We start from the raw sequence: 144179 nt of genomic DNA, 5'->3' as shown, positions 1-144179 counted from the left end.
AGGGCAAGACTACAAAGCCTTCCTGAAGAAAGGAAGCCCCAGAAGTCATATTTGACAGCGCACTGCCCCCGCCTCCTCAGCCCTCCCGACGGCGCTCGCTAACTGCTTTCTCTGTAGGGTCGCTGCATTGTGGACTCTAGGGAACCGCCACTCCACCGGCGACAGTGCGAGTGGTGTTCCCCGGAATGTGCTGCAGGTGGCCCGGGGGTTGCTGGTTGGCTTCTGCCCACCCGCTTCTCGTTTTGGGCCTTGCAACCTCAGAAGAGGCCCGTGTCGGCTGTGACACCAGCTCACATCTCATCGCACAGGAATGTGTCACATGACCCCATCTAACAGCGACTATGGCCGGGAAACTCTGTAGGCACGTTGGATCCTATGTACAGACGTTCTGCTAGTAAGAAAGAAAAAAAAAGATGTCCTAGTAGTAATTAGCGGTATTAAGTACAGAAAGAAACATTTTCTCTAGAATTGAAAGACATGACCTCATAGACTTAAAGGACCCAATGACCCCCTAGAACACACCCCCCCCCACACACACACACCCCCACCCACCCACCCACACACACACACACAACAAGCTATATTGCCATAAAATGAAGACATCGGAGGTTTAAAAAAAAAATCCTAAAAATTTTCAGAGAGAACAAGCAGGTAATGCATGGAGACGAGAATAAGAAACATTGGTCTCAGTAGCAACACTAGAAGTGGGCCCTTCCAACGGCTTGGTCCAGGGACACTTGGGTGGCTCAGTCAATTCACCGCCTGACTCTTGGTTTCTGCTCAGGTCACGATCTCAGGGTTGTGAGATCGAGCCCCACATCACACTTGGGATTTTCTCTCCCTCTCCTTCTGCCCCTCCCACTCGTTCTCTCTCTCTCTCTCTCTCTCTCTCTTCCTCTCTCCAAAATAAAGAAAGAAATCTTAAAAAAAAAAAACAAAAAAACAGCTTGGTCAAACTGTTTGTTGATCTTCACCAGCTGCCCGGAGAGCGGCTGTTCTCTCACGATCACATGAAACCCAGAAGGTTCTGCAACGGAAATATCAGCATCTCTTTCAAGTGAGGGTTTATTTTAAGAAGTTCAGGAGTCGTTCCCTCAGACAATAGCGTGACGTGCACGGCCGTCATTTACGCATCACGCTGCGAGGCTTGGGTTTTTGCTTCTATCAGGTAACTGTTCTAAGTGAATTTTGCTCCTTTTTATTTCAAGTTTTCTCGCAGAGTGAGACGGGAGGCAATCTCTGTTCGTGTTGTCTCCACGGGTGGGAGAAGAACCTTGCGAAGGGCTAACGATAGTGGTTTGATACGGTTCATCAGGTGTTTCAAAAAGAAAAGCAGTTCAGCCCAATAACGGTTTCTGTGTGGTGGTGTTTCCTACAGTTTGGGGAATCCACGTCAAGTTTTGGGACGTTTATTCTGTTAAAGGTGAAATATCTGATGATATGGCTAATTCTATTGTAAATTCAGTCTGAAAGGTCGTTAAAAATAAAATGATTTTTATTTTTAATAAAATAAAAATTTTATTTTTTTGCAGGGAAAATGTAAGGACAAGTTTTGGAGGAGTACTGCACTCGGGGAGAGACGAATGAATACACTTACTCTTCATATTAAGAAACCAAATGGTCTTGGCAATGATTTCTTGGATCTGACACCAAAAGCACAGGCAACAAAAGCTAAAATAGACAAGTGGGATGAGAGTAAACTAAAGAGCTTCTGTGTAGCAATGGAAACAATTCACAGAGTAAAAAGGCAACATGCAGGATGGGAGGAAATATTTGCAAACCATACATAAGGGGTTAATATCTAAAATATATGAGGAATACCTGACCCAGACTAGGTTATCAAAAATCATAAAGTCTAAATAAAATTTTACCTACTTCTCAGTTTAAAAAAAATAAAGTATATAAGGAACTCCTACAACTCAATGGCAAAAAAAAAAAAATAGCCCAATTAAAAAGGGGCAAGGTGGGGGGAGGGGGCGCATGGGTGGCTCAGTCCTTAAGTGTCTGTCTTCGGCTCAGGTCATGATCCCAGGGTCCTGAGATGGAGCCCTGCATCGGGCTCCTTGCTCAGTGGGGAGCCTGGCTCACCCTCTCCCACTCCTTCTGCTTGCGTTCCCTCTCTCTTGTCTCTCTCTGTCAAATAAATAAAATCTTGGAAAAAGAAAGGAAGAAAGAAAGAAAGAAAGAAAGAGGCAAGGTGGGGGTGGCACCTGGATGGCTCATTTGGGTAAGTATCCAGCTCCTGGTTTCAGCTCAGGTCATGATCTCACGGTGGTGGGACTGAGCGCCATGTTGGGCTCTGTGCTTAGCATGGAGTCTGCTTCAGGTTGTTTCTCCCTCTTTCTCCCGCTACCTCTCTCTCTCTCTAATAAATAAATAAAATCTTTTTAAAAAATAAAGTAAAAATGGGCAAAGGACTTGAATAGACTTTTCTCTGTAGAAGACATATAAATGGCCAACAGGTATATGAAAACATGCTCAACATCACTAATCATCAGAGAAAGGCAAATCAAAACCCCAATAAGCTATCATCTCATACCTGCTAGAATGGCCGTTACACAACGCAGAGTACTAACCACTATACGATCACGGCCAGAATGGCCGTTACACAACAACACAACCAGCGATAGCGAGGAGGCAGAGGAACTGGAAGCCTTGCGCACTGTTGGCGGAAATGCCAAGTGCTGCAACCACTATGGACATGGTGTGGAGGCTTCTCACAAAACTAAAAATAGAACCACCATATGATCCAGCAATTCCATTTCTGGGTATTTATCCAAAAGAATTGAAAACAGGGTCTCAAAGATATATTTGCCTCCCCATGCTCCGTGAAGCATTATTCATAATAGTCAGGAGTGAAAAGTCGGGCGCCTGGGTGGCTCAGGGGGTTAAACCTCTGCCTTCGGCTCAGGTTGTGATCTCAGGGTCCTGGGATCAAGCCCCTCATCAGGCTCTCTGCTCAGCAGGGAGCCTGCTTCCCCCTCTCTCTCTGCTTGTCTCTCTGCCTACTTGTGATCTCTCTCTCTGTGTCAAATAAATAAATAAGATCTTCAAAAAAAATTTTAAAAGAAGTGAAAAGTCAAATGTCCATCAACAGATGAATGGATAAACAGAATGTGGTATACACTTACAACGGAACACTATCCAGCCCTGTAAAAAGAAGGAAATCCCGCCATCTGTGGCAACAGGGATGAACTTCAAGGACATTGTGCGAAGTGGACTAAGCCAGTCACAGAAGGACAGACGTGGCATGATTCCACTTGTGTAAGGTATCTAAAATGGCCAAACTCGCAAAGCACTGAATACGATGGTGGTTACTGGGGGCTGGCATAGAAGGGGCGATGAGTTGTTATGGGGGGCTACACGGTGTCAGCCACGCCACGTGAGGTTCCAGCCATCCGCTGTGTAACAGCTGTCCGTATAGTTAACGATACTGCACATTTAAACTTGCTAAGAAAACAGATTTCATGTTATGAGTTTTGGGCTTCTTTTTAACCACTATTAAAAAAAGAAGCCAAATGGAGCAAAAATACATTCAAAATTGTTCATGATATGCATAATTTGTGGTGGCCTCTACTCAAGCTGTGACAGTCTTCAGCAGAAGGGTAATTGACATAATTTACAAATATATATACACAGAACTACAGTATGACACACACACACACATAATTCTTGTGACAAAGCTGATGTTGAATAAAAAACACTTCCTCCTGGGACTTCCTCATCGTCCCCTGGTGGAACTCTAAATCCACCCGTGGGATGTGTTTCACCCTGGTCCCTTTTCTCTTCATTAGCAGTCACTCCCCTGGATAATATTAATCAGTTCCATAGTTTAAATACCATATATATACCAATCGATCCCAAATTTATAATCTCTAGGCCTGAAATGATTCATTTGAATTCCTAACTTGAATATCTAATAAATTTTTTAAAAGCAACCTGTCCAAAATGGGACTCGATTTCCCCTGACCAAAACCCATCCACCACCAGTCTCTTTCCACCTCAGTGATGAACACCTTCACCCCTGTTGTTTCCCTTTCCCTCCAACCACCACATGCTATCCATTAGCAGGTCCCATCTACTCCTCTCCAAAACATATCCTGAATTTGTCTCTTTCTTCCCATACCCATTACTACTCCATGTCCCGGCCCTGATCTTCTCATTTCTGGACCTCAACAAGCCCTTCCTGACCAGCCTCCCTCCTTTCCGCTCTTGTGCCTTCTACAAAGCATTCTCCTTGCAGAAGCTAGGAGATCATCTGAAAACACAAAGCCAGGCTTGAGACTCCTCGGTGTTTAAAAACTCTCCAACTAGAATAAATTTTGCAATCTACTATGGTCTGCCAAGGTCTACATGACTGAGCTCCTGTTTGTCTCTCTAACCTCATCTTCTGCCTCCCTCCCTCTCACTTTTTGTGCTCATCCATGCTGACTTTTGACCAATTCCTAGAATATATTAAGAGCTTTCTTACCCTGGGGACGTTGCACTGAATTTTTCCTTTTGTCTGAGATATTTTTCCCTCATACCTACATGGAGCTGACTCCCAGCTCCTCAGAGAGGGCCTCTCTAATCAGTCTATCCAATGCCACTCTCTACCATCTTACTCCATTATATATTCTTAATTGTACGTATCACCATTGAAAAGCATTGCTTCATTGAATAAGTTTACTTTTGGGTGGTCTATATCCCCCCCCACAATAGAAGTGCCACAAGAGTAAGGTGGCCACAGCAGGGATGTCCGCTATCACCACTGCTATTCAACACAGCAGACGACGGAAGTCCTAGCCTCAGCAATCAGACAACAAAAAGAAATAAAAGGCATCCGAATTAGCAAAGAAGAAATCAAACTCTCACTCTTTGCAGATGACATGACACTTTATGTGGAAAATCCAAAAGACTCTGCTCCAAAACTCTTAGAACTCATACAGGAATTCAGTAAAGTGTCAGGATATAAAATCAATGCACAGAAATCAGTTGCATTTCTATACACCAACAGCAAGACAGAAGAGAGAGAAATTAATGAGTCGATCCCATTTACAACTGCACCCAAAACCATAAGATACCTAGGAATAAACCTAACCAAAGAGGCAAAGGATGTGACTCAGAAAACTCATGAAAGAAATTGAGGAAGACACAAAGAAATGGAAAAATGTTCCATGTTCATGGATTGGAAGAACAGATATTGTGAAAATGTCTATGCTACGCAGAGCAATCTACACATTCAATGCAATCCCTATCAAAATACCATCAACTTCTTTCACAGAATTGGAACAAATAATCCTAAAATTTGTATGGAACCAGAAAAGACCTCGAATAGCCAAAGGAATATTGAAAAAGAAAGCCAAAGTTGGTGGCATCACAATTCCGGACTTCAAGCTCTATTACAAAGCTGTAATCATCAAGACAATATGGTACTGGCACAAAAACAGACACATAGATCAATGGAACAGAATAGAGAGCCCAGAAATAGACCCTCAACTCTATGGTCAACTAATCTTAGACAAAGCAGGAAAGAATGTGCAATGGGAAAAAGACAGTCTCTTCAACAAGAGATGTTGGACAAATTGGACAGCTACATGCAAAAGAATGAAACTGGACCATTATCTTATACCACACAAAAAATAGAGTCAAAATGAATGAAAGACTTAAATATGAGACAGGGAAGCCATCAAAATCGTTGAGGCAAAAACAGGCAGCAACCTCTTTGACCTTGGCCAAAGCAACTTCTTGCTAGACATGTCTCCAAAGGCAAGGGAAACAAAGGCAAAAATGAAGTACTGGGACTTCATCAAGACAAAAAGCTTTCGCACAGCAAAAGAAATAGTCAACAAAACCAAAAGACAACTGACAGAATGGGAGAAGATATTTGCAAATGACACATCATATAAAGAGCTAGTATCCAAAATCTATATAAAGAATTCATTAAACTCAATACCTAAAGAACAAATAATCCAATCAAGAAATGGGCAGAAGACATGAACAGACATTTCTGCAAAGACATCCAGATGGCCAACAGACACATGAAAAAGTGCTCTATATCACTTGGTATCAGGGAAATACAAATCAAAACCACAATGAGATACCACCTCGCACCAGTCAAAATGGCTAAAATGAACAAATCAGGAAATGATAGATGTTGGCAAAGATGGGGAGAAAGAGGAACCCTCTTACGCTATTGGTGGGAATGCAAGCTGGCACTGCCCCTCTGGAAAACAGTATGGAGTCTCCTCAAAAAGTTGAAAATGGAGCTACCCTATGACCCAGTAATCGCACTACTGGGTATTTACCCCAAAGATACAAATGTAGTGATCCAAAGGGGCATGTGCACCCCAACGTTTATAGCAGCAGAATATAGTGCAATAGCCAAACTATGGAAAGAGCCTAGATGTCCACTGACAGATGAATGGATAAAGAAAATGTGATACACACACACACACACACACACACAATGGAATATGATGCAGCCATCAAAAAATAGAAACCTTGCCATTTGCAACGATGTGGATGGAACTAGAGGGTATAATGCTAAGCGAAATGAGTCAATCAGAGAAAGACAATTATCATATGATCTCCCTGATATGAGGAGTTTGAGAAACAAGACAGAGGATCATCTATAAAGGAAGGGAGGGAAAAATGAAACAAGACGAAAACAGAGGGGGAAACAACCATAGGAGACTCTTAATCTCAGGAAACTCAGGGTTGGTAGAGTGGAGGGGGGTGGGAGAGATAGGGTGGCTGGATGGTGGACACTGGGGAGGGTATGTGCTATAATGAGCATTGGGAATTGTGATGAATCACAGACCTGTACCCCTGAAACAAATAATAAATTATACGTTAGTAAAAAGAAGAGTAAGAAAAAAATTCTAATAAAAAACCTTAAATTAAAAAATAAAGTGGCTAGATTTAGCAAATAAAAACACAGAGCACCCTGTTCCATGTAAATTTTAGATAAACAACAGATACTTTTTAGTATAAGTATGTTCCATGTAGTATTTGGGAGATATTTACGCTAAAAAATTATTGTCGTTGCTTATCTGAAATTCAAATTTTAATTGGACATCCTGTATGTTATCTGCAATTCTGTCCAGGAGCAGGAACCTTGACTGCTTTATCATCCCAGCACCTATAGCAATGTTTGACATATAGTGAACATCCCATAAAAATTCATAAAATGAAGCAGAAACTGAACGAGTAAAAGTGCCAATTTGTATGACAATCTAGAAACTAGCTTTAGTTATTGTGATAGTTAATCTTACTTGTCAACTTGACTGGGCTAAGCAATGGCCAGAGAGCTGGCAAAACATTCTTTCTGGGTGTGTCTGTGAGGGTGTTTCTGAAAGAGATCAGCACTGGAATTGGTGACTCAATGAAGTAGATTGTCCTCCCCAACATGGTGCGCAGGCATCATCCAATCAATCCCCCGAGAACTCCAACTGAACAAAAAGGTGGAGGAAGAGCAAACTTGCTCTCTCCTTGAGCTGGGACATCTGTCTTCTGCCTTCAGACACTGGCGCTCTTGGTTCTTGGGCTTCGGGGACTCAGATCGGTACTTACACCATCAGCACCCAGATTATCAGGTCCTTGGATTCTGACTGAATTACACCACAACTTTCTTGATTCTCCAAGTTGCAGATGGTAGACTTCTCGGTGTTCATAACTGCTGAATCAATTCCTATAATAAATCCCCTATTATGTATATATCCATGGATAGCCAATTGGTTCTGTATTTCTAGAAAACCTTGACTGATAACAGTTATTGATGCTGTAATGTGGTGGTCCTCAAACTTGAGCTTGTATGAGAATCACCTGGGAGTTTGTTAAAACAGAATGCTGAGCCCCAGTTGCCCAGATCCCGATGTGGTACGTTTGGGGAGGAGCCTGAGAATGTGCATTTCTAACACATTCCCCTGTGAGGCTGCAGCTGGTGGTCCAGGGCCATGCTCTGAGAACCACTGGTTTGGCTCAAAGCTGATATCTCTGACTTGCTTATTCAACAGACAATCTTTAACTTCAATTCAAACTTGAGGATACAGAAAAGAATATTGGAGTATGGGGTTCTATTCCATCTGGAAACAAAAAAATGGACTGATTCTCATTCTGTGAAGCAGGATTACATTTGGCACCATGATTTATACAGCTGAATCAACGTTTTCTTTTAAAGAAAAATCGCAAGGCTGAGGAAGAAATCTCTAACCCTATGAGAATGTATTTTAGGATGAGATATGGACCTTTAGCGAATCATACAACTATCCCAGAATCTCAGTCAGGGCAGAAACCAGATGAGTCACATGACAGTGTCTTAAAAGTTGGCCAAACAGAAAGAAAGTCTCAGGAGACCTCATTTATGTTTTCCAAGTTAATTAAATTTATTTAATCAGTTGTTTCAGAGCTAGTCTTCTCTCCAGGATTGATAGCCCCTGACAACAGACAAAGAGGACAAAGGCACACAGCTCTACTGGGTGGCAACCTTGTACGGTGTCTTGGTACAATTTATGGATGTTCCAGGACTCCTCGGACTCCTTCATTTCCATAAAACGACTCCTCATCCCTCTTCCTGAGCAACTACCCGTTTACCTTGGAGATGGTTTTTTTCCCATCTTCTCATTTTCTCTCAGTCTCCTGTGGCCATAATAGCACCTTGTAATACATTTTAATGTGCTTATACTCTTGTAATTTTATGTTATGAGTTAAGAGACTGAATCTGAGGAGACCCACGCTGCAGGGCTAGAAATACAACTACAATTCCAGCTGCCTCTCTCCCTTCTGATTCCCCACTTTCCCAGGGTTTCAACCTAGAAGCCATTTTCCACCACCATTCCCATTCTCTAGCAGATCCTGCTACTATACCCTTGACATTCCTTTCTGCTCTTCGCCCTCACCCCCACTGCCCTGGCTAGGGACCTCACACTCTTCCCTGCATTCCCTGCTTCACTCCCTGCCAGTCCATCCTGAGCACAGGCTTCCATTCATTGAGTTAAGATCAAAGACCGAATGCTCCCACCATGTTGGCTTGAGCTAAACACAACGAGTGGGTAACAAGATGGTGTCTCTCCCTTCTTTTCAAAGCAGTTTATCTGATCATCTCACTGTTCAGGAGCAGCCACTGTTAGGAGTGACTTGGACAGCCAGGTAGTCGGGCCGGGGTCCCCGACCAGAAAAGATGGAGTCAGGACAGCTAAGATCAAACAGCGCTGACATCCTGTTCCGCAGCTTAGGCACAATGGTCCTGACATTGTACTTTGCAGCCTTTGCAGAAATGACTTCTGCAAACGTCCTCAAATAAGATGATTAACCACAAAGCATTTGTTACTATCACAGCCAAAGGGCAGGTCAGACCTAAGCCCCCAGATGTCAGCAAAAAATGACCATCAGCACAGAGACATTAACTTAATAGGTAGGCAGATAGGTGATCACAGCCCCAGTTGGCACAACTCAGCACACCCTGACTGCTTAAGACAGTTCCACAAAGAGCTCATAAAAACCCCTAAACTGGGGCGCCTGGGTGGCTCAGTCAGTTAAGCGTCTGCCTTTGGCTCAGGTCACGATCCCAGGGTCCTGGAATCAAGTCCTGCATCAGGCACCCTGTGCAGCAGCTAGTCTGAAGCTCCCTCTCCCTCACCCCCTCCCCACTGCTCATGCTCTCTCTCTCAAATAAATAAATAAAACCTTAAAAAAAAAAAAAACCCTAAACATAGAAACTCCAGAGGCCCCCCCTCGCCCCCCCAGGAGCTTTATACTCTTGCTCAATAAACTTTGCTTTGCTGCCACCAGTCTGCATCTGACCTACCTCTTCATTCTTCCAAGCAGCGTGACCACGAACCACGGGCACCAAGGGCACAAAAATCCTGTACCACCATGACTGACATGCCCCGAACTTCCTGAGCATTTGGATCTTGCCTGAGCTTCCTCCTCTTGGGAAGTTCTTTGCCTCTCCCGCGGTCGAAGTCCTTTCCAACTTTACACAGTCTCTCCCTTCACTCTTGTCTGCGGCACATCACGGCGCCCTTTAACCTAACACACACATCGTGGTCATTTGATGCCCAGGTTTGTTTGTACAGATGCTCAGCCCCAGGTCCCCATCTCGGGTGATAAGAATGTCTTCTCCTCCTGGGGAGGGAGACACAGAGAGGACACCTTTCACACGGGAGTTGGATCTCCTGCTTTCAGGAAGACGAGGAGGGCCAGGGCGCTCTTCTCGTAGCTGCTGTTCCTCAATCGCCTTTAATTCCAAATAAACAACATGCCAGGATGGCGTATTTTGGGGTGACATACTCTGAACGCCTTCATAGCTAAAAGATTAAAAAGGGTACAATGGTGTTGCCCTCTGCTCCAAGGTGGCATAAAGGTCATTAGTGCACAGTATGTGTCTGGAGAGAAGAAGCATGATGGGTATATCTTTATTAAAGTTACATGAAACGCTGCTAAGTACCTCCCCTACCCCACGCAACAACATCCGCTAAACAATTCAAGATGTCCTCCCTCCCTCGTGCTGGAGGACCCAGGACGACAAATGGCACTTAAGCAACATTATAAGTCACTCGTATCACAAAATCGACTCAAGCCAAAAAATTTGGAGACTGACAATCTGTTGTCTTTTTATTTTGACTCTTCTTACAATTGTGCCCAATGTTGCGTTTTAGCTATTTTTGTGTATTATGAAAGCTTCATTAAAATAACATGAAAGGGGAGAGAGAAAAAGCCCCACCTCAATTCTAGCATCTGAATACATCCATTTTGATTTCCTGTATTCCCTTCCAAGCTCCAGGCTCTGGTCTTCAGACATTAGTGTGTTTGTTCATATATATAACAGAGTACACACACACACACACACACACACACACATATATATTCTTTTTTTAAGATTTTATTTATCAGAGAAAGAGCACAAGCAGGGGGAGTGGCAGGCAGAGGGAGACGCAGGCTCTCTGCTGAGCAAGGAGACTGATGCAGGACTCCATCCCAGGATGCTGGGAGATGACCTGAGCCAAAGGCAGGTGCTTAACCAACTGAGCCACCCAGGGGTCCATATATACACATACATATACAAATACATACACATACACATATGTATTCTTAATCATGGGGCACGAGCAATTTTTATTCTGTCATTGCCAATGAATATTATATTTTCAACTTTCTTCCATGCCATTACATAATTACAACTTCCAATTGCAGCATAAAATGCTATTGGATAACATGCTATAATTTATATAGCTATTCTAATATTGAATAATTTATGATACATTCCCTTTTTCATAGCCATCCTTCTTCATAGATCACCTTGTAAAAAAAATCTTTAAGCAAAAATATTTCAAAATCAGCAAAATATTTCTTGGGATCCATTTCCTGCAGCAAATACGATTATTGTATGAGAGGGAATGAACATTTTTAGGGTTCTTGATACCACAGCTAAATTGCTGCCCTCAGGGATGTGATCATTTTATGTGGTAAATGTGACCTACCCCACATCAACACAGGAAATTGTCCATTAAGCCAGTGTTCTTGGATGGGAGTTTCTGAGCGCCACACCCCATAAATGAACAGAAGACAGTTATGTTTGTATCCACTTACGATCTGCCAAAATACAGGCACCATTATGCAAACCTATGGCAATGTGTCATCTGTTTCTAGACAACTTCCAAAATACTGTATTTTTTTTTCCTTGAAGGTTGGCATTTCTGGGTGTATGTGTCTATATCTCTACTGTAATTGACAAAGGTCTGAAACAGTGGGAAGGGAGGCTTGTGAAAGAAAGGGGGGATTCGTCTTGAGAGTGCCCAGAAACTCAAAGCCATGGGATTTTCCAAGATTGGCAGGAATCCAGGGAAACTCGATATGCAACAAAGCACTAATCTTTGAGCTGCAATTGTTCAGTCTCCTAAATATTTTCTTTTAAAACCAGATTTGGCTTAAAAAGCATCTGGGTATTTAACTGACAAGGAACAATCTAAAATGTGTAAATCTCTCCGTGGAGGAAAAGAGCAACTTCGTGTTTCTAGCTCGTTCTTCCTTCTCACCTCCGTTCCCACCCCAGCCCTCTAGCCAGGTCTCTCAGAAGAGCAGCAAAGACATGATGTCACCTTCTTTGTGACAAACTTTCAGCTTTTTACCCCTCTTGCGTTGTCACAGGTATGTAAGAAGGTGAAATCGGTAATCCAGATGAAGACTTTTACAAACCAGAAATAAAGCCCTCGGGTCCAAGGGTAAATATATATTAGTATTAGTTATCACGAATATTTCCAAAACAGCCAGAAAAAGAGAGATAACATTCTACAAATAAGAAACGGGGGCGGGGGTTGGTTTGCTGATGTAGCAGTCAATTTAAAAATAATGTCGAACGTGATTTTGGAAGACTGGTCATAAACATACCAAGTTGGTATTAAAAGTGTTGCATTTTGGGTCAGTCCAAGTAAATAAGCATTTCTTGGCTTCCTGAGAAATTCAACATCCTGCTAAAATGTGGTGAAAAAAATCTGGGTTTTGAAATATTCTTCTCTCCCATCAGACAGATATGCATGAAATTTTAGCTGATGTCTGGGAAGCCACTGTCGAGATAGTCATTCAAGCACTATCTGAGAGCCCATTAGTACGTAATATTCTGATATTCAACCAACAAACAGCCCTTGAAACTTTGCAATGCTCAGCTCGCTGTGGTCAGCACTTTGGAGGATTAAATAAGAAAAAAAATACCCTATCATTTCCATTAGAGATATGACTTTTTCTCATAAGGAAGGATGTTTAGGGGATGTGGTGTGTGGATTGCTTGTTGCTATACTCTGGGCTGGGTGGGGGTGGGAGGACCTGGAATTGGATGGACCAGTGAATCAATGGTTATTATTATTTTAAATCCCTGTTTGCCAGTTCTGAGATATTAAAATGGGGATTCAGGGAACATCACAAACTGTCATTTGTTTATTTAATGTGATTTCTGGGGCACCAGGAAAGCTTCTTTGGGCAATAAAGTCACTTGTGTGCTATTCCCTAAAACACAGAGGGACAGGATTCCTTTGCTTTCAGCCCCTGATCTCTCAGAAAATGATAGAGGCAACCCGTTGAGCTGATAGTTGTTGACAATCACAACAGTTGGTATGACTTGGTTTCAGATTTTGTCTTGAGAGGGAGTTTGTTTGGGTAAGAGCTCTAAACCTCCACAATGTGGAGAGACTTCAGACAGGTGGGGACCACCATGTGGTCTAGAACCAGCAGTGTACAAAACACAAACAGTGTGTTTCTATTTTTTAAGTTATAGCAGGTAAATCTACAGTCCTGTAAAAATGTGGAACAACGTGCTATTCCATGAGAGGACTACGCACCCAGGGAGGAAAGTGAATGAGTTTCCAGAGAACTTAAGGGCTGTCCCCGCTGCCAACAGGTGGTATGAAATAGATGAGACTGCTTTGTGGGAAGCCAACCGCCATACTACTTGAGCGTGTGGGTTTCATCAGCGTCTGCTACTTCTAGTGCATGAGAGAGACAAGAATGTACAGATTGCCCAGTGACTTTCATTCTCCAAACTTGCTTTTGTACAAAATAGTTTGGGACCAAACATGCAGATCCTTCATCACTCTGTTCCCCTCAGATGTGGTGACCCAGGTGGAACGTTCCTGGCCAGGTAAGCCAAGGCTCCGCCCACCACTGCTCAGGGACAGAGCTCAGCTTTACGGCTGGGGGGGGATCTGCTCCAAGACCCTGAATTTGCAAAGGCTTCTGTTACAGCAGCCTAAGGAATTATTCTCAGGACTCAAGTCTTGTAAAACAGCCAGGACTCCCTTAAATTCTTTCTTGAGAGGCCCCCTATTATGTGGGTAAGGGCCAGCTCCACCCTCCAGCCTGCTTCCTGCTTGGCAATTGAGAAAGAAAGCAGAACAATGAGCTCTCCTAGCCCATTATTCACCTCTGAGAGGTAATCAAAGGGAATGCCTTTCCTCCTATTATCCTATTGTTCAATTTTATGGAGGACTGCCTCTGAATATAGATTTTGTCAAAGAAGCCAAGAACTTAATGTAAACAAAAATTTCCAAATAACACTGGCTCAAATTATCTTATTCCCATGACTAGCTCGGCCAAGTTCCTGAGGGACAGTAGGCTATCACAGCTGGGGCCTCCATGTGATTTAATTCACTTCAACAGCTCAACCTCTATCTGTGGGACACTCAAGTAGGCCGTGAGGGCACCAGCTTTAAATATAAAAGGAATCTTACTATGTGCATTCTTTTGTGTCTGGCTTCTTTACTCAAGCTCACATTTGTGAGGATTTATCATGTTGCTGTATGAAGCTGTAATTGATCATTGAAATTTCTGTATAGCCTTCCATTGTAGGAATATGCCACCATTCATTCATCCATTCTGCCACTATCCATTATGTATCCGTTGGCCTTTTGCAGTTTGGAACATATGTTAGTGTCCTATTGCTACTGTAACAAATCTCCACAAATTTAGTGGCTTAGCATAATAAAATTATTATCTAAGTTGGAGCTTGGAAGTCTAAACTGGGTCCACAAAGCTGTGTTATTTTGCAGCCTTTGGAGAAGCATCGAAGCTACCTTTTACAGCTTCTAGAGACCACACGTATTCTTTGGCTCATGGTCACCTTCTCCATCATCAAAGCCAGTCGTATGGCATCTTTACTACTTTCTCCCACCTGCTTCCATCCTACCTCTTCTCTCTGACCTTGACTCTCCCGAGTCCTTTTTGTAAGGATCTTCGTGATTACAGTGGGTCCACCTAAATAATGCAGAGTAATCAACATCTTCATCACATCTGTTCAGTCCCTTTTGCCATGTAAGGTAACATACTCGGTTTCCAGAGATTAGATTGTGGGTATTTCAGGTGGCCGTGAGTAGTGCCGCAGAATCACCCTGACAAGCACATCTGTCTACCTGTCTCTGGTGTGCACGTTCTGCACTTCTCTGGGTGGTGTACCTAGGAATGGAAGTGCTGATTTATAGAGCATAAACACATTCAGTTTTAGATTCTGCAAAAACAGTTTTCCAAAGTGGTTCTAAATTCCATTCCTACCAGCAGCATAGGAGAGTTCTAGTCGACCCACATCTTCTCCAATACTTAATATTAAGTATTGTAACCATTATACTATATTAAGTATAGTAACCATTGAGAGTATAAAAAGGTATCTCATTGGGGCTTTAGTTTGCATGTCTTTAAAGACCAATGAGGCTGAACAGCTTTTTATGTATTTATTGGACTTTTGGATAGTCTCTCTTTTTTTTTTTTTTTAAAGATTTTATTTATTTATTTGACAGAGAGAGAGATCACAAGTAGGCAGAGAGGCAGGCAGAGAGAGAGGAGGAAGCAGGCTCCCTGCGGAGCAGAGAGCCCGATGCGGGGCTCAATCCCAGGACCCTGAGATCATGACCCGAGCCGAAGGCAGCGGCTTAATCCACTGAGCCACCCAGGCGCCCCTGGATAGTCTCTTTTATGAAGTGTCTGGGTTGGGGTTTTTTGTTGTTGTTTTTTAGTTGTTGTTGTTTTAGCATTTTGCCTATTTTTCCATTGGGTTGTCTTTTTCTTATTGATTTGTAGGAATTTTTTATATGTTCTGGATCCAAGTCCTTTGTCACTTACACATGTGATAAATAACTTCTCACCCTCTGTGGTTTGCTTTTTACTCTTTTAATGGTACCCTTTAAACGCACAGAAATTCCTGATTTTTAAGACGGTCTACTATCTATAAGGAAATCTCAAAAAATGTTTTTAAATACTTTGAACAGAATGAAAATAAAAACACAACATATCAAACTATATGGAGTGAGGTTAATGCTATGCTTAGAGGAAAATTTATAGCACTAACTTCTGGCATTATTGATTTGGTGAATTATAGGTTTATTTCCTTTCCTATTAATTATTCCTTTTTTACTTATTGCCTTCTTTTTACTGTTAGATTTGACTTTTTCATTGCCTTTCTAAATTCTTTAGATAGACTTTTAGGTCATTGGTTTTCCAGCCTCCAAAAATGTTTCTACTGTAAACATATTAACGCTACAAGTATCTCTACATTTGATTTTAGCTGCATTTCCCAAGTTTTGAAATGTGGAAAATTTAATTATGGCTTAATCAAAGTATTTTCTAGTTTCCATTGTGATTTCTTTTTTGACTCATGAGTATTATAAGTACAGAATTTCCAAACTTGCAGAGATTTTTCTCTTGTTTCTTACGTGTAGCTTGCTTCCATTGTGGTCCAAGAAAATCTTGAACTTTGGTGCTGTGAATTCTCAGTATCTTGGTAGCTCCCCAATGCCTTAAAAAATGTTTTTATATTTAGTCCAGCTTTTCTAGTTGTTTTAAGAAATAAGTTTGATATGAAACAACCTATTCTGCTATTGCCAGAAGCAGGACTACAACCAGTGATAATTTAATTAATTGTGATGCCACCACACCCAGAGATGACCATAAATAAATAAATAAATAAATAGTCGGCATTGCCTCCGTAGTCAAGAGTTCAGCATCTCAATCTCAACATTTCGTCTTGTTTTCTCCAAAGCCACGTCTTACTATTTCTAACATGCCATTTATCACTGCTCTCAAAGTCATCCTTGACAGACTCCACATTTTCTCTCTGATCTTGTTTCTCCTGTATCTTAATGTGATCCCCCCATCACACTTTCTCAATACTCTTCTCCCTCCTGTTTGCAAATACCAAATGCTGCATGCCCAATTGTGTTTCTTTGTTAAGTTATTCTCGGCCTCTCCTCACTTTTCTTTGAAATGTCTGACCTTTGATTATTTCGGTCTCACGCATAAGAAAATAGATGTGTAACTATTGAAGTAAAAAACAGGGTCATCTCTGTGCCACTGAAATTGCCTCGAACACCAGCAGTGGCACGTGGCACATTTGTAGGAACTCTGAGCTGGTTGCAAGGCAAGGGCTTCATCTCACTTGGAGGGGGCAGGTCAGAGGATTCAGAGTGACCTGTGGGGATGTTATCAAAAGGAATTATGCACCCCATGATGTGTATAGTACTTGACATTTAGAAATTCTCATTCCCATTTCAAGATCTCAAAAATAGCACATGGTTCTAGAAACGTTCGTTTCATTTAGTTATAATCTTTAAAGTGAATATACTCTCTGTGGCCCCCCTCCCAGATGGGTAGCACTCTTAGCTGGAGACAAAAATAGTTATAATATCCGTATCAACAGGCTCTGAAGTATTGCAGGTATCTGAGGGGAAACCGGGGTGATGGTAATCACCATGCTAGATTCTCCAGACTAAAGAGCAAACAAACAAACAAACAAACCAACAACAGAAATAACAGTAGAACTCCTCTCTTCTGGGAACAGGAGTTGGTGAAAGGGTTTTAGCTTGATGGGTTTCTTATTTCTTCCTGGGACTCTTATGAAGAGTAAACACTGACCATCCCAGGCAGACTAACATCTATCTGAATTGTCAGGCGATCAAGAGATGACCGCTCTGCCAAGCCCTTGTCTCTCCCATTCTAGAACGCAATCCCTCTGCTGCAACCTAAGGCTATTTCCTCTCCTTTCCTTACTGGAGATGGACTAGGTAGTCACCACCTCTGCAAAATAACCCCTGAGATCCTAGATGCCACAATTATTAACCTGTTCCTAACGCCCCTCCCTCCAATAATCCCTGTCATTTTCCCCTTCCCTCATGGCCCTAAGTGAACTGGGCTCTCACCCGCCCTCATCTCAGATGCTCCTCTGAATCTGCTCACCTTAAAGATGACAGAAGTGTGCAGGTGACATAATACTGTACATTAAACAACCCTAAAGACACCACCAAAAGAACTCTTATGAGTAATACACGAACTCAGTAAAGTCACAGGATACAATAATATACAGAAATCTCTTGCCATTTTTTTTAAGATTTTATTTATTTATTTGACAGACGGAGATCACAGAGAAGCAGGCAGAGAGAGAGGAGGAAGCAGGCTCCCCGCTGAGCAGAGAGCCCGATGCGGGGCTCCATCCCAGGACCCCGGGATCATGACCTGAGCCGAAGGCAGAGGCTTTAACCCACTGAGCCACACAGGTGCCCCCCTCTCTTGCCATTTTTTCAAAAGATTTTATGTACTTATTTGAGAGAGAGAGAGAGCCAGAGAAAGCACAAGCAGGGGGAGAAGCTGAGGGAAGAGAAGCAGACTTCCCTACTGAGCAGAGAGCCCAATGTGGGGCTCGATCCCAGGACCATGGGATCATGACTTGAAGGGAAGGCAGATGTTCAACCAACGAAGCCAACCAGGTGCCCTTGTTGTGTCTGTATTTACTAAATGAAGTAGCCAAAAGGAAATTGAGAAAATAATTCCATTTACAATGGCACAAAAAGAATAAAGTACCTAAGAATAAACTTAATCACAGAGGTAAAAGACCTACAGTCTGACAACTATAAAACACTGATGAAAGAGGTTGAAGACAGACACAAATAAACGGAAAGATAGTTCATATTCATGGATTGGACAAATTCATATGGTTAAAATGTCCATACTATCCCAAGCATACAGATTTAATGCAACCCCTATCAAAATACCAACAACATCTTTCCCAGAACAAGAACAAATAATCCTAAAATCTGTATGGAATCACAAAAAACCCTGAATAGCCAAAGAAATCTTGAGAAAAAACAAAGTTGGAAATATCATGGTCTTGGTTATCAAGATATACTACAAAGCTTTAAGACCAAAACAGTAGGACTACTACAAAGATAGACACATAGATCGATGGAACAGTATCCGGAATCCAGAAATAAACCCATGCTTACATCATTGATCTATGACAAAAGGAGCACAAATATAAAATGGGGAAAAGACATTCTCCAGTAAATGGTGCTGGGAAAACTGGACAGCCACATGCAAAAGAGCGAGAATGGACCACTTTCTTAAACCATACACAAAATAAACTAAAAATTGATTAAAGACCTAAATGTGACCTCGGAAACTATAAGATCCCTAAAAGAAAACATAGGCAGTGATCTCTTTGACATCAGCCTTAGCAATGTTTTTTCTGGATCTGTCTCCTCAGGCAAGGGAAACAAAAGCAAAAATGAACCATTGGGACTCATCGAAATAAAAAGCTACTGCACAGAAAAGGAGACTACTGACAAAAGGAAAATGCAATTTAGTAAATGGAAGGAGATATTTATAAATGACATATCCTGTAAGGGGTTAATATCCAAAATATATAAAGAACTTATACAGCTCAGCACCAAAAAAGCAAATAACCTGGTTTTAAAATGGGGAGAGTACCGGAATGGACATTTTTTAAAGAAAACATCCAGGGGCACCTGGGTGGCTCAGTGGATTAAAGCCTCTGCCTTCAGCTCAGGTCATGATCCCAGGGTCCTGGGATCGAGCCCCACATCGGGCTCTCTGCTCTGTGGAGAGCCTGCTTCCTCCTCTCTCTCTGCCTGCCTCTCTGCCTACTTGTAATCTCTGTCTGTCAAATAAATAAATAAAATCTTAAAAAAAAAAAAAAAAAGAAAGAAGGAAAACATCCAGATGGCCAACAGGCACAGGAAAAGATGCTCGACATCACTAGTCAACAGGAAAAGCAAATCAAAACTGCAATGAGATACCACCCTATGCCTGTCAGAATGGCTAGAACCAAAAAGATAAGAGATAACCAGTGTTGCTGAAGATGTAGAGGGAAAAAACCTGCATGCACTGTTGTTTGGAATGTAGACTGGTGCAGCCTCTGTGGGAAAGAGTATGGAACTTCCACAAAACATGAAAAATAGAACTAACTATCTATCTATCTATCTATCTAAACTATCTAACTATCTAAACTAAATATCTAAACTATCTAACTAACTATCTAAACTATCTATCTAAACTATCTACCTAACTATCTAAAACTATGAAAAATTGAAGTAGTAATTCCATTACAGGGTCTTTACCCAAAGAAAATACTAATTTGAAAAGATATATGACCCCTATGCTTACTGCAGCAGTATTTACAATGGCTAATAGGTGAACAGATAAAGAAGCGCGCGCTCTCTCTCTCGCTCTCTCTCTTTCTCTCTCTCTCACACACACAAACACACACGGCGTTCACGCACAATGGAATATTACTCGGCCACAAAAAAGAATGACATTTTGTTATTTGCAACAACATGGGTGACCTAGAGGGTATTATGCTGAGTGAAATAAGTCAGACAGAGGAAGACAAACCTCCTACGATTTCACTCTCACATGGAATCTAAAATTCAAAACACATGAACAGACAAAAAGCAGAAAACAGACCCATAAAAGCAGAGAACGAAGTGAAGGTTGCCAGGGGCGAGGTGGGTGGGGAGTGGACAGAAGGTGGCGAAGGGGAGTGGGAGGTACCGGTTTCCAGTTCTAGAACGAGTCAGTGGCAGGGATGAGACGTGCAGCCTAGGGAATGTGGTCAGTGGTGTTGTAGCAGTTGCTGCCCAACGACGTGCGGAAGCGCCGCGTGCGGGGAACGTCCACTGACGTATAGAGCTGGGAGTCACTGCCATCCAGCTGAAACTAATGTAACGTTGTGTGTCAACCATACTTCAAGTTTAAAAAATATGTTTTTAAAGCCCATTAGAGAAAGAAGTGGAATTAGAGATGAATGTCACGGGACACAAGCAAGGGACTGTCTCACCCCAGAGATATACGCGTTGTGACAAACAAGGTACTTTTTGCTTTGTCTTCCGAGGTCACTTACCACCGTGAAGCAAACACAGATCCTACCAGATAAGATCGCTGCCAAGGCACAGCCGACACAATGATGTCAGCCCCGGGGGAGGAAAACGAACGTCCCCGGGATCGAGACCAGCTCCCCAGGGAGACGAAGCCAGGAGAGCAGGAGGGCACTTGCCGGCAAAAAGTTGTAAACAGATGGAGGTAAACACGAAGGTGTCCTTTTGTTCAAGGAGAGTGTAAGCCCGGGAGAGCGGAGAAGCATGGTATACATGGGCCATATAGCAGAACCTTCACGTACCAGGGCACACGGGATCGGCACCTGCAGACTGTCTCACGCAGCACGAGCAGCGAGCAAGCCTACCGCGTGGTATCAACGGCCACTCCTCCCTCCCTCCCTTCCTTATGTGAGTGTGAAGGCACGTGGTCAGAGTAGGGAGCTGGTAAATTATTCATGTCCTGTTAGGGTCTTGGAGGGGTCCCGAGAGGTGACACCCTTCTTCCCCGTCTGATAGATGAGCTCGTGGAGAAACAAAGCTGGAAAGACGGCAGGGACAGGCTATGCGCTCACGTTTATTAATCTGATACTGCAGATGTGGCTCACATCTGCGAGCAAACAAGCTTTCCCCTACTGGACTCCCATCACGGCAGCCCAGACCACGGCAGCCTCTCCCCGTGGCCTTGACCCTCCAGCCCGCCCCCCAACGCATACCCTGACAGCAGGGAGGCTCCCACAGAGGAAGACAGAGTGGTCTGTGCCCATCACATTGGGAAAGAAATTTATTCTTCCCGAATTTCCTATCAACCAAGTCGCTCCGTCTCCTCTGAGCAGAGGGGTGTTACATCAAAAGAGACTCCTGTTCCTCCTGAAAGAATGTGGGGAATCAATGTACCCCCAAAATATAACCCCGATGCCTCACAGGCCTTATGGGTTGCATCCCGGGGTCCCCACCAGTCCACGCCCAAAAGCTCTTGGCAGAACTCCCCTTTAGAAGGTCCTGCTAAGGTGCGAGTGTGCGTGCGTGTCCCTGTGTGGATTTGTATGTATGCGAGTGTGTATGTGAATGTGGGTGTGAGTGTGCACGCGTGCATGTGTATACATTGTGAGTCTGCACGTGAGCATGTGTGTGAGTGTGCAATCATGAGTCAGTGCGCGTGCAGACGTAGGTGAGCATTGCCTGCGTGTGCACAGATGTGGGCACGCGCCGGTATCCGTGCGTGCGCCTGAACGTACCCTGACACGGTGTGCCTCTAGCCCAGATGTACGTGTGTGTCCGCCTCCGGCTCTGGAAGACTTATTTGGACGGACTTGTCTCAGCGAACATTCCTCGCGCACCCGCGATGACCAGCGATCGTGGCAACCACGAAGAGGAGAATTACGCATCTCTCGATGCACAAGGTTATAAGCTGGTGAGGAAAGCGTGACACGGGAGCCACCGTCTGCGGCAGGAGAGCCAAGCGGCTAACGGTCGCAGCACAGAGGAGGAGGGAATCTTTCGGATCCGGAGGACGGTGCAGCCGTTCCAGCGCAGCGTGGGAGAAGCTGGGCGGAGGCCGGAGGACGTTCAGCAAAAGCACAGCAGAAGCTCTGGCCAAAGGTGGAAATGCAGGGCCTGCTTAGCAACGAGAACTTCGAGACCTTGGCGGGGATGGGGGCAGAAACACTGCGAGAGCTGCGGAGGCACAGCAGATCGCAGTAAGGTCTGGCCTTCCTCCGCCTCCTTTCACAGGTCCGTGGTGGCAGCGCCGCGAGCAGCCCCGCCCGTGGAACGAAGCAGTGAGAACCTCCCCGCTTCAGGCCGAGGGAAGCCGCTGTGCTCGATGGAGATGCGGAGTGGCTGGGGGATGCTGGAGAGCCCAGGCGTAAGGGCTCCGTGCACGGGCCGAGCTGGGAGAGAACGAGGGCTGAGCTGGGCCACGGAAAGGAGGGGTCCGAGGGGACACTTCTGCAGAGACACTCGACGGCGCTCGGTGAGAGGGCGAGGAGGTGCCCAGACCTGGCAGCTGGTTGTATAATGGTGCCCGCAGCGTGAGGGGGAAGAGGACGAGGGCATAGGAACAAGGAAGTTGACTTCGAAGCCCTGGGTGGACTCTGATGATCCACCAGAGCTAGACGCCGTCATCCCTAAGCTTACGCAGATGTCCGCTCTTGGGAATTGTGTCCTCCCTCTAGGGAGGCGCCGAAGAACCAATGTTTTCTGTGGCCGCGGTGCTTCCTCCATGTGGGAAAATCCTCCGCTTCTGGAGGAAGCCCATTCCTCTCCCACCCAGACCCCTGGGCCTCTGACGGATTTCTCAGTGGGCTCCTCAGCGCGAGTTCTGAAGGAGCACGACTCCTCGAACACAGGACAGACGGCCCTGGCTCTGGTCTGCCCTGCTCAAGGCCTAGCAAGCGACATCTGGACGCTACGTGGGCGTGTCCAGTGGTGCGTGACCTGGCATGGTGACGAGGGGATGACACTCACACTGGCTGTGAATGGACACGTTTGTGCAGCCAAGGAACAGTCAAGTTCCAGGAGAGGAAAGGCTGCAGGGTGAATCCAGTCCATGGACCGGGATCTGCTGGGGCAGCTGGGACGCAGAAGTGGACGCTAGGACCCTCAATATGTCACATCAGCCCTATGGACGGGGAAAAGGTCTTCAGCTACAGAATTCAGCAGAGCCAGGGGCCAAAGGCTGGATGGGGTTGGAAAGGCGAACGCAATAGTAACTGAGGTGGATTCTAAGCATGAGGAATGCTTACCAGAAATAGGTCAGGCCCCCCGCAGCCTCCAGGGGCTGGATTCCCAGAGTAGGGGCCTGAGAACCCAGAGGGATTGAAAAGCCAACGACCTAACGATACAGCCCCACACTGGGGAGGGCTACAGTCTGAGAAATACACAGGCTCGGCCTGGAGCAGAGATGGTGGCTCTTAACTAAATAGTAAGCTCTTGGAAGGCAGAGAACACGGATGGGACATCTTGATGGGTAGGCAATCTATAGATATTGGTTGATTGATGGGTTTAAATAAGCTTTTCAAGAGGACAGCCTCTAAATTGCTACCTTATATCTTTGGAATGGCTTGGATTTTCTAGTTTCTCTCTCTCTCTCTCTCTCTTTCTCTCTCTCTCTCTCGGTGGTTTGCCACCCCCCCCCCCCCCCCCCGGCAGCTGTCACGGCCTCAGCAAACTAAAGCTGTTACTATTTCAGCATCATTGCTAAGAAGGGCATCGCAGCATCTTCATTGTCAGACTGTGCTCACTCGTCCAGATTAATTCCTTAGCTGTTCAGCATAATTTCTGGTAAGGTCACCTTTCGATCAGAACGAAAGACAGATAACTCACTTTATCTGTGAGCCTTTTATCTTGCGGAAAAAACAAAATTCTCATCCATGCCAATTTTCATAGCAATTCAAGAAATTGCTAGAAGAAACATGGACTTGCGCAGCGTATGGGAAGCCAGCGCTCTGCTCCTCGCTGCCCTGTGACTGCCCCGCCATCCTGGCAGCTTCTGATTCAATTCCACAGGGATTACAGAGACCTGGTGATGACTGTGTTCCCGAAGCTTCCCACTGGTTTCAAAGAAGTGGCTGATTTTTCACTTTTATTTATAGAAACCTCATGAATTATTTCCAAATGCCAAGGGTCGAAGAAGATAGCCAGAATCTTAGAGTTTGAGAGGACATGCGGGGTCACGTACACCCTTCCTGTGTCCGATGAGTAAACTGAGGCTCAGAAAAGCGACTCTTGCCGAAGGTCCAATGAAGGGGGGGGGCGTTGGCGTTTGCCCTGACCTCCCAGGGTTTATGGAGTCACGCCTCTTCATTGACTAAAATACGTGTACTGGATCCAGTATTAAAAAATAAATGCAAAAAGGATTAAAAATATAACCAAAAAAGCAATGAACACAAAAATGCAAAAATAAGGAAGAATGGTCTTTAACAAAAGGATTATGCACGTGGTATTTCCTCCTTAGACCGGGGCATTTTTCTGCTAAACACACATTTGCATCCAAAGGACGAAGCACCCTCAAGTTGTCTAAATATGTATTTCTCAAAAGGTTTTTTTTTTAATTCCTTTTTTCTATGCAAAAATGTATAACTACAAGTTATACTACAAGTAACGACAATCCCCAGCCCCCAGCATTATGGAAATTTCAGGTATAGAAGTTTCGCCCTTCATGTGTCTCAGTGTTTATCCCCCAGAACAAAGGAAAATTAGAGGCATTGTGCTGACAACGGAAAGGCAAGCTTTTCTTCCCTCTGGTTCTCTGTTGCGGAGGGTAAGACCACGTGTGCCATAATATCTCTCCCATCTGGCTGGTGTTTGAAACTTCTCGGGGACCCAGTCTCTGCAGTTGAGCAGTTAATTCTCCTGAATGCTTGGGAACTGTAGAAACGAAGGAATTTCCGGCGAGAGTCGTTCACGACCTTCTGCTTGTGTGAGTTTTGCTGAGGTGGACCTCTGGCGTTACCGGGAGAGAAAATCTACTAAGATCTCTTGGGTGAGCACTTCCCCACGCTCATTTCACCCTGAAACTGGCCACTGAAAAAAAGCTATCCTCAGCGATGTTGCCTCACATATTAATATTGTTATGACTCTGGATATCATGCCTTTTTCTCTCATTCAGGGCGTTACTACAACATTTCAACGAGTTCATCAGGCCACACATATAACATTTGAACTCTGGTAAAATACAGGGAAAAACCCAGTATCGTTTGACGTTATTGAAAAAGTATCAAAAACTGTAAAGTATCTATGAATTAGCTCCCCCCCCAAAAAATCACACAAATTTATGGATAACAACGTTAATAAAAGATGTAAAAGACTACCTAAACAGTGATATGTGCCGTATTGATGAATGAGACAGCTAAGCACAGAATAGATGTTCATTTCCCCTAAATGAATCTCTAAATCAATGCAATCTTAATCAAAATCTCAAGACGATTTTTTTCTTGCTTTATGGAGACATACTTGGCACCTACAATTAAGTAAGCGTGAAGTGGGCGATGTGATGACCGGATACACGTGTGTCTGTATTGTGAAACGTTCACCACAATAAGGCTGGTCACCACATCCTTCGCCTCATGGAATTATCGTTGTGTTGTCCTTGTTGATGTGAGGACACGAAAACTCTACTCTCTTAGCAACTTCTGTGTATAAAATACAGTAGTGTTGGCTGTAGTCACTATGCTATACCCTCGATTCCCAGAATCTGATGGATTCAAGAGGATTTTTTCAACTGGAAAAAATAATTTTAAAATTTATATCGGAGACTAAAAGTCTACAAAAAGCCAAGGGAATACGAGGAAGAGAAGCCCAAACAACACTAGCTCGATCAGATAGTAACCTCTATTACAAGTCTCAGCATAGGAGAGGCAAATAAAATAGAAAGTTTGAGAACAGGACCACATATATATGGGGAATTGGCATATGATAGACCTGGCATTATAGATCAGAGGCAGAACACAGATTCTAGAAAAATAGATCTTGGAAAATGTGGTTTGCTCTGGGGAAAAAATGATTTCAATTAAAAATTTGATCTAAATTTATTTTTACTCATTATATAATAGGCAATTATGTTAGTATATAACAAATATGTAGTTATAAATGAAATATTGAAAAAATTAATTTAGTCAAATATATTAAAAATCACGGTATAGAGAAAGAAACACCAAGCAGCTTTAAGACTCTAAAGCTACTAAAAGGAAATACAGGAGAACATCTTGACAAGCTTAGAGTAACAAGGTAGGTTGGGAAAAAGAAAAGAACATGAAACACCGAGGATCTCTGGGGCAGTGAAACTACTCTAGGGGTTACATGTCACGATCCATTTGTCCAAACCAACATAATATACAACACCAAGAGTGAACCCAAAGGCGTACTAATGGGCTCTGGTGACAACGAGGGGACAGCGAAGGTTCACTGATTGTAGCAAGTGTCCCACTCTGGTGGGGGGGTGTTCACAGTGAGGGAGGTTACGCACACTGGGGGCAGGGGCTATGTGGCAAGTCCCTGTACCTTCTGCTTAATTATCTGTGAACCTAAACTGCCTGTTAAAACATATGAATACGGGACGCCTGGGTGGCTCAGTTGGTTGGGTGGCTGCCTTCAGCTCGGGTCGTGATCCCGGCGTCCTGGGATCGAGTCCCACATTGGGCTCCTTGCTTGGCAGGGAGCCTGCTTCTCCCTCTGCCTCTGCCTGCCATTCCGTCTGCCTGTGCTCACTCTGACAAATAAATAAATAAAATCTTAAAACAAAAAACATATGAACACACATTTTGCCGCTTTGGCACACGGGGGCGTTAGCAGTTTGAAGAAGCAGAGACGTGACTAGCACGTGGACACTGGGGCTTGCCTCCCCCTGCTGCGGGAAATCCCGAGACCACCATGTGAAGAAGCCTGGGCTTGCCGCCTGGAGTCTGAGAGACCATGTGCGCTGGAGGCCCAGCCCCGCCCCTGGCAGAGGTCCCTATGATGTAAGGCTCCCTTCACCATCCAGCCCCAGGAGGCAGGCCAGAAGATGCCCCCTGCCAACCCACAGCAATTAATCACTGCTGGCCTAAGCCACCATGCTTTGGAGTGGTTCGTTAGATAGCGAAAACGAGCTGATTTGAGTAGGGGCACAAAAAGCCCAGATTTCAAAGGAAAAAAAATTGATGGATTTAAGGATATCAAAAGTAAAGCTTTCCCTTTACACCAAGACACCCTGGACAAAGGTAACACACAGGAGATATACTGGAAGAAGGTATTTTGCAAAACTAGGACAAAATCTTAAAATCCAGAATATCTAAGAACTTCTTGCAAATCAGCAAGAAAAAAAAATAGAAAAGTGGGCAAAAATGTGAAAAAAAAATTCACAGAAGTGAAACTGGAACGACCAATTAATATACGAGGAGCATCTCACGCTCATTAATTGGAGAAATGCAGATTGTGTTTAAAAGGAGATACGCCCTTACAACCATCAGACTAACAAGAACTAAAACGTTGTGTAATAGCGGCACCTGGGTGGCTCAGCCCGTTAAGTGTCTGCCTTCAGCTCAGGTCATGAACCTGGGATCAACCCCCACATGGGGGGGTGCGGGAATCCCTGCTCAGCAGGGAGTCTGCTTCTCCCTCTCCTTCTGCTCTTCCCCCTTGCTTGTGTGTGCTCTCTCTCTCCCGCGTGCGCTCTCTCTCTCTCAAATAAATAAAATCTTTACAAAAATAATAAAAATTAAAAAATAAATACAAAGTTGTTTAACAGCAGGTGCTACCAAGGATGTAGGGAACTGGAACTCTTTGCTGCACTACAAAAGGGCAAAGGTCACCTGCCGCCACTCTGAGCATAGTTTATTTCATCTAGTTTACACCCAAAGGTGAAACCAAAAGTATTTTATATTCTTACCTGAAAGCAGGCACTCTTGCAATAATCAAGGAGTTGTTCTTTGAGTTAAGGGTTTATCGTGGCCCTGGTCTTATTACTTTGTAATACTTCTTATTACACATGGTTGCCCAAACATCATTCTGGATGTGTTGTAAGAGTATTTTCAGTTGAGATTAACATTTAAATTGGTGGACTTATGCACAGCGGTAGATTGTCCTCCTTACCGTGGGTGGGCCTTGTCCAATCAGTTGAAGTCCTGGATATAACAAAGACTGACCTCCAAGAGCAAGAAGGAATTCTCCCCGCAGCATCGGCTCTTCAACCTGACGGCCCACCCTGCGGATTTTGAACTTGTCAGCCATTTCCTTAAAATAAATCTCCTCTCCATATATACACATCCAATGATTCTGTTTGTCGGGGGGACCTTAATATGTCAAGCAACTTGTGTAAGGAGCCGATCAGAGAGATCAGCTGAAGAGTTCATGCTGTCAGCTTTTGACTGCAGGGTTGGTGCGCTGGCTCCGTGATAAATAACAACATCAGAGACACACAGTGGAAAGAGATGCTCAGACCTCACGTAGGCAGCACTCAGTTTCCGACAAAGAGAACTGTTTGTATGAGGGGGAAACATCCCTAAAACAACAAGGACCCACCACCAATCCCAAAGCTCAGTTTCAACCACAACAATTCACCAGATGGCTCAGCTTGATTTCCCAGGATGTGAGACAATTCCACGGAGGGAAACCAAGTTGATTTTAAAAATTGGAAACAACTTGGGGCGCCTGGGTGGCTCAGTGGGTTAAGGCACTGCCTTCGGCTCAGGTCATGATCCCAGGGTCCTCGGATCGAGCCCCGCATTGGGCTCTCTGCTCAGCGGGGAGCCTGCTTCCCTTCCTCTCTCTCTGCCTGCTTCTCTGCCTACTTGTGATCTCTGTCTGTCAAATGAATAAATAAAATCTTAAAAAAAAAAAAATTGGAAACAACTTGATTACATAGGATCTTTTTTCTTTTTTTTAAGTTTTCCTCATTTGTTTGTTTTGCTTTTTGCTTTAATCACTCAGTAAGTCCCAGCAAGAATCCTATGTAGGTCAGGTTGGATGCCAGGTTAAACGTTAATGAAATCCCAGGGAAATCTCTGGACTGGGAGTGGGGAGAGAAAGTGGGTCACTCAGGCTGTTGGAATAATAGGACCACAGGGAACGCTTCTCCCTGTTTTAAGCTTCTAATATTGCTCTCATGAAATTGACCAATACATAACCTTTTCTAAATTTACGCATCCTTAGGGACAAACAAACAAACATGCTCATCTTTCCTCTGCATCATGCTTTGGAGAAGCTGGGCTCATGCCCCAGGAGACCAGAATCAAAGCACTTTTTCCTGGTCATTATATACGATTTAACTACAGGCAAAAAAAAACACAAAAAATAATCAGTGCCATAATAGATGGGGAGATGGAAACAGGAGTCTAGGGTTGGGAGGAATCTTAGAAATGTTCTTTGTTGATTCCTTCAGCTCTTGGGCCACACCTAAACTCTGAAAGCCCTTAGGGATTGCCTCTGAAGACAATACCTAATCTGTTTTAGAAACTCGTTCTGGAGGCTAAGAATACTTACTGTCAGGAAATCAGTCTGGTGAGTAAGTTCGGGCTCCACTCACACCCATTTCCTCTGGCTCTGAGCTCGGGCAGAGACGGGACAGCAGCTGGACACAGTCTAGCCCACCCAGGGACCACACGTGAAACTTGTCACCAAAATAGCCCCTGCCTCTCCACCGGACCCTCAGCTTTCTCTCCTCTGAGTTAAATACTCTATTGTTTTCATTCTCCGAATTAAACCTACCTGTGCCGAATCTTTGCCAAATAGCCCAGGAGGGGGTTGGTTACTGCTGGGTCTAGGGGGACCCAACTGTCCCAGTATGCCATGAGCTTCCCAAGACACGGGACTTTCAGCACTGAAACCAGGAAGGTCCCAGGCAAATGGGGACAGTTCGCTGACCTCGCTCTCCAGGGAGGCGAAATGTCCCCCCCCCCACCTAACCCCCACCCCACCAGATTTCGAGGAAACTGCTAAAATAATAGATTCATTTCTGTGCCTCGGCTGTAATCCTCAGGGTTTCAAGGAGCCCGACTCCTCTACCTCGGATGCACTGCCCAAAATGTGTCGCTGTTACTGGGAGAGAGCTATGGGCGATGATCCATCCTCCGGTGCTAAAAGGAAGCATCTTGGTTAATGACATGTCACTGCGCGGAGACAGGAGGATCAATCCCGAGTGCCCGGGCGTAGCTCTGTTGTGAGCACAGGCCCCCGTCGGGAGGGGATGCGGCAGGGCCGCGGTCCCAGGGGGCAGAGCACCCGCGTGCCCACGGCGGCAGCCTGCGGCGGGAGCCGGACACCTGGAGATGCGGCTACAGCCCCTGTGGCTGCCCAGGAGCGAAATCAGGAACGGACTGGACGTGTGTGAAGGGGAGGGGAAACAGGGCAGGGGAGAACGCCAAGGGGGGGTTGGTGAGAACAGCCTCAAGGGGGGCAGGAGAGGAAGAACTTACTTCATCTTTTATTCTCTCCACCCACCAGGGTCCCTGGCTGGGGCCGGCGCATTAGACAAAAGCCAGGTTGACGAGGGGGGACCTGGCACGAGTGTATTTGCACTAGCATCCCGCATGCACAGGGCAACCCCCCCAGTGGGGAGTAATTCCAGGGATGGTTAGAATTTGGGCTTATTTCGTATCTTTGTTTTTGCTTTTGTTTGAGAGCACGACAGAGAGCACGAGCAGGGTGGCAGGCAGAGGCAGACGGAGAAGCAGACTCTCCACTGAGTGGGGAGCCTGACGTGGGGCTCTATCCCAGGACCCTGGGATCACGACTGGAGCCGAAGGCAGACTCCAATTGACTGAGCCACCCAGGCACCCCTACATTGCATCTTAACAAAAGAAAAATACATGTTCAGAAAAGCGACCAGACCAAGAAAAGGACTCGGAGTTTCTAGGGAGGCAGGTCGTGAGGTTAACATCTGGGGAACCACGGGAAGACAAGGGCTAGGTGATAAAGGGTTCCTCTGGGTTCCTCTGCCGTGGGGAAGGTCAGGGTCGAGGGCTAGCTCCGGCGCTGCACTTCTGTCCTTCCTGGCACAGAGGGAGGTGGGACACCTTGACAAATTTCTATCTCCTGCTTGTAGGTGCCTGGGGAGGGCAGAGAGCTGTTCTTCTATCTGCTTCTTCTCAGTTGCTTTCAGCTCAAAATTATCCTTCTGCCAAAGCGGCAGGTTTGGGGGTGGCGTATTCTGCTGCCCTCCAAGGGTTGAAGCAAAGGCAAGACAGCAAAGAAGATCGGGACGTCCTCAAAGAGAGAAAAAGGAAAAAAAAAAAAAAAGGAGGAAGATCATGAGAAGCCTGAAGAGAAGCCTGTGTCGGTGGGAGAAGGGAGGACAGCTGCTGCCTTGAGTTCACACCCCCGGGAAGGGGGGGAGGGGAACTCACACCAATTCACTGGGATAGCCCCGCCCACCTTCTCTGGATTCCCCTCACACCTTCCAGGGGAAAGGTTCCCAGACTCTAGGATTTCATGCACCAGAAGAAAAGAAAAAAAAACAACAAGGATTAACTTCAAGCAGCAAAGAACATAAAACTAAAAGTACCTTCTACTATGCTCATTATTTCCAAAAGCCAAGGACACTGTGCATTCTCAGAGGAAGAAAGCTGTCGTTGGCAAACCCAAGCCAACAGGCACCCGTCCGACATTGTTCTTATTTCTCCCATTTGGCCAAGGAATGCTGAAAACCTTGTCACAGACTGGTGCCAGGTGTCAGCCTGGCATTTGCGAGGCACCGTTTTGGTGAATCTACACATTCAGCCGTAAGTTTCTTTAGAAAAATAGGAAAAGCTAACACTTCCGGAGAGCTTCTCAAGGGCCAGTCCCTGAGCCCAGGTGGTATCTCCTGAAATCACAGACATCGCCCAGAGCTGTTTACTGGTCTCGTATTCCAAATAAGGAAACTGAGGCCTGGAAGTATTAAAAAACAACAACAACAACAACAAAAAACGTATCCATGGTCAAGTGAGAGAGGAAGGTTTTAGTCCAAGTCCCCTGACTCCGGGGCCAGCATTTTAAACTACGATGCTGCATTTTGTTCCTTAGCAGAGGAAGACTTGCAGGACAACTTGGGAGGGTTTTCCCAAGCTCTCCATCAGCTTCCAGCTGAAGACACACAAGGGTCTCCCCAGGACTATCTCTCCCGGAAGCAGAAATACTTAAGAGATTTAAACACAGCGATGCCTGCGTCTGCTTCCTGGCCTCACCCCTGCTGGCTTACCTCCTGGTCCCATCTTCCTGCCTGGCCCCAGGTCGGCTCCTCGCTTGACACCCAGGGTGGTTCCCGCCTGTTCTCTCCAGTTGCTATTCATGTCTCCATCCGTCCAGAGGCTTCCTTCCTGCCTCCCCTTTCTCTTCAAGGTCTTCCCTTTTTGGTGCTTGGCCTTGATGTCTAACTCCGACTGAACCTCAACATCAGAGTTTCATAAAGATGTTGTCAGGAAGAGCCCCTTTCTCTCTCATTTTTTTTTTCAATATCAGCGACTTGGTGCCCATCGACAAAGTCTCAGACAAAAGCCGATGCCGGTGACACCAGCCACAGGGGATCAGGTGACTAGTTGATGAGAAACTGGACTGTCCTTCTGTTCCAACATAGGTCTTACTACTGTGTGAATATCAGTTCACCATTTGTTGATTGGTTTTTTGGAAGATTTTATTTATTTATTTGAGAAAGAGAATGTGAGAGGGGGGAGGGTCAGAGGGAGAAGCAGACTCCCTGCTGAGCAGGGAGCCTGATGCGGGACTCCATCCTGGGACTCTGGGATTTTGACCTGAGGTGAAGACAGTAGCTTGACCTCCTGAGCCGCCCAGGCGCCCTCCTGATTCGGTTTTATTAGCAATCTCATAACGAGGGAAGCTTTCATGAAGGCTAGCATATACACTCGAGGGAAACGTGCTGCCTTAGTTGACTACACTGTGTGTATATGAGAACATGGGCATCTAGCCTGGAAGGGAGTCTAAAATCTCCCCCTGACATTGTTCCAGACAGATGAAAGGCCTCGCAGTTCTAGAAATTTCTAGAGAAGGCTCTTCCATCCTCATTGCTAGGAATTTTTTCTTCCTTTAATCCAAATCCTATCTGCTGTAGTTGAAACGTATTTCTTCTGGGTGATCTTAGTAAAGCTAAAAATACTACCATCCCATGTGCTTTTTAAGGGAGACTTCTTATCTGAAGGAGAAAATCCTTGGATCTCTCTGCATTTTCCAACCTTTAGAAGCTAACATTTCTATCCTCTTTCATACAGTTGTAGAACTGGGAAGGGACTGCAAATATATCCCACTTAGAGATTCTCAAACCTCGCACTTCAAAGGGCCCTGTGGGCCGGTGCCATGCCAGGGTCCCATCCCAGCTGTGCCAAGTCAGAATCTTCTCGAGTGGGACTCCAGAATTTATTTTTAACAAGCCCAGGTGACTCTGATGTTGACCTTGTTCAGAGAGTCATCTGGGAACCTTGACTCAGTCCATTTCCTTCTTAAATTTCCCCATCCTCCATGGGGAGGGGTCCCCATGGAACCCATCCAATGAAGGCACAACTACTACATCCCAAGAAAACCCTCCCCATGACCAGAGGCACCCGCCCCACCAGTCATTAAAGTCTTTTCCTTTTACTAAGCTAAAATTTGCCTCTTTGAAGTTTCCATGAATTATGCTAGGTGTGGTCCTTGGTGTCAGAGTATTTTTAAGTTTCTCCATTAACTTTTCCAACCTCAGTAATATCTGAATCACATTTCCAGGCCAACATTTAAAAAAAAAAAAAAAAAGTTGGCAGGGAACGCCTGGGTGGCTCAGTCGGTTAAGCATTTGCCTCCGGCTCAGGTCATGATTCCAGGGTCCTGGGATCGAGCCCCACATCAGACTTCCTGCTTGGTGGGGAGTCTGCTTCTTCCTCTGTCCCTGCCCCTCCCCTACTCACGCTCTCTCTCTCACGTGCTCTCTCTCTCTCAAATAAATAAAATCTTTTTAAAAAGAGAAAAGAATAAATTGTCCCTTTCTTCAGTAACTGGTCACATGCACAGGGAAACTACATACCCAGTTGTCCAAAAGCCTTGGTTTAGTCATCAGCACATCGATGAAAAAGGAATTGTCAAAAGGTCTAGCTCACAGTTCTCAGACTTTAGGGTAAATCAGCACCACCCAAAAGGCCTGTCAAAGCCAATTCCTGGGCCCCACGCCCTGAGTATCTGCTTCAGTAGGTTTGGGGTGGGGCTTGACAATCCGGTTCTCTAGCTGCTGCCGCTGGTCCAGAGAACTGCCCACCACCTGCCTTTGAGATCCAGGGGGCTAAGGAGTGCATGCTGAGGGCAGCATTTACTTCCCTGTGGAATGAGAATCTTCCACATCAGAATCAGCTGGCAAAGCTTTCAAAAGTGCCAATGACTAAAGGACTCAGGATCTCAGCATTGCAATGCACTTTCCACTTAAACCTTCTTGCTAAAATTTGAGACCTCCTCCACTGCGGGTTGGACACTTTAAAGAGCTTTGGAGAGGCCCACGGTTCTCAAAGTGTGGTCCCTGCTCAGCAGCGTGAGCATCACCTGAGAATTTGCTGGAGATGCAGAGAACATTTGAGCCCCTGGCACAGAGGAAGCCCATGGAAAGGGCCGGCCCCACCCCCACAACTATTTCCCCCGCTTCTGCTTCTTGCCAGTTTTGTTCTGTTTTGTTTTTCACCAGATTACATGTAAGTTTATTCTTTTATTTTTATTTTTTTAAGTTTATTCTTTTAGAATTTCTTAAATTTCATGGGGTTGACGTGCCAGGTGGGGAAGATGGCCTGGAAAAGAATTCTGAGTTTGAAGGAAGATTTTCTACTATATTATGGGCTTAAAAAAAAAATGTATTGTGGGAAAAGAACCATAATATAAAACATGCCATCTTCATCATTTTCAAGTGTAGCGTTCAGCGGCATGAAACATTCCCACTGTCGTGCAGCCATCACCAACCGCCATACCCCCTCCCCCAGACTGCAACGTGGTCCCCATTAAACACGAATTTCCCACCCCCACAACCGCTGGCAATCACCAGCCTGCTTTCTGCCTCAGTGACGTTAGCGGTTCCAGGTATGGAGTCAAGCAGGACTTGGCCTGCTCTGGCTTATTTCACTTATAGCAGAAGACGCGCAAAGTTCATCCATGTTGCAGGATGTGTCAGTTTCCTTCCTTTCCCCCTCTTACTTATTTTCTATGGTGGTTAGAAAACACATCACATCCCCCATCTTAACCGTTTCTAAGTGTACCTCTCAGTAGTGCTAAGGAGGTTCACGTGGTTGTGGGCCGGACCTTGGAAACTTTTTCATCTTGCAAAGCGGAAAGTCTCGCCCCCCCCCCCCCCCCCCCCCCCCCCCCGGGAAGCGCCCCGGCCACGCCCCGGCCACGCCCGGCCACGCCCCCAGCCCCCGCCAACACCTTTCTAAGGAATTTGAGGACTCCGGGAACCTCAGGTGGGTATAGGATCACCCATTATCATCAGTCTTTTTAGGGCCAGCTCTTTTCAATCAGCATAAAGTCCTCAAGGTTCATCCAGGGGGAGCTTGTCAGAATTTCCTTCCTTTTTAAGGCCGGATCATATTCCGCCGTGGTAGGGCCCATTTTGTTCATCCCCGCACCCACGGACGGGCCTCCGGGTTACCCCCAGCTTTCGGCCGCCGTGAGGCTCGCCCCAGTGCCCGGACCGTGCTCCCCAGTGCTCTCCGCTGAGCAGCGACGCTCCTCTGGCCGCACACGCGGTCCCTCCAGTTCCTGAGCCCGAAACGGGGAAGGCGGGAAACGGACTGTGACCTGGAGGGTTCCCAGTGGAGTCCTAGCTCGGGGTGAGTCCCGGGGCCTGGTTAGAAACGCCAGCTTCCACGGTGGATCCCAGTGGATCCCAGCTCTTCCCCCCCACCCCGAATGTATTCTGCCGCAGAAGCAGGGCCACACCGACCTTTCTACTGTTGGGTTCCGCAGACCCCGGTCCCTGCCCAGCCGTGAGAGGAGCTCAGTGGATATGCTGATGCGCGAACAACGCTCAGTGCCAGGGGCGCCAGGAGAAGTTTCTGGGTCACAGCCTCTCTCGCCTTCACCCAGGGTCCAGAACCACGGTTTTACCTTAGTCCTTGTTACTTGCTCCGATATGTAATTGGGTCTAGAAGCCTGTTCTCGCCATTCAGAGCCCTCCCTGTCGTTCCTAGCCCAGCCCTTTCTTGTTCATGCCATACCTCTTCCCTGGTCCCGATGGCCGCTGGAGTTCTCCGTGGACAGTCCCCTAGTGGACACTCTGGACGTCCGAGTCCATATTCCCACCTCCAGCCTCCAGCGCTAGCCGAGTTCCCATCTTGCTTTGTCTTTGGCCCCTGGAGACACGTCTCAGTTAATTAAGATGAGCTGAGCCTCCAGCCTGCTCCCTCCTGCTGGGCATCAGGTCTAGCTCCTGTCCTGCAGGAAGTTGGGAGGAGGACCAAACAATACTTGCTGGGTGACCTGAAGCTCTAGGGCCTTAGAGCAGGCAAATCACAGCAGTCTAGCAGGACTTCTAGGCCGCAGACGACTGTGAGGTACAAAGTCCCCGGGACTTAGAAGCCTCAGGGTTGGGGCCCGGCGTGATGGAGTCAGGAGATGTGGAAAGCATCCCATACCACCCTAGGTCCTGGGAGCCCACAGACAGGAGAGATGATGTTTACCCTCCAAAGCACACTTGTTCCTCTGCCTTAGATTTGTGGTTCAAGTCTCGTGGTGGGGAATTTAAACACCTACAGGACAATGAAAGACAGACGATCCCTGCTGGCTCAAATACACCATTTTATACATGCTACGCTGTCCCTTTGTTCACACTCACCCAACCTGTCTGGAGCACAAGCTTGATTCTGAGCTGTCAGAGGTTGAGGATAGCCACGGTCTCCTCACATATCAAAGACTCTTGGCCAATCCCGCCAGTCCGGCTCCTGGAGAGTTATACCAGGGGAATCTGGAAGAAAATGGTGTCAGTAGTAAAATCAGTGGAATGCGAAGAATTTAGAATCAAAGCATTTGCCAGAATTCTTCTCCGGACACCCTATAAGATTTGCTGTATGGATATGCTAGACTAGTGTGTAATTTCTAAAAGTGTTTATCGTGTACATCTTTAAAATATTTATTGAAAGCTATGGATTCATAGCACTGTACTGAAAGTTCAGGATATGAATGATGCCTTTCGTTGGCCATACGCCAAATTTGATTTGTATACTAAATGAAAGCAGTGACATTTGTGATTTCCAACGCCTCTCAGCTGTCATCAGCACAGCGCAGTATTCAGAATTGATCTGGAGGCAATGTTATTACCCCTAGCTTCTATATTGCTGCATATAAAAGATTAAGGAAACTTCTATGCTGCAGAACTCATTTTCATAGGCACACAGTTTCGAAGAAAGAAAAGAGTGCTATTTTAAAATCTGTGTTTTCAAAGAACAGCAGCTCTCCAAGCGACAAGAGCGCAAACAGAACCGCTTTTAGAATGAAAGGGTAGGGTAAGTCGGAGGCAAGGGGCCACACAGGTTTGAATGACGACGACGATGCAGTCTTTCCTCTTGGGCTTGCACCTAGTACAGTGGGTGAGACCAATAGACCAAAATAGCAATGACCGTATTTTCCAGATTCAAATTTAGGAAGCATGGGCTTGAAAAGAATGGGTGCACTGTGAGGGGACTTACTGGACCCACTGTTTGGAATGGTAGCAGACTGAGGGCATGTGTCGCCATACTTGGAACAGAAGACCGTAAGGAGAGCTCTTGAGAAGTGATGTGTGATGTCACGTGGCTTCACGATGCCATATGGTCCTCAGTGCCCCCAAGATGCCGAGAGCTCAGCACTCACTGCCCACTGTCCGCCCTTCACCAGGTGCCAAGCCAGGGGCGGCGGGGGACAGTGTCTGGACCAGCTGCACACTCCCGTCTGGCCGGTCACATGCGTTCAAAACGCGGGAACCGGCCAGGGCTGGATGGCGTCAGAGCCTCGAACACCAAGGTGGCGTCAGAAGCCCAGGGTCTACCACTCATTTCAAGTTCTGGAATACAAATGTAAAATAATTCTTTACATAATATTTCATACTATTGAAGAAGAAGGAGAAGGAGGAGGAAGATGCAAAGAAAAGGAAGAAGAAGAAGGAAGAAGGAAAAAAAGAAAGAAAAATCTGTTCGGCCTGAAGCGAATTGGTTATTTACATATTGCCAGTGGAACTAAAAATAAGTTTATTCTCGCAGAAAAGGAATCTGAGATTCCATAACAAGGTATCAAACCCTTTATCCCCTTTAGCCCCATAGTTTCACTTTGGGAGGCTGTACCTCAAAATGGAAATAGTTTTATACAAAATACACAGCAGCACGATTTACAAAATAGACAATGAAAACCAGTAATACTCAAGAATAAGGAAATATTAATCAATAATATATTTTTAGCTACCAGAGGTTGGGAGGCTATGCTGGTAAATGGAAATGCGTAAAGGAAATAGTGAAGAAAAGAACATGAGTTTGTATGTACATACGGGGTACAGCTTTGTAAACTGACGTGTATTATCAATACATACCCAGAGAGAATTTTTGTGCAACAAATAGCTATTTTGTGTTTATTCATTTTTTCTCTAAGTTGCTTGCACTGTTTTTTAATTTTTTTTTAAAGCATGGGGATACAAGGGTGTTGTTTGAACCATCACGGTTTCATCTCACTGAGTTTCTTACTGGGTTATGTTCTCGCAAGGCACGATTCAAGTAATTCGTTACCAGTAAAGGAACGGTCTTTGGTTTATTACAATATTTTGACAAATTACAGGCAATTCAGTGTTGTCTCTGTAATAAAGTCACCACCACGGTTTTAGGATACTTTCTTTGGCAGAGGCAGAAGGACAGTCCCCATTACTCCCATCACATTCGGGAATATGCTGGCTCTCGGTCTTGGCAGTGTAGGTCACATACGTGAACATCAGCTGTCATGTGACAGGGCTCAGAAGCAAGGAACTGTTGTGATATTTATGACAGTGCTGTTCCCGAATTATTAATACCATGCTTTCTGAGCTTTTCAGTCTTAAAAAGTAATTACAGCTCCTCTTTTTTTTCTTCCGAGATTCTATATTGATTGAGAGAAAGAGTGAGCACGTGCACAAGTGGGGGGAAGGGCAGAGGGAGAGAGAATCTGCAGCAGACTCCAAGCGGAACGCAGAGCCCGACGTGGGGCTTGATCTCGCCACCCTGAGTCACGACCTGAGCCAAAGTCGGGAGTGGGATTCTCAACTGACTGAGCCACCCGGGCCCCCCTACTTACATTTTCTCCTTCTTAAATGCCCTCCTTGGGGTCCCTCCCATTGCCCCTCTTGCCGACTCGTACTTTCTCAGCCAAGATCCCCCAAGGAGCCTGCCATTGTCTGCAGCTTCTCTCTTTCTGGGGGTTCCTGGTTCTGAGACTCAGTAAATGCTTTCCTGAGCTCTCTGCAACACCGAGTGCTGGGGACCACCTGTCTCCTTGGAACTCCCTCCCCCAGCGTGGGACCATGTCTGATGCACAAACACGCGGGAGCAGCGAGTGTCGAGGACCCGCGGGGTAAGGGCTCCGCAGAGGGGCTTGCCCGGCAAGGCAGGCCACTCCTCATCCCCTAGGCCACACAGCTACCCTCGTCACCAGCTGAGCACAAAGGAGGGAGTGGAAGCCAACAGCCCCTGCTGGGCCACAGGCAGGTGGCAGCCATTCTGGAAACTTCTGATATAGGACGGACACAATGGCAGAAGCCTGTGGAAACAGACTCGGCCACCCCACCCCTGTGCTCTTTCTTCCCTCCAAAATATGGAGTTGAGGACTGGGTCTCTTTGTGGCCAGACCCTTCTTTAGAAAGTTCTGGAATTCCTCCCTGCAGTACTCAGCTTCTACCGGCCAAGTGTGCCGTCGATGGAAAGCCTTCCACGATGGCGGAGTGGACAATGGCTGCCAGAAAGGGCTGCAGCCGGAGCAGGGGTGGGCATGAGCGGCGGCCTCCTCAGCCCCACGGAGGGCTCCAGGCAGCCCTGCATGGGCAGGAGCTCCCAGCTCCCAGTCCGCAGACTGGAAGGTGGAAAGCAGCTGACATCAGGCAGGTTCTGGGCCTTCCAGCAACACTTCCGCCTCACAGTCAAGGCTGGTCCTGGCTGCCCTGGTTTCATGGGATAATCTGAGTTTGAAGGGCAGGGAGCCAGGGAGGGGCCTGGCTGTCCTCCTTGAGGTCCAATGGCTAATGTCCTTGTCACAGACCCTGGAGGGGGGTCTACTCCTGTGCCCGCATCCCGCTCTATTCAAAGGCTCACCTCAGCGAGTAATAGGCAGAGACTGGTCTCTGGGATTCCTGTCTGGATGCATGAGCCCTGGGAACGGCGCTGGGTCCAAATCCCGCACAAAGCCTGGGGCTCTGTGGGCCTCTGTGGTGGTGACAAGGAGCACCTGGGACAGAAAACTGAGAACAGAAGGAGGGAGGAGGGAAGGGGTGCTTGTGTGTGCACGGGCCTGTGTGTACATGTGTGCGTGCATGTGTGCACACGCACGTGTGTGTGTGTGTGTGTGAGTGAAGGGGTTGGCAGTGAGCTGGTCCCGCAGCCCGACCGACACGTGAACTGGGCAGTTGTGGACCCCACAGTCCTGAGGGAACAGCAATACCTGGATAGACATTCATTGTCTGCCCTTGGGAGCCGGAGAAAGAGCTGGGAAGTCTCTTCTCCCACACATTTCATCTCCGGGACAGGCAGCCCGCAGAGCCGGCCGCTGGCAAATGGCTTTGTCCCTCTCAGCTCCCCTGGCTGATGCGCGCTCAGGAGGGGGTCATGGGGGCGGCTAGAGGCTTCCGGCTCCCCGGGCTAAACGGAGGCCACGTCTGTGATGCCCGTGCAGGAAGGGCTGGCGACTTCCAGAGCTCAGGAGAGAGAGACTGATGTCCCCTTTCAGCCCCTGCGGAGATCCTCCCCACCCCCACCAGGGCTGGTGTTAGCAGGTGGGGTCTCTGGGGGGGGGGGGGCGCTTGGGCCATGGGGGTGGAACCCAGGGATCGCCGGTGGCCCCGCATAAAGGAGGCCCAGAGCCCGCTCACCCCTGCGTCCTCCCCGTGAGGACCGAGCGGGAAGCCCGCGGTCTGGGACGAGAACGAGGAGCCTCACCAGAATGGACCACGTGGGCGCCCCATCCTGGACACGCAGCCGCCAGAAGCGAGAGAACTTTCTGTTGTTTACAAGCCACCCAGTCGGTGGTATTTTGTCCTAACAGCCTGAACAGACTCCGACAAAGCCCGAGTCCAGGCGATTAGCCCACCCGCGCCCCCGGCCACCCCCGCCTATCGCCGTCGCTCCTCCGGGGTTTCTCTCCCCACTCAGGGCCATTGCTGCGGGGTCAGGCTCCAGCTCCTCTCCTGACTTGTCCTGTCCTCTCACTCCGCTCCTTCTCCTTCCCTCTTCCCACCGCTGGGAGCTCCTGTTCCAGCGAATCCGAGCGTGGCGGCTGCAGCCCTGGGAACCTGGCAAAACCCCAAACTGCCACCAGCGCATCCCCTCTCCCCAGTCCCGCCAGAGCCTCCCGCAGCTGGGCTCGGGGCCACCGCCGTGCGGACCAGCTGCTGCCCATCTGCTGTCGTCCCCCCCCTTTTCCAAGTGACGTCTCCTATAGCAAAGACACTGCCCAGCTGTCAAAGTAAGGGCTCGTCTTTTGGTCCAGAGGACAGAACTGCCGCGAAGAGCTGATGTAAACACGGAAACAAACAAAGTGGAGGAAGGGGCGGCGGCCGGGTTGCCTTCCTCCAAAGTCGCCGTTTGTCCAGAAGCCCGGACCGAGATGACCTTCGTGGGTCCTTAGAACAGCGACTGACAAGCACATCCTTCCAGCCAGAAAGGCCTGCATCAAAGGAAAGCCGAGAAAGGGATAGAGAGTTTGATCTCCAGAGGAGAAAGACGGACAGCATGCGAAGGGTTCAGGACCGAGCGACGGCCAAGGCTGGGAGTTAATCATTCCCTGGGTCCCCGCAGAGCACTGTGTGAGGAGTACACAGGCAGGGGAAGTGAGTTCCTAGGTAAGATAACGAGGGAGCCAAGACAGGCAACCCGGGTGCCCGCAGGCATGAAGTAGGGTGACCTTCTGAAGCCCTGACAGAGCTCGGCCTCCCTTTCCCGAGAAACACCCCTCACGGACACACCTCCTCGCGAGAATGACAGACTTTCTCACATCAAACTGAAGGCCCTCCTTCTTTGTTCTTGCCCTGTTACCCTAAACAAACCACTTAAATGTTCTCTGCCTCAGTTTCCCCAGTGGTAACATGGGGAATCCGAAGACCAGACCCCGGGATAATTTGGAGGCTCCCAGGAGATCACGTGGGGGGTGGCCCTGGGTATGGAAATGTCAACCCCGCTGGCGGCCTGAGTTTATTTTTAAACGTCGCTGGATTTCAGACAACATAATGATAGTCTGCAGTGTGTGCTCATGGTGCCTGCCTCACCCACCACTTCTGTGTCAAAGCCACCCAGCCTCCAGTCAGGCAACAAGGTCAAAATCAGATCCAGGAGGAAAGGCACTCAAACGCTAGGCTCTCAAGCTCCCCCGCCCTCTGCCGGCCACCAGCACGGGGAGGCCTGCCCCAGGGGGATCAGTAGGCACCGAGGCTTTGGGACTATGGTCTTTTGGGCCCAACTGTAGCTGCTGAGAGTCGGTCATTCCAAAGGATGTGGTGGCCCGAACCCAAGGAGATCCCAAATCATTCATCTATCCGCCCGAAGACCCCAGAGTGGGAAATGGAGGGGCAGCCCCCAGAGGTTCTGCGGGGGCCACAGCAGCATAAAAACCCCAGCCTAATAAAAAGGGGGCATGTCTCACTCAAACAAACGCCGCAAGGATTCTTGATCCCTCAGTTAATCCTGAGCGCTGAGAACAGAGCCGGGAAGCTGGGTAGTTCCTCCTGGGATGCAGGACCGGCTGAGATGCGGCACAAGCCGGCCAGCACACAGACGCTCCAGAAGCCGCATGGAAGCAGCTAGAAGTCACTGCAGTACGGAGTGAGGTGGTCAATCTACGAGCGGAGGTCCAACACCGAGAGGCGAGGATGGTGTCTGCAGACTCAGTGCCAGACTGGGGACAGGTCGCTGTGATGCTGCTGTTCCTGCCATCGCTGGAATGTGTGGGTCCAGGAGGCAAATGCAAAGGAGGCTCTCCGTGCCCGGGCTATGAGTCCTTTCTTCCCGGCGTCCTTTGGAATCTATAGCGGCTGTGCCTACAGTAACCAGCTAGTAAGTGGACTGCAGAATGGAGAAAAATATCTAGAAGGGGTACCGCCATAACCAGGGGCAGAAGTGACGCCGTGATGAGCAAGCAGTTTCAGAGCCGGCCCTGCCCTGCTGTCCTGGGGCAATAACTAGCTGTGGCTTTGGATGAGGAGAACGTGCATTTGACATTCTGCCCTCGGAGACACGTTGTGGGGTCTCTTAGATGTTCACCTTTCCTAGGAGACGCAAGTTGTCCCTGCTTTTATGCAGTGGTGGACCCTGTAAGACACTCTCCACAGCAGATCAGAACCGAAGGGGCCCTACCCAAGGACTGCTTTAGCAGAGGTGATGGCCAGTCCGCTTCGCTCTTGGATATCAGAGCTAAGGGGCGGTCGGTGATGAAGGGGAATCACGTCATATCCGAGACTTGAGGTGCCGAGGTCTGGAGGGAGCAGGTCTGCGAGCGGGTAGACAAAGCTGGCGGGGGACAGAGGAGCACCCAGCAGAGGGTGTCCAGGGAGAAGCAGAGGTGCCCAGGGAGCAGGGCCCTGCCAGCCAGCGTGCAGAACCCCCAGGTCCAGACAGTGACCCACGCCAGTTGTCACCTGTCACGGGTATCCTAAAAATGAATTTTTTAAAAGTAACTTAAGACTCTTACTAGAGCAGATACATGGGCCCTGCTGGTCTGGGAAATGATAATATTCTATGTGGGTGCTAGGAATCTGGTGATCTAGCAGCTGCCTAGAAATGAGGCTTTGGTACCATCATCAAAACACGAGAGTCCTGGTTTCTCAGCATATCCAGCCCGAGTACAGTTTAATACCCTCATGACTAAGATAGCTGCTTACTTTGATCTTCCTTATTCTTGTTATCGTTAGGAAGAGTAAGGACTGCTTTTATTGTGATGACTCTTTGGAGAGTCTTCATATTCTCCAGTAAAAAGGGGGCAGGCGAGGAGGAGAAGAAGGGAAGTGGAATGTTTCCTTTCCAGCGTGAAATAATGGCTCGTGTCTTTAGCATCGAGTGAGAAGACAGGAAAAGCCAGGTACTCCTGGGGGCCTAGAAAACAAGGCATGTTGGGCAGGCAAGCTTATTCAAGGTCCTGCTAATTCCCCAGGAGTATCTGTGTCAACCTCTTCAGGCCTCCAGAGCGTTCTACAACATGGCAGGTTCCTGTCAGCTAAAGCCCGCTGTCTCTCGAGGGTCACTGCTTCCAAGCCCTGGTCCGTCAGGACAGCTGCGCTCTCTGCTCCCAGGCAGAAGTCTGGTTTCCAGTTGGAGATGGTTGTTAATTTGGAGCCTGGAAAAGAGCATAAGGCATCCACGGGAGGAACTCCCTGTGGGGTTTGGGACGCGGGGAAGGGGACGTGTACTTTCTAGCCACACCGCCACCGGGCTGGCTTTCTGGGGTGTGTTGGGTGTTCTCAGGAGAGCAGCCCCTGGAAGCATCCCAGACAGGGCTGACCTGCTGGCTGAGCACACACTGCCAAAGGGCTCCCGGGGAGCCCAGGTGACCGACTTAGTGCTGCTGGGGCGCGGCGGGCTATCAGTTTCTGAGCGCCGGGTGGCTCAGAGCTGCTCACTGCCCACCCCACTGGCCACCGAGGAGGCCACTCCTTGCATCTCCACCCAAATGCCTTCTCCTCTGTCCTGGTGTCCAGGCAGAAACCAGCGAGGTTTCTGCCCAGGCAGCGAGGTACAGAAACGGCTGCTTGGTCCCCTGGCCCTTAAACACGGGGCACGGCTAGCGGGGTCACATCAGGACCACTGTGCCATTCTGTTTTGGGACCCACTTCCCGCCAGCTCAGCTCCACCTCCATGGGACCGAGGAGGCCAGAGGGGAGGAGGTAGTGACCGGGGGTCTTCGGATGGGCTTCAAAAAGTCCACACCCCCTGGAAACAGCTGGTGATACCCTGTGGACATGTGCATTGGAGGAACCTGTGAGGCCAGAAGGGTTTAAACCACTGACACAGGGTCTTCTTACAGGAAAGGAAAGGTGATCGGAGTCTTGGAGTTTTCTGGAATAGGAGGTAGACAAGCAACTCCAGTGCTTCCCGCCAAGACGCGTAGAACACTGAGGGGAGCCCAGGCTCCAGCATCGGGATGGTGTCCCCTCTGTCACTGAGTTGTCTTGTGACCCTGGGTGTTTCTTAACCTCTTTGAGGAAGGACACTAAATACCACTAAATACCTAAGACCCTAAGCCCTTCCCCTGGGGTGTGAAGCCTTCCATGGCTTTGTGTGTCCCTTCTGTGACCCCATCTCCCGCTCTCTCCAGTTCCCCCCACTTCCTACCCTAGCATCCTCTCCCCTGAATGTTCTCTTTACCTCCACGTGCAAACCAAACATGGGGGGGGGGGACGGTCGTGAGGGCAGTGCTGCGGCTGAGGCTCTCAGGTGACCTCCGTGAGGGCCAGGTGCTCCCCTCGCTCTTCTGGGACCCCCTCCCTCCCCGCCCCAAGCCTGCCAAACCCCATCCTTCTCTCCTTCGTACTGCCCCTCCATGCCTGGTACTAGGGGTCTCCCGAGAAACAGAACCAAGAGTACAGGAAGGCTTATGATGAGGGACTGTGCGTGCAGTTATGGAGCTTGAGGAGTCTCTCGATCTGGGATGGAGGCCCAGGACAGCAGGCGGGGAGCTCCAGTCCACACCCCAACACCCGAGAACCAGGAGCGCCAATGGTAGCAAAACCCCAGCTTCTGTGCGATCAATCCCTGTGCCCGCTCCGTGTCCCTGCTCATGTGGCGGCCCCGATGGAGACGGACGCCAGCCCCGTGGGACAGTCTTTCCTTAAATCAGGACCTGAACATGCGGGACCCTTCCTGCGGCCCCGCACACCCGCACTTCCCGGTCCCCTCCTGCTTACTCTGCTCTCCGCAGACCCCGTGCGTCTCTGCATCCTCCCTCTCAGCTGCTCGCGGGCTTCCAGTTCCAGGCGACACATGTCGTTTCTGCAGATTTCATTTCCCGCTGCTCTGTCCCCGCATCTGTGTCATACGCTGTGCCCTCTCTTGGGGGACAAGGGCCAGCTGCCCCTGCTCGCCCTCATGGCAAGACGACTCCGTTCATGGTCGCGGTCACTCGCTTTCCTCCTCCCCTTGTTGACGGAAGCCACTTCACTCAGACTCTCATCTGCTCCTCTGTGCAAACGGCCCTTGCCAGAGTTGCCAGTGACCTTGAGGAGGTCATCAGTGTCCAGCCTCGGTCCTCATCTTAGTGACCAGCCTGCACACCCTCCCTGAGACATCTTCTTCACTTGCCTTCCCAGACTTCTCCTTTGTCACCTGCTGCCGGGTCCTTCCTCTCCTAGTTGGTGCCACCCCCCTCCTCTGGCCACTGCAGTGACTGAGGTCTTCGGTCCTCTTCTCTGTCTACGCTGCTAATAAATGCCAGCGGCACGGTGCCGGGCCCTCTGTGTCCCCCTCCGGCCCAGACCACCCCCCTCAGGCCAGGCTACTACATCTGACTAGTCTGTCCACATGTGTGCGTGGGTTTCTAGCGGGCCTGCCCCTCACAGAGTTCTCCCTGACTCCCTAGGCCACCAGCTTCCTGGGAGAACTACTGCCAGAGAAGTCATGAAGTCACCCTACAGATGGCAGACATGAAGCAACCCTTTGGGTTCCATAAGCAAGCGGAAGGAAAGCTCCAAGGACTGGATGTCGTCAAGGAGAAGGGCTGCCTTCCGGAAGACTGCTTCAGGTTTCGTCAGAGGAGAGACTGAAACGGGAGGAGCTCCTTCAAGGTGAAGATGAGGTCATGGAGAAAAACGGGCGGGAGTGCCCTTCAGAGGTCAGACCGGACGGACTGGGGGTCTCCTCCCCTTGCCTGGGCAGGGAACCCTCCCAAAGCCTGTCCCACAGGAAGGAGTCTATCACTTCTCTGGGCCAGGGCTACCGTGCCTTCCCTCTTCTCCATGCGAACTTTGTTGTTTCTACTTTGCCACTGTGTGTTGGGTGTGGGGAGTGGGACAGACAACTGACCCCCCCTTAATTCACTGGTCACCAGAGCACAGGAGCGACATAGGGTCTTGAGGGAGAAGGATGTATATGACTGGAGATCCTGGGTGCAAGTTTGGGTTGTCGCGCAAGAGAAGGGGATGAGTGTTTCCATGTGTGGGAAGAACGAGATGGTCTGATGACCAAAGGGATGGACTGTGGCAGAGACAGTGCAATAGTCTTTCCTTGCAGGGTCCCAGGAAAAGCAAGTTTCGCAGTCTCCTTGGTAGCGGGTGGGGCTGTATGACCAGCTTACGTTACTGTGATACAGGCCAAGAGTGGTCCGTAAAAAGTTACCTTTGTGGCGAACCATGAGAGACTATGGACTCTGAAAAACAACCTGGGGGTTTTGAAGGGGCGGGGGTGGGAGGTTGGGGAAACCAGGTGGTGGGTAATAGGGAGGGCACGTGTTGCATGGAGCACTGGGTGTGGTGCAAAAACAATGAACACTGTTACGCTGAAAAAATAAATAATTTAAAAAAAAAGTTACCTTTGTGTAATCCTCCCTTTTATCCCCTCCCATGGTGACCGTGGAGGCCACATCTCGTGGACATCAGTGCCATGGGATGGGAACAACCTAAGTCCCTAACTGACCACATGACACAAAGTCCCGGAACAACCTCCTGACCCTTGTAACGTGCAAACTTTCTCCCCCTCCACCTGAGACCAGGCTGGACTCGGAGTAAGACTTACAGCATCAGGTCACTGAGCTCTTGGGTTCTGTGTTAGTTGGCTTACCCTGACTTACACAGAAAGTACTCAGTAATTACAGTGACTGAATGTTCTAATTTCAGAGCCCAAGCTTTTAACCATTGCACTCTCTTGGCTGGCCTTCTGTATGCGCTCTCTCTCTCTCTTTTTCTTTTTAGAGATTTTCATTTATTTCTTTGAGAGAGAGAGAGAGAACATGAGCAGGGAGAGGAGGCAGAGGGAGAGGAAGAAGCAGATTCCCTACTGAGCAGGGAGCCGGGACAAGGAGCTCCATCCCAGGACCCTGAGATCATGACCTTAATCCAAGGCAGATGCTTAACCGACTGAGCCACCCAGGTGCCCCCCTCTCCCTCTTTCTTTATAAAACAAAATTCTTTTCTGATGTTAAAAGTAGTACCTGCTCAGAATTCAACAACAACAAAAACAAATAAACTGATTAAAAATGGGCACAGGATTTGAACAGGCATTCTCCAAAGAAGACGTACAAACGGCCAACAAGCACATGAAAAGATGCTCTCAACAGGGAAATTCTAAACCAGAACCACCACGAGATATCACCGGAGACCTATCAGGACAGCTATTCTCCAGACCCCAGAAAATATCAAGCGCTTGGGAGGATCTGGAGAAATCAGAAGGCTGATGCCCCACTGGTGGGAATGAGAAAGATGCAGACGCGGCGGAAAACAGCACAGCTGTTCCTCAAAAACTAAAACCAGAACTATCCCACGATCCAGCAATTCCACTTTGGATAAATACTGGGCCTCAAAGAGCATTAGCATAACACTGCTAATAACAGTAGCATTAGCCACAACCACCAAAGGGGGAAGCAACCCAAGGGCCCACTGAGGAGTGATGGATAAACAAAATGAGCGGTACATATACAACGGAATATTATTCAGCCTTGAAAAGGAAGTAAATCCAACACGCTACATGGATGCCCCTTGAAGACCTTATGCTCAATGAAAGAAGCCAGCCACTATGACAAACGTCAAATGCTCCATTACAGATTCTCCATTACAGAGGCTCAAGTTCGCTGAGACAGAAAGTAGAAGGCGTTGAGGGGAAAGGGGAAGGGGGAGTTGCGGTTTAGAGGCTACAGAATTTCAGCTTTCCAAGTTGAAACAGTTGGGAGGTGGGTGGCCCAGCGAACTGCATGTACCCTTGCAGATTGGCTAAGATGGTAAGTTTCATGTTTAGTGTTTTACCATTAGAATTCTTTGAAAAAGTTACTACGTGCTCATTTTAAAAACGTGACACAATACAAAGAATGTTTTAAAACACAGTATCCTCACTCCCTCTGGTAGAGATTACCACTGTTGAGAGACTTTTTGGGTAGCGCAAGTGGAGGTGTTTTCTAAAACTGATTCAATGGCATAGAGTGAAAGCCTGTCTTGGAGAAGAACGCAATCTTGCTAGAAGTGTGAGGATTTGCCCACTTTCTGCTTCCAGGCAGACTGGAACAACCCCAGGATTTCTGTCTTCACGTTTGAACCTGGTGAGTATTGCCTTTGTGACAAGAGGCACAGAGGCCTCCGGCAGAGGCCAGCATTTGGACAAACTATAATTCGTTCTAGACTCAGGACCATACAAATGGATACCTGGGGCATTTCTTTCTTTCATTCACACACATATTCGTTCATTGGATAAAGATCTGTTGATCGTTGACATATGCTAGACCCCGAGCTACGGGTTCAGGACACAGCAGGGAATAGAGGAGGACACTGACCTTCCAGTTGGGGAGAAAAACTGTAAACAAGTAAACAAACAAATTTCAAACGGAGAATTGCTCTGAAAAAGTAAAAAATGGACAGGGTGGTGCTACAGAAAGGAAGAGGGAAGGAGGAGGAGACGTCTGTGCTGAGATCTGGAAGATGGGAATGAGCCCCCACAGGAAGTGCTGGAGGCCACTCACGTGAAGAGACTAGAGGCGTCTGTGGCGATGACGTCAGAACAATGGTTACCTCCTGGAGGACCCTGGCTCGACGCATGGGGGAGCCTTCTGGCGAGCTGGCGTCTGTTTTCTCTATCTGGGGGAATAGATACGTACAGGATGGTGTAAAAGCTCACTGGGCTGCACACTCTAAAATTTGTGCACTTTCTTATATGAAGGTTGTACTGCAACAAACATCAAAGAAAATACCCCCTTCCCAAAAAAGGAAAAGAGAGGACAGAGGGGGGCGCGGTGGGGTTTCCAGGCAGAGGGAACGATAAGCACAAAGCCCTGCAGGGGGCGCTGCCCGCGGACCGAGGAGCGGCGGGGAAGCCTAGCGAAGGCGGCGGGAGGGGGCGGTGGGCCGAAGGGGGCCACTCGTCCCATTAGAGGCGGTTATCCCTGGGGAGGGAACTAAGACGGGGGCTCTGAGACCAGGGATTTTTAACTGTTTTACTCGTTTTAAAAAAAAAAATATGTTTTTGAACATGTCTCCATGTTTTCGATGTATCATTTTAAAAATAGATACATGAGGCCATTTGCGTTTGCTTTGTTTTTTCCTGCCTTTCCATCTGTTGTTCTCAGGAAGTTGATGGCTTTGAAGGGCCTTTTCTCGTCTCAAGGGAAAAGATCCGGGGGTGTGAAGCCCGCCCGACTTCTTCCTATCTGGGCTGCGGTCCTGCCCTGTCCGCTCGCAGGATCATCCTTGCTTGATTCCAGGCAGAACCAGAGGGAACCGTGGGGATGGGGGAGGGGTGCAGGGGGAGAGGGGGTGGGGGATGGCTCCTCGCTTCACTCCTTCAGCATTTACCGAGTGCTTCCGTGGACAGACCCGGCTCGTCTCGCAGACGCCCGCGGGTCCAGTCTCTCCCTTCTCCATCCAGGACGGGCGCAAACCCGAGGCAGATGGGCCTAGGCCCGGGGGGACGGAGAAGGAAGGAGACATCCGAATGGGAAGATTTCCGGGCCTTGCGGGGCTGCCTGCCCGTCTGCGGAGGCTGCGTCTCCAGCCCCCGGCAAGGGCCCTTCCTCGCCTTCTTCCCGGCGCGCAGGGGAGCCGGCGCGGGGCGCGGCAGCGGGGAGGCCGGGCCGCGGGGCGCCGCGGGGACTCGCTTCTGCAGGCCCGCAGGGTGCTCGTGGGCTCGGAGGGGCGGGCGGGGCGGGGCTGGCTCCTCCTCCCGGGGTCCCCACGGCCTCCCGCACCGACGCCGGTCTGTGGGCCCGGCGGCCTCAGCAATTTCTGGAGTTAGCACCCTCCGTCCCGCACCACAACACTCCCGGGGGCGGCCTCCTCTGGGCGGCTCTCTGGTTCCTAAAAATGGCTTGGAAAGGCTGGGCGGGGGGTACCTTCCCGGGGACCAAGATGCGCCCCAGATGAGGGCACAACCCCCCCTCCCCCGCGGGCCCCAAGAACCTCCTTGGAGCGGCGAGATGCGACCCCGGGCCGCCCCTGCGCCCTCAAACCGCAAGACCTTCCATCCCGGGTTCCACCAGAGGGTCTCATCCCGGGGCCACACTGGGGCCTCCGTCCCAACATATTTTTGTCAAGTGCATATTTTCAAGCTTGCTTATTTACAGAGAAGCAGTCGGAGGCTGGATTTGGTCACAAGTTACCGCCAGACTTGGGAACAGCAGGAGTCCTGTGTCCCCTCAACTCCTCCAAAAAGGCCCAATGTCTAGGGAAGCCAAACTCTTCGTTCCGTTGAATTCTGGAATCAGGGTGAGAATGTCCAAATCGATGAAACCGACTCAGTGAGTGGCCTCATTGCCCCTGCAGTTCCACTCCTGGTCGGGGTAGCAGGCCTCTGGGCACAAAACCGCTGCTCAGCACCATCCGTTTTCTTTGTAATTCTATGTGCATGATTCCACCACTTCGAAACATCATTCCAGAGGGGCTGTGGCTTCCCCAGGCCACACTGAACAGGGAGATTACTTAGGGGTACAAGGAGTTTGAGGAACGCAACTAGAAACTGTGCTCTCCATGGGTACAACTGAAGAAACAAGCATGCTTATCATCAGTCACACAATTATAATTTCTACTTATTTTCCTAATCATCAAAACCTAGATTTCCAGCATCGGGACACCTGGATTCTCCTGGCTCCAATTTTTTGTTTTTTGTTTTTGTTTTTCTCTAATTCTGTTGATACCTGGACCCTTCTCATCTCACTCTTATTTCCCTCATCCAGTTTGAAACCACAGATGGCTAGAGGAGATCAAACTTTCTACAGTTCCGTTTGCTGCCTCTGTGCCGCTCATTCCTCCTCTCAATTCATTTACAGAAGGTTTCCCCCACCTCAGAGCTCAGATCCTCGGTCGGAACCTCCCCCCTTCCCTAACCTCAGCAGCACCTGCCACCTGGCCCCTTTCTAATGGTCTGTCCTGATGGCAGACGCCTGCTTGACAATGTCCCTCCCCTGCGTCATCCATTTTCCTATGTAGACAACAGGGGCAGCGGGCTCTGTGGCCAGAAGAAACATTCGTTTTTGTTTTTGTTTTAAGATTTTATTTATTTATTTGACAGGGATCACAAGCAGGCAGAGAGAAGGAGGAGGAAGCAGGTTCCCCGTTGAGCAGAGAGCCCGGTGCGGGGCTCGATCCCAGGACCCTGGGATCATGACGGGAGCTGAAGGCAGAGGCTTTAACCCACTGAGCCACCCAGGCGCCCCGAAACATTCGTTTTTACTAGAACTTCCTGTCAGCCTGGAACGAGAGATGCTGTGTTGTACCAGCCTATTCAACACAACTTTCTGCCATGAAGGGAATGTTCTCATCCAGTATGACGGCCGACTACTGAGCGCTGGAAGTGTGGATAGTGCGACTGAATTTTAAATTTTATTTAAACATTTAACATGTTTAACAGCTATTTTGAAGTATAAAAGGCATCAATGAACAGCATATCAAGTGTTAAGATGGATGATTTGACATATATACCGGGATACCATTACCACAATCTAGACAGCCAATAAACCCGTCATTAAAATAAATAAATAAATAATAAATAAAAATAAACCTGTCGTGTCCAGAAATTTCCTCATGCCCATTTGTATCCCTCCATCCTTGCCCCCCACATTCAGGCAACCACTGATCTGTTTCTGCAATCTGTACTCTTTGTTTGTTTTGTCTTTTTCTTTCTTTCCTTCTTTTTTTTTTGGTTTGGTTTCTTTTACTCAGCAAAATTATTTTGAGATCCATCCATGTTGTCTCAGTTTGTTTCATTTTATTGCTGAAGAATATTCCGTGGTTTGGAGATGCAGTTCCACCTGTTGATGAATGCTTGGGTGGTTTCCATTTTTGGGCTATGAACAAAGAAAGCTGCTGTGAGCGTTCTTGACTGATCTTCGCAAAGACCAACGCTTTCACTTCTCTCGGGTAAATTCCTAAAAGCAGAATGGCTGGATCAGAGTAGGTGTTTTGTTTACCTTGCTAGAAACAGACAAACTTCTCCCAAGTGCTTGTACCATTGTCCACTCCTGCCTGTTCCTCTACAAACCAGCCAACAACCGGTATGGTCAGCCTTTCCACTTTAGTCATTCTAATGGGTTTATCTCATTGCCGTTTTAATTTTCATCTCCCTGCTGCCTAATAATGGTGAACATCTTTTCATGGGCTTGATATTGGTATATCTTTTTTTTTTTTTTTAAGATTTTATTTATTTGTCAGAGAGAGAGAGAACAAGCAGGGGGAGTGTCAGGCAGAGGGAGAAGCAGGCTCCCCACCAAGCAAGGAGCCCGATGTGGGACTCGACCCCAGGACCCTGGGATCAGGACCTGAGCTGAAGGCAGACGCTTAACTGACTGAGCCACCCAGGTGTCCCGGTATATCTTCTTGAGTAAAGTGTTCGTATCTTTTACCCATTTTGTATTATTTTTTTGTTGTTATTGCATTTTGAGTTCTTTACATATTCTAGATGCGAGTCCCTTACCTTATCAAATACACGCTGTGCAAATATCTTCTCCCAGTTGATGACTTGTCTTTTCATTTTCTGAGTGTTTTTTAAAAAGCAGAGTTTTAATTCTGATGAAGCCCAATTTATTAATTTATTGTTTCTTATGGATCATGTTTCAGTGTGGCACCTAAGAAATCTTTGCCTAGCCCGAAGTCACAAAGGTTTTTTTCCCCTCTATGTTTTCTACTATAAATTTTATAGTTTTTGTTTTTACACTTAGATGTATGGTCCAATTTGAGTTAAATGGACCATTAACTGTACTATTTGGTATCTGGAACAAGGTGGGGATTATTCAGTTTTTTGCGTATGTATTTCCAATTGTTTCAACACCTTTGTTGAAACGACTATCCTTTGTCCACTGAATTACCTTGTACCTTTATGACAAATCAGTTTTGGGGGCTCCTGGGTGGCTCAGTCGGTTAAGCATCTGCCTTTGGCTCAGATCATGATCCCAGGGTTCTGAGATCAAGTCCCGCATCCAGCTCCCCGGTCAGCGGAGAACCTGCTTCTCCCTCTCTCTGCCTACTGCTCTGCCTATTTCTGCTCTCTCTTTCTCTCTCTGTCAAATAAATAAATATATACATCTTTAAAAAGAAAATCAGTTTTTGATACACGTGTGGGCCTATATCTGGACTCTCATATTCCACTGATGAATTAAAATTTAAACTTAAGTAACTACCTGTGGCTAATGGCTACCAAATTGGACATTTCAGGTTTAAACTGTGTGCGTCTCAGAACAGGTGCTATGTATAAATCTCACCAGAGAAAACTTTTTGCTTTGCCTTAGGCACCAGAATAATTTTATTTGGACCTTCTTACCATACGACTGCTAAAGAGAAAATAAATTTTCACTGTTTCTCAGAAACTGGACTTCAATTTTCCTCTTTCAGCTTAGAATTGGGTCTTTAAGGGCTGGAGGCCCAAAGAGATGGGGGAACTCCAGACTCTGAGGTCCCACGTTCAAATCCTGACTTAGCAACTTACTAGCTATGCGGCCATAAGCAAGCTGCTTCATGTTCCTTCCTCAGTTTCTGCATCTATAAAATGGGTATCGTGAGTATAACCTATTTCATAGGATTGTTTCAGAATTAAATAATACATGGAGTGCTTAAGCAAATGTCTAGGACACGATAAAGCCTCAAAGCTAGTCATTAATATTATTTCATATGAAATAAAACACAGCAGCAGAAGAGGGAGACCTTGTGTACTTTCTGAACCCCCATTTCCTGTCTTCAGAGACACTCTGCTGTGTTTTAGTGTGGGTCTCAAACACTTTAGCTTCAGTACATTGCATAGCCGTGCAGGTCCTGGGACCATTATACCCATTTTTCAGATAAGAATTAAGGTACTGAAATATTTGTCCAAAGCCCAGCAACTTCCATTTCAGGCCTGAGCTGAAAACCTGGCTTACTTCTTCTTTTACTACACATGTCTCTCAAAATACACCGAGGAGGAACTCAGTCTTTTGTGTCCCAAATAAGGTGAAAGGAGTCCTGAGGGCATGTCACTGCAGGCCCACAGTTAATACTGAATTAACTAATATCCCAGTAATACTAAACTTCAGAGAAGAGACTTTGCTATTCCGAAGAACGAGGACAGGGTGTCTAAATCCAGGTTTCAAGGTTTGTAAACTTTGTGCTTTTAACTTAATGATACTCAAAGTCAATGGACCTCTGAGCAGCCTGGAAACTTCTGAGATGCCCCTGCTTGGGTCTCTCCTGGATATTCTGTGCGGTCAGGCCAGGCTGTGCCCTGGAGTCTGCATGTCATGGGCCCCCAGATGGCCCTTGGATGACACTGGGAGAAATGCCATGACCCACGGCACTCCTTGCCTTGCGCCGGACCCTTCCAACTTCGTGTGCAGCCAGGAATTACTGCCACATTAGCCAGAGCAAACACACCTCCGCTTTCCCTTACCCTCAGGCGGAAAGTCTGATTTAGGGGGAACAGGATTTCGCACCAGCTCGACAGGCGCAATGATTTATTTTCACCCGGGCCATAACCACTGTAGAGAAGCTCACTTTTGTTTTGCCATGTTTTTCCATACAGCCATATTGAAAATATGTCTGTCTTAATACTGAACAGATCCTTTGGTATTGTGAAGCACTGGGACGTCACATCGACGTGTCGTGCGGAGGGTGGAGTGGGAGGAGGGTTCTGGAGACCCACAGGAAAAGCTCCTCTCTGGAGCTGAACTTCCCTTCCAGCGCCAAGCACAGATTTTCCATCCTGTGGGAAACAGATGGGATTAATGGTCTACTCTATTGTCTTTTCTTCCACCAAGGCCCTATGAAGGTCTGTGCGTTTGTGTTCCAGAAAGGAGTCCCATCTGCACCAAGGAGGGACAGGCAGCACCTGCAAACCGGGCCTGGGGCCTGCGTTTTAAAACTGACTTACTTCTTCTTTTACAACGCATGTCTCCAGAAATGAATGGGGGAGGAACCCAGCCTTTGTGTCCCAAATAAGGTGGAAGAAGTTATGAGGGGATGTCACTGTTGGCCTGCAGTGTCTGTCTTCTGGGCAAGTAATGAAAGGGGTTGGCGGTGGCCCAGCCCCTTGAAAGTGCCTGGTTGTCCCTACAAGGAAGGGACTTGGAAGCCCCCAGGGTCTACCCCCACTGCCAAGTGATCGGTGCCAGCTCCAGGTCAAGGGCTTTGCCACCACCGAGGAGCCCACTCCTGGCACACTGCTGACTGTTTAAGGAGGTGCCAAAGGCAACTGCTCTGTGTTGCCTCTGACGAGAACAATGACAGAATGAAACCCTCTGACTGGTTTCCGTCTCCCAACATTCCCACGTTTCCATTTTATTGCAGCAGAAGGAACAAAGCATTCACAGAATCAAAAGACAAGGAGAAAATCTTTTCAAAGCTCCTATCTGATGAAGGATTCATACCCAAAACATACACAGAACTCTTAAAACTCAACATAAGAAGGCAAACCACCCAGTGTTTAAAAACCAGCAGAAGTCCTGAACAGATACCTGCCAAAAAAGATGACAAGCAAGCCTATGAAAGGATGCTCCCATCACAGGTCATTAGGCATCTGCAGGTTCATACAAAACACACCACTGTGAGCGGACCAGAGTGGCTGATAGCACCAAACGCCGGCAAGGATGTGGAGCAACAGGAACTCCGGCACCCTAGAGGTGGGGATGCAAAATGGACGCCAGACAAAATGGACGCCAGACAAAATGGACACCAGGTTGGCAGTTTCTTATAAAACTAAACACATCTTACCGTGTGGTTCAGTGATTACACTCCTTGGCATTTGTCCGGAAGTTGAAAACGGACATCCACACAAAACTTGCCTGTGGATGTTTAGGGCAGTTTTATTCATAATTGCCAAATCCTGGGAGCAACCACGATCTCCTTCAGCAGGTGAGTGGATATATAAATTGTGGCCCATCCAGACACTGGATTGTTTGGCAAAAAAAGAAAAGAGTTATTATTTCATGAAAAGACATGAAGGGACCAAAAATGCAACTTACTTTGCGAACAAAGCCAATCATTCAGTCACCATAATTACTGAGTACCTTCTGCTAAGTCAGAAGGCCACATTCTATATGATTCCAACTGTATGACATTCTGGAAAAGGCACAACCACGGAGATAATACAATGATCAGTGGTTACTAAGGGTGGGAGGGAAGGATGAAGAGGCAGAGCACAGAGGATTTTTAAGGAACTGTTCTATAGGATGCTACAATGGTGGGGGGCGCCTGGGTGGCTCAGTCAGTTAAGCATCTGCGGTTGGCTCAGGTCATGATCCCAGGGTCCTGGGATAGAAAACCGCATCAGGCTCCCTGCTCAGTGGGGAGCCTGCTTCACCCTCTCCCTCTGCCTCAGACTCCTGCTGGCCTTCTCTTTCTCTCTCAAATAAATGAGTAAATTATTTTTTTTTTTAAAAAGTGGATGCATGTCACACCTTTGTCAAAACCCACAGGATGTACAATACAGCCATGAACTCTAATGCAATGAACTTTAGTAATTAAAGTATCAATATTGGCTCGTCCATTATAAAAAGGAAAGATATAAAATGCACACATAGGATGATTACGATTCTATGAAATAGAAATAGCTAATGCAACGCAATCAAGTCCACAGAAAAGAGGCATCCCCAATTTTGGAAGGTGCTAACACAGGAAGGCGGGTTTTGAATAAGAAAATATTCCTGAAGGAAATGGAAGGATGTGTTAGAGCTCCCTATATGCTAGGGCAGGTGTTGGCCTTGAACGTATTAACCCGCGCAGTGTCCCACGACAGGCCTGTCGTCTGTGCCTACGGGTAAGTGAGCTCGCTCAGAGAGAGGCTCCAGCTCCCTGGGCCATGTTAGGATTCAAACAGGTGCATGCCCATCATGTCATATACTGCCTTAAAAAAAAAAAAAAGAGCAATTCGACCAAATTTAAAAAGCTGTGCAGGAACCGCTTTAAAACAAAGCTATAACATCACGTATTTGTTAGTAAACAGATCCTTCTGAAATGCTCGTTAAGTGCTTCCCTAGCGGTTTCAGCGTTACCCCAGAAATCCTCTGCTGAGCAAGGTGAAGGCAAAGCTCGACCACTCACCTTTCTCTGGCTCCATAAATCCGCCGGAGCGGATCAGAGGCGGCTTCCCTGGAGGTCTCGCTGCTCCTGCGGTGGCCCAGGGACTCTTCTGTCCCTGGCTGGTGTGAGGTTGAGTGGAGACTTCTGGGGCAAGTGGGGGGGTCCCCGGGGACGGAGCCTGGGGCGGGAGGCGGCGGCCGCCCAGGACCGGGTCCGCAGTCGCGACAACGCCCCCTGCCGGCCGCCGACGGCGCCCGGGCTCAGGCTCAGGCTGGTGCCGGCCGGAGCCAACACCCCGGCCTTCCGCGGAAGATCCGCTCTGCGCCCCGGAGGCGTCAGAAGGGGCCCGCGACCACACTGCGCACCCCCGGCCGACCGGGGGACGCGGTTTCCCCGGCTCATCGGCTCCCTAAGTTCCCAGCAGCAGCTCCAGGCAAGCCCCGCGCCCCTGTGTCACCGATGGGGAGAGGCCCTCGGTCCCTTTCCCTCTCCGTTCCCGGGCCCGCGCCCGCCACGGTCCCCGGCCACCGCCACGGCCGCGACTCCGGACCCCGTCGGCGTGGGCCACTGATGGCCGATTCTTCCCACGGTGCGGGAGCGGGTGGGGGCGGCAGTATTTTTTTTTGCTCCTCGGGGCAACCCTCGATCTCCATCTTCGAGTTCTCACATCAACCTGCTTCGACGGCTCCGCTTTGCTCCCACTACCCCCCCCCCCCCACCCCGAACTTGGGTACTTGCGTTCTGTAGGTCTGAGTTTGGGTCGGGGTGAGTCCGGGAACCTGTTTGTTTATCGGGTGATGCGGCAGGGGATCCAAGGCCACACTTGGCGACAAACACTGGACTGGCACATGTCACTCAAGCGCCACAAACTCACTGGGGAGCAAATGAACTCGTGACTGCCGTCCCCCCCTGCTTCTCCTCCTGCCTCCCTCCCTCCCCGGGGCTGACCGGCTTTCACGCGGCTGCCCCAGCTCTGGTGAGCCCCACCGGCCTTCGCTCTGGCCCAACATGCTCCCCCGCAGTGGTTCAGCTTTGCCGAGGTTTTCTTCACCCCGTCTCACCCCTTCGCTAAGGAACATCTGACCTCCTGCTTCCAGGCCCCGTGAAAACCCTTCCGCAGTTGCGGGCAGGCCGAGGTCACCTCTCCACCCTCCCTGTGATCCCATGGCTGGTCACCATGTCAACGCGAGTGACAACCCCTTGCCACACTCTGAGGTCCCAGCCAAGGGATGGATGTTTGCTGAGCGGTTGCTGAACTGTGCACAGGCCTCCCCAAGCATCAGGTGCTATTTTTGTGCCAAGGAAACAGAGCACCAAGAAGACAGACGGCAAATTCCTACACTCACACATTGGAACTTCAAAGACACTGGAAGATGCATCTTTATTTAGATGAGGCTGATCTCTGTCGGGGGTCAGCGAGCTTCTTCCATAAAGACGCAGACTGTCGCTATTTCAAGCTCTGCCCTAACTTCAACTTAGCTGTCCTAGGACGAAAGCTGCCGGAATAATACATAAATGAGTGGCTGTGTTCCAATGAGCTTTACTGGTAGACATTGAAATTTGAATTTCATATAATTGTCACGTGTCTTGAAAAGTTACTCTTTTTCAACCATTTAAAGATGTAAAAATCATTCTTATTTGTGGGGCTTGGGTGTCATCAGTCTGCGAGCCATGCCTAACCCCGCGTCCTTCGGCACAAAACTCATATAGGAGCTTGATCTTTTTTTTTTTTTTTTTTGATGGCCTCGCAAATGGAAACTTATCAATACAAGCAGAGAAGAACGGAACAACGGCTGGACGGGTGTGAGGAGGAACAGAAAGGGCTCTCCCCCGAGATCCCTTGCAGCCAGAACTGTTTATGCCGCCATCTAGTGGTCAACTCCCGTGAGGTCGGCTCTGAGGGCTCTCCGCCACGCCAGGACTTGGGAAACACTCTCCCCTTCCATCAGCTCAGGGCCGTGGCTGGGATTTGTGTTCCTGACCACACCCAACAAGGACTTCAAATCCGTTAAACCAAAAGTAAGGGTGAAGGCAAAGAACTCTAAACCTTCAAGAAACCTGTTAAAGTGAAAAAGCAAGCTTCAAGTCGGAATTTTGAGATTAGTCCAATTTCTACTACCTTTTCCCAAGCAAGCACTCAGCTTTCGGGTAAGAAAAAGAAAGGTCGGAAGGGCCAGTTGTTCAAGATGACAGAGTTTAAGGCCGAGCCCGCCCGTGAGTCCCGCTGGCCTCCAACACAGGAAGATCTGTACCATCACACAGACATGCCTGTGAAAGTCCTGCGACGTGGGGCACAAAGAAGCGGAGGCGACCAGTGGGTAAGATCCGTGGGTTCCGTTCCAGTGCGTCACTGAATTGCTCTGTGCCCTTGGGTGGTTAGCCTTTGGGCCATTTCCCCAACTGTTAAAACGGGGCAAAACACCTACTTCAGAGGGTTGCTGGATGCTGAAATGAGCTAAGGGTATCTTGGCCTCAAGGTATCAGCTACCACGATGAATTTCTTGAGCACCTACTACATGTCAGACATTGAGTGCTCTCGATAGTTTGCCAATGAGATCCTGTAACTGTCGTACAGAGTGAACTCTTTCCTCCATCCTGTAAACAAGCGTGTACACACACATAAGGAAACAGGTGTTCTGTGGCTCGGTGCCGGGAACGGAATCATGAAGGCTGTCAGCTCTCCCCCGCGTTCATGCGATTCAGGCATCCAGTACACAACGGAGTGACCATGTGACAAACGCGACCCAACCCTGATGTGCTGGCAAGAATGAGCACTGAGTAACTGTTAGGTAACGGGTGGCTTTCTTAGCATTTAGGAAGGCTTTCGGGCTTTCGGGGTGGGTGTGACCCATCACTGTTCCTGCCTGGAGGTGACCTTGCTGCCATCACTCTTGGCCTTTGGATTGTTTGTGAATGACGGCACCTGGTAGAGGGAGTGCCTGGGACCATCTACATGTTGGAGCGTCCAACAACCAGTGGTTACGTCTCTTCTGCTTGCCCTGCTACTTTATCTCGCCCATTTCTGAAGGTCTGTAAGCTTATAGTGAATGGAATATTCACATACCGCTCAATTTATCGAGACCCCCGAGGACAATGAAAAACTCAGAGCTCCAACCGAATATTTGCGCATGTTTAAAACCCCGGATGCCGGTGAGAGTTGCTGCTCCCTGAATGTATCTGAGACAGGCAAATGCTTAGAAGCTAGTTTCCAATCTTTGTAAAGTTTCCCTCATCCCACATGTTCAAGTCCCTCAATGAGACACAGAAAAGAGATGTTCGGACCTACCAGGATCCCGGCCCCGTCCTCTCTCAGAAACCCAGAGACCCCAGGGCCGTTAAGACCATGGGTCTCTCCGCGCAGACGCACCTGTGAGGGCAGGCCACGTCACAGGAGGTAAATCACGAATCTGAAGCCTGATCTTCACCATCGGTGTGTCTGTGGCACTCAGCCCATTTGAACCTCGAGTTCCAAATCTGTGAGATGGGAAGGAGGAAGATCCCATACCCCCCACACAGTGCTGACCAAGGAGCATAGGGACAAAGTTCAGAGGAAACCATCAGGCACCATCGGTGTGTTTCAGAGGTTTATAATAAACTTTGAATGCGATGACTGAAAGAGGAGATTGCTCAAATTACTTTTATGGCCAGCTGCCTGCGTTCTTTAAGGTTTGGGGCACAGGCTTACAATCCCAAATGTTTTTTGTCTTACGTTCAGTTTTGTCTAAATTAGGTCAGTGGAAAAGAACATCTGCTGGCTTGCATTGTCCTCGTTCCCCACCAGGTGGCGCTGCTTCCCAATTAGCAATTTCTTTTGGCGAGAGGCTGGCTGAGACCTCCTTTTACATGGATCGAGTTGGAGCTGCAAGAAGAAAAAGAAAAAAAAAAAAATGAAGAACCACCCGGCCCCCCACCGCACGCCCCCACCCCACCCAAATTCCAAGTGAGCAAAACGGGAGCTGGGGATAAGAGCGCTGGTGACGGAGAACTGCAGTCACTGCCCACGGGGTAGACTGTGGGGCGCAGGGTCTCCGATGCCTCCATAGGGATGTGCCCCACCTTCCAGAGCAGACAGGAGGAAGCCTACAGGCCTCCTCTGTGCTCCCAAGATGGACGGAGTCTGCAAACACGCACACAGTTCAGGCAACATGTCCCCACACTCCCAAGTGTATTTATTTATCCCAAGAAGAATTTAAGAATTTGGTTCATTTCTCAAGGTACGGCGAGGAAGGTCACTTTTGCATGTTACGGGCACACGAGCTGCGAATTGTAAGCAGTGATGAAATGCTGATGTCGGACTGGCCTTCGGCATCCAAACCAAGCCGGCCAATGTGCTAACGGGCGTTCTCTGGGAAAGGACAGTGATGCCCTCTGTGCACGGTCAGTGTGAAGGGGACCTCGAGTGGACCCCTGCCTCTCAGCCCTTGGACACTAGAGTCCATTCTCGTAATAGCTGGTCCCTCAACACCCCTCCCCCAGCCCCCAGCCCCCCACCATGCATGGAAGGTCCAGAGATACAGTGACCGTGTTTTCCTCATTCCCCCACACCTCATTTCCCTGAAAATAAATGGGCCCTCCCGTGCGGCGCCGGGGTGGGGAAAGTCAGCATTTTTCTTTATTCTTTTGAGATGAAGTGATCGAAGGGTTATGGGGTTGAGCTACTGTCCCAGCTTGCCTCCATTTGGTTTCACTGCCTTAACCTTAGAGTGCTTTTGTAATCAGAATGTAGGATTGAAAAAGGTGTCTTCCAAGCTCAAATGGACGACGCTCTTAAGTACTAGATGCTACCTGTCAAAAAAAAAAAAAAAAAAGATTATTTTACACCGTGCTTTAATCTTTATGGAACCTTCTCAGAAAGATTTGATTCTTAGCACTTACACAGAAATGTAAATGTGGATTTGCCTTGTAATGTACTTCTTCTACTCCAATGTCCAAAAATCGGGACTGGGCGGCTCAGCCCAGGGCTGCCGTCATTTGGTAAGCTCTCCAGCAAGAGCTGATTTTTGAGGACAAGGCATATTTTGGGTTTTGTCAGCGGACAGAGCTGAAGTAGCTAATCTCGACCTAAGGACGGACTGTGTTGCCAGGCCCTTCACCACCCAAAGGACCAGACCTGCTGCCCTCCTCCCGGGCTCAGCTCTCTTTCCCGTCTTCAGGTCTCCTCGCCAACAACCGCCATCCTCCTGTTCCTCAAGAGCAAATTCAACAGACATCCAAGTGCCTTCTTCGTGCTATTTCCTAATGTTGGACCTTTCGCATGTATTAAAATACAGTCTCGTTTTCTATCTGGGGAAAATGAAACTCAGAGGCCCAAGGTCCCTTCCACTTGCCTCCTCCGATCCCGCTTCTCCCCCTGCCTCCCCCGCACCCTAACCAGTCTCCGAGCAGCCAGACCTTCCTGCCTCCAGCAGCCAAGTTCCTGTAAATACCACTGTCAACATGTTTCTCCTCTACTGAAAACCTGGAAACCTCCAATGTTGCATTCCATCAGCCTCAAAACCTCCAGCCTGAGCCTGGTGTACCTCTTGAACCACAAACCTCACACCTCCTAAAAACGTTCCCTCTCCCACACCTGCCTTCGTCTCCTCCTCCTGCCACCCCAGCCACCAAACACTGTCCCTTACAGTCCCGTGCCCCCTCCACACGGGGACCCTCCAAGGCCCGGCCCTCTGCACACTCCCTGCACAGAGCCCCGGTTTGCGGGCCTCCCTGGCGTCGAGCCTTCCGCTGTGCCACGGCGTCCGCCCGGGCGTCGGGCTACGGACTGTGGGTGGGATGCGGTCCGCGAGCACGCAAAGCACTTGTTAAATGATCTGGCAAATCCTGGGAAACTGAGGCTTTGGGTAGGTCTTACAGCTTCGCGCTTGCACTCCTGGATTTGAAGCCTAAAGAACTGCCACACACACCAGCCGGGAGACTGCTGCCAAAACGCGCCCAGGGGAGCAAAAATCGAAAACTGCCGAGTGTGGACAGAACGGCTAAACTGCGTGTGTGTGTACTCTGCAGGGGAACACTGTAAAGGCAGTGGAGACGAATAAACCGCCGGACAGGAGTCCCACCACACCTGATGCGCAGTCACAGAAGTGACCCTCGATCTGCCTTTTCTGCGAAGCTCAGGAAAGAGCGAGCCAGTGTGGTGGGGGGAGCCGAGGGCAGAAGGGGTGAGGGGGGAAGACGGCAACGGGCAACAAGAGAGTTTCGGACAGTGGGCTCCTGGGGCAGCGGAGGAAGGAGAAGGGACAAGGGACAGGCAGGGGACACAGGTGGCCACCTGGGTGGCCTGCGCACTAACTGGCAGGCGAGGCGGTTCCTCACGAGGGCCCGACGCAGGTGCACCTGCTGGCTGAGGGGGGAGCCGGCTCCCGGGGCTGCTCAAACCCGCTGTCCGAATGGGCCCGGAGGGAACACTCAGAAGGTGGCTCCGGACAATCGGGCCATCGGTTCTGCCTTGTGCGCCCGAGCCCCTGCGCGCCAACGGCTGCAAACGCTGGGGGACGGCCGGAGGGGCCTGGGCCAGCCCCGTCACCGCCGCTAGGCGGACCGAGCTGTGCACACCCACGAGGCCAGAGTCTCCCCGTGAACTACTCGGTGTGCAGAAACGGCCTAGAGACTGGGTCGGAGAAGACAGAACCGGGGGGACACAAGCTACTCCATACTGTCCCGAGAGATGCCTGGAAAACACAATTGTCAAATCCGAGAGAGTAAATCGGGTCCCCCGCACCTGCGGGGCGGGGAGCCTCCATCGGAAACAGCCCTGGGCACACAGCGCAGGCTCGGGGGCCAGAAACACAGGCTCTCTCCTTCAGTGCCACACAGGCGACCCGCAGAGTCAGACTGGGGGCGGGGGCAGGGAAGAAACTCAAGAACATCCCAATGGTAAAAAACAAACAAACAAAAAACTGGGGGATTCACCGCCCCACATTGCAGGGGGAAATGGGGTGATTCTTTAAAACGAAACAACAAATCACCACGTGTGATGTCCTCCTCCTTTCACTGTAACACAGTTTGCAATAAACCACAATTCTTAAGCTGTTTTTCATTTTTTTTTATTGCTGTTAATTCAAGGAAAAAGGGTTGCATAAAATCCAATCTGTTCTAGAAATATAAGTGGCCTTTCCAGTACATAACATTTCAAATATCAAAGTATATGGTAAACATACAAATAAGGAGAAGGTAACATACCTCCTATGTACAGTACAGTATTTGAAATCATAAAATAAGCTCCATAAAGTACAACTGGCAAGGGATTCACAATGCGGTCCGTACGTGGCTTATCAAAACTCTCACCGGAACAACTCAACTGCAGCTTAACAATTAATTTAATAATGTGGTCCAAAAATACCCAGATCAAATAAAATATATTTAATCAAAATAATTTCCTTTACTTGAACTTTTTTTTTTAAATTAAAGCTTTCATCTACCCCCGCATCCCCGCCCCTTTCCCCTTTAACTCCCACCCTGAAAGTTAGTTTCGAAATGTACATTGCTGCTATAAATATAAATGCTACCTATGAAGCATTAAATGAAGCTTCTTTTGTCTTCAAGTTTTTCCTTTTATCTAGCAATCTGTTAGGCTTCTGCACCAAGACCAAATATTTAAGTCCCTCTGCTGTACACCGACGTTACTCCACACAACAAAAACCTATCCCTTCTGCTCCATACTGAGGAATGGGAAAACAAAACCAGCCCCGACCCCTATCTCGGACTATACAGTGGTAGTTGCTCATTGCTGTTGAACGCAGCAGTTCCAAAAATACACCCAATCTTCCAGATAATCTCAGTGCACTTTAGGAAATCAAAAATTACCTGGAAGCAATTTAGTACATAGATTGGCTTTAAAAAAACTTTTTTTTAAACAGCAGCATTAAACTTAGTGCATGACACTGACATGATTAATCCCATCTTAACACACTCGGAATTCAGGCTTTCACATTAGAATCCAGCATAGGGTAAACTTATCAAAGTGACTTTGCTACGAGAGACGGGTTAGGGAACAAACCTGACTTTTGCAGAAAGCAGAGCTTCTGCTCAGATTGCCATCAACCATACACATTTTTAAACACAACGTAACACTGCTACAGTTGGTGTGAGAAGAGAAGAACTCTTTACTCAGGTAGTGTCTCTTTAGCACGACACAGTGGTAGACTACAAGTAAGATCGGCTGTCGACTTTCATTACACACAGACACACGGAACAACACTCACACTAGTTTGTTTACTTTATTATGTCTCTCTGAAGCAACAGGCTAAAAAAGTATGATGAAGTAAAAAGTTTTTTGGGTTTTTTGTTTTGTTTTTATTTTTTTATTTATTTATTTATTTTTTTTTTAAGAAAAAGCTCTTTGTCCTCTTCAGACTTCGTATTTTTTTTGTTTCATATGGTTTTACTTCTTCCGCTCTCTTCCACTTACTTTAATTTTGATTTGGACCACAAGCTCTGCATATATGTGTTTACGGGATGCTGTTTGGTACATATATACACACAGTTCAGGGACTTGATGTGTCCTTTCACAGGAAGGTCAAACATTCCACCCTCAAAGGGCAGGTCATGGAAGTGGAGACTGATGCGTGACCAACTGCCCCGGCCACGGGTTCGCTGGAAGGAGGGCGGCGGGGTGATGTGTGTCCTTTAGGGTGAAAGTGAGAAGAGTGCGGAAGAAGCAAAGTTTCTCTTTTTCTAAACCATATGACTATCACCAGTGTCATAAAAAAAGGTCAAATACACAGTTTTAAAGATTCAGTAAACATTGCACACAGCAAGTATTCAGTGTAAAAAAAAAAGCACAGCAAACATTTTCCTTTTGATAGTTTGTCTGGAGGTTTAAATTACATGTATCATACAGATAAGCCTGTTGTTGAACCAGGAGACCAGAGGCTCAAAAGCAATGCATTCTTTTTTGTTTTGGACATCGGTACAAGAGAAATGAAAAATCCCAACTGCATAGAAATCTAGGAAATGTATAGACAAAGAAACACAAACAAAATACCTTTCCTTTCCTCCCCTCCACACCCCACCATGACTCCCCAACACGTCAGGGTATTAAGCAGTCAAGCTTTACTTGTTTCAGTCTGCAGAATCCAACGTATCATTAGAAGGGGGGAGGGGAGGTGCGTATCTCAGTCTGTAAGTGCCTAAAACGGGAAAACAGAACTGCTAAGTCACTGCTTACAAGGCAAGGCATCACAAACCACAAGACAGCAAACGGCATGCTCGGCAGAAGGCAGCGTCCACCGCACTACTATGATTCCAAAACGGGGAAATAAACTACCTTCAAAAAGTAGTATGACGTTTGTGCTTTAAGTTCAACCTAAAGCTATCAAACTCGACCTTCCTGTAAAAATGCCAAGTATACACACGCAATTCAAGCCTTTTTTTTGGGGGGGGGGGGTGATTTGGCAAAATGACAAAAGCCAAATCCAGGTGAAAGAGAACGGTCTGGCGTCTCCGCTGAATGTGCGGTCTTACACAGACTCATCTAAGAACGTTTTCTTGTTTCTGGTGGTAGTAACATTAAACAGAGTTCAAATAATTCCCTTATTCCCAGACCAGTGCTTAAATATTTTGTCCCTTAAAATGCAACAGCATTTATTTTTTTTTTTTTTTGGAAGCATCTCCTGGGAGGGAAAGGGGCAGCATGAGGGAATGTGCGTGAGGCCAGCTGACTAGGCACCGATCCACTCAAGAAAAACTAGAAATCACACGTGTCAGAGGGCCACGTGACTTCCTACATCTTCAGTATCTGAAAAGTCTGCTTACTCTATGCAACAGGATTATAGCTTAAAAAAAAGTGCTGCAAGCAAGTGATTTGACATATATAATGCAAATTCCCACAGTACTCCTTCCAAAGTGCCTCAGTGGTTTTATGCTTTCCTTGGAAACTGAATTGCTCTCACCTTCCTTGCGCTGCGTGCCCTGGGTCTACACTAGGTCTTCCCATTTGCATTTCGGGATTTGTTACCGAAAGCACAATACCCGTAAGGGAACACACACCAGCTCTTTCTGCCACACCGGGGCCACCGTGCTCAGTAAGGCAGGGAGAAACGGGCACACTCAAAAACAAGTCCTCTGGGAGCTCTCATGATTACCTTGTTGACTGGCCTCCATGGATGACTGCTTGCACTCCTGTGCGTAGTGTCCGCTCACGCCACAGTTGTAACATGACACGTTCCCATTCTTCTTGGGCCCCGAAGCGCTCGTGTTGGCGACTACGTTAGGTGCTGGGTAGACAGGATAGAACCTCCCAAACCCCGCCATCTGCTGCAGGCCGTAGTTGGCTTGGCTCCCCATGACCGGGTCATGCACCAGCCCGTTTGCATATGGAGTCTGAGGCAGAAAGAAAGGAAGTTGGTTTCCGTTGCTCTGATGTGCTTGGTTGAGGTAGCTGCCATTGCAGAGGGATGGCAGAGTGAAGAACGACGGGACTCGGTACATCGGTCCGGGCATCGGGTTGGGATAGTAGTAACTATTCAGCTGCAGGCTCCCGTTGGTCCCACAGCTGCACCTGCGCCCACACGAGCCGCAAGGGCCCGAGCCCACCGGCTGCGGCGGCAGCACCGTCCCGTTAGCGTTCGTGTTTCCCACCGCACTGATGTAGGACGTGCTGTCACTCTGCGCAGTGCTGTGTGTCAAAGCGGGGCTCGGGCTGGGGGCGGGGCCTGGGGTGTGGGTGGGGACGGCGGGCGGCCCGGCGGGCGGGGCCTGGCTGAGGCCCGCCCCCGCCGACGGGGCCGACGTGGCCGCCGGGCTGAGCACGCCGGAGCTCTGGCTGGGCAGCACGCTGGCGGCGAGGGGCGAGCCGGGCAAGGTGTAGGAAGCTGGTGGCTGGGCGGCTGACAGGCCGGCTGCTGGAAGAACTACCTTCACATTGGTAGGCTGAGGGACGGTCCCCGTGTTTCCCTCGATTTGAGGCACCATTTGATTGAGTCCTACCACCTGGGATGCAGGTTTTGTGATGGGGTCCGTGGTAGCAACAGGAGATCCCGGAAAACTACCTGGGCTGTGGACAGGAAGAAAGGCAGTGTTTGGTGATCCAATGCTCAGACTCGCGGGGGGCTGCTGTGGGATGTTAACTGGGCAACTCTCTGAAGAGCCCTGTGGGGGCGGCAACTTTAGCCTCTGGATTGTGAGGTGTAAAGCGGGGGCGCTGCTGTGGGGGAGGAAGGCTGACGGAAGAGGTAAAGGGGAAGCCAGTAATTCAAGGTGTTTTTCGGATTCTCCAGTAGAAGCTGCTGGCCCCAGGATTCCAACAGGGGTAGAATTTGTGGATTCCCTTATTGCGGAAATAGCAACAGGACTGGGAACGAGCATCCCTATTGTCTTGCCATCGGCAGATTTGGGTGGAGGAACAACAACGTCAGACTTCTGGGCACCATTGTGCATGACACAGTGTAAAGTTGGCATAAAAGAAATATGCTGATACTTGGGTGCGGTTAGGGGATCTTCTAAAAGGCCTCCGTTGTCGCTTCCTAATGAAGCAATCTGAACAGGTGGCTGGACAGTGACGGTCTGGTTGACAGAACCATAGCCTGTAAACCTGGTTGTTGACGGATTCCCAGAATCCTCAGAATTGCTGTCTGTGTCTAAGGGAAACATATAAATAGATGTTAAAGCATGCATCACTCCCATCCCTTGCTAGAAATAAATTTTATCTTTTTTTAAACTTTAATTTTACATTTTATTTTTTTTTAAAGTAGCTTCTATGCCCAGAGTGGAGCCCAACGCAGGGCCTGAACTCATGACCCTGAGATCAAGACCTGAGCTGAGATCAAGAGTCGGACGCTTAACCGACTGAGCCACCAGGTGCCCCAAATTTTAATTGTATCTAAAATGAACTCTGAAGTTTAGAACTGGAGGAGATATGTTCCTCGGATTCCTGACCACCAAGCTGACCTTCATTTAATTTTTTACTTCCTATGGACTTCATTTAAAAAATATAGAGATTCTGTTAAAGGCAAAACTATGGTGACAATAAAAAGACCGGTGGACGCCAGGGGTGGAGAGTTGAGGGCAGAGACAAAGAGGCAGAGCACAGGGGACTTTCAGGGTGGTGATAATGACCTGTATGACATTATAATGGTAAATACAAGACATTATACATTTGTCCACTGCCACTGAAGGTGTAACAACCAAGAATGAACCCTCAGGTCACTGTGGGCGCTGGGTGATAATAACGTGTCAACGGATGTTCATGCTTGGTAAAAAGCGCACCACTCCAGTGAGTGCTAGTGATTAACAGGGCAGGCTGTCTACGGGGCAGCAGTACAGGGGAAAGCTCGGTAGTACCTCCCTCTTCATTTTATTATAAACCAAAACTGCTCTAAAAAATTAAGTCTTGGGGCGCCTGGGTGGCTCAGTGGGTTAAGCCGCTGCCTTCGGCTCAGGTCGTGATCTCAGGGTCCTGGGATCGGGTCCCGCATCGGGCTCTCTGCTCGGCAGGGAGCCTGCTTCCCTCTCTCTCTCTGTCTCTGCCTGCCTCTCTATCTACTTGTGATCTCTCTCTGTCAAATAAATAAATAAAATTTAAAAAAAAAATTTAAAAAAAATAAAAAAATAAAAAATTAAGTCTTTACAAAAAAAAAAAAGCCAACAAAACCAAACCATGGAGAGATAAGTAACAAAAGGTTAAGTGGAGACTGAATGAGGCACAACATAAACAGAGAGCTTTATTTAATATCATCTTATTACTGAGAAAAGGATTGGGTCTTTTTAACTTTCATCAATTTTAAGCAATGCACTTGATCTGTATTCTGCACTGCCAAACCCAAGGTCTTCACATGGGTCTCACACACATGATGCCATTTAAAGGAGCTCAATTACAAGGCTATCCTTCACCCAAGCATCTAGCAGTAGGGAACGGAAGAGAATGGAATAAATATCTGGTAAATATTGGTACTTTGACATATTTCAGTGGGAAAAAGAACATTTAAAGCTCCCAGTATAGTCATAGACCAAATGGTGCTGGAGCCCAAGCAGCGAGGCAAACACGAGAGCGCCGCCATTTCTCCCATGGCAAAACAGCAAAGTGGCAAATCCAAAATTTCACTTTGCATGGTGTTACTGCTGCAGTCGCTCTTAGGGGCTGTATGTAGAAACAACTTCAATCTAGACTTCCCTTGGGTGTTTTGACTTCTGGTATAAAGAGGGCAAAAGATAAGGTCTAGACCACAATAGGTAGGTATTATAAACCCAGATACTGCAATAATTCGTAGAGAAACCATGCAATTAAATGTAGTGCCTATTTTAACATTGTTTTTGCTCATAAATACAAGCAGAACTGCATCATGTACTTAAAAATGTTTACACGTATTAAGGTAACATCTAGCCATACGCAGCAAAGATGTTAAAAACTTCTGGAACAATACTAAAAACAAATCACACTAGTAGTCTTTCTCAAGAAACGTTAAACAGAACCTGCTTAATGACACAGGATGTCAACAGTGTTACTGAATTGATTATTACAATTTAGGAAGAAGAGTTTCAATATATGAGTAAGTGATTCTAGCTTTTAAACTTCCCTGAGTAACTGAGGTGTTTCTTCCTCAACACTTCAAAACAAAATGTATCCAAAAATTAGTAACTTATTCAAGGCATTTTATCTGTTCTGTAACATCATAGGAATACACAAAGACAAACATTTAAGTCCAAAGAAGACAGATCATTTTCCAGGTGGTTAACTACATTTCTGTATGAACTGGGCTTTCTTTAAATCTCAAGTCATGGCAAACGGCCCCATGAGTTTAAATAATCCCAAGTGGTTTTCTGAGTATTGTAAGGACTCCTCTAGCTAATGAGAGGATCTCTCCCTTTTCTGCACTGGCTTTCAAAAGTAGGAAGTCTCAAAACAAAACCCTATTATGAGCAACAGAACAACAAAGTCACATGCTTTTTAAAGCAACCTTTTCATGCACTCAAAACTCTAAAAATGATTAAAGCTTTTTCCCACAGTGGATATTTTTCCCCCTGCTGGTTTTAGACATTCCAAATGATTCTTCATTTAGGGAAGGCTCAACTGAGTCACTTGAAAGCCGAGCCTATCTGAAAACGGCAAATTCCTCCATCCAGGCTGCCAACTCGCCCTATCGGATGGCAGGAAAAGGAGGCTGCAAGGTAACCCGGGTGCACAGATGTGCTCTTCCCAATTCTGACCAAGGGGCCAAATGTGCGCTGTTAGCTCAAGAGCCCCCAGAGTATTGGCAAATCCCACAGAATCAAGCAGAGCATGTGAAAAGAAACACACCGAACGCCTATCTATTCTGGATAAGGCATAAAAATGCTCTCATTTAACCTTCGTAAGAGCTCTGGGCAGTTATTTCCATTTTTTTTTTTCCTTTTCCGTTAGCAAGTGCAGATCCGAAGCAGTGCTGCCCCCGATGAGAACTCGTGGTCGAGTCACTACATGCTGCCTTGGTAGAGCTTCAGAACAACTGCACGGTCGAGACGAGCTGTGAGTGCACGTGATGCAGCAGAACTCCTGCTCTAGCTCCCTAAGACGTGACCTGATACTCTAACACAGGAGCCAAGGTCTGGGAAAGCTATACACTGCCCGGCAAGAAGCCACACGCGGCTGAAATACTGTGGTGGGAGTATTTACACAAATACTCTTTGTGGCCCAAGAGAAATCAGTTAATACTTCCCACTAGCATGGGTACATCTTATAACCATCAAATAACCAAAATGTTCCTAATCAGATATTTATAACCAAGATGTTACCAATCAGATGTGCTTATCATGTGTAAAGAATGATATACTTATTCAATATATAATTTTTGAGATCTCATTTCCAGAATGGTAGGGTAAGGATCTCTGACACTCCACTTCTGCATAAAAGGAACAAGAATCCTGGCAAAAACTGTCAAAATCAACCTTTTCAGACTCTAGAAATGAACTCAAGGCTTGAAGCAACCTGAGGAGTGTTTATTCCAGAAAAGCTATTGACTCTCTTAAGAGCAAGCACTATGGCATTTTACCTTGCCCTAATTCCTGTATATTTTCTCCAGCTCAGAAGTAGCTTTATAAAGGAAAAGTTTTGCAGCTACAGAAGCCATATAAACTAGCAGCCTAGCAGCCACTAGAAAAAGCATGCATTTGGAGCTATCTAAAAGCCCCATCCCCAAAGAGCTGTCACTATTGGCCTAGCAATTAGAGCTCACTCTGTTAACAGGTGCTTACCCATGCGGCATTTGTCACAATCAACCAGCAGCAAATGTTTAACAACTTGGCTGCCTTAGGCAGCATTACCACTTGGGGTTAACAAGAGCTTGACCAAAAAACTTTAAAAGAAAAAAAAACGAAGAATGAGATGTCCACAAGGAGTTTTGAAAAGCTTCCACATATTCCTAAAAATCTTAAAAGGCCATGCTCATATCTTGAGCTGTATGTAAGCCCAGGAAAGACCTGAGAAAGCCCTACATTCTTACTTTTGGCTGACTCTATGTTTCTCTTTAAGGAAGAATTGAGAACATAATACATACAGAAAATAAATAGCAAAATGGCAGATGTGAATCCTATGTTATCAGCAATTACAGTAAAATTAAATGGATTAAACATTCCACTCAAATGGCAGAGATGGGCAAATGGCTAAAAAGCCATAATCCAAACTACATGCTGTCTATAAGAGATACACTTCCGATTCAAAGACACAAATAGGCTTAAAATAAAGGACAGATAAAGAAGTACGCTATAAATAATACCTAAGAGAGCTAGAGAGCTGTATTATTCTCAGATAAAATAGACTTTAAGACAAAAATTGTTACTAGAGACAAAGATATTTTATAATGATAAAAGGATCAATCCATTAAGAAGACATGTATATCATAAATAAGTACTTCCAGCAACACACACATTCTTAATTTTTCTACACTGAACTCTTTATTTTATTATGACTGTTTTCTTTCTACTTAATTTCATATGCAGGGAAATAAAGCTTTAAAAAAAAATCAACATTGCTAGGAACTGCCAAATCAGTGGTCTATAAGACACTCTTTATACCAGTTAAATTTAAAATCAATAATGACATTTATAGAAACATAAAATTATGTATGTCTGACTGATTTTAAGAGACAACACATATTTTCCTCTGCCACCCCCATTTCCCTTCCAGAGAGCAAACCTCTGTCTTTTTCTTCTTCACTTTCAAAGCTTTCTCTTCCGTCATGTCGTGGGCTAGAAGGGGAACTGTAACTCTCTGAAGAGGTTTCTCCACATGTGTCATGTCCAGATCCAATGTCCAAATTCACATCTAAAAATAACAATTCTATTTCTTAAAAATCATGATAAGTAGTTAAATTAATTTCTAAATTGAACCATTAGAATTAGTTACAGCTATGAAAATTTTCTTCTTTCAGTTTGTCTATAAACACCTAAAAAGCTGTCCTTGACCTAGGTAAAAACTCATTATTAAAATACAATTTGAATTGAAAATAACAATAACAAATACATTCTTCAAATAAAGGCAGAGGGAACAAGTCAATCTTACTGATTTTTTAAAAAATCAGAGTTTAGTTTCTTTGTAGGATCTGCTCAGTCCTAGCACATGAAGCTATTATCTAAGTCTAGATATTTTAGCTCCTCAGAGCTTATTGGAAAATACATTCTTTAAAAGAATTCAAGAATAGAACTGACTGCCAAAAATGCTTATTCAGTGAAATCACTGTGCCTGAGTATTTTAAAAGACTCAAATGGTTCCCATCAAGACTGAATAGCCCCTTGAGTTCTGCCCAGAAACCAGGCCCACATCAAGGTGGGGCAGGGGGTGTAGTACAGAACCTGTCATGATCAATTAGTCATATCTGTTTTGGGCACAGAGGAAAGATTATTAGTATACCTAGTACCACATATTCCTGCACTGACCCAAACTTAGGTAACTCTTCTATTCATTTCTGTGAACTCGGCAGCTAACATAGTTTCTGCCTCGCAGCAAGCGCTCAACATGTGTTTAGTGTACAAATCCGCATATAAGGAATTCTGGAGACATTTCAGAATTATATAGATGAGTGAACCATTTCTATGGCAAACTGGTAGAAGCAGTAAAAGGTAAATGCTTGGACAAAATATGTGTTAGAAAAAAGATATGGTTTGTGTAATAACGCACAAGTTAGCTGACTAATCTGTGTCCCTCGAAGGTACTAAATTTATAACAAAGTTAGTACGGTAAAGGATGACCACCCACTCCAATGGTGAGGAGATATTAAAGAATAAAGTCATTAAGAATGCAGATGTTGGGGGCGCCTGGGTGGCTCAGTGGGTTAAAGCCTCTGCCTTCGGCTCAGGTCATGATCCCAGGGTCCTGGGATCGAGCCCCACATCGGGCTCTCTGCTCAGCGGGGAGCCTGCTTCCTCCTCTCTCTCTGCCTGCCTCGCTGCCTAGTCGTGATTTCTGTCAAATAAATAAAACATTTAAAAAAAAAAAAAAAGAATGCAGATGTTGCAGTTCCCTTTGGGTAATAAAATGCCAAACTGCCAAAGGAAACGGCACAAAATCTCATGAGACTGTAAGAGTGGCAGAGGAGGGACAGGGGCAAGTACTAGTTTTACAGAAAAGGAAGCTGGAGTGTACTTACACATGGTAACAGGTTCTGCATTACCAGTCACAACATGACTAAGGAAAGGGATGCGAGCCAACACTGACGGCGATCAGAAGACCATCTAATGCGCCATGGCGGCCAAACAGCCCGGCACTAAACTGGACTGATGACAGTAAAACCTATACCACTGTGGCGTGTGTGGAAATTGCGCATAGAAATATCTCAAGCAGCAAAATGAACAAAATGATCAATTCTACTAAGGGAATCAAAGATCTAAGGACAGTTCTCACACCAGAAATGGTACGCTAAAAAGGAGCCCCTGGAGTAGGATGAGCTGAGATTTGCTCACTAAAACTCAGACAGTGAAACCCCAGTGGAGTCTTTGAAACTTCAAAGCCTAAGTTCTGGAATGTGTTTAAAAAAAAAAAAAAAAAAGAGCGGCTATTTCTCTAAATGCCAATTTATAGAATGATTCACTCTAAATTACGCAGCTAGTAAATAGTCTCATCACCAAACTGTCAAATATAATCATTTGCAGTTTTTCAGGAGCTATACAAATCAATCTATACTAAACATAATCCTCTCTTCAAGGATCCAGAAGGTACAGAGTCTCGAACTTTTCTCATCAGGAATTAACATGATCCTCTGGAGTCAGGAGGCGTGGATGGGGAGGATGAAACAGTTATGCCGAAGGACCGTCCACCCACTGTCCTTTCGAACAGAAGCACACATTTTTTTTATTTGTTCTCTCAAAGGGTAAAAGGTTATGCATGTTATTAAGAAGACAAAACCCCCAAACTTGTCATCTTCTAGTCTAACAATAAAAACCCGGGTTATTAGTATGTTTGAACCAACAGAAGTGCAGGTGGACCAAAGAAGTACATAGGTCCATCGGATGACAGAACCACATTAGAGGAAGCTGGAGATTTTTAAGTCTCTGAAATGTCTTGAAAGAACTACCAAGAGGTCAACTACCTCACAGCCCCTCCAAACTGCTGGTGCCACAACCCGCAATGGAAGAACGAGGGCGAAGAAACACAGGTGATACAGTGGGACAAAGTTCTTAACAGCGCAGGTGAAGTAAAGCAAGCAGCCTTTTAGTGGAGAGATTTAAAGCTGGAGGTTTTAAAAGCAAATATGCTGCAAAGAATACAGATGACAAACAGGATGCCTGCTTTTTTGGGAGGACACAACATGAAGGGAGGCAGTAAGGGACTTCTTTTGCTCCCTTTTGTATCTTTAGAATATCGAACTATATAAATGTATTATTACTCAAGATGGAAAGTAAATTTTAAGATAAAAAATGAGTAATACTCCTCTTGGTTATTTAAAGATGCAGACAACCTCCCAATCAGAGGATCTGGTATTTTCAACTCAAATACAGTTTCTACACTTTAAGACATGCAGGATTTTTCCATAAAGAAAAAATTCTTAAATATATCTTGAGTTTACCGAATGCTTATTAAAGGTAATTCCTTCTTTATACCCTAATGTTCCAAAGGGACATTAGGAAATAGAGGGTTCTGTGTTTTGTTTTTTTTTTAAACTGGAGTCGGCAAACACCCGAGCTACATTTGACATCAGTGCAAATTTAGAGATTTTACATACAGTCACACTTCAGGACACAGAATAAGGTTAATCTTAATAATAATTTTAAAATCCTGATGTTGTACTTTCAGAATACTGGAAAATAAAAGAGCCCAAGGAATTGGGAGCTTAGGATGTTATTTAGAAGTTCTTAATAACCTACAGTGTATGTTTTATTCTACCTTCGAACAGGGAAAAGGAACTAAATTACTGGGCACTGAGGGGTTCAGCAGTGGTGAAATGCTTTTCACGTGCAACTGTATTTAATTCTTACGATCTAGGAAAAGAGGTTCTTACTCCTGCTTTACAAATGAGAAAAATAAGGCTTCGGAGAGGCCACACATTTACAAAACTAGTGGAGTACAACAGTCAAACCTACACGGGGCTGAGATCAAAGTCCACAGAACTTCTCCGCAAAGAGGAAGCTAACGAGCAGAGAAGAGTTGTGTGCTTCTTTGGGGAGCAGCAGTTCCCACATTACGTGAGAGACAAGAAACAGCAATGTTCTTTGGGTGGCACAGATTCCGACTGGGAAATGACCCAATGTGGTAAGTAATCTCGGAGACAAACCTGCGGGCAGTGCAGAAAATGAGCTGGAGGGAGGAAAACCAGAGACAGGGAGATGCGCCGGAAGTAATTTCCAACCATCCACTGACAGAGACCTTTCATCGCTCTTATTTTAGCTTTTCCTCCTCCTCTTAGCTGCCACTACCACGGGAAACCTCAAAGATAGTTAAGTGTTACAATAAACTCATCAACAACGTGGGGTTTTTTTCCCATGTCATTTTTCCCCCCAAAGACAGTTCAGTTAGCTAATTCAATGAGTTGGCCAGATGATTTTAGAATCAAAAACGTAACCCTATTTCCTGTATCGATTTTCAGTCTCTCTGAATAAATAGCTGGTTTAAAAGCAAACTCCAATAAAAATACATATTCTGGTTATTCGCGCTGTATCACAACTGAGTGTGCTAACATTTGAATAAAATTTACATCTAAAAAACCCTTAACTTGTGAGGTCAGTCCACTCAACAAATGTGTTAGGTACACGCATGAACAAAAAACATTCTCCTACCAGTCTATGGCCTTTTATTCTCTTTTATCTTTCCTGTTGATAGTAAACATGACCTTGAAAAGTTATCATTGAGCCAGCAGAAAGGACATTTCTCAAATGAATGCAAAAGTAAAAAAGTAAAGAGACCTTAAAATAAAAGTGGGTAAATGGAAACTAGACAAACGTAGCACAATAAAAATCCAAGTGTCTGCGTTTCCCTAAAGCTCCATAAAACCCCATGAAGGGTGGCCAGTAGAACAGGAAAATGTCAGCAAGAAACCAAAAAATGACTTTACACAAGAACAGGGACAGGTTTCCACGAGGGTAGAAAAGATCTTCCAGCAGCGGCTGGCTTGAGAAGCAGACAAGTGAGGGGCCGGTTGCTACCAGAGGAAGGAGGAGGTGATAAGTAGAACTCTGGCGAAGGAAAGGTTTACCCCCATTGCTGAATCCTACGTCCTCAATTAATGCCATTAATACTTCAGCATGGTTTAATTCAGACATTGCCGTTCGCATCGGTGCGAGTTCCAATCAGTGCGAAGTACAGAATTGAGATATGACACAAACTCCAATACCTATCATAATGGGTATCATGCTAAATATATTTAGGTGATGGGTATTTAACAGGAAAAACTTCCTTACCTTTCACAGAACCACCATGGGCATGTTGAGAAGTGGACAGTCTAATACCATTTATTCTACTATTCAATCTGTTGTCAGTTTTCTTCATTTTCTCCCTAAATCCAAAGTATACGCATTAGCGACATTTTTTATAAGCTTCTCTAGAGAACACAGTTAAGTAGTATTACTAAAATTCCCCTCGGGATGCCTGCGTGGCTCAGTCAGTTAAGCGCCTTCAGCTCAGGTCATGATCCCAAGGTCCTGGGATCCAGCCCAGGTTCGGGCTCTCTGCTCAGTGGGGAGCCTGCTTCTCTCTCTGCCTGTCACTACCCCCACCCCTGGGCTTGTGCTCTCTGTTTCTGACGAATAAATAAATAAATCTTTTAAACAAATAAAATAAAATTCCCCTCAATTTTTTAATAATAAAATTTTAGTAAGCTATAATCTAAATGCAAGATTCACTTTTAATCTGAGAATTCTGAACCTCTCCAAACGGAGCAGATTTGGCAATAGCTTTATTTCAATCATATGCATTTGTCGATAACTTCAAATTAAAAAAAAATGAAGCCCTGCAGTAAAAACAGGAGGAAAACTAGTCGAAAAATACCATCTGTATGATGTCAACTAAACAGGCCCAAAGTCAAATCCCCAATGTTGCTTTTCTTACCAATTTCTATTATTGGAAACATTACATTGAACCTACTTTTCTATTTGTGGCTTTCCTTTCTTCTTATTTATTGATGATAAGCCTCGTTTCTCAGTTGAATGCTAATGGAAAGAATAAAAAGAAATGAAACAGACTAACAATAAACCACACTGTAGAGTTATCCTTCTATTCTGAGATCAAACATTAAAAATGACATATTCCCAGTTATACATTCTAATAAATTCTGATTTCTAACCTACTTCCTGAAGATACCTACCTGAAGCACTAAAATCTGCACATTCTCTGATAAATACTTAATACTAATCTAAGAAAAATACCTACTTTGTATTTTGCTTTTAAAGTGGACCTATATTCTTTCTTCTGACCACAAAATAAAACACAGTCAAGAAACTGGTAGTTGCTATACCTTCAACAGTTTCTCTTAAAAGCTCAGGTTGTTAAAACTTCCCAACGGTTTTGTCAACTTTAAGAAGAGAAGGTACGGGCACTGACGTAGCGGGAGAAAAGGTATAATCAAATGGACTCCCAAAACAGGCCATTAAGTAGGACCAAGGTAACATACAATTTCTCAAAATATGCTTCAGTGCTTTAGTTTGTAAAAACACATTCCAGTCAAGGTTAACATTTGGATCTGAGCGTTGGCCAGAAATAAAAACCAGGTTAACCCATCTATTTTCTAGAAAGAACGTGGTTCTCCCCCGAGCTTCAGAGTAAGCACCCCACTGCCCGCAGCGCGACTCCACCTCGCGGACACAGACAGCGTTCTGCGCTTTCACTCCACCAACTCCTAAGAAAGCAGGCATTTCCTAATGACAGTCAGGACTCGGGGAAAGTGCCCCAACGATTTGCGAGGGAAGGTCTGTTTCCAAATTCATGTCACCAGCAGGAAGATGGTGACTGACATGTGACTAATTGTTTCAAAAGCAAAAAAATTTGTTGGCAGAACCATTTAATGTATACCTAATTAGAATAAACATGACAGGATTTGTATCAAAATGTACTAAATTTCTGAGCAATAAAGGCAATCTCAAGGTATTCCTTCAGACCTCAGAAGAGCTCAGACTTTATATTCCAGTTACATTTACATGTAATCCGACATTTACATTCAAAGGCCGACACGCCACTCTCCGAGATAATAATGCACAGAGGACTCGACTCTTCTAGAGCAGCGATGTGCAAGGACAGAAACAAAACCCTCCAATACCTGGTCAGCTAAGGCCACACAGTGCTCCGGGTGCGGAATCGGGGTACAGCTCTGCTTCCTCCAATCCACGACTCCATTCTGTTCGGAATATTGCATGGTGAGCCCATCCAGTGGAGAACAACTTGTACCAATAGTGCTATCAGGAAAGTTCACAGAAGTATGAAAATCTACCCTCAATAATGGAGCCCACCATATCACAGCATGAGGAAGCTCTAGTGACTCTTTCTGTCTTTAGTATATTATTTTTTTTTAAAGATTTTATTTATTTATTTGATAGACAGAGATTGCAACTAGTCAGAGAGGCAGGCAGGGAGAGAGAGGAGGAAGCAGGCTCCCTGCCGAGCAGAGAGCCCGATGTGGGGCTTGATCCCAGGACCCTGGGATCATGACCTGAGCTGAAGGCAGAGGCTTTAACCCACTGAGCCACCCAGGCGCCCCTTTAGTATATTATTTTTTTACACAATGTCTAGTGACCTCTCTCAGGGGAAAAAAAAAAGTATAGTTTATACTAAAAGACTATTACACAGCTATCTAAGAGTTAATCCCTATCTCTAAGTAAATTAGTAACAAATGGAGGTGGTCTTCAGACTCTCTGCTATGGTTGTCCTGTACCACCCACAGGGGCGTGTAGCCCCAAAGGGCGAGGATCACTGAGAGTTGCATATGTCTAGGGCATGTTAAAAGGACAGGATGACGCGACTTATAACCAAAAGAAATGTAACAGAAAGACTCAAAAAGAATCCAGGGAAGGAAGGTACTGAGCAGGGCCTTTAAAATAACAGTGCTTCATAGGTCATTGACTACAGGACGATGAGACCTTTTGGAAGAATCTTGGAAAATATAAAAAAGAACCAAATTTCAACTCTCGAATTGTAGAAGGAACTAAAAGTAAGAACTCAATGGATGGAAACACACTAACAGTCTGTGAGGAGGAACTCTGGTCAGAAGAAACAAGACTGGAGCACTGAGAGGAAGAAAATACAGAGATCACAGAGAAGGGGACAAGACACATGGGGCACGGTGAGAAGTCTATTATCCAAAGTCGTCCAGGTCTCAGAAAAGAGAACAAGAGAATCAGGCAGAAGCAGTATCTGAAGAGAGCATGGCTTGGACTTCTCTAACCCCAAAAGGTATCAGGCTTCAGACTTGAGAAGTAGAATTCAGTCAAAGACAGTGACGAACATGTCCGAGGCGAAGTGCTGAAAACCAGACAATGAGAAAATCTTAAAAACAAGCAGAGTTTGAAAAGCACACCAACTTCCAAAGGGCAACAAGAAGACTGAAGCGATGAGGGCCGGCTGTCTTTTAGCACCCCTAGAAAAGCAGGATCTGGGATGGCATGGTTGACAGGGGAGGTGACCCCAGGAAGCAGGAACGATGAGTACACGGAAATAGGAAAGGAGGAAAAACCAACGTGAGGGTCCGTTACTGAGGTTGCCACAGAAGCAGCAGAGGTTTAAAGCAGCCAAGACCTCCCAGAATTATCTAACCAAAGGATCGGAAACTGAGCTCCGCCATCAGTCAGTGCTGAGCCCCGGGGACAAATTAACTTGCATTTCTGGACTGTGCCTGTTTGAGAGCCAGCTCGGTCCCCAGCCTCAGCACGTGCCCCAAGGGGGAAGGTGGCCAGTCTTATGGCTTAGGCAGGACAGGAGACAACGAGGTGAGCCAGTGCTGGGCTGAGGGGATACCACGCAAGCGACCAAAGGCGTTCGACAGCAAGACAGTAAAACCTGAGTTTGAAAGTGCTCACAGAAAGTAACCGCCATCCTAGGATCCTATATCCAGTAATACAGACCAAATAAACACTTTTTCCAAGTAAAAACAAAGTGAACGCATCCCTGGCAGACAGGATGCAGGAAATACTCCGGTGTTCTGCCTCGAGAAGGAAATCACAGACGATGCTAAGACCCGCAGGCCAGAATGAAGGACCCTGGAATTCTAACAAACAAGTGAAAAAGAGTTTCACGAGCTCTAAAACACAGGAATAACAATACATGACATTCACGGTTTATACGGGGGAGAAGGAAAGGGAAGTGCCAGCGATTAAAGGTCCTCACGGGGTAAGTGGTGCCAGCACAGTTCACACCAGGCCGTAGTAAGTTACGGACGCAGAATACAATCTCTAGGGTAACCCCTGGAAGCACTGAGATCGGGATAGAACAATCAAGGTCAAGACAAGAGAAAAACAGAATAAAAGCCACCCTACCGAAAGGAGAGAAAAAGAAGGCAACACAGAAAAGATGGGACACATAACAGGCAAACAGTAGAATGGCAGACTTACAGCCAAACGTGTGGGTAATTCAAGTAAATGTGACCCAGCTAATTAAAATGCACAAAGACATTTACGTTGTAGAAATTAGATACGTACTTCACGAGGGGACTTTTCCCGGTGTGTTTCTTGTGGATTATGGTGTGCTGTAACACGTCTAGAGTAGAGGGAAAAAACAGTGCATTATGCCAAATGCTTCTGCAAAAATCCAAAAGGATGATGCAACTCATTTATGGGACTGTAACGGTGTCGACAGGCCGTGCAGAACACTTCTGGGCATTTTCCACAGAAAATTCCTTAAAGAGGCAGTTTTTAAAAGACATACTAAACTACTGAATCTCCTCAAATATCTTCTCAAATGCGGTCCTGGCCGCCTAAGAGCAAACTGGTTTTGTCTGAAACTACGGAAGTTCTCTGTGACGTGCCACTATGAAACGGCGACCTTCTGTTTCAGGCTTTTATTTTAACCGTTAAAAAAATGAAGCGTCTCAAACATTCAAAAATGCTGATCTCTTAATAGAAGAAACCCCCACGTTCCCAGCCCCCAGGTCTATTCAACTGACTCCTGGACAGCAAGGGTCCCCTTACACGCAGAGGTTTTTCTGGTGGATCAGTACAGTACTAGAAACCCATTCGCTCTTCCCCATGACTGTCTGAACATTTGCTCCTCGCTAGCCTGCTCGATTATAAGAACACAGTAGACAGTACAGCTACAATACAAACTCCGTGTGAAACACTTTCGGTAAGGCTTCCGGTAAGCCCAGCTGTGGGGCAGTCAGAAGTTCTGCCCAGATCTTCCACTGCATGGGGTCAGCACCCCTAACCTCCATGTTGTAACAAAAATATATCACAGAAACAACCAAAGGCCTCCTCCATTCCCTCCGACTCCTCCAAGGGTGAGCGAGCTGAAACATTCCAGCGCGTGGGTTTATTAAGACTTAACAGCCCCTGACCTGGTCAGACCAGGTATTTGCTGTTACACGCAAGGCTGCGGGGAAGACTTCATGTCCCCTGGGCACATGGACAACAATTTTCACAGCAGCAGAACCGCTGGGCAGTAGCATAAAATTAACTCCTTCCAACCTCACTGTACAGCATCAAGTTCCTGTCCAAATGAGTTGTACCAATTTATATCCCATCTGCGGCAGATCAGAGTTCCCATTACTTCATACCCCTGGTAATGTCACTAGAAAAAGCTTTGCCGATCTGATGAGCATGAAAAGATACCTGCATTTTTCAGGCTGCTTGTGGGGCTAAACACTGTTTAATAGCCGTTCAAATTTCTTCCATGAACTCTCTTTATCTTTTGCCCCATATTTCCAGACTGATGTTCTCACTGATTTTTTAAAAGAGTATTTCTAGTGTCTGGATGGAGTCTTTCTCCAACTGTGAATATCCTCTGAATGTCTTCAAATTGTCTGGTTTGGGGGTCACATGTTCAGTTATCTTAGATAAGAAAGATCTCCGCTACAGTCATGCTCTGCTTTGTCAAGAAAGCCTTCTTGTCCCAAATGATTAACATTTAGAAGTTCAGTTTTATAATTTTACATGTTACATTAAGTTTATGTTACATATATTTTGTTATTCACTTGCAGTTCTGGGCTTGACATAAGTATACATCTAATGAGATAATAGTTTTTTCAATCGGAAAGCCAGCCAACATCATTTATTGACTAGTCTATTTCTTCCTCACTGATTTATAATGCCACCTGTCACATTCCGAGTTCCCAGATGTCTGTTTCTTGGCTCCTTAATCTGTTCTACTGGTCCTTCTGCCTCTCCCTGTGCCCGTGTCAGGCAGAATGACTTATTCCGGTGAATCCCCACTTACCTTCTTCTTGACTTGAAGCTTCCGAACTGTCTTCCTTTAAGTGTTCTAAGATTTTAGAAGTCTTCAGAGAGGACTGTAAGTTATCTGCAGGGAGTTTTCAATATCATTAATCTTTAGGAAGACTATAACAAAAGCAAACACACAGAAGGATTCCTTTTCTCCCAAGAGGAGGAGAACGGACAGTTCGTGGTAAAGGGAACATTTCTGCTAGCTGGGTCCTGTAAGAAACCAAGAGAACAGAGCACGAAAACAGGCTCAGGTGCCAGGTGAGGAGCAGCACGAGCCAGAGCTTGCCAACGTCAGCGGGGGCTGAGGACTGCAAACCTCTCGTGCGCTGTCAACTACCACTTTTATAAAACACGATCCCATGTGGCCGTGTCACACTGCTCCACAGACTCCATCTAATGTCACTTTCTGTTCTTCTATCACAGAGCAGGGACAAGCGATTCAGGGGCCAGCAAGGACCGGTCACCAAAAACATCCTCAAAGCCCCGGAAGACTTTTCCATTACGATACAGACCAGTGTGATTCCAGAGCTTAAAACTGAAGTCACTTAGGAGTTTAACAACTTTGTTTTCTCAATCGTCAGAATATAGAACACCACGCTCTATCCTAGGGAGAAAAAAGGGTAGAGCAGTCATTCTTTTCAAAAGAAGTGCAAAGGAACGTTGACAACAATGTATTACTTGGTGAAACAATGGGGTCATCCTGACGAGATTTTCCACAATCCCAAAACATGTATGTTTAATACATTTTCATTTCGCAGCAATCTGATACCTTTAGTGCTGCTCACGTACTTTAAATACTGTAAAGCTCTCACGATGGGTTTTCCATTATTTGACTAAGCACTACTCACTTGGGCCAGTTTTCCCAGGCAGCCTGCTAAAAATCTGAATGTGAAGTTTAACTGCATGTTTCGATGCTTTTTTAGAATTAAAGAGATGCTAGTTAGTGAGTATTCCTTAAAAGTACTTACACTCAGTCCAAGCGGAAGCACCGACTGTTTAAATCTATATAGTGCTATGATGATTAGGATTTCCCTTTAAAAAACAAATACAGCAACTGCCACCATTCAGACATAAATTTAACCACAGGGTCATTCATCTTGTCTTACTGTCATCGAAAGTCATTCATTCTACTTGCTACTTGTTTGTTTAAAATATTTAAGGCGCAAGTGCCCCATGAGAGAAACTGTGACAAGTTAGCCCAGGTTATAATATCGAATCATCCTACTTTTTATAACCTCTTTTTCTTCCACCTCAAAATGATGAAATATGCATTTTCTTTCCCCTTTGGTTGTAAGAAAATATGACTTTGTTGAAAGTAGAAGAAAAGATGAAAGAAAGTGAAGAGCCACTTGCCAGAGCGGCTGTGCTGGAAGTCAGCACGTTCTCCTAAAGCACACGTCCACGTTCCTGGCAAATGTTTGTTTAAACAGGCAGTTGAGAAAGATGACATAAAATGACGCACGAGGCCAAATGTGATGAAGGATGAGACATCAGGGCAAACACCAACCCACAGGAACAGAAGGAAAAAAATGGGGAAATCTTCAGGAGGCGGTATTTCAGTTGAGTCCTAAGACAGGTGTGATTTTAACGGGCTGTGCCAAAAGGAAGGACATTTAAAAGTTCAGGGGCAGAACTAGCCAAGATACTGGGACAGGAAATGGCAGGTGTACTGGGCGGACACCAAGCCAGAGAGACTAGCAAGTAAGGTACAAGGAGGCTCATGGCCGGGCTCCAATTTCAAAGCAAACTTCTTTGAAGTTCTGAGAAGGGGATTAAGCCACTGATCCCTGCGGTAATCCTGGGACAGGTTAAAGTGAAGTGGGAAGGTAGAACCCGAGACAGGCGAGGCTTCGCGCAGGGTGTGCAGGAAAGGAAGCCTTCGCTGCCAACAACGGGGCGAAAGGAAGACCTGCTCCATCCCTTGCGCCCTGGCCAGCCAGTGACCGAGCACAGAGAGGAAAGGGGAAGAGGAGGAGGCCGGGGTTTCCAGCCTCGGAGGCCGAGGAGGTCATTATGGGAACAGGGGACCCAGGAGGAAAGGCAGACGCTGAGAGGGTCTACACCAGGCACTCGGCAGCATGGCACTTCCACGACCCGCACAACAGGGTGACGAGGCCCGGGAAGACGCAGGGGTGGGACCCACAGGTGGGACAGAGCTGGCCTCCACCCGGGGGTCGGCTGGATCTGGGACAGTAGCTTTCACACAGTGTCACGGACAACTACAGAGGTTCCCAACCGAATGCCCTGTCCCGACGGGACCCCGGGGCTTACTGAGGTTGTGCAGGGGGTCCGCCGGTCCAGCCTGGAAGAAGCTGTGCACCCGCCGACTCTGCAGGAAAGCTCGGGAGGACGTGGCAAACAGCTGCCTGCGCACAACGAGAAGACGGGCGTTAGCACCATGCGGCGGGCTCTGCCTGGACGCCCAGGCCAGCGCACACGGCCGTTGACTTCAGCTATAAAAAACAGAGGTTTTCCTAAGGGAAAGTATTATTTTCTAACGTACTTCCCATAGGGAGAAGTGGACAAAAGAAACCTATTTGCAAAAATCGAATACACAGATGTACTTTTAATTTTCTGTAATCTAGTGGTACGGTTGCAATTCTGGCAGAAAAAATATATATACATATATCATGTCCATCTTTTGCCCAAGTGGTCCAACAGCCACCTTTCTGCTCAGAGTAGAACGGCAATTGCTTCACTCTTCTTCACAGCTGCTGCCTTCCTCACCGACCTGTCCCACGAAGGCACTTCCCCACCCTCTGAACCTAAGAGCCTAGGACGCCGGGGTGCAGGGGGCCTGAACCTGTGGGACGCGGAGGTCTGGGCAGTTACGAGCAGGACCACATCCTAAGGCTGGACTCACTGATGATTCATTCCACTGTGCTTCGTGCCATGAGTCTGAGCCGTTATCTTTGAAAACCAGCCTTCCTCACATTTTATTAATGTAATTAAGACTTCAGCAGGAAGTCTTCTCGGCAAATGGGCCCAGCAACAAGGGGAATACTTACAGTGGAGTCTCCTGGAGAGTTTCCTCAAGGATCTGAACACCAGCCCAACCACTTAAAAGCTGAATCGCCCTGAACCAGCTACTAACCCTTTCAGCTTTCCTCCCCTCCTAGGGCATGACACTACCAGTTCATCAAGATTCTGACACTCACGGCACACGAAACTGCTCGCCCTGCTCAACACACACACCTCCGTCCGTTACTTCTGAACACGTGAAATGCTCATTTAAAATTCTTAAATTTCTCCCCAAGGTGTTTGACCTGTCATTCATATTAATTATAAAGTCATTAGATACCATACCAAGAGATGACCCTGTGGACCAAAATTACCTTGTACATTAGGCAAAATTGCTTCTTGGTATGCAAATGTGGAAATAAATATTCAACTAGAAGACAAACAGGGGACCTGAAGAGATGGGAGGAAAACCAAGCACGGAGCTGATCTAAATTTCCAGGTCTGAACACCTTACCTACAGCTGGGGATTAACACCCAACGGCAGTGGTGAAACCTATTACCTGGTTACATTTACACACCAGCCTGTCCGACAGACAGACAGACACACCTTTAATTCAGGCTTGAGTCCCAAGAGACAGCCTAGATACCACCCACCAAACCATGAACCGAGTGCGGTCTGCTGTGCGAACACTGAGCCACGAAGACAAGCCGCACCTGAGATGAAGGCACAGGCCGGAAATCAGCATCCGCACTAAAGTCAAGGTTTCAGGAATGCAGAACCACGAGATAGTAATCATACCTGTCTATAAAAATCAAACTGGCCATAAACTAACATATTAAATAAGAAAAACAAGATTGTATTTGACAGGACAGAAACCACCCAACCCCAAAGGTACGTATCAGTGCCGTATTTCTCTCTTTCTAATTTACAGCGATCTGGAACTGAACTCACGCACCATGTCCTGTACCAGCCCCATATCTACTGCTCCTATAAACTCATTTTCTATTTCCCACATACAATAATTGCCCCTTCCTCTACAATCGCTCCTTTTCTTAAGTGACATGAATGATAATCATACTAACCTAAAATTCACAAACCAAGAATGAGGTCTTCTCACATCCTATTAGTGGTGCTGGGACCACAAACCAGCCATACAAATCAAAGATTTTTTTTTAAGAGAAATATTGGGGGGGGGAACGTATTCTAAAAATATAATTTTTGAGGAGTACAGTCTTTCCAAGCAGGATATAAAACCCTAAAACCGTCAGAGAAAAAGATGGATAAATCCTATCTCAGAAAAATTTAAACTGCCCACATGGTCAAGAAATAACAAACAGGGCTCCTTTCTTTAATCCCACAAATAACTTATAAATCACTAAGACCAATAAAAAGTGGAAAGGACTGAAAAAGCCATTCACAGGAAAGTGCAAATAGAGACTAACTACAGACTCAAACACAGACTAAAATAAGATACAGTCTTCCTCTCGAAGACTGGCAAAGATGAGAGATGGAGAATATCTTACGTCTGCTGAGGTACAGAGATCCGAATGCAAGATTTCCAGGGTATCAAAGGCTGCTACCTTCTTAGAATCCTCAGAAGTACCTTGGAAACATCACATATTTAAAAATGCATAACTTATGACCAAACAATTTCACTTCTAGAAATTTCTCTCACAGATAAACATATCCAAATGTGTTAAGAAACATATGTGGACATTCACTGTAATACTGTTTGTAGTCTCAGATTATTTAGAATCAGAATGGCCATTAAGTACACTCATTATGATACCACTAAAAATAGATTATGTAGCAAATAAAAAGGCAGCAATCTTTTTACATGTACCGATGTACTACCACGTCCAATATATTTAATAAAGAGTAAGTGGCAGGAAAGTGTGCATAGGATCATTTCATTTGCACAGTAAATATGCACAAATACATAAATACAAAGGTATGCATATGCACAGAAAATTTCTGAAAAGTTACATAAAATATTTTTAAGGAAGGCTATTTCTAGTGACTAAATTTGGAGAAAGGGCAATTCAGGACTTTCAGCATCACACCTTCCTCTACATTCTTCACAAGTAACTCAAATAACACCTTTATAGTAAAAATGATCTTAAAACACACGCACCCACACGCCTCCATGATCATCACTGAGGAGAACCCTAAAAGCTGTTAATAAGGAAGAGTCAGACACATACTTCTTAATTGTCATCTTTGCCAGGAACCAAATTTCTAAAAGTGGCTCCTTATGGAAATATTTTTTCCACTCTAAAAAAACCTCACACTTAGAGAGAAGTTGCAAATACAGTAAAAAATACTTTTCTGAACCATAAACAGCTGATCTCTGACACCCAACCCCTGGCAAGACATCAGTGTCTCCTACAAAGACATTCTCTTACAATCAATAACGGGACATTAACACTTCATGATAAATTAAGACCTAATCCTCAGACCCCATTAAAGTTTCTCCAACTGACTCTGAAGCGTCCTTTTTACCACCAAGACCCAGTTCCGATCCTATGCCGCACCTGGCTGCCATGGGAGCTCCTCGGCCCTCCCGTGGCTCTCACGGTTTTAAGAGGACAGCCCCTGTGGTTTGTGGAATGGTCACAACTTCCGTTTGTCTGATATGCCCTCACGATCGGATTCGTAGCTTTGTTTTTTTGCTACAGCCTATTGTGTGGTGATTCTGAATGACACCCTCATTACTCACCAAGTTCAGGTTCCTGGATTAGAGAGGGACCTGTTAGGCTTCACCACTCTAAAGCCACCCCTCCTCCTTTTAGGAATAATAAGCATTATTGTGTGGGAAAGGACTTTGATACTGTAAAATATCCTCATTCAGTCTACTCATTATTTATTTCAACAAGGACTCGTGGTTTCCTCCTCTATTCGATGTTACTGTTTTATTTATTTCGATGTTCTATTTGCTCCAGATATGACCACAGGAACCCCTTCAAGCCGGCGTCTGGGGCCTCGTGACCAAGCCGCTCTGCTCTTTGAGCACTGCCAAGCCTCCTGGCCCGGCAGGCCCATCTCGTACTGCCCCTGCGCCAACCCTACATCACCTCCTCTACCCAGGAGCCCTAGTTCCGTGCAGGGCAGAACGGTTACAAGTCAAGCTCTGGGCACCAGGCATTCCCACTGCAACTGGCTGTGGCTGCTTCCAGACCTCAAAGAACAGAGCCAGGGAACACAGGTGTACGCACACAGCCGTATTTACTTCCATACGTGTAACCAAAAATCACAGGTTCGTGTCCGTATCTTCAGTTCCAATCAGACGCTCCAGGGTGCATTCTGGCGGTCTTCCTTTCCGTACTGTAACCCCGCTCCCCAACAGAAAGACAACTGTGCCTCACGGTTCTTAACATACTTACATCCCGTCAACCCCGCAGCCATCTATTCCCACTCCTGCCCCCTCCCACCTCCTGTACAGGTGCCCTCGTGACACCAGCCGAGCCGAGTGGCTGCCGGCCGCCACTGCCACCGTGCCAGGCCTCCCAGCACCGTCCCTGTGACTGAATGACGCCTCACTCCACGTAGGGCCCCTTTTCTAGTCCCTTAAGGTGCGTCCTCCGAAAGCGCTGCGGCCTCGGCCTTGCTCTGAGTGGCTTGAGGATGTACGCGTTCGGATCAGGGAGGGAATCGATGAGGACTCGTTAAAAATGACAGTCCTATGAAGAGCCCAGGCACTGGGATTACTAAGACTTGAACCACCGCTCAGCACATCTCCTAGAGCTCATATGCATCAAGTTCTAATACCTAAGCTGAATAACACATGCCTGAGAACACGGACGAGTATTTCAGAAACGGCACCAGCAGCACGAAAACCAGATCGATCAGCTACTAATAAACTCTAAAGTTCTAATAATTAAAAAGTGATCCTGGGGGCGCCTGGGTGGCTCAGTGGGTTAAAGCCTCTGCCTTCAGCTCAGATCATGATCCCAGAGTCCTGGGATGGAGCCCTGCGTCGGGCTCTCTGCTCAGCAGGGTGCCTGCTTCCCTTCCTCTCTCTGCCTGTCTCTCTGCCTACCTGTGGTCTCTGTCTGTCAAATAAATAAATAAAATCTTTAAAAAAAAAAAAAAAAAGTGATCCTGGAACAAAAATGAGATTGTTGAGAGGAAAAATCCAGGAACGTGTTATCTACCAAGAAACACAGGAAATCAGTAATATAGGAAAGAATCAATTCATTGTTTGGAAAGAAAAATAGATTTCGATCCTGGCCTCACTTGATGAAACAAAATAAATCCAAAACAAACAATAAAAATAACAGAAACTATCCCACCCACAAAAAGTAAATTGATCGTGTTTCAAGAGAGGGATAGCTTCAAGCCTTTCGAAATAAGTGAAGAACATATATGGCCCCAATTCACAAGCTACCAAGTGAACAGCCGGTCTCATTCCTACTCCCAGAGCCCCTCGTCTGACCTGGACACAAGCATCTTTACTATGTGTTTTTCAGAGATATTCTTTGCACACAAACACGTACATATCCTTTAAAATGGTGACAGTCTAGTAACTGTTCTCGCCTGGCTCTCCCCCAGCACTCCTGAAGGCACCTGTTGTTCTTCTGCAGTAAGGCCACAGAATATTCCAATGAATGTCCCATGATATTAAAATGACTCATCCTGTGAGTTAACCAAGTCTCCATCAACATCTAGCTGTTTCTAGTCTTTTCTAGTCAAAAATTACAGCACTCATCTTTGCATGACAATGGGAATACTCCTGTATGATAAAATACTAGAAATCCGACAACATCAGCCTAGGCCAGTCAGAATAGCTAGTATCAAAAAGACAAGAAATAACAAGTGCCAGTGAGGACGTGGAGGAAAGGGAACCTCGTGCATTGCTGCTGGGGATGCAAACGGTACAGCCACTATGAGAACAGCATGGAGGGGCCTCAAAATATTAAAAATAGAAGTACCGCACCATCCAGGAATACCACCTCTGAATATTTACACAAAGAACATGAAAACGCTAATCTGAGGAGCTATATGCACCGCTGTACTGATCGCAGCCTTATTCGCAACAGCCAAGACGCGAAAGCAACCCACGTGCCCATCAACAGGTGAATGGATCGATTCTTGGCTTCGGGCTAAGTGAAGAAAATGTGGTACACACCATGGAATATTACTCAGCCATTAAAAAAAATGAAATCTTGCCATTTGGGACAATATAGATGGACCTAGAGGGTATTACATTAAGTGAAATATGCCAGAAAGAGAAAGACAAATACCATATGATTTCACTTTTATGTAGAATCTAAAAAACAAACGAACAAAACAACAGAAACAGACTCCAATACCGAAAACTGGTGGTTGCCAAGGGAAGAGGGTAGAGGTGTGGGTGAAATAGGCGAAGGCGATTAAGAGGTACAGACTTCCAGTTATAAAGTAAGTCAGTCATAGGAGGAAGAGTACAGCACAAGGACTATACTCAATGATACTATAACAACTTTGTGTAGTGACAGATGGGGACCACTCATGTTGTCCTGTTATCCTATTATACACATAATTGTCAGATCGCTGTGTTACATACCTGAAAGTAACACAATGTTGTATGACGACTATACTTCAATTAAAACTAAATTTAGGGGGGCACCTGGGTGGTTCAGTGGGTTAAGCTTCTGTCCTCGGCTCAGGTCATGATCTTGGGATCCTGGGATCAAGCCCCGACTCAGGCTCTCTGCTCGGTGGGGAACCTGCTTTCCCCTCTCTCTCTGCCTGCCTCTCTGCCTACTTGTGATCTCTCTGTCAAATAAATAAATAAAATCTTAAAAAAAAAAAAAACTAAACTAAGTTTAGGGGTACCAGGGTGGCTCACTTAGCTAAGTATCCAACTTGACTTTGGCTCAGGTCATGATCTCAGGCCTGCTTAAGATTTCACTCTCTCCCTCTCCCTCTGCCACTCCCCACCCAAAACAAATTTACATTAAAAAAAAAAAACTAAATTAAAAATATTTAAAATTAGGGGCACCTGGGGGGCTCAGTGGGTTAAAGCCTCTGCCTTCGGCTCAGGTCATGATCCCAGGGTCCTGGGATCAAGCCCCGCATCGGGCTCTCTGCTCAGCAGGGAGCCCACTTCCCCCTCTCTCTCTGCCTGCCTCTCTGCCTATTTGTGATCTCTGTCTGTCAAATAAATAAATAAAATCTTTAAAAATATATATTTAAAATTAGAAAAATATAGTGGCCACCTAAAAAAAATAAAACTCAAGTTTTTAATTTACATTTCTGGTTATGAGCAGCTTTTCATATGCTAAAATGACACATGAAATTCCAGTTTCTCTGCGCTATTTGTTCATATATGCTCCCATTTTTCTCCCTACTTTGGACTATTAAGTTTTTATTATCTTACTGACTTTTAGGAGGTTTTTTTTTAATGAGAAAGAAATTATTACAAGTATTTTTTCTTGAATTTGAGGTTTGTCTTCACTTATATTTTCTTCTTTACAGAAATTTGCATTTCTGAGTATTTGAATTTCCATTTTTAATGGTTTCTAGGTATTGTGTGATACTTTGAAAAATCTTTTATACACATATTATAAATTTCATGTTTTCTTCCTTGCATTTAAATCTCTGAGCCATCTAAGGTCATGATCTCCGGGTCCTGGGATTGAGCCCCGCATTGGGCTCTCGGCTCAGCAGGGAGCCTACTTCTCCCTCTGCCTGCCTCTCTGCCTACTTGTGATCTCTGTCTGTCAAATAAATAAATAAAATCTTAAAAAAAAAAATCTCTGAGCCATCTAGAGTTAATTTTGATGTAAAGAATGACTTACCGGTCTAGCCTAACTTTTCCCCCATATGGCTACAGAGATGTACCTAACATTTAACAAACAACCTGGGAATGACTGTGTATTCATGAAGAGATAAAGTGAAACACAGAAACATAGACACATAGACCTAATATAGTATTTTAATCTTCATCTAAAAAATCAGCACTGAGGAATGTTATACTACTAAAGGTAAGTTGTTAAAAGTCTAAAAACACTAAGACCCACAAAGATAAACGGTAAAGGACAGGTGATCTTAAAAAATACACAAATGGCTAAACTTAGAAAAAGATACTGAATTCCACTAACAAAGAAGGTGAACATTAAGCCAGTGAGATAATCATTCTCCTATCAAATGAGGAAATAGATTTTTAAATGATACTCAAATCTAGCCAAGCTGTAATGAACTAGTAAACTCAAACACTTAACAGTAAATACTGTTTATGTAACATTTTCATAAAAAAATAATAATATATATATTATCAGGGATCCTAAAAGAGGATCATACTCTTTAAATCAGCAAATCAATTACAAAGACTCTTCCGTAATAACTCATAAATCTGGAAAGTTTTTTATGCATAAAAATGGTCAAAGCTGTATTGGGGGGGATGGAAACTGGTTTTCTTCCTAACAACAAAGAAAGAGTCAAAGGATTACACAGCCAGATGGGACATACTCTGTAGCCATTCAAAATCATCTTGAAGAATTAAATAGAAAATCCTTATACTCTGAGAAGGAAAATAGATATAAAACTTGCCTCACTAATATTACAAGCAAAACAAAAAACTAAAAGGAACATTTTAAATGTCAGTAATAGTTATTTGAGTAACTGTCATCTTTTCATTACTTTTCTGTATTTCCCAAATGTTCTATATTGAGCATCTGTGAGATTTATCAAGAAAGCCGCAAACTACCGAAACAAACTGAGCGACTCTATATGGAGCACTCTGTATACAAATATACTAAGACTTTACTGTATTTTATCGCCCTCAACGGGAGCAGTATGCAATAGGACTGTGAGTCTACGACTGGTCAGCCGCGGGGTCTCAAGCAAGGTAAAGACCTTGTTTGACTCCGCGGCCTCGTAGCCAGCACTGTCCCCGGCTGGGAACAAAGCAGACCCCGATGCCAGCACGGACAGGGTGAAAGCGGACTTCCTCCTGGAGATGTCTTGAAGATGCACACTCCGCTGCTCTCCACGCCCCACAGCCTGCCAGCTGGCCTCCTCTCTATCTCCTCCTGGGCCGCCAGCCAGGTTCATGCTCCAGACTGCCTTCCGCCCCCCAGGGTCACAGCTGGAGAAGCTCCCTCCTGAGTCACCTTGGAGGCAGCGGTCTGAGTGCTCCCCACCCCCTACAGCTGGGTGCTCAGCGCGTGCCACACGGACAGGAGCAGTCCACAGCCCAGTACATCGCAGAACCAAGCCCACTCCTGAGCTGTGGGCTAAGAATCTGTGCCTTAACAAGATCCCCAGGGATGCATGAGCCCCCTGACTTTTGAGTAGCACAGGGGACCCTGGAATTCGACCACCTCTCTCTCACCATCATCCCCGGAAGGCTTGGGGACCACTCCCTGCTGCTCCCGGTCTGTCTCTGAGCCCTTCCGCTAAGCGCGCCGAGCCGCCCCAGAGAGCCGGGTCTTCCATGGACAGATGTGCACCTCCCTGCTTGGACTAGGACCCTGCGAGCCTGTCCGGGCGGGGGTGCTCCCCTGCCCTATCTCGAAGTGCGAAGGTGAGGCACTCCCCTGAAGCAGACTTCCAGCCACTGCGCCCTCTGTTGTAGTCACGCTCCCACAGTCATACTCGGTTTGGCCCCTGCCTCGATGTCTCCCCCATTCCTGGTCCTCCAAGGTGTCAGGGACTTTCCAAGCCCACAGGGGTGATCAGCCAACACTCTGGCCTCTTAGCCTCGCTGCCTCTTCCCCAGGGATTTCCTCCGTCTGTGTGTGTCTTGTCATTCAATGAGCACACCCTTCCTTCCCAGAGTTCTGCTTCTCTCCCTCGGGGAGCAAACATCCCTCCTTCTTCCCAGCCCACCCCATCCTGAGAGTGCTGGCTCCCCGGCACAGGGGGAGCGCCAGGGGGCTGAGCGACACCCCTCTCTGCCCACTGTAGGCCTCGGCAAGGCTACCCCACAAACGGCGCCAGCTCGGGATTGGACGGCAGGCGGGACGCCCCACTCAAGCCCGGAATCTAGCCCTTATGTTCCAACACTGCTTTTCCTTAGCTTAGTTATTAATAACTGCAAGTCTCCAGGAAAACGGCATTTGTTTCCTCGGCCATTACCTCCCTCATTTCTCTCTCCTAAAGGGAAACCCTCACAGAGAGGGGAGTGCGGCAATTAAACAATCACAGACACCACACCCCACACCTCTCAAAATCACAAGGACTGGTCGCCTCGGAAGTCCCTGATTCAGGCATTCCATGCTCTGACCGGCTTCATTACCTGCTTATGCCCACGACGCCAGATTTTTCAACTGCGGCTCATGCTCCTGTCCGGCTCCCCTATCCTCACACTGGGAAGCTGTCCGTTTTTAAACACTGCACACACTTCCCTAAACTCCTTTGCCTGGGTGCCCTTTCATCACATCCAAAAAAGTCCTTATCCAACCATCTGCTTTCCTAGCACTTGAACCTGAAATACTGGAAAGATGTTTTTAAAAATCCACACAGCAGGACAGCCCGAGACCACTATAATTTACTGATATTCCATCTCAAATGGGCTCCACGCTCTGGCCAGCCGACGAGGTCTCCTGCATCAGACTGTGCACGTCCCCACACAAGCCCTGGACGTCCCTTCTGCTCTCCAACATTCAGTCTCCATCCTCAGGGTAGCCATTCTTAAGCAGATTCTTACGTTAGGAAAAAATAGAAGCTAATAGGCAAGAGATCCCTCCACTTCCCATCACAAAATAAGCATATTTACCCACATCCACACCCATCCTGCCCACTCAAGAGCCCCTGGGCCACCGTTACCCCACTTGCCCGCAGCGTGCTCCGGGAACTGACCCCAGTGCTGTGCCTGACCCGCCAGGTCCCAGCCGTCACCGCTGTCACTTCCCCGCCCTACAGGAGAGCTGGTCTTCAGAGCGTTAATTTCTTTACTTCCCAACCCATTAGCCTAATCTTACTTACTTGACAATTTAAAATAAAAAACTTCTCTAAAGTTGAGCTCTTGGACAAGGAGCTCTTTCAATAAATATTTTATGGAGAAAACAAGAGGGTCACTGAATGTTGGTGTATTTTAGAAGCAATTATTTATGATATCAGAGAGCGGAGGAGTCCAGTGATCAAAGTAATCAGTTTGATGTTTCCTAGTGTGAGCCTAGACCCAAATAACACACAGATAAAAAGTCCATTTTAAGAAGCACCACAGAAAGTGATCTCCCTTGAAGTCCATTCTAAGATCCCCGATGCCCATTATATCTCATCTGTGACTCCGCTGTGACCACGTCAGTGAACTGTTACCTTAGGATGGGCTCTAGGTCAGGATGTCGCCGTTCTTCCCTTTTCAATGAACCCTGATTCAGGGCTCTTAAGATGGTCTTGTCAAAAGTCTCTGAAGACACTTCCTTGGGGAGCTGGAAAAGAGAAACAGCAAGGCCAATGTTAAGCTTTTCACTTACCGCTAAGTAGGTGACAAACTAGAGGCATAAAAGGAAGATAAATGTCTCTTGCTCAGTCAGGACACAGGCCCCGCACTGAAGCAGCATCGATTTTTCTACTAGGAAACGGTCTTCTACCTTCTGGGCACACCTCGGGGCTCTGGAACAAGCCAGAACAACCCGGCAGCCTTCAGCGCGTTCCTGGGACAAGCCCGCAAACCGCTCACGTTCTAGGTGCCACGTGGAAGTGACCATCCACACGGAAGCGCTTCAGTGACATGGAACAACATTTTGCCTAGCGTGGCCATGATTACTTTAATCCTCAAGCAGGATTCTGAGAAGCGTTATCCCTGCCTTTACAGTTCCCACCCTCGCGCCTCCTGCTCCGCATCTGAATCTCGGGCAATGTCAGACTGACAGGCTGACGCACCCGAGAAAGAACTGGGTGTGAGAGGTGGGGCGAAAACTCTCTGTCTTGCTCACGCACCAACTGAAGGGTGAGTAACCCTCCCCGCCATGTGCCGGTGGTGCCCGCGGAGCTGCTGTACCAGCAGCAGCCACACACAGAGAAAATCATGACTTGGCCAAGAAAGGTTTTATTTAAAAAACAAAATTTTAAGTCATTTTGTTTATTAAGTAGCTTACTTTTTAAAATTCCTAATGAAGCAATCATTTATAAAACTAACTTCCCAAGTCTTTCAAGAATTCCAAGTTTTAAACTTAACCTCTGATAACGAGTCTTTACAACGAACTCCTGAATTCCTGGCAATTTTCACTAAAACGAAGAGCAGAAGCGTTAACACAGTCCCCGAGGAGCTGTGGGAAGAGAACAATACGACAAACCGTCAGCTCACACGCTGCTGTCTCAACGGAGAAGCCCAAGCAAGAACGCTCTCAACAAATCCGCGTTTTGAGTCAACAATTCAGGAACAGAAAACTTCACAAAGACAGCATGAAGTATCACTAATTTTAGGCAGTGAGTCTATGGAATCAAGATGTTTTGTCAGAATGAAGCTCTTCCCGTTTCTTTTACCCCATGGTACGGCAGAAGGCCCTGCCGGCATCCTCACACCTGCTACACAGAGCAAGGCCTCTGGTCACTATCGGGAAGAAACAGCTCCTGAATCTACACATTTTCCAGAGAAAGGACTATTTAAGTATTTATATTATTTTAATACAGATGCCATAGTACCCATTTTATGCATGTATTTCCGGAATATCTGTACACAGCCAAAGCGAACCAGCCTCGGTGCAGTCTGTTTCCACCACAGCATCACCGCTGGCCCTTCCAGCGCCGGAAGGCACGAGCACACACGTTTCCACCTGGTCACTGATGGCGCACGTGATGGGCCAGAGCATGGATGTGCAGTCATCAGTATTTGCAAAATGCTTTATTTTCAAGTGGTTTTTATCTTCAATTTCCAAGGACTATTTCCAGTCCTAGAGGAAGGCACATTTGCTAAAAATACAGCTTTAAATCATGTCTCTTCTATTCTAGTCACTTCTGAATTTCCTCACCTCTCGGTCTGCGTTCCAGGCCCAGCCCCCACTCCCGGGCCCCAGCTCAGCCTCGCACCAGCGTAGAGCATTGGGAAGCATTTCTCCTCTCTAGCACAAGCTTCTCTTTAAAAACTATGAGGCCTGGGGCGCCTGGATGACTTAGTCAGTTAAGCAACTGCCCTCAGTTCAGGTCATGATCCTGGGGTTCTGGGATCAAGCCCCGCATCAGGCTCCCCATTCAGCGGGGAGTCTGTGTGTTCATGCTGTCACTAGCCCTGCCTCTCTCTCTCAAATAAAATCTTAAAAAAAAAAAAAATTCAAAACACTGAGGCCTAATGGAGAACATCGTTATAGTTTTTGTAACTCTTCTCAGCCATCCTTCATTCAATCAATAACTATTCAAACCCCAACCCTGTCCTTGGTCCTGCTGTAGGCTCTGTGGATACGGCAGTGTAGGAAGCCACGAAGCCTGCCTGCGTGGAGCTTCCAGCCTCGCAGTGAGAAGGAGACAGCTGTCAGACGCGGCTTCAGAGCAGCAGGGGAAGAGGGCCTGGATCCGAGGACAGAGGCTGCCATTTATGTGGGAAAGAAGGATTGAAAGCACTGACCTCAGACTCCCTCCTCCCCATTATAGCAAACAGTAAGTGCAGTTAAACAGCATCTACAAAAGTTAAAGGTTGTTAGTATGCACAGCCTGTCAAAAGGGCACTTCTGCTCATAACGCTCATAGATGATTTTAAAAGGTAAAAAGGAGAAAAGATAAATGGTAAACTTGAAAGGATGTCTGAGAAGAGGCAATTGGTTTCTGGAAGCATACAATGTAGCCAATTATTTCATGTACCGATAAGGCATCTGTCCCACTTTAGAAAAATTCTATATTCAAAAGTTGACTAACTAGGGGTATCATTAACTACCATGATTCTGAAGAGTGACTTAGTTAGAGGGGGCAGTATTTTCTTCAAGCACTTAAGCTTTTAGAAAAATTGGACAATTGCAAAAAAATCTGTCAAGACGAAGAACGAGCAGAAGCTTAGAGAAACCCAAGAGGAGAGACTCTGCCCGGTGCCAGGCCCGAGGCTGGAGGTCAGTCACGTGCTCTCCGTTGAAGTCTCTTGGCAGCACGCGGGACAGATGGGTAGCACCCGGCCCTGACACGCGGCAGCCCTGGACCCCCACCGCGCCAACTCCACACCACCAGACATTTCAGCCTTAGCTCCATCTCCCTGCCACCTACCCTCCAGCGCTAGATTCCACCACGGACAGGGCAACCCAAGAAAAAGAAACGAAGCACGTTGCTCTCTGACCCGTAGGACACCGGTTCATGACCACTTGCCCTTCACCTTGGATAGATTTATTCTACTGAGACAGAGAAGCCAGATCTGAATCGGAGAGACTTAAAAGCACAGGCGTGGCGGTGGCGCGGGCCAGCCCTTCCAGCTTCAACAGGCAGAGCGTTAGCCAGGAGCTAGGGTCCCTGGGGAGCCAAGAGCCCTCTTCTCTGCACGACAGCCCCTGTGCCCGGTCCTTCCACCGCCCTCTCCTTCCCCACCACGCTGCAGACCGCTGCCGGGCCACCCACGTGGGACCTTCACCAACTGAAATGAATGACCCCTCCCCACCCCACAGTTAGGTCACCGTCTTCAAGTGGCAGAAGGCGCTCTCAGCCCTTAACCAGGAAGGCCCACTTTAAAATAAGCTGAAGGAAGATATTCAAGTTGTCCCTGGGTGTTAGCGGACTAACACTGTGACAGCACACGGAACCAGGTCGTCCACAGAGCCAGAACCTACCAGGCTTGCTCACAGCTCTGCCACCTGGCGACACAGTGACTTCTAGCTTTCAGAACGGAGAGCCACCACGTGATCTGAAAGACTACCTTGACAGTGACAAGCGGACAACTTAGAAACCAGCACGGTATTGAAAATTTCCAATGTTACAGGTTCAGTAACTACATCCCACCTTCACCCAAAAGTTAGTAATGGAACTGGGAATGTTTCCTGGCTTCTGGACTTTCTATCTCCTTATTAGCCATACATTTTAAAGTATATTTGCTTACTGAGAAATAGGAAGGTACTGGTTAACCATTTAAGCCCATTTCCTCCTTTTAATATTTAGCTCTACTCATACACACTTCAATAAAATAGAATTTAAAGAAACAGGCAAGAGTCTGACCAAAATGACCTGAGATATCTTTTACCTCTGCAAGTCAATGGAAGATGTTTCCATTATCCCTTATTCTCAACACTCCGGAGAGTCTATCGCCGGGCGGGGGAGGGGGGGTGGTGGTGCACATGAAGCTGGAACTCAAAGAAGGAACCAAGGGACATGGATTTAAGGAACTCCACAGAGGAAGCTGAAGAGCTGTTAGGGCTCAGAAGCACAACAAGGCTGACAAGCCTCCTCCCATTGTGCAGACACACCCTTTCACAGGGAGCACCCTCGCAAGCAGCCACCATTAATACACCCTTGGCAAGGAACAAGGAGTAAGGTTCCACTTCTTTTAAATGTGGAAAACCCTTCATTTCCTTATATGGGTCACATAAGAAAACTTGGATTTAGAATAACATGACATTTTCTACAGGTAACGTTTGTGGAGAACTCTAAGTCAACCTTCATATAGGTAGTTAAACCTTCCTGATGTCTGTTTTGATATTGAGGTTTTTGGATTCTACATACTATGTAAAAATCATTTTAACAACAAAATCTGTACTTTTACCTTCAGTAGAAATTCCTGTAGTTCTTGGTGGGTTTTTGTTACTGTTGTGACTGAAAGATCAGACCAATTTACCTGGTTTAAAAAAAACACACACACATATTATATAGTTATTTCTTAAGGCAGGAACCGGCTAAAAAAAAGCCACATGTAAAACAAAGGGCCTTTCTTAAATTTTATTAAAATTAACAACTAGAAGTATAAAGTTAATCTGGAATTGACATTAATTTTTTCGAAATCGTTAAAACTAATGGCACATTGACATACTCTACTCAAAAAAATGTTTTAATAATTCCTTCCACATCACATGGTTTTGTTAAAGTTGTCTTTTAAAATGTGACTACATTACAGTCATTTTTCAAAAGGGAGAAGCTGCATGACTCTAAAATGATACTTTTGACGGTACAGATCTATATAGCAAGAAAGATAAAACTTCTATCTCCTGGAAATTATTAAACATAAATTCTTCAGAGAAATAGCTAGAGTTTACTGCCCCTCTTCGATAGTACCACATTGTATTTTTATGGGATATATGGCTTATGAAGAGATTTCATCTTTATCTCAATTCTTTAAAATCCTTTACGGTGGATGGGGCAAGTATGATGACCTCCCATTTCCAGATGGAGAAACTAAAACGCTAAAGGTTCCCTTAGTGACATCTGACCCCAAGGAAGCAGAAGAGCCAGACTGAAATCCGTTATGCCACTTTACTTCTTGGACACTTTTAATTCAGTGGACTGGATGGCGGCCCACCAGTAATGTCTACTTTACAATTATTTGTGCCAAGTGAAACTTACATTATGCAAATACCTCAGTCTTACCGGCTAGTCATACCGTTATTAATCAGATAGTTAATAATAGATAGAAGATTGTATCTACCAACCCTCAAAGCAAATATCCTCATTAACTGGCACATCCTTTAAGTGATTTCTAATTATTCGAATGTTCGCTGAGCAGCTACTTGTGTCAGACACTGTTCTCAGTGAAAGGGACACAGGAGTGAACAAGACAGCCGAAGTCTCTGCTGGCTGAGGTTCAGGGTCTGGTGCATGAGACAGATTACAACAAATGAATGGTTAAGACTTCCCCTCGGGGATCCGGGCTCCAGAGAAAATGAACAGGGCATGGGGCAGGAGCAGGACAGCACATCAGAAGGGTGCCAAGAAAGACCTCACAGGAGGGAGCATTTGAGCCAGCCTAGGAGTTGAAGGGATGTGAGCTGTGCCACGGTCTGGGGAAGACTGTTCCAGAGCTGGGGATGACAAAGGCTTGGAGGAAGGAACAAGCTAAGAGCTCCAGCAACAAAAGGAGTACTCGTGTAACTGCCTGAAGAGAGTGCAGTGGCTTGTGCCACGGGTTATCATCACGTTAAGTGAAATCCGTGGAAATAAGGACTTAAGGTTTGCAAACTGAGGCCACTCCCCGCACGGAGCAGAAGCCAGAGTTCTGAAATTCATTCAACAAATGCACTAAGCAAGTCGGATACAGTGGGATGACAAAGGATGAAGAGTCCTGCTCTCCACGAGCTAATAACCTACTGGAGAGGAAAAACATGTCACCCAAACGGAAGACCGGGAAGCTGGTGAAGGGAGGATACCGCGGAATGAACGGAAACACACTCTGCTGGGCATCAGAAATGACTTCATGAGAAAGGCACGGCTAAAGTTTGGCGAGCAATACCTTTGGGGAAGAACTGAAGTGAGCGAGCACAGAAACGTGGCGTCGGTCCGTTGGGCTTCAAGGCGCTCAATCCAACCTTGGGAGAAAGGGCTAGACAGTGAAGCCCAAGCAGGGAGGAGTAAGGAGGACGTGGACAAGGAATCCACATGACAGGTAACAGGCAAAAAGGAGACATGGGGAGGGACAAAGCTGGACTCTACGGTTAATTAGACAGCTGTCTGAAGGACAGAATGACAGGAAAGCAATTAGAGATAAGAAGACAAGGCGACAAAGGCCAGGGAATAAAACCTTCATGGAGAAAGAAGAGGAGGAGAAAAATATCAGGGAAAACCATGCCAGGAAAAGACAAGGCCCATGATCTTGATTTAAAAAACACTAGAGAAAACGTTTACTTTTACTTTTAAAGATACATCTTACACCTTAAATCGAAGGCTCATACTTTTTTTAAAAAATAAAACTGTCAAGTAACTTTAACGTGATACAATTAAAAATTTGGCAAACCATGCAGCACATATGAAAACAGGACATTCCCTTAATTAAGACAAACGTACGTATACGCACAGCTTTTTCTTAAATTAGCAAACCTGCTGTAAGTTTTTCCAAAGATCAATGTTCATTTATCCTGAAAGGTCATTTAACACGGAACACGAGACCCCGTCGGGGCAGAGGGGCTTACTTTGAAGGTGTACTCCCAGTACTTGTCAGCCCTTTTTCTCTGGACTCCTTTCAACATTATCTTCTCAATGTGCACGGCTGAAAGAGAGAAAACACAAGGACTGGTTCCACAGATGCAGGCTTGGGTCACCCAGGCCGGCAAATGCTAACCAACTAAGCTATGCAGCTTCACCTTTACTCCTGGTCTTAAATCACGACATAAAACTGAAAAGCGCGGAAGCACAGCAACGTGTTGCTCATTCGTGAATTTTTTCCTATACCCGTTGAGTATGCGGAGTACCTCAGCAGTTCCAAGCATCCTGTTAAGCACCAATAAATACATAAAATACACCTACAGGAAAGATTATTCTTCTAGAGGACCATCTTCAAAATGTTTGTTATTCCAATTACCGCCGATAGCACTTTATTCAATTTTCCATGCATGGTAGGTGTAAACTAGAAAATACCTAGTTTTTGTTTAAACTGAAAAAAGAACTATGGAGCGCCTGGGTGGTTCAGTGGGTTAAGGCCTTTGCCTTCGGCTTGGGTCGTGATCCCAGGGTCCTGGGATCGAGCCCCGCATGGGGCTCTTTGCTCAGCGGGGAGCCTGCTTCCCTGCCTCTCTGCCTGCCTCTCTGCCTGCTTGTGATTTCTGTCTGTCAAATAAATAAATAAAATCTTTAAGAATAAAAAATAAATAAACTGAAAAAAGAATTTTCAAATGGAATATATAACACTGATAAAAATTTCTTTCCAATTGGGGAATTTAAAAATTGTTGTTCTCAACAGGACCCTTAATATCATATAATAGTATTATAAATGTAATGTTATTAATGAACTTCACTGTAAAGCTTCACTATAGCAAAATTTTTTACAATTGACTACACGGATAAAGTAGTGGTCCTAAATTACGTAAGTAATTCTGAATTGAACTAGGTAAGATGCCGCCTTATTAATGAAGTAAGCAAATGTGCAAACTCTGGAACTACTCACTTAATACCATCTTTCAGGAAGTAAGTGTCTTTACAAACTGAAAAGAGCCAGGCTACTAACCGTAATACAGGGACTTGAGGGGGGAAAAAAAAAGCAAGAGAAGCTGTTTCTCAGGGTATGAATAGAAGAAACAGCATGTAAGCACTAATGAGACTGCAGTCATGAACGTGACAAAGGTCACGGGAGTCAGGAGAGGGACTTCACAGACTAGGGTCACTGTCAAATTCAGGGGGCAGGAGATGGTGAAGAAAAGGAAAAGGATTTACTTGGAGAGAAAGAAGTTAAAATAGATGAAGGAGAATACACAAAGTAACAGAAGCAGACAGAAGAATTAAGATTGTTCTAGACCACGGAGAGTGAGCAATGGGAAAACAGGAAACGCTAAGGTACAGAAGTTTGGGGGAAAGCAGACATTCCTAACAAAGGAGATACCGCCATCATTATTTTGTGCCAACTTTCCATATATAGTGTTTGGTGGCCCGCTTCTAGAAAAAGGTCCCCTCACTGGGTGAGAAATGCTGAGGACGGAAATAAAAGAAAATCTCAAAAGCCATGTGGGAAGCCTGGAACTCCTCAGATCTGATGAAGTACAACCAAGGCCAGCGCGGGGCAGGGAGGGCTGCCGTTTTCTTTCCTATTAAATGTCGTAAAGGACGATGCTATTTAATAACAACCGTCTGAACCTATCTACGTTCAGCAAACACAAAGCAGCTCTACTGCTGCCCATCAGTGGGCCAGGCAAGGGTAGGGGACCACTGGGGCATTATGGGGTAAGGGAATGGGGCTGGGTCTTCAGCCTGATCTCGCAGAATCAAGATGAGCAAGACAAGAGTATGGTGAGGGACGGCCGGTAAGGGAGACCCTCCGGCCCTCATAAATTACAACTAAGCAGCAGAGATCACATGCGTTGGTTCAAAACGAAAGAACGTGAGAAACATCACCTAGAGTACCATCTTGTGGGTGTTAGCATTTTGATGTCATTTTTTGTTTTTCTAAAATATTTGCTATTAAAAAGAGAAAAAAGGACCTTCACTGTAAAAGCAAACTCTGCTTCGGGGCACTCGCACGTGCAGTGAGTGTGGCTGAAGGAGGCTATGAGTCAGGTAGTTCCACAGTCTTGAACAGGCTGGAATAGGTAATTATGTAGACTTTTAAAAACACTAAACATGCATACGTAAGTCTCCTCTTATGAGGAAAAACGTACCACACCAAAAGGACTACTGTCGGTACTGAAAGGAGACAAAGTGATGTTGATTCAAAGCCGCCGTAAGGGAGTGCGCCGCTTACTGCACACCCGTCACTGGGCCCAGGCCACCCGGGTGGGGGGGCGGCTAAGTTCTCCATTTCAATTTTCCCCTCCGGTTAACAGACTCCCTGAATATCAAGAGAAGTGGATATCTGAACTCCCTCCTTTTCAGATGAAAATGCCCTTTCAATTCCCCCATCCCAGCCCTCTTGAAATCTGCCTTACTGTAGGAAGCATGGGCTTGTAAGAAATTTCTTCACTTTCTTACAGTGAACTTCCGTAAAATTTCTTTTTTCAGGAAATGCTGAGCACATTCTCCAGATAAGGCACTCAACCAAATACTTTGGGAAAATGTGAAGGTTTTTGCACTCCAAAAGTATGCAACTAGATTTAAGACAACCGACCGCCAGGCAGAACCAAGTAAACACAAGCCAGGACAGGCCAAGGGTCGAGAGGCAGGAGCCCAGATGCAGATCTGAAAGGTGGGAGACTGGGGCCTGAGCCAACCTAGGACCTGGAGGATATCTCTACTCCAAATAAGAGAGAAGAATTAGCGTTAACCAACGTAACTAGCACTCTGCAACCCTCCCCTGTAAGTCTACAAAACACAAACATACCAGGGAGCCTGGGTGGCTCAGTCGTTAAGTGTCTACCTTCGGTTCAGGTCATGATCCCAGAGTCCTGGGATCGAGCCCTGCCAGCCTCAGGCTCCCTGCTCAGCGGGAAGCCTACTTCTCCCTCTCTTCTCCCTCTCCCACTTCCCCTGCTTGTGTTCCCTCTCTCACTGTGTCTGTCAAACAATAAGCTCCTTAAAAAACAAAACGAAAACAAAAAACCAAGCCTACCTTCTCGTTGGGCTCTATGAGGCGCCACAGGAAGTCCATCGTGAGGTATTGGGGCTTGTTCTAGGAAACTGCCCTCGCTACTTGGCGTGCAATCACCGTGAGCAGAATCGTTCTAAGTGAGAAAGGGGGCACATGTTAGTCAACTCCACAGAAATAAATCATATTAAAGTCTTACACTTGTAACAGCAACCATTTTAACAGCAATTTTTAGAGCTCAAATAGCTGATTACATGTTAAGGGTAGAAAGGCACAAACTGGCCTTCACCACTAAGGAAAAGGGGTCAGTATTTATCTTCATTTCACAGTAATATTCTATCAATTATTTCCTGTCCCGATGTTCTTGGGACATATTGCACATTATTACTTGGACTTCCCAGGAATGTCAATTCGAACCAAAGTGAACCAGAATCAAAAGAACACAGATAAAAGAGGATATCCTTTATGGTAACACCCCATATACACGAGAACTTTCTTTTTTACATTAATTCGCAATTTCTGTTCACTACTTGATTTTAGTGATGGCCTAACAAGATGCTTTGGTAGGAAAAAGTTTTACAAAATGCTATCATCAGTATCTGCCGAATCTTTTCGAACAAGAGTGGGTATGGCCAGTGGGTTTACCATTAGTCATGTTAAGCCACCTAACAGTGACTGGGCCCTAAATCTGAGTTTGCTCAGCCAGTCACTATCCTCAGTGAGCTGCAGGAAGTTTGACTCCTGGGAGAACTGCTGCCTGGAGTCAGGAAGGGCCTGCTCATCTCACACACGGCTCTCCAGAACCAAAGCAGTGCGGATACTGTTCCTACGACACACTGATTAAGCCAAAAAAATAAAACAGCCTTAGAACTCTTTATCACGATGCACACCTTACACCTTCACGTTCAGAATCTCAAAATACTACTCAGAACAAACCACCCCAGTTTCAAAGACAATTATAATTTGACAAATGTGCAATAATATACATTAATTTTAAAAAATTGTGTCAATTTAGAAATGAAGCAAACACAAGACCCAACACTTCTCAAGAATCCTGATTTAAAATATTTTGTTCACGCATGCTGGCCTGACAGCAGGTATGGACTGCACGTTGACAGCTCTATTTCTGGGAATAAAGCATCACATAGACACTCCTGGGAGCTAAGCTTCAGCCTTATATATAGCTTGTCTTCCTGTAGAAACCCAAGGAACTAAGCATTTGTCTACACAGAACCACTTAATAAGAAGGACAGCACAGCTCTCTTCATCAACATCCAACTTCCAAAACATTTAGCATGATGGCATTCACCAATTGTATTAACGATTTAAAAAAGGTAGACCGCAAGAATTCTTCTAGCAACAACAAATTTATCTGTTTCCTAATCTAGACCATATAATCATTTACGACAAAGTCATATAACAGCACTGGCCTAACACTGCTGTAAATACTTCAAAAAAATCAATATAAGCAAGCACTGTACTCCTCTCAAATATTTGTGTTCACTGGACGTTTAGTTGAGTAAGTCAACCATTTTTTTTACAGAATATTTTTCTACATTGCTCATTTGTGATTCATAAATTAAAAATAACACCTTCAAATAGAAACGCAATATCCGCCAAAAAAAAAAAACCCAAAAAAACAAACAAACAAAAAAACCAAACCCAGATAGTTTTCATGTGGAAAATGCAAATCAAAATCACACTGAGATACCACTTCACACCCATTAAGATGGCTGTTCTCCAAAACACACAGAACACTACGACGACTGGTGAGGATGTGGAGGAACTGGAACCCTCCTGCACACCCCCACGGCGGAGGCAGAACAGCAGTCCCTGAGATACGGAGTTACCACGTGGTCCCGTGATGCTGCTCCCAGGTGGAGAAGCAAGGGACGTGAACGAGTAATTTTTTCATGGCGGTATCACTCCCAACAGCCAAAAGGTAGAAGCTCAAATGTCCACCACTGGGCGAACAGATAAACGGGATGCGGCTTGTGGACACAACTGAGTGGGATTCAGCCTACAGAAGGAATAAAACTCGAATACATATTACAATGTAGATGAGTGCTGAGGACGTGGTGCTAAGTGAAATAAGGCTGGCACAAAAGCACAAAGTATTATTCCACTCCCATGAGGTACCTAGAACGGTCCCCGTCACCGACAGGAAGCCGAAGAGCAGTTACCGGTGCGGGGCTGGGGCGCAGAGGAGAATTTGCTTCATGGATGTAGAGGGTCAGTCTGGGATAAAAGAAAAGTCCTGGAAATGGACGACGGCGATGGTTGCACAAGAATGTGAATGCACTGAATGCTACTGAACTGTACACTCAAAACGGTATGAAAATGGCACATTTTATGTCACACATTTTATAACAAAAAATAAAAATTTTTAAAAATAATTTTATTATGCTGCCTCCACAAATATTACACTGAAGCAACCATGAGAAAATACTCCGCTTCACCGTCAAAATCAATCTTTTAAAGTCTGAAGTTACACTTTTAACAGCCGGGAAAAGGTCTCCTATTCAATAACCTAGAGAGAAAAATGAAGTTTGAGCATCTTTCCAAGGACCTAAGTTCATCAACCCATGAAAATACCTACTAGTTAAGTTTTCTCCCACCCTACGTCTCAGCATGCTTCAATGCTATAAAATTATTTAAACTAAGTTCAGAAACTATGCATAAAATTTGCAATTTTATCACTTTAGTAAAAATTTAGTCTAACACCTTTGTGAGCTTCAGAGGTCAGAATCAAGTTTAGGAGTCCCAACAGCGAATGGCTCTCTGTTCTGCTGTCTCCCCTTTCCACACGTCAAATATGCTTCTTTTACTCTCAGTAGGGGGAAGGGTGTCATAAAAGTTGAGAAGCACTGGTTTATGGAATCTTCCAGAGAGGCCTTACATTCCCTTTCTGTATTAAGTTCAGATTCCCAGGAAAACGCACTACAGAAGACATGCCCAAACTGGCATTTTACAAAGACTAGTTAGATGAAAGTGTCAGAAACAAGGGAAAAGTAGCAAATTTTTCTCTGTTTGGATTAAAAAATTAAATTTAAAAATTCTAAGCCTGTAAAAAATATGCACAGGAACACACACAAAAAAACATGAGAATGTGTGTGCTCTCCTCCTTTCTGTAAGTCATCTGAGTAAAGCGTTTTCTGTGCTAAGGTGAGCCTTAAGAGCCTTAAGAGCTCCTGGTTAGCGCAAATCTATGTCAGGTAACAGGGCAGGCTGGACAGTTCATTCATTCCAGAGATTACTTCAATTTAAATTTTATACAAGTATATCAAACACAATTACAGACTTGAGATTTCACCAGTGTGAGGAAGCCTGAAACAGTCAGTTGGCTGGACAGTCCACAAGAGACTCTTCTGGGGCGCCTGGGTGGCTCAGTGGGTTAAGCCTCTGCCTTTCGCTCAGGTCATGGTCTCAGGGTCCTGGGATCGAGCCCCGCGTTGGGCTCTCTGCTCAGCAGGGAGCCTGCTTCCCTTCCTCTCTCTCTGCCTGCCTCCCTGCCTACTGGTGATCTCTCTCTCTGCCAAATACATACAATCTTAAAAACAAAGCAAAACAAAACAAAACAAAAAAACAAGAATCTTCTAACATACCATGGAGAACAAAGGTCACAGTGGTCTCCTTTTATTTTAACAAAGGTCACGCTGTAGATGGAGATTATTTTAGCTCACCTATCAGTGTTCTGCATGCTTCCTCTAGTCCTTTGATGCAGACTAAATTTAAAAACACCAGGACATTCTCTATTAAAAAATAAAGAAATTCAAATTTTGTAGCTTTTTTTTTTAATGGACTAAATTCTTCAGAAGTTTTTTTACACTCATCAAGTGAGACTTTGAATGCTAACATTAGTATCTAACCACAACATCTTATTAAGTTTCTGTGGTAAATCAAATAGAGCTAAAAATACTTTGATGGCCCTCCCAACTGAAAGGTGGATCTAACCCCCCCGCCGGTGGGTCTCAGCTGGCTTTCCCAGACATGCCTGACCCACAGACTGTGAGGGAAGGAACATTCGGGACTGCTGGGGGCAGGTCCCCAGAAGCCCTGGGGCCTGAGCACCGCCACCCCCCAGCCACCACCTACATAGTGCACTTGCCCTGAGGAGGCCGCACTGGCGGGGGCGGGGGGAAGCTATAGGTCCCAGCCACCATCTCCAGACACCCCAAAGCCAAGACAAGCCTCCCTCACTCTTCATCGCCCGTCTACACCCCTGGCCCATGGAACTCTGGGAGATAATAATAAGATGGGTCTGGGTTAAGCCACCAAGTCTGGGATAACTTGTTGGACAGTCATAGGTTTGTTTGTTTGTTTTAAGATTTTATTTATTTATTTGACAGAGAGAGACCACAAGTAGGTAGAGAGGCAAGCACAGGGAGAGGGGGAAGCAGGCTCCCTGCCGAGCAGAGAGCCTGACACGGGGTTCGATCCCAGGACCCTGAGACCATGACCTGAGCCGAAGGCAGAGGCTTAACCCACTGAGCCACCCAGGCGCCCCTATATAGTCATAGATTTTAAATTCTCTTCTTTCCATCACCAGGGTCCCAACTAACGCATGTTATCATTGAAGCAAGATTCATAGAAAGCCTCACTTTGAATGTGAGAAAACGATTAGTTACAAGAAACATGTCCTGAGATGTCCAATTCCAACCATTCTGGTAGAAGAAGAGGGAAGGCGCCAGGGAGAAGGGAAGAGTTCCTTGCTGCCTCTCCAAGAGGCTGCTGAGAAGGGGCAGGCATTTGCCTCATTTCTCATTTCTACTCAACCCATGGTAATGCCTGGCATCGCCTTCCAGCAACTGAGAAACGGCAAATGCTGTGAAGGAAGCGGCAGGACCGGTGAGTAGCGCAGGAGAGCCCGGCGGCCAGCACCTGCGGCGCCACAGCTCAGCGGCTGGGGGACAGCACCATGCGAGTTTCTGCTGGGATCGGGGCTCACCTGGCTTGTAACTTCTTACTTCTTCTGGCTAGAAGGTGTAGACGAATGTGGCGGAACGGACCATAAAGCAGGGATCAATGCACCTTAGCCACTGAATGGGGGGGGAGGCCCAAAGTTCATTGTACCCACGTGTCCTCTCTGCCACCAGAGCCCCCAGACCTGCCGTGGCCACTGCGACTGCAGCTCTGCAAAGTCTCCTCCATGTGACATGAAGTGGTGACCTGTGCAGAGCACGGCTGGATGGCAACTGGATGGGTAGAACGAGAGGGGGGAGGGAAACATAACTTTCTGTGGATTCTGAAGAGCTCCAGGAATTTATTACAAATTTTAAAAACCATTCAAATCGTTGACTTCACTGTCTCTTCCAGCGAACTGAACTAGGAGGATATGCAATTAGCAAAAAAATGCTGATAGGGAAGCTACTGGGGAGCAGGAGGACAGCAGCTTTCATCCCAGAAAAATGTCACTGGCCTTGAGGTTTTCCTTGTAAAACTCCCCTCATGTTTCGGCTTTCAACGCCAATAGCGCAGTCTCTAGTGGGCGCCGGTAGCTCACAGGTGGATGGGGGAGGACTATAAACTTAGACCACAAACTGCGAAAGTATGGAAGGCAGGGTTGGGGAGGGCCTCCAAGCCTAAACCAAGCTGGGACCCATCCACCACCTTTAGACCCAGCCTCTGTGTTTACCAACCAAGCTTCTGCTTTCCTACTACAGAGAGGAAAAGATGTCCTCTTGTTCCCTAGAACTAGGAGGCTAAACCTGGAACAGCAACATCCCCTGGGCGAGGACCCCCCGAACCTTTAAATCCCACTTTACCAGATGCTTCAGGGGAGGTGAGCAGAACACACCCCTGATCACAACCCAGCTGATCCAGCAAGCAATGCGCTCTCCTCCCCAGCCCACTACACCTGCCAGCTGCCCTTGCCTTCCCTGGCCAAACCAGAGGAGACGAGGGAGGAGGTTCAAGGGAGGAGGTTCCTTGGAAGGAAGCGAGACCCAGGCTCAGAAGCCTGACCGCCCACCCGAGGCACTGCGGGGCCCTCCAGCTCCTGCAACAGAGCCCCAGCCTTCAGCGCCAGCGGGGAAACGTTCCCAGAACCATGCAGACACGCAAGCTTACTGTGTTTAAAATGGATCTTTGGGGCACCTGGGTGGCTCAGTGGGTTAAGCCTCTGCCTTCAGCTTGGGTCATGATCTCAGGGTCCTGGGATCAAGCCCCACATTGGACTCTCTGCTCAGCGGGGAGCCTGCTTCCCCCTTTCTCTCTGACTGCCTCTCTGACTACTTGTGATCTCTCTTTCTATCAAACAAATAAATAAATAATCTTTTTAAAAAAGCCATTAAAATGGATCTTTGACAGTGACGAATGGCTGGTTGGTAAACAGGACAGTGCAGAGAAACGCTGTATCAGGACTTACATTTAATGCCACCTGTTAGAACAGGCACTATCCCCAAACAAACCCACCCAAGACTGTTCTTTTCATCAGGTAACCTCTCCTAAGCTTGATGGCCTCTCTCTCAAGTACCTCCAAACACACACGACGCTGTTCCTGGCTTCTAGGATCACCGCTGAATCACAGTCATGTGACACCCTCCCCTCATGAAAAACAATATGCTGGGGGAAAGCGGGGTTTCCTTAGATATTCCTGACAAGAAGCATACAAATCCCCCATTCTTAGACTGCAGATGGCTCATTTCAGTGAGAAGTTTTTAACTTTCTGATCCTAAGCAAGAGACTGTCTCAGCTGAGCATCTGACTCCTCCGCTCCTCAAAGAGATCACAGCTTGGAGATCAACACCAAGGCAACTACAAACAACTACTTAAGTAAGAGGCCGGCCTATGATTTAGGAGTTCTTCACCCTATCGAAGCACCATCCACAGGTCTGCCCAACTTATGCATGCCCCCCCTCCCACAAAAGGCTTAATTTGGACACTAAATGGCCTGATTTGGGAAGAATAATTTATAAGTACAATTACTGACCACTCACCTCTTGAAGATTCCGTTCAAATCTATACTGCGCCACGCTTTTACCTAAAGCAGTAACTCTCTTTATTATTTCCAGAACCGTTGTGCCTGTACCACAGAGCTGCAAAGACTGTTGTAAAGTAACTGAGAAGCATAATTCATACAAGGCAAAAAACCCACTTCCTGATGTACTTTGACTTAAAGCAATGTATCATACTGGTATTTTTCAGAGCCATATCTAAAAGGCCTAAGCATAAGAAATTTTGAGTGAGCTTTTAGGATATATGCATTGCTGCCAAAAAAAAAAAAAAAGAGAGAGAGAGACATGAAGCCTAAGTCTTTGAGGAACTTAAAATTTAGGAGGAAGGTCAATTTCATAAGAATATTTCCAAGTACATTAAAAAAACAAAACAAAACAGGAAAGAAATCATCGAAGTACCAAAATTACGGCCCAGAATACACATGCTGCTGGCATTCAGAGGCAGAATCTTATGAGAAGACAGCCACAGGGACAATTCCAGCAATCATCACGCGGGAGCTCTGAATGGAAGATGGGATGTGTGAAGAAAGTGGGAGACAGGGCTTTTAAGACCCAAGACTTACTAGAGGCCAGGTTCCCTCAGTCCATGCAAAGTACGTGATGCGATCAAACACTGCTTTAGGAAGACATATCTGGCAGTGGTATCCAACAGGGAAGAGGCGGAAAGGCTGAAAACAGCAGAATCCGTGCTGAATAAAGTCCCAGAAGACAATGGCACAGCAAGGATGAGGGGGGGAGAGGATTAAGGTTATCAAACCAATCAGAGTAATTAGGAGTTTAATGGTACCGCTGAGAGAACTCGATTAGCCTGGAAGAGTTTTGGGTTTTTTTCCTAAATCAATGATTCATGCTTTTCATACACATCACACACAAAGAGACAGTGGACGTGGCAGAAAGACACACGACCAGCGCACCCACACAGATTTTCAATTGCACTGCAACCTGTTGGCGACCCACTCCTTTCCCGTCAGTCAAGGTCCTCTGAGACCCACCCCAGCAGCTCTTCCAACTCTGGCATTTCTGTCCATCCCCTGCAACCCGACTGTGCCAGTCCCTCTTTGGACAATGGACAGATCCACAGATACGTACATCTTACTCGTTTACCCGGCATTTTCACACATGCGATCGGCTTCATCCTCACAGCGGTTACATGCAAGGACCGCTGATGCTATCCGATTTCTGACTGAGCAGCCTGGAACTTGTAAAGACTAAACAACTTGCCAAAGCGACCTGTTTAAAACCTGTATGTGACCTCAAGTAAGTTAATTCTTGAATAAGCATGAGACATTTTGAACGAGCCAAGACACTGAGAAAGGAATTAAAGGCCAAAGGTTCCCTGGGGCATAGGAAGGACAGGAGGGAAATGGCCTACCAAGGGCCCAGGAGCCTCGCCACTCGTAACAGCAACACGCGATGAGGCACTTCCCTTCTAGAGAGACTGTTTACACAGGCTGCGAGATGCAGGCTCTGCCACAAAGCCTTCTCTGTGAGGAAGAGGAGTGCTGCTCCACAGTCCTCCATGATGAAAAAGACAATAAAAGTGAAGCTCAGCTGGCTTCGAGGCTAGTGCATGTCATTTTTGCCCCTCTCTTTAATAAAAAAAAATTTTAAAAAAGGTTCAGCTTAATATTTCTCAAGAAAAGACAAAAATAATTAGCTTAAAAATAGTCAATTTAGTAGTTTCTATTTTAAAAAGCATAAAATGTTCCTTTATTGTGCATGGATTGCAGGCCGTGCTCTGAAGTAACTAAAAATTATGTAACCTAACAAAAATGCAAAACAGCTTTAAATTATAGGACAGTTTCCTAACTAAATATGAAAACCGGATAAAGATTTAAAGTAGATTATGGTTACATGGGAGTTAATGATCATCCAAAATCAGAATATGTACGTTCCCCATTCCTATCCCTCAACCCAGTACGGAGAAAATACATATTTTAGTAATTTGTGACCCAGAGAAATGCTTCCTTTGGTTTTCTTTTACCTGTGGCATACCAGATCTTTACAATGTAAATATTAAAAATAAATCCCCCAGGGGTGCCTGGCTGGCTAAGGGTCCGATACCTGATTTGGGTTCAGGTCATAATCTCGACTCAGGTCATGATCTCAGGGTCATGGGATTGAGCCTGGACTTGGGCTCCGTGGTCAGCACAGAATATGTGTGAGATTCCCTCCCTCTCCCTCTGCTTCCCCGCACACTCTCTCAAATAGATAAATTTTTTAAAAGTTAAAAATAACTGTCCCAAATAAACGCCTCAAACACTACCTTTACAATTACCTATCCTTCCTGAATGCCAATCAACATAGAGGTATGGTAATAAAGAACAATATGGAGAATACTATGTAAATGGGAAGAAAAAAACGAAAGCCCATTCCTGAATACAAGTGATAAAAACAATCTGGATGGCTACATCTTAGTGGAAAAGAAAAGTGCACTGAGCATCATTCTCAACAGAAGATTTGTACTCAAGACAGTATGTGAATTATTTTGCATGTTATCTCATTAATTTAATTACCACAACCTCAAAAGAAAGTTATTAATGCCATTTCGCAGATAAGATTGAGACTCAGGAGCTTAAATAGCCTGGTTAATGTCACAGAGTGAATGGCAGAGCAGGAATGTAAGCCAAGTCTACTGCTAAACAGGCAGTCACTCTTCAAGGCCTCTGGTCACCTCTACAGCATACTTCCTGTCCCCTCCCCCACAAAAAAAAATCATAAAAGGTAGTAAGAACAAAAGGTATGTGTGTGTATAAATATGTATCACACTAGTTAACGTGCGGGAAAGTAGTTTCTTCCTCTCCGTCTCTACCACCCTCTCCTCCTATTGTGGGTCTAAGACTTTCCTTGAGTTCTTGCCTGGGAAAAATCTCTATACAGAAAAAACAGAAGTAACTGGAGAAAGATACCAGTAGCTCCCATTTGCTACTAAAATAATCACTAACTCTCATATTCTAAAAGCCTCTTCCAGGAAAACAGCCTTTATTAACTGAACTGCTCTTATATTTTACTGCAGCCAAACCAATCTAAAATTCCCACAAAAGATACGGCTGGAGGGCGGCTGGGTGGCTCAGTGGGTTAAAGCCTCAGCCTTCGGATCAGGTCCTGATCCCAGGGTCATGGGGCTCTCTGCTCAGCAGGGAGCCTGCTCCCTCCTTCTCTCTCTCTCTCTCTCTCTCTCTCTCTCTGTCTCTCGGCCTGCTTCTCTGCCTACCTGTGATCTCTGTCAAATAAATAAATAAAATCTTAAAAAAAAAAACAAACATATGGCTGGTTCTGTCCCCCACTGGTAATTTGTGAGATGCTATTCCCATTCCTCTTACCACCACCTTCCAAACAAGACTAAACTTTTACTTATAACTGCTAACATTTAGCAAAGATCACGTGCCAGACATTATTCTGCAAGTACTCATTCATTTGATCCTAACAACCTCACATAAGCACTGTTATTATCCCCACCGTAGGAGGGAGGAAAGACTTCTCCACGCCCACGGTTCCAGTGTTGCTATTCAGATTAAAATCTCCCAGTGGTGGCCAACAATTAAATAAAGGTATTTCTCATCTGGAAGTGTAGAGTCATTCTTCTTTAAAAACACTTTTAGAAAACATCTTTTTAGTGCCTGATGGTAGGAATCCTGACCACGGACATCTCCCCCCTCATTCTCAGTCATGCTCGCACTAGGATTAGTGTTGCCACATACACATTCAAGTTCTCTTACGGTAGGAGCATTTGTGTTAACGCTCTTTTTTCCCCAGGCCCCAACACTACCAGTGCATTTTCTGTCCTATCAGAATGACTTGCGATACTTATTCTGTCAAGTATTAATTAGCCTACGCTATAAGAAAGTAACAATTTTTTGAGTTCTCTTCACTGATTTTTGTAAGACACACGGCCATTTAATTTTTTTGAGTTCAGGTATGTTTCTTGTGAATTCAAACAACACTAAATACTATCTACCACACTAAATACTATCTAAAGTTTTCAGTTTCTGTTTTATTCAAGATATTTGCCAAGCAACTATGTTTTGAGGATACTGAAAACACAATCTCCAGAGAAACACCACCACACAATATTAACCACTGACCACTACTATGATAGTCAATGCATTTTATGCTTTTTTTCAGCCTTTGTGTTGCTAATTGAGGGTTAAGTCCCCAAAATTAGAATATCCATTTTCAGGAGCGTCTTTAAGCATGCAAAGATAGGAAGCTTGGCTCTTCTCTTTTCAATGAAACACCAACAAAACTACGACTTTTAAAGTACTTATGCATGGGGCTCCTGGGTGGCTCAATGGGTTAAAGCCTCTGCCTTCCGCTCAGGTCATGATCCCAGGGTCCTGGGATGGAGCCCCGCATCGGGTTCTCTACTTAGCAGGGAGCCTCTTTCTCTGCCTACTTGTGATCTGTCTGTCAAATAAATAAATAAAATCTTAAAAAATAAAATAAAATACTTATGCAGTTTTTTGTCACTATGGCTAACAGGCCATTTACAGTTTGGGTTCCTAATAAAGGATCCCTTTTTAAAACCAATTTTTTTTTCAGCTAGGCTATATAGGCAACCTGTAACTTTATCAACACAGCAAACTACATCAATCACACACATTTCCCAGGACGCTGCTAATGCATACTGCATGCTGAATTTTATATAAGCGACTGGCAGTCCACAGGAGTTGAAGAAGATGAACTTTATGTACAAGTCTCCTAAAAGCAATACTTAAGTTGTAATCCAATGTAACATTTACTCTCAATCACATAACATTTTCCAAATCACATTTTTAAAAAGCTCGAGAAATGTTAATTTTCAATGTAAAAATCTACTTGAATCTTCCTTCAGTTTTCTAAATACAAATTCCAATTTGTATATTCTAGCAGTAAGCTTATGGACTTGTCCCCTCAACTATCAGTGAGCATGGTAAACAAGGTAAGTCACTAAATAGCTGCTGGGACTGGTCAACTTGAAATTCGTATTAAAACACAATTGGGTTTTTTTTTTTCTAGATTTACTTTTTATTTGTCAGAGAGTGAGACACAGCAAAACGTTACTAGTTTTTTACAGAAAACTTCAAAAGAGAAGCTGCTCCATATTAAGTATTGAATACGAGTCTTGAAAGAGCCAGAAACACTAATAGGGCCTTTTATTTTAATGTAAAAATAAATCAGTTCCACCTTATGCGTCTAGTATGGATGAAAGTGGTGAGAAATAGAATGATTCCCTGCCGAAACTCACACACACGTGTCTAGAAGGTTACTTCCGGGGCAATAAAAGTCGGCCCCACGAGTTCCCCCTGCCATTCTCAGAGCGCACCACCCACGTGGTTCTCAGCTCTGCCCCGCGCGGGGCCTATAGCCCACAGAGGCCGAAGGGAGCCCCAGGGAGGCGAGGCCCCGCCCCAGCCCGCCCTCCCAGGGGCGGAACCGGCGCGCCAGTCACGTGGACGGCCGCAGCCGCCATCTTGCAGGGAGGGGGAGGGGAGGAGCCCCGAGGGACGGGTCCCAAACGCTTCGGCCTGTCCGCGGCGGCGCGTGACCGGGGAAAGGGGGTGGGGGGCTCCGACGCGCCACCGCGCGTCCCCGCGAGGGACGTGCCAGACTCGGGCACCTCCCTGCAGACTCGGAGGTGGGCCCTGCCCCACCGGCGCAAGGCCGAGCATCCCCGGTCTGGGCTGCGGCGAATAGAGACGCAAATCCATCCACCCCCATCAGCTGCCTTTGGAGTGACAGCTTGGGAGCAACAAGATCGGCGGAAATGTCTTCCAGGCCAGAACTGGCCGCAGCTGAGGGCCTCGGAGTCCAGGCTAACAAGCAGAAAGTGCGGGGTCAGAACAATTTAATGAGACATGAATGATTTGTTACGGTAACCCTAAGCTACCCGAGGAAAAAGTTCATCACGCCACCAGTGTCTAAAAATAGCCTTCAGCGTCACCTGTAGTACGTGTATCCCGTATGATTTATTCTCCTGCTTCAACGGATGGCCCCAGCACAGGGCACTGCCTGAGAAGTAACGATGTGCTGAAATTAATGACAGGGTGCTCAACCTCACTTTGCCCACTCCCAGCACTCACCGGTAGCCAGAAAAGGCCACACACTGCAGTCCAGATGAAAATCTCATTACTCCAGTTTGCACGCATATCTCCCTTTCTCTAGTCGCCTTCCGACCCTCTCATTACAAGCAAAATTTACTAGCAGTTAAAATCAGAAATCGGTTATCCTTGTTGAAATGATATGAATGGAATAAAATTGTTCCACTGTGACATTTTCATATACCTACAATCTAAGATCACCTTTAGACTACATAATTTTAAAAAAAAGATCCAAGTATTCCTCCCGATTTCAGGCTTTCTTCTCCAAATATAAGTGACTTACAGGACGTTTCTAAAATTATTTCAGTGACTAGGCTAAGAGTGGAAAAGGGCTTTTACCAACAGTATACACAGCTGCATATCAGTAGTAAATAGACACTAGAAGACAAAATTTGAGGCTCACCAAAATACTGGATACTAGCATTACTACACTGGAGTCTGATACAATATGCCCTAAAATGTGAGTCACTTCACAGAAGCCTCGTTTTTAAAAGGAGGATCTCAGCCTAGATTATCCCTAAATCCCTTCCAGCCCCCAAATTCCTTGATTCAATGGTATTGAGCCCACACAGCCGTTAGAGAAATTCAATGCCCAGTTAGTTCCAGAGTACTGAATGACAGCAATACATAAGTTGAATTAACTTTCAAGAAAGGAAGCAGAAAAAAATCCCCCTTTCCAATATATCACTCCTGGAGATCACCTAAGTCGAGAAATATGACAACCAAATTACTACCTCTTAAATGACTGTAAACCATGAAATTAAACCTATAGTACTTAGTTTTTTATTTTAACTGAAACCAACTCTCCTCTCCTCCATTAAATTATTACAATCAAGGACTTTATATTGGGCCTAGATTACTATTAAACTGCTTTCACGGCTCTATAAAATTTCACCTTTATGTTTGAGACAAGTGACTCATCTGAATTCTTGTCTACACTATCGTGCTTAACAACTTTTAGAAAATAACATGATGCCTACATTAAAGGCCCAACAAATACCCCCAGATTCAAATCTGTAGGCAAGACTCAAGTCCGACAGAAAATAAGTTATGCCAGAGGTGAAAGGGTAAGCAGCCCGCTCTAGGAGAGGTTTCTTGACCCAGACAACCTGCGCTACGGCTCCTCTAGTTTTTGAGTCAATTCGCAGCTCTCCACATCAAGCTTTTTCTGGGAACACCAAGTTAGCAACAAGAGCCAAAAGCCCTACGACCCCTTTAATAAAACTCGGGCATTCACGGAGCAAAAAGAGCCCCTTTGTGCTGAAGACGAGGGCAGCACGCCGAGAGCGCACCTTTGGCACCTTTGGCACCCTCAACGAGGGGACAAGGCAGAGCTTTGAAACTGCACCCAGAGCGCCAGATGGCGAGGAAGAGAAGGCGCTGCCCGGGGCTAGACCGAGGCTAGCACAGTCACCTCCAGCGCTTCGCCTTTCCCACCACCTGGGGCGGGAGATGCTCCAAGCCAAAAATGTCCCGAGACCCTTCCTCCAAGAGGGGGACCAGGCTGAGAGCTCCATGTTTTCCGTGGCAACTCCGGCACGGAAGAGACTTCTAGAGCATTCTGTTATGGCGGGTGCCTGAGTGTGCATGGGTGGGGGTTGGGGGGGTGAGGGTGGGAGAGTGGAACTGAACCGCCCAGCAGAACGAAAATTAGTATTACGGGGCCGGGAGCCGTGGGGTAGGGCTTCCGAGCCACCTGCGCTGGGCCGAGGCTCGGCCAGGCGGCGTCCGAAAGCCAGGCCGGGGAGGCCGCCGGGGCGGTGACCGCAGCGCGGGTGCTGGGAGGCTCGGGCGCCTTACCTGGGCCCGGGGGCTGGCAAAGTTGCACGGCTCCACCTCCACCTCTGCGTCCTCGGGGCCCCCGCGGAGCGCAGTGCGGAGCCTCTCCAGGTGCTCCCTCAGGGTGACCCGCTGATGGAAGGAGAACGCCGGGTGCAGCGAAGCCATGGTGAAGAGCAGCAGCAGTTCCTCCTGGGCCCTGAAGCCCAACCCGCCGCCGGGCCGGGGCTCGGCGCCGCTGCCTTCCGGGCCGGAACCGTCCTTCTCCGCGTCCTCCTCGCCTTCGCCGTCCTCCCCGCGCTCGCCGGGCTCGTCCTCCACGCCTCCCCGCGAACCCTCACCCCGAACCGCGCGCAGGCTCTTGAGCACCGAGTCCACCTGGGGCAGGAGGCGGTGCAGGCGGCCGGCGGCCTCACGGTTCTCCGAGCCCAGCAGCGCCAGGTAGACGATGAGGCGCGAGCGCACGGCCGGCTCCCGAAAATCGGCCAGCGGCCCCGGGTCCGAGAGGCCGTTGGCCTTGGCCTCTGAGTCGCGCAGGTAGTGGTAGTCCTTGCGTGCCAGGTCCTCCAGGCACGAGCCGAGGAAGCGCAGCTCCAGCGGGTTGCACAGGTCCAGCAGCCCGCACATGAACTCCAGGCGCTGCGCCGAGCCCAGCACCAGCCCAAACCACTCGTACACTCGTTCCTGCTCGCGCAGCGCCGCCGCGGGCCCGCCGCCTCCGCCGCCGCCCGGCATGCCCGCCCCCGCCGCTGCTCCGCCAGCAACAGGCTGCCCGAGACCCCGGGGCGGCGGCGGAGGCGGCGGCGGTGGCGGCGGCGGCGGGGGGCCCCGCGGCGGGCCCGCGGGCGGCGGCGGGGGACGGCAGTCTCGGCGGCGACGCGGCGGCGCCTTTGCGCCCGGCCGTGCGTCTGCCTCGGGCTCCTCCGCTTCGGGCGGCGGCTCCACGGGGTGCGTCGGCTTCAGCGGCAGCTTCATCCTCAGCATCCTCGGCTAAGGCGGCGCGGACATGCGAGCGGGGGCGGTCAGGCGGGCGGGGCCGGGAGGGGGGGCGGGGGCCGAGGCGGCGGCGCGGCCGTCAAGAGCGGGGCCCCTCCATGCCGCCGGGGGAGGGCCAGGGCCGGGGGCGGGTCTCGGCCGGCGAGGGGGGCGGTGGCCGGCCGGCGGGGTCGCCGGCGTCGTCTTCCCGGGCCGGAGGCGGGGCGTGCCCGCGGCGGCTCCTCCCCCTGGGCTCCGCGCCGGCTCTGGAAGCCCGAGTGCGGGTGGGAGCAAGCAAGCGAGTGTGTTCTCCTTCCTCCTCCCTCTCTCCCGTCGTCCGCACTGGGCTGGGGCGGCGGCGCCTGAGCGGTTTCCTCGCGAGCCGGTGTGGACCCAGCGGCTGGGAGAGGAGGAGGAGCGCCCGGGCCGGGCGGAGACGCTTGCGGGCTCCGCGCAGGTACCTCAGCCAATCAGTGGCCAGAGTCGACGGTTGCGTAGTTCTCCCCGCCCCCAGGGGCCGCCTCTCAGAGAAGCCACGCCCAACTGCTACAGGACCGACTCTCTCTCTCTCTCTCTCTCTCGGCGGCTTCCGCGCGGTCCCAAGAGCAGGTCTTTGCCAGTTTAGGGTCGGACGCGGGTGGGACGGAGGGGCGGTGGCTAGGTGCGCCCGAGCGCGACGAGGGGCGTGCGAGGCCCACGTGAGAGGACTGAGGGGGCTTGTTTTACGTTTTCCCAGGGCCGTAGGCCGACTTTGGACTCCTGACTCCCCAGCTCTGTCTCCTCGCGGGGGCCGCCGCCCCACCTCGGCCAGCGCCGCCGGTTTCCTCCGAGGCCGCGTCGAGCGTGTCCCGGCAGCGGAGGTTCGTTTGAAGTGAGCGCGCCAACCCCGAGACGAGCTCGCTCGGCCCTCCGCAGTCCGGCCGACTTTGGGGGAGTCAGCAGAGGCAGAATTCCCCGCACAACTTCACAAGGATCGGTGGCGTTGGCTCTCTGAGTTGCGACTCGGGGAGCTGGCTCGGGAGGCAGGGTTGTGGCTGTGGTTGGGGAGCCCGGACGCCTCGAGCCCGAGGGAGCGCCCACGCCGGGTGCTGGCTGCGCAGAGCCCAGGTGGGGACGCGCGGCCCCGGGGGCGCAGAGGCGACCCGACCCGAGGGACTTCCGCGGCCTCTGGGCCCAGGGGGGACGCGCTGATGTGGACGCCCCTGGCCTAACGGTTGCCTCTGGTCTGTAACGCTCTCGGGAAATTTTTTGCACGACGGTTTAGCGAAAGTTCCTCTCCGCCCCCACCCCTCAGCCTCCATCTTTCGGGGACCATTTTATTTGCTAAATAACGTTATCGGTGCCTAACACTAACGTTCTGGATGCTTGTGCCGGTGTAAATTCCCGGTGATTTCGAGGAACTTAATAAGCTACCACCTTGACAGGATTCAACTTTTTTTTTTTTTTTAGTTTTGTTACATATTTAAGGTTTGAGGACCTTTAAAATGTTTCTCTCACATTGTAATTTTTTTTAACATAGCCCCAGTTTTTAATACCCATACGGATTTTCTGAGGGTTCATTTTTTTCTTAAATATTTATTTATTTGACAGACAGAGATCACAGGTAGGCAGAGAGGCAGGCAGAGAGAGAGAGGAGGAAGCAGGCTCCCTGCTGAGCTGAGAGCCCGATGCGGGGCTGGATCCCAGGACTCTGGGATCATGACCTGAGCTGAAGGCAGAGGCTTTAACCCACTGAGCCATCCAGGCGCCCCTCTGAGGGTTCATATTTTAAAAGGATCTTAAATCCTTAATGTGTTAGTTTTTGTCTTTTTTTTTTTTTAAGATTTTATTTATTTATTTGACAGACAGATCACAAACAGGCAGAGAGAGACTGGGAAGCGGACTTCCAGCTGAGCAGAGAGCCCGATGCCAGGCTCTATCCCAGGACCCTGGAATCATGACCTGATTAAGCAAGCAGAGGCTTAACCCACTGAGCCACCTAGGCGCCCCATTAAATCCTTAATGTTTTAAGTCCTACTTCAGCCCAGCTATATAGCAGGAGTATGTAAAAAATAAGAATGACATTGTAACTCTGAAATGTTGGGACAGCTATGGGAGAGCATACACTGAGCCCTTTATTTCACAATTTTATACCTTAAGAAGCTAATTTATAACTGAGTAAAAGGCTGAACTGAAGTCCAAGTCAGTTTCAGCAATAAAACAGGGAAAGGGAATTATTTTCAACACATCTGAGATTGGCAAAGTATATGAAAGCCATTCTTCCATGAAATTTACCATTTCTTTGCATTCATTGGCTGTAATGTAGAAATCGCTGCAATCAGGAGAAACCTTTGTAAAGACTTTTATTAACAATCTTTGCTCCCTTTTGCTGTCCTCTTCAACTTCCCTGGACTCTTTTACCCTATCTCATCTACCTCCCACGTTTCTAAAGAATGGGCTGAAATACTTTAGGCAACCAATAATTCTATTAGCCCAGCTTGATCCTCACAGGCTCCCTACTGAGTCACCTGTCTAGATCCAGGTGTCTCATGTAGTAAGATAATATATGTTGGGAGGTGATTTTTATATGTGACTCAGGCAGAAGTTCTTTACAGTTTCCTTGGCAACAAGAAGCCATTTGGTAGGAGCTCTCAGCGATACCTGACCCATAAATTTTATATTAGAATTCAGATTTGTAAAATAAGATGATGACTTTTGTCCTTCTATCTACGGCCAATATTAGAAAATGCAGTGATCAGAACTTGCATATATGTGGCGTATATACAATGATTTAATGATTCTGCTTGTCTTCCGTTAGCTGGACAATTTGCTATTTAGCCCCCAGTGCATTGTTTCAGACCTCTCTCCATACTGCAACTCACTAGACCAACTCAACTTTTTTTCCACCCTTTAAAAGTCAGAGAAAGGATACATTCGTTGGGTAAGAGGGACGTACTACTACAGTGCCTTTCTGGGAGTGGCCCAGATGGAAGTCCCAGGATACATCCCTCCTCCATTTTTTAGCTGGTGTTCTGTAAAGAAGAGCTTTCCCTGCACTCTTCTCCACACTTTCTCTTTGAACATTCTTATGGACTTGGATTTTTTTTTTAGTCACTGGGTACCACGCTGTTCTTTTTGTTACTCAAATTCTGCTAAGTGTAGGTATGTTTAGTTGGGAAAAACTACCTAGATGATTCTAATAAGACACCCTAGGAAGGTATTCCTCCCACCAAGCCTACCTATTGAGAAGAGGTCTTCCCAATCTGCTCTAGATTCTCTGGTATTCTACATATTCCCTGGTAATTATTCAGTAATTATTATTACTGGTACTGTGGTAATGGTGGGTACATTTTTATCTAAGTTGTTCACAGAAGGATATATACCATAAAAGACGTCTTTAAGGACACAGAGTGCTATTTTCTCTTGTCTCCAGATGATCCTGCAGGCATATTCAATGTACTATTTAATGCATATTCACTGTGTCTTCCTTGCCTCTTTAACTATGAAACATATTATTGACATTACTGTCCAAATACTTATACAGAAGCAGAAGTCTGGTTTCAAGATTCTACTTGGGATTAAGACACTAGCAGTGATTGAGGATTAAGGAGACTTTGCAACCCTTCCTTTTGTAATCAGGTTACTGTAAGGAATTTCAGTAAAAGAACAGTTAATGGATGGTTCAGAGCAGACTAATCATGATATCAAGTCTATGAGAAGGATGCCCAGATACAGCTACTTCTAGCTCAGATGAAGCAACTAATTTGATCCATACCAAGAATTTGTTCTTTCAGTCTTTGTGAGTGTTGACTGATTTGCTCCCTCTCCCATTACACCTCTCTGTTTCTTCCATTAGAAGATAAGTTCTTAATGTGTTTTGTACTTAGTTTTATATCTTGGTATTTAGAATACAGTAGATGTTAACAAATGTTTGCTGAATAAACAAATGAATGAATAAGGCTCTACGAACCAAAAGTAACTGCCAGCTACTCCTGGGGTCACCTGAAAGGGAAAAGAAAACACCTGTGTCCCAATATTGCTGGACCAGTCCCTGAGATTCATTCTGAATGAACTGGCTTAGGTTACATGCCCATTACTGATTATTCACTGGAGCCACAGAAGTAGAGTCAGTTTCCTCGGAACTACGTGGGTCCCCTCAACAAATCCAGGGCTGTTGGAAGAAAGCGAGGGAAACATGGATGACTGGGGAAACAACGAATGTATATCCAGTGCCATTGTTCTTACCGTCTCTACTTTTGATCACAAATTGTCATGGATTTAAGGTACCTCAAAAATACATTTTTGTTTAGTTAGATCATGCATTTAAGAGCTATTAAATATTGTTGTTAAAGATTACAGTTAAAAAGCTGGTCTTGGGGCGCCTGGGTGGCTCAGTGGGTTAAGTCACTGCCTTCGGCTCAGGTCATGATCTCAGGGTCCTGGGATCGAGTCCCGCATCGGGCTCTCTGCTCAGCAGGGAGCCTGCTTCCCTCTCTCTCTCTGCCTGCCTCTCTGTCTACTTGTGATCTCTCTCTCTGTCAAATAAATAAATAAAATCTTAAAAAAAAAAAAAAGCTGGTCTTAAGTTCCTGCAAACAACACATAAATTATTCATTGATATATACCTTAAGGAAAAATTAAGTATATATTTAAAATTAAAAAGATATTTGATAAGGCTTACAAAAGCATCCTATAACATATTTGACATAGAAATGATCAGTATTGATGCTATGACAGTATTGGTAAGCTGGGAATCCATGCCCAACACTAATGTATGGCACCTTTCCTGGAAGACTAATGTTTGGTTGAATTCAGAGTCTCCCTGGAGCTGTGGTTTCACTTGTCAGAGAGATTCGTAGGGACTTAGATGGACCAGATGGCCCAAGTTCTTTCACTTCTACAATGAAATGTGGAGAACCCCTGGAATCCACAAATCTTTGAAGCCTGTCCAGAAATAAACCTGATTCTAAAGTGGGTTGATTTGGAAAATCCTCAGGCTACTGGCTCATGTTAGAAATTCAGGAACTAGGGGCACCTTAGTGGCAAGGTTAGTTGAGCATCTGACTTGGTTTCAGATCAGGTCCTGATCTTAGGGTTGTTGAGATCAAGCCCTGAGCTGGGCTCCATTCAGAGTCTGCTTGGGATTCTCTCTCCCTCTGCTTCTGCCCATCCGCCCCCCCCCTCAAATAAATAAATCTTAAAAAAAAAATTTTCAGGAGCTTGATGACATTAGATACTTGCCTGGTTCTGTGGGATGTCTACAAATAGACCTTGTGCCCAACCGTTCAGAAAGGTAAAGGCTGTCTCCCCAGAAAAGACAACACTGCTTCCTAGGGACTGATGGAGAGGTAGAATTGAAGGGTCAGAGGTTTGGCTTGCTAGATAGAAAACTGCCGTGCCAATAGTGTTCTCTGGAATGGAATTTGCTGAATTCATATACTGCTTTAAATATGGTTACATCAAATACTGATGAGCTGTTAGTTGTCAACCCAGGTCAAACCCACTATCTCTTATCTTTTTGCTCATAAAAGAAACCTAATTTTTTCCCCCAAGCATCCAGCCTTCTCCCAAAGATCCCGTATCATTTGAGGGACACCTTTGCCAGCTCCATAGATAGATCTTGAGCAGTAACCCAATCAGGATAGCCCAGAATTCTTGCCAGTTGGTTCAGAAATCTGGAACTATTGGGATACGTCAAAAGGACACCCGAGCCAATAAACTCTGGCACACAAAGCGGCTCCTACTCAGCAATTCTAGCGGAATTTGAGTATCAAAAAGAATAGCATGGTACCCAGTGACTAAAAAAAGAATCCAAGTCCATAAGAATGTTCAAAGAGAAAGTGTGGAGAAGAGTGTAGGGAAAGCTCTTCTTTACAGAAGAATGCCAGCTAAAAAATGGAGGAGGAATGTATGATGAGGAAACTACCATTTTGCAACCACCAATGTAATAATCGATTTACGCATTTTCACCATTGGGTACAAAGTTGCTAGGAAGCAGAACATGTGTTCTCCACACCTTAGTTAAAAGGCTTCAGAAAGATACTTTTTCATTGCTAAATCTGATGGACACCACCTTAACTACGTGGTCACAATGAGCATTACTGATAATGGGATAATCTAATTCCATAGTCTTCCTCCTGTCGTGGATGCCATCGGAAGAACATACTAGTAGTTTTCTTGCCAAAATGTTTACACTGAATGTAATCATGGTGAAATAAAACAAAGCACATTGTGGGACATGATACAAGACAACTGGCCTGAATCTTAAAAAATATCAATGTCATGAAAGCAAAACAAACGTAGGCAGGAGACTACATTGTCCTAAAGAAAACTAAAGACGGGCACTGGGTGCCTCAGTGGGTTAAGCCTCTGTCTTCAGCTCAGGTCATGATCTCAGGATCCTCGGATCACTCTCTGCTCAGCAGGGAGCTTGCTTCCCCCTCTCTCTCTGCCTGCCTCTCTGCCTGCCTGTGATCTCCCTGTCAAATAAATAAAATACTAAAAAGAAAAGAAAAGAAAAAAACTAAAGAGGCATGATGACTAAAGGACCAAAGAAGCATGCCAAGGGGCATGATGACCAAATTAATGATCTGTGATTGGATCCTGGGCTTAAACGAAACAAAACAAAAAAACCTCGGGGCACTTGGGTGGTGCAGTTGGAGGAGCATGGGACTCCTGGTTTTAGCTCAGGTGGGGATCTCAGGGTCATGAGACTGAGCCCTGCATGGAGCCCTTCATTGAGATTCTGTCTCCCTCTCTATCCACCCTCCTGCTCGTGCTCTCTCGCTCGCTCGCTTGCTCTCTAAAATAAATACTAAAAAAAAAAAAAAAAAAAAAAAAAAAAAACCTCTAAAAGACATTTTGGGGATTATTATGTAAGTTTGAATAGGGACTTTAAAAAAAAAAAAGATTTTATATTAGAGAGCCGGTGAGTGGGGGGAGGGGCAGAGAGGGAATCGCAGACTCCGTATTGAGCAAGGAGCCTGATGCGGGGCTCCAGCAGAGCTCAGTCCCAGGACCCGGGAGATCACTACCTGAGCCAAAATCAAAAGCTGGACGCTTAACCTACTGAGCCACCCAGGAGCCCCTTAAATACGAACTTGTTAACCATAGTTGCTTTATCAATGCTAACTTTCTTGGGTGACATAATGACCTTGTGATTTTACAGAAAAATGTCCTTGTTTTAAGTCGGTATTTGCTGTAGCATTGAAGGTTTAAATTTCATGGCATCCACAACTTATTTATTTAAAAATTATAGAGAAATCAAGTGTGGCAAAACATTGACAATAGGCAAATCTAAGTGAAGGGCATATGGGTGAACATTGAACCATTTCCCCTTGCTGTAGGCGTGATTTTCTTTTCAAAATAAAGTGAGAAAGTGGAGATTACAAATACAGATCTACAGGATGAGTAAAAGGCAGAAAGTATATATATTAAATTTATGAATGTAGTTGCCCATTTTGAATTAACTGGTTTTATAAATGGGACAAAACATTTATCAAAGTCCTCTTTAAAACTATATACAAAATGGAATAGAAAGATTCATGAAAGGAACAGGGAAGCCTAATGGAGAACTAGTTTTCTGAATTTGTTACCTCCATATACTGACCTCCCCGCAAATTAAAGAGTGAAGCTGGTTAGGATCAACCTGTAATGGCTTGCAGAATCGAAGTGTCCCAAGAGTCAATTTGGCAACGCGTTCCAAAGCAAACCTGGGATCTAGCCAAATGCAAGCAAGGTCATTCATCCTCAGGCAGAAGCATTTCTAAAGAAGGGTGCAAAATAATCTGCTGGAACCAAAATAGAGAAATCTTGGTGAGGTACCAGGAGGACGGTGTTCCATGCGGACCATGTTATAATTAAATTACCTTCATTTTTCTTATCTGCCTTCTACCAACAGCTATTTAAGGAGATTGCCTGTAATCTAACAAGGGAAAATGGAGAGTCAATGCATTTGTTCAGGTTAACGTGGGACTTCCCCGCGTAAACCATCGTTGCATGTGATGGATATGACTTTGCCGTCCCCAGAACGACACACTTTGGCAGGAGAAGACTTAGCTCTTTGGGCTTTTCCCTCACTCCCATGGAAAGTCTTTAAGACCATATAGTTTTCACCCTAGGATTCTGATTTGGAACCTAATAACCTTTTGATTAGCAATTCAGTTTCCTATTGACTTAATGCTGGGGAAACAGGATATCCCTAGAGAATGGAGATATATAACCCTCTCCCAAGGAAGCGACATTCCATACTGAAATAAATACACTGACATTCTGCTTACTGATTCTTGATAGGTTTAGTTAGAGGGGGTCACTCCCCTGAACCTTGTCAATTCTGAGTAAACAAGATCACTTTCTTGGATCCTGGCTTATATACACTACCTTGAGCAGCCCACTGTTCTTATCCGAGATGATTTTAACTTCTACACATTTAGGTCCAAATAATACAATTTAAAGATTTTCTCTTGGGAAAAAAAAACTGTTTGAAAGAATTTCTTAAAACTCTAAAATTTAAAAAATGTTCCTTAGCAGTTTTAGAGGACAGATTACAAATTTTTATGGGAAGAGGAAAATACTGAATACTAAAGACTATTACTTAAATCCTGTAAACAACTGATGCTGTGTAAGATTTAATTAACTTTTTAAAATTTATGTTTAAAATATATATGTATTATATATATATATAAATAAGTGGTGAATTTTTTAGTTCATTAAAAAATATTCAGTTAAAAACCACCAATTTGATATAGAAAAATATTTGTTTTATTTTTCACTTTTTCAACTGATTTTGATGGAAGTATGTGGATACAAGTGAAGCAAATAGAACCTAAATTAAACAGTCCTCTTGCCACGCTGATTCCAGAGCACATCTATACATCGGAACACTGGTGCTGTAGACTGACTATAGTTGACATATTAAAAGAAATATTTATTTTGCTTTTAAACATCAAGTCAGAATTTATTTTTCTTGCATTTAATATTCGTACTTAAAATGTTCCATCAACATTTACAACTTTAAGGTTTTAAAGGGTTTTCTTCAAAATTCTTAAATATTTTGCTATTCAAAAAGGCACGAGAGGGGCACCTGGGTGGCTCAGTGGGTTAAGCCTCAGAGTTCTGATTTTGGCTCAGGTCATGATCTTAGGGTCCTGAGACTCTAAGGCTCTGGACTGGGCATGGAGCTTGCTTATGATTCTCTGCCACCCCCTGTGCCCCGATCTACTCACCCAAATTCACTTTCTCCCTCAAAAAACAAACAAACAAACAAACAAACCCAAAACAGTCATTTGTTAAAAAGATTTTATTTATTTGAGAGACGGAGAGGCTGAGAGCGGAGCAGGGCAGAGGGAGAGGGACAAGCAGACTCCCTGCCAAGCTGGGAGTGGGGCTGGATTCCAGGACCCCGGGGTCATGACCAAAGCCAAAGGCAGACACTGAACCTACTGAGCCACCCGGGCACCGGGAGAATAGTTTTATTTCACAGAAATGTAAGCTAAGTCCAGACCTTAAGATTTGTATCTACACAGATGTGCTGTTTTTCAGACTGAACTGTGCTCGTGGAAGATTGGCAAACTCGCGGCGAACATCACCGTTGCTGTTGAACGTCGGAGGGCGTGCAGAACCATCTCAATTCTATCGGAAGGCTTCGCCTGCTGATGTCAGAGGGGTGGGATGATAGAAGGACTTCGGCTAAATTGTCCTTTCCTGACTTCTAACCTCTGAGGAGCCTTGGGCTTCAACTGGCGACCTCAGGCGGTCAGCCACTCGGAGGAGATGACGCCTGGGGCCGAACGGAGACTCACACGCCCCGCCCTTCCCTTCTCAAGCTCCTCCCCCTTTCTCCTCCCACGCCTCCGCCTCTGACCCCAAGGTCTCCACGTTCAACGTCCAATGGCCCGGAGGAAAGCCCTTCTGTGGATTCATCCTCGCTTCTGCTCCCACCTGGGAAGGCTCTGGCAAGGGCTGCAGCACAACTCACCACCCTACACTTCCTGCCCGTGAACTTAACGGCGGGACCGGAAGAGCTGACGTCCCCTAGCGGCCGGAGGACCCAATCCCGCAGAGTGGCCCTGGTCCCCTCCAGCTCCACGTCTTCCTGACTGGCCCGTGTAGTCGGTGCGAAGCCGTCGGAGCAAAGAAATGGCCGCAGAGAAGAATCGTTTCGCGGCAGCAAAGCGTAAATCTTTCTAAACAGCGACAGTGACGAAGACTGGTTATTGGGTACTGAGCTGCGTGCTGTCGAACTAATCACTTTAGATTATTTAGATTTCTCTTAATCTTCATAACATCCTTCAGATAAATGCCATTTTATAGATGATTTTATAAACGGGGACTGAGAAGGTGAGCCATTTTCCAAGGTTTCATGCCAGACTGTGGCGGAGGCCTGATTCAAACCCTGCGTGGCCACCCAGAACTGCGTTTCCAACCGCTGTACCGTCTAGAGAATGTGGAAGACTTGCAGTTCAAGGAGCGAAAGGATTTAAAGTAACATTTACCACGAGTTTCCGCACCATAAAAGCCACAGGTGTTCGCTATTAAAAATCTGAGTAATAAAAACTTTTGATTAATGTTAAGAATGTGAAATTAGCCATCATTCCACTGCCTACAGGTAGCTACTGCACGTTCCATTTCCAGTATTTTTCTGTGATTGAATGCGTGTGAGCATGCATGTACGTATGTGCGTATATTCGTGCAGAGTATGTATGTATTATAAACTAGTTTGGGGGTGCTACACTTTTATCTTAAGACTATACTGTAGGCTTCCCAATTTGGGGGTTGCTCATCGCTGGGATCTAGAAATATAATTCATTTTTGTATGTTGATCTTGTATTCCACACTTTGTGGACTTACTCATTTTAGTAGTGTGTGCGTGTGTGTGTGTGTGTGCGTGCGTGCTCTTAAGATTTTCTGTGTAGAATCATAAGTCTGTGAATAAAGACAAGTTTCACGTTTTCCTTTCTGACTAGTGTGCCTTCTTAAATCCTCTATTTGCACTGGCTAGAATTTCTAGTGCAATGCTGAAGAGGTAAGGGTGAAAATCCTTACCTTATACTCAATCTAGTGGGGAACAATGCAGTCTTTCACTATTGAGTATGATGTTCGCTGTATCTTTTTCATAAGTGCCCTTTATTAGATTATGGAAGTTCCTTTCTATTCCTAGGATGCTGAGGGGTTTTATCCTACGTAGGTATTGGATTTGTCACATGCTTTTTCTGGGTCTTGGAGGTGATCATGTGGTTTTTGTACTTTATTCTATTACATGGTGTATTATATTAAATGATATTTAGATATTGAACCAATCTTGCATGCCTCGGGTAAATCCCACTTGGTGGTAATGTATCATTTTTGTTATGTGTTGCTGATTTCTGCTCTCTCTCGTGGCCGCCTCTCATCACCTCGGCTGCCTGAGCAGAGCTAAGTCCCTGGGAGCTGGGAAAAGGGCTGGAGGGAACAGCCCCAGGCGGAAGTGCCACAGACTTCCACGGATCGTACTGAAGTTCACCAGTTTATCGCAACCAAACTCTTCTCAATTTGTTGTAGGACTTGGGTCAATTCACAGAGTTCCGCAATGGCCGTTTTTGATAGTTTTGTCCAATTTCATCAGTGCTTTTTGGGAAAAGGATTTGGCACGCTTCTCCCTCAGTCACTCAGGCACCCCAACCCCTGCCTTCAGCCACCCCGCAACCCCAGCGGTTTCTGCAGGGACGAGCTATACATCCCTAACTTTTCCCCAGTCTACTTTAGTTCATGTTGTTTCCGCTTTATGCAAAATGTAGAAACCTTGTGAGGTGTAGGTTCATTGACTGGTGTTAGGTTTATACATAAGTGTGTTCACCTCAAAATACATAGGTTCATTTACCATTTCTAAGGGGCATATGTAAACACTCAGTCCATCTCCCGTCCTATCCTATATCTATGGGTATCTGCAGAAAATTTTTAGGCTTTAGATTGAATAGTCATGAAGCCCCTTTTCATTTAGAGAGCATAAATGCTTTTAATGAAGAAAGAAAATTGTAACAAAAACTCTTTACATATGTTATGTATCTGTGAATAACATGCCTTTTCTTAAGTTTAAAATTCTTGAAAGGACAAGCAAGTCTTTGTGTTTGGGGGACTACTGCCTAGAATAATAGCTGTAATTCTTTCACTGTACAAAAGGCACAGAGGGTTATTTGGGGCGAAGCATTATGTGCAGAGTGAGTGACCTGTGTGTACTTGTAACACCTTCGCCCCATGAGACCACACAGAACTGAGCTTACATAACTTGTACGCCAGGAGAGAACCAGCATCCACCACGATCTTGTGACCACGTGATCACTGATCGTTAATATCTCTTTGATATTTTTATATCATTTTTATATTTGATATTTTTATATCATAAAATATCATATTTGATATTTTTATATCATTTTCAGGAAATGGTATATTTTCCACTCCTGATTGTACTAGTTTGTAGCAATATAATTGAGGAAAAGTTTTTAGGGTGTGGTCTTTGTTGTAGTTGTGTTTCCTTTTTGGAGAAGGAATAGTTTATTTACTTTTCAATGCGGTCTCTTAGCATATAGATTTTTTTCTCTTGCCCCAAAATTACCTCTTGGAGAGGTATGCTGTTAATTTTCTGCTATGTATATGTTCACATGTCTGGTTACATGGCATTTATCTATTGCGGAAGGTTAATTTTTAGCAATCAGAGAACATGTTTATCTAACTTGCCACGAAGAGGCATGCTAAGTTTGTGCTTTTTTCCTTGTCTGGAATGTTGCTTATCTTCTCCTCATTCCTCTAAATCTCAGCTGTCCTCAGGGGCTGAGCTCACATCTCCTCTTTCAGGAACTCTTCCATGACCATCCCACCCGGAAATGGCCTTTTTCTCTTTCCTTCCTTCCTTCAGCAAATATGTATTGAAGGTTCACTCTTTGTAAGACATCAATTAGGCAATAGCAGTTATAGAAAAGTTGTATCAAATCATTTCGCACTTGCAGATATGTGTTCATATCTTATTTTCTCAGTTAAATTGTGAGTTGCTTGGGCTCTATCCTCCATCGTATTTATTACATTCCTTATAAAATGTAGTAGCATCCTTCTATTTAGTAAGGGGTAGGGAAGTTTAATTTATATGATGACTACATTTGTAGACTTTCTTTAAAAATACTGAAGTTTGGGGGTGCCTGGGTGGCTCAGTGGGTTAAAGCCTCTGCCTTCGGCTCAGGTCATGATCGCAGGGTCCTGGGATCGAGCCCCACATCGGGCTCTCTGCTCCGTGGGGAGCCTGCTTCCTCCTCTCTCTCTGCCTGCCTCTCTGCCTACTTGTGATTTCTCTCTGTCAAATAAATAAAATAAAAAAATAAATACTGAAGTTTGCAAGACACAAATAGTTCCAATATTTATATTATTGAATCATTCCACCCCAAATAGCTCAATACAGGTATGGAACTAAATTTTGAAACTATTCAAAAGTCTGTCACTTTGCGCAGTTACATAATGACTCCTACCTGGCTCCCCTCATCTCCATTATTTTTCCAGGTTCTGTAAGACTGGTGTGTGTGTGTGTGTGTGTGTGTGTGTGTGTGTGTGTGCATAACCATATAAATAGAACACCATATAAAGCATTAAATAATCCCAGCCTGTGTCAGATTCCCAGATAGTGTGCCTGAGAGTGCAGGGCCCAGGAGAAAGAGCATTGTCCCTGAAATTAGGACATAAAGCTTATAATCCCTCCCTACTGTCCATCTCCTCCTTTGCAAAACATAGGATATGGGAGGTATTGGGCTGAGTGATTGCTACAATCTCTGAGAGCTCTAAAATTATATGAGCTTCTGCAGACTGATTCTTTGAATAAAAATCAGGAAGTGGAACATCAGAATTTGCTGTACAAATATAGTCTACATCACTTGCAAATTTTAGCCTGCTGTCTCCTCCTTTTCTAATGTTTATGATGAACCATCTTTGTGAAACCTGTTTTCCCAGTCGAGAAGGCCCTTCTCACCCTGTCTCTGTGTGTGTTAAGTCTCACCCTGCTTCAGGGTCAGATTCTACCAGTCCCAGAGGAAAGGAACTATCCTGTCTTCTCCAACCATCTGGTCCCCCCGAGCCTCCCCTCCCTCTGAGCTACCACACCCCCTACCACCCAGTCCCCTTTTCTCCCAGTTATTTCTATGTGTAATTCTTGTCTATCCTATGGGACGTGGGCCGTATGTTCCATTTCTTTTCATGACTCTGTGTCAAATAAACAAACTGATTAAAGCTTGATTTTTAAATTCAAATATACTAGTAAACTGCTTAAAAACCTTTCAGAGGCAGAGGTAAACTGAAGGACATTTTCATATAAATTAGATGTGTAGCAAACTCTTTTAATGGAATGTTTGTTTCATATAAATTTAAAGAGCTTGTTTTACCAGTAATAGTTCTATTAAATAGACTATTTTGGAGCATAAACTGCTACAACCAATTTGTAAAACAATGTGACAATATGTATCAAGAATCTTAAAAGTTTTTGTACCTTTTAATATACTTATTTCTGGGAAGGTATTCTAAGGAAATAATCCTAAATCAGAAAAAGGAAAAAAAAAAAAGGCTTTATACGAAAACATGTGCATAATAGCTTGCTTAATCTGCAATCTTACTATCCCCAGATAAGTGAATGGGCAAATATATACACATGAGACAATATTATGTAACCATTACAAATGGAGTTGGTAAAATGTGTACCAATACAGGGAAATGCTCTAAGATAATGTTGAGCAAAAAAAAAAAAAAAAAAAAGGATATAAAAGTTTACAAATAGCAAGGTCAAAACAATAAGCAAAGGGGCGCGTGGGTGACTCCTTCCGCTTACCACCTGACTATGATTTTGGCTCAGGTCCTGATCTCAGGTTCCTGAGATCAAACCCCATGTGGGACTCAGTGCTGGGCTTGGAGCCTCCTTGGGATTCTCTCTTCTTGTTCTGCCCCTCCCCACCCTGGCTCATGCTCTCTCTGTACAAAACAAAAACAAAAACAAAAATACAATATGCAAAACTATGAGTAGAAAAAAGAAATGGAGGAGAGTATAGTAAAATGCTAAAAGGCGTTATCTTTTTATGGCAAAATTGCAATTTGAATTTTTTCCCTTTCTACTTTTTTGCTTTGTTTTGTTTTCCACGTTGTCAAAATTGAGCATACATTCATTTTAGAATGGAAAACAATATAATTTCAAATACGGGGACATCAAAGATTTAAGTTTCAAGCAGACATTTTTTAAGAACTCAAATATCTTAGTGATTTAGCGTCTGAAGATGATGTGGTTGTCTAAACAGAAGTTCGATCTTTTCTGTCGCCCTCTGAGTGTCGTCAAGTCTGAAGAGTGATGCAACCACTCGGTCACTAGTTTGAGTCTCTTCCTCAAACTTCTGCTCCTGCTGTCCTGTGGAGTCCTTGAACTATCCGCACTTCCACTGAGTTGAGAATAAGCTCTGAAGAAAGAGACTCACACCTCCCTTCCTCCACTTTATGGTCAGTATCCCAGCTCGGTCTGCGCGTTTTCAGTCTGTCCTCCACCCCCACCCCCCACCGCCGCAAAGAGGCCATGGTTCCTTACATTTGACTGACCGGGGTGACAGGGATTCTTGGTGATCTTTTGACACGTCAAGAACCACACACAAAATAAGTCAGCCATGGGACATAACACACTGAGGCAGCTATTAGGCAAATTTATGATACTAATAAAGCAAGTGCCTTTTGCTTAATGCTAGACCGAATTTGCCTGGCACTAAGTTTTAAAACTGCTTAAACATCCCGTTTAGGAATATCTGCCTTAGAATAATTCGTGTGTTTTAATCAGAAGGAATCACAAAGGAACGATTCTAAGAGGCTCAGATACTACCCCTGGAAAGGGAAAGAGAGTATCCTGAGAAACAGAACTGAAACCAAAGTGGTAGAAAATGAAACGAAACTGAAACCTAGCCAGCAAAGCTGTTAAAAAAAAAAAAAAAAAAGTCCTGATCTTAACGGAGTCGTAGCAGGTAACTAGATATGAGCCAGTATTACCAAAAGTAAGAGAACTAAATGTCTTAAATTGTCCTAGGTTACATTTCTACTCAAAATGAAACAGGTCACCAGCTGTGTGACCTTGCTAAAGTTACGAAACGTCTCTGAGTGCTCGTTTAGCTGTCTGTGAAGATAGGTACGATAGCACACATCAGCCGAGATTAAATATAGACTCTCAGGGCTGGAGGGGGCCTTAGGGATCATCAGGCATGACTCCCTCCCTACCCCCCAACTAGGACAGGCCTCGTTCTAGCCATGCCTCCTCCCAGTCCCTTGACATTCAGGGCCACATCTCTTCTGTCAGGACAGCAAGCTCTCGTGGCAGCCCGAGTCTCCGCAGGGCCCACTCAGGGCCCAGGCAAACTGAGTCCCAAGCAACGTGAGGGACAGGGTGAGAGAAGAAATGCTGCGAGGACATGAAGCTGATCTGGCTTCATAAGACAGCTCTGTGGGGACAGCTGAGGGGGCGAGGCGGCTCGGTCTGCGGCACTATCAAGTGATGACCAAGCCAGACACAGGAGATGGTGACGGGGACCACAGGGTAAGGGTGCCATGCAGACAGGACACAGGACTCAGAAGAGAAGAGCCCTGGGCTTGTCTAAATGCTCTGCCGTCGCCATCTTGAAATTCTTAATAGCCTTTTAGTAATTTCATTTTACCTTGGCCTCCACCAATTACGTAGCTTGCCCCGGTATGACATCCAAGACCCACTTAGCAGAGCGCTGAGGGAAGGTGAAGAGGGGGACACAGGGAAATCAAGAACTGCCCTGGCATATGTGACTTTTTCCTATGACCCAGTGAATGGTAGGACAAGGCTGCATTGTTCTCCCTGTCCCCTGAGGACGGACTTAGCACCTACAGGATTAATCTGAGGGCTCATGGGGACTGGGATTCATTCCCACAGAGGCAGCTCCACGGAAGTATCTGGGAGCGGGGGCAAGGGCCTGGTTGTTGTCATTTCTCCTCCTGTATTTTGTTGAGGTAAAATTAACGTAACGTAAAAGTCACCATTTTTTAGTTTAAAGTATAGAGTTCAATGGCATTTGGTACACTCACAGTGTTGGGCAGTCTTCGCTTCTATCTAGTTCCAAACCATTTTTGTCCCCTCAAAAGGAAACCCCGTACCCATGAAGCAGTCACTCCCATTCCCCACTTTCCTCAACCCCCCGCAACACTAATTTGCTTTCCGCGTCTATCGACTGACCTGTTCCGGACATACCACAGAAATGAAAACATACACTATGTGGCCTTTTGTGTCTCCCTTCTTTCACTTACCGTCATGTTTTTGAGGTTCACCCACATTGTAGAATGTAGCCTGTAGCACTAGGGCATCGTGGACCAATTATATTCCATTGTGTCGACACACCACACTTCGTTCGTCCATACCAGCCACTGACGGACGTGTGGGTTGTTGCCACCTTTTGGCTGTGGCGAATAGTGCTGCAATGAACATCTGCGCACAGACACAAATGTCTGAGTACCTGTTTTCAGGTCTTCTCCAGTACACCCCTGGGATGCGGGGTCATATGGTAATTGTTTAACTTTTCGAGGAACCACCAAACTGTTACCACAACGGCTGCACCATTTTACCTTCCCACCAGCCTTGTAGGAGAGTTCCAGTTTCTCCAACTCCTTGCCAACACCGGTTATCTTCTGTTAACTTTCTTTCTAATTGTAGCCATCCTCACGGATGGGAAGTGGTATTTTGCTGTGGTTTTGATTTGCATTTTCCTAGTGACAAATGATGTTGAACAACTCTTCATGTCCCTGTTGGTCATTTACACATCTTCTCGGGGCAATGTCTATGCCAGTCCTTTGCCCATTTTTGAATTTGGTTGTTTGTCTTTTTGTCATTGAATTCTAAGAGTTCCTTGTATGTTCGATACAAGTCCCTTACTGAATATATAATTTGAAAATATTTTGCCCCACTCTGTAGGTTGCCTTTTCACTTTCATAAATAGTCCGCTGATGCCCAAAAGCTTACAATTTTTATGAAATTCAATTTATTTTTTCTTTTGTTGCTTGTATTTTTTTTGTCATTTTAAGGACTCCATTTCCAAACCTAAGGTCAGGAAGATTTACTGCTATGTTTTTGTCTAAGACTTCTACAGTTTCAGTTTCTAAATTTAGGTCTTTGATCCATTTGATGTGATTTTGTATACACTGTAAAACACAGGTCCAACCTCATTCTTTGGCTTGTGGAGATCCAGCTGTCCCGGTGCCATTTACCAAAGCTCCATTTTATTGGCTTGGCACCCTGGTCAGTTAGCCACAGACTTATGCATTTATGTCTGGACCCTTGATTCTATTCCCCTCATCTGTACGTCATAGTTTGAATGGGTGTGGATAAGCATGTGTCAGAATGGGCTGCAATCTGCCTCACACAGAGTCACTGTAACACGTCAATAACCTGGACAAAGGTGAGACACATAGTGCTTGGTAAATGTGAGGAAGAGCAGAGCTTTGAACATTACGCCTAAATACTGCAAACACAGGTGCAGAGGCCACAATCTAGGGACTTGTTCAAGAACTTGGACTAGAAATATCTCAACAAAGACAAGCTGAGCGGCCTTACTTGGCACACCTGTCCTACAAGCAGTGGTTCTTATCTTGGTGGCGGAACTCGTTCTGCAAATACAAGTAAACATCTTAAGGAAGGGCAGATCCATCACGAACACTGCAAACAATTCAGAATATGGTGCTCCGTAGGCTCAAACTAGGAAGAAATTATGATGTGTGGACTTGAAGCTACTTTAAATCATCCCCCTGTTTTCCATTTGGTTAACATAACAATTTTTTCTCTCTCTTTAGACAAAACGGTCAAACTTTCTAAGAGTAAATTTAGTTCAAATAAATTCAATCAGGTCGTCCAAATAACTTATGATTTACTATTTAAATTTTAACTAAGTTAGTATTAATTATGTTTTAATGTTATTATTGGTATGTTTATATATTTAATTATAATACATTATGTTAATCTATTTCCTTAATTATTAGTAATCCCTCATTCATGAAAATGCTTAAAAATAACACTTTAACTCAACAATTTATCAAGGGTTTACCTTGTGTACCATGGTGGATGAGGACATTTGTGTATTCATTCAGCGAACACTGTCTGAGCCCAAACGCACACAGTCTGGGCACAGGGTTGGACAGGAGCAGGCCCTGTCTTCCTATAGCTTCTGGGTCCTCGGTTGCTCCAAAAAGGGCCCTGAAGCAGAAGTCACAAACTTTTCCAGGGCCCCACCAGCTGCGTCCTGCCCCAGGACTCTGAGCTTACCAGCTAGTCAGGCCCACAGGTGTGGGGCCCCCTAGCCTCTCAGCTCAGCCAAGACACAAAGGAGCTTCTCCGGTGGAATTTTGCTGGGATGCTAAGGGAAATCTCCAAAGAAACAAGAAGAAAGAAGCAAATAACCAAGCAGAGAAAGGGACAAGTTTACGGAACATGGATTATGGATCCCGAGGGAAGAGAGTTCTTGATTTCAGTCTCCTTAAAAGGGTCTTTTCCTAAACCCCAGTTTTCTACACACCATCCCCTACCTACCATGCTCCTCCCCTTGGCTGCCACAGTCTTACAGGTGCCCTGAGGGAGGGACAGGACCTTTCCTGGGGCCTCACAGGCTATTCTAGTTAGGTTACAGAATCTTCAGGCTTCTCTAGGGCTCATTATCTTAGGAATGAACCTCTCTCCAGTCCTAGGTCCACGCCTAACCTTGGCAGGACTGGGAGGCAGAGTTGCAAGGGGAGGTCACAGGCCGTATGTCTGCACATTTAAAAGTCATAAATCAACTAGGAAACTGTCAAATGACACGTCCTCCTTCCTTGACATAGATGTAACTTCATCGTGACATGGATGACAGGTTCCTATTTAACCCTTGAGCACGGCCGACCCCTATTTCTCTTCTTGGTTTGTTCCACGAACAATCTTTCATATCTGTACGTAGACACTCCAGTCAACCATTCCAAGTTCTCTACTATTCTTACTACCTTTTGTTATAATTGTAACTATAATCGTTTCACGGTAATAATCTACAATATCTCAATAAAAAGTAAATTTTTTTTTAAAAAGAGGAGGAGGAAAGAAAGAAGAGAAAGAGAGTCTGGGTGGGGGCGGGTATGTGTGTAGTATGGCCCACACACCCAAGCGAGAGGCGCCCCTGCACCAGGCCTGTCTGCTTCACAGGAGCCCCCTAACCAGGACAAGCAGTCCGTAGGGGCCCTACTCCTTGTTCTGAGCTCCCCCTTTCCAAACCATGCTCCAGTAGCCAGGGCCTTGGAATTCCCTGCCGAAA

General features: G+C 46.1%; 2 protein-coding genes across 6 annotated transcripts; one reads left to right on the top strand and one right to left on the bottom strand.

The window, feature by feature from the left end:
- Positions 1-54377: 54377 nt before the first annotated feature.
- On the bottom strand, positions 54378-123949 carry ZCCHC2 (zinc finger CCHC-type containing 2). 4 transcript variants are annotated; one of them, XR_006821109.1, is made up of 18 exons: positions 122932-123949; positions 108120-108231; positions 105058-105134; positions 102705-102776; positions 98354-98466; positions 87418-87512; positions 85139-85222; positions 83407-83464; positions 81036-81171; positions 79868-79932; positions 79186-79280; positions 74492-74620; positions 68469-69962; positions 67370-67514; positions 62932-63171; positions 58408-62245; positions 57079-57254; positions 54378-56071 (listed from the first exon to the last, which is right to left on the bottom strand). XR_006821109.1 is itself a non-coding variant. In XM_046026053.1 (14 exons), the coding sequence occupies exons 1-14, from the start codon at positions 123892-123894 to the stop codon at positions 67447-67449; spliced, it is 3561 nt and encodes a 1186-aa protein (XP_045882009.1). In that variant the 5' UTR covers positions 123895-123949; the 3' UTR covers positions 66666-67446. The 4 variants fall into 4 exon arrangements, 1 of the variants encoding a protein (XP_045882009.1); XR_006821110.1 differs by having other exon boundaries at positions 63084-63171; XR_006821111.1 differs by lacking the exon at positions 62932-63171 and having other exon boundaries at positions 67442-67514.
- Positions 123950-124004: 55 nt separating this feature from the next.
- LOC123954685 lies at positions 124005-134750 on the top strand. 2 transcript variants are annotated; one of them, XM_046026054.1, is made up of 3 exons: positions 124005-124342; positions 124622-124756; positions 133405-134750. In XM_046026054.1, exons 1-3 carry the CDS (start codon positions 124005-124007, stop codon positions 133535-133537), a joined length of 606 nt encoding a protein of 201 aa, XP_045882010.1. In that variant the 3' UTR covers positions 133538-134750. The 2 variants fall into 2 exon arrangements, 1 of the variants encoding a protein (XP_045882010.1); XR_006821112.1 differs by lacking the exon at positions 124622-124756 and having other exon boundaries at positions 124242-124342.
- The last annotated feature ends 9429 nt before the right edge of the window (positions 134751-144179 follow it).

Source organism: Meles meles, chromosome 12 (assembly GCF_922984935.1).
Source record: "Meles meles chromosome 12, mMelMel3.1 paternal haplotype, whole genome shotgun sequence".
Lineage (NCBI taxonomy): Eukaryota > Metazoa > Chordata > Mammalia > Carnivora > Mustelidae > Meles > Meles meles.
The sequence above is the reverse complement of the archived record's forward strand: the minus strand, read 5'-3'. Positions and strand labels throughout refer to the sequence as shown.

What these genes read in the sequence shown, in the direction of transcription:
- ZCCHC2 (XM_046026053.1), bottom strand. Translation starts at nt 123,894, where the DNA reads ATGCTGAGGATGAAGCTGCCGCTGAAGCCGACGCACCCCGTGGAGCCG. An exon ending in TACAGGAATTTCTACTGAAG is followed by an intron (nt 98,467 to 102,704) that starts GTAAAAGTACAG and finishes TCTCTTTTCCAG; the next exon opens with CTCCCCAAGGAAGTGTCTTC. An exon ending in AGCTTCAAGTCAAGAAGAAG is followed by an intron (nt 83,465 to 85,138) that starts GTAAGTGGGGAT and finishes CCTCTACTCTAG; the next exon opens with ACGTGTTACAGCACACCATA.
- LOC123954685 (XM_046026054.1), top strand. Translation starts at nt 124,005, where the DNA reads ATGCCGCCGGGGGAGGGCCAGGGCCGGGGGCGGGTCTCGGCCGGCGAG. An exon ending in CGCTTGCGGGCTCCGCGCAG is followed by an intron (nt 124,343 to 124,621) that starts GTACCTCAGCCA and finishes ACGTTTTCCCAG; the next exon opens with GGCCGTAGGCCGACTTTGGA. An exon ending in GCAGCGGAGGTTCGTTTGAA is followed by an intron (nt 124,757 to 133,404) that starts GTGAGCGCGCCA and finishes GCTGTTTTTCAG; the next exon opens with ACTGAACTGTGCTCGTGGAA.